Source organism: Leptopilina heterotoma, unplaced genomic scaffold (genome assembly GCF_015476425.1).
Source record: "Leptopilina heterotoma isolate Lh14 unplaced genomic scaffold, ASM1547642v1 Lhet_92, whole genome shotgun sequence".
NCBI lineage: Eukaryota > Metazoa > Arthropoda > Insecta > Hymenoptera > Figitidae > Leptopilina > Leptopilina heterotoma.
In genome coordinates this window covers 1,000,158-1,144,336 of record NW_025111199.1, presented here as the reverse complement: position 1 = coordinate 1,144,336, position 144,179 = coordinate 1,000,158, and the positions used below count along the sequence as shown (strand labels likewise).

General features: G+C 29.6%; 1 protein-coding gene across 4 annotated transcripts; it reads left to right on the top strand.

The window, feature by feature from the left end:
- Window positions 1-63,108: 63,108 nt before the first annotated feature.
- On the top strand, window positions 63,109-140,475 carry LOC122512040 (potassium voltage-gated channel protein Shab). 4 transcript variants are annotated; one of them, XM_043627655.1, is made up of 10 exons: window positions 63,109-63,242; window positions 63,342-63,603; window positions 86,076-87,092; window positions 96,441-97,284; window positions 100,988-101,289; window positions 125,571-125,657; window positions 130,248-130,733; window positions 131,032-131,248; window positions 136,876-137,277; window positions 139,520-140,475. In XM_043627655.1, exons 3-10 carry the CDS (start codon window positions 86,199-86,201, stop codon window positions 139,780-139,782), a joined length of 3,495 nt encoding a protein of 1,164 aa, XP_043483590.1. In that variant the 5' UTR covers window positions 63,109-63,242; window positions 63,342-63,603; window positions 86,076-86,198; the 3' UTR covers window positions 139,783-140,475. The 4 variants fall into 4 exon arrangements, with proteins under 4 accessions (XP_043483590.1, XP_043483591.1, XP_043483589.1 ...); XM_043627654.1 differs by having other exon boundaries at window positions 63,166-63,603; XM_043627656.1 differs by lacking the exon at window positions 125,571-125,657 and having other exon boundaries at window positions 63,164-63,603.
- Window positions 140,476-144,179: the final 3,704 nt, after the last annotated feature.

Here is a 144,179-nt window from a genome sequence, read left to right as displayed (position 1 = left end):
CAGTTACTATTAGTATTATTATTATTAAGTTTAATATTACTATTATATTTTACACAAATTATTTGAAACCAAAAAGGGTTTAAATTTTTAAAATTTTTAACCTGCATAATGTACATGCTCCGAGATTTTATTTTTTAAAATCTACTATCATATTCATAATCAGAGACCCCAAGAACCCCTCCTAATCAGTTTCAAGTGAATCCGATGAACTTTTAGAAAAAGTATCCGCCATTTTGAATTAGCCATTTTGAATTTTTAAAAACTATTATCATATTCGTCATCAGCGACCCTAAAAACCCCCGAGTAACCAGTTTTAAGCGAATCCGATGAAGTTTTGAAAAATATCCGCCATATTGGATTCGCCATTTTGAATTTATGAAAACTATTATCATATTCGTAATCAGCGATCTTAAAAACCCCCGAGTAACCAGTTTTAAGCGAATCCGATGAAATTTTAAAAAAAGTGTCCGCCATATTGGATTCGCTATTTTGAATTTTTAAAAACTATTATCATATTTGTTATCAGCGACCCCAAAAACCCCCGAGTAACCAGTTTCAAGCGAATCTGTGAGGTTTTTAAAAAAATGTGCACTTGCTGTATATTATTTATTAAAAAGTCAACTTTGAACGCCATTTTTGATCCGCCATTTTGTTTTTTTCTAATTTTTATTTTACAACATTTTAGGTTAGACATTTTTGACGCGATATTTTTACCTTTAAGACGTATTCCTTCGCCATAAATAATAAAAAAAATTTGATTTTCAAAAAAAATGTTTAAAAAATTGTGTTTTTTTTAAATAACTGTATGTAATTTGTTTATTTATAAATTTTCAATATTTCTTATTGCAGCATTCGAAAGAGCGGTTCCTGAGCTTTAAGAAATGTCTATTCAAAAATTTTTAGCAATCCGTTTTCATAATAAAAATTGCTCCCAAAGTTCGGATAAAATTTTTGTACATTTGGTCCTTAAAGGGTTAAACCATTATTTTTTGAATAAAGTCGTTGCGGCCTAATTTTTAAAAAAGTTGATACTTTTAGAAATGAATCTGTATGATCTCTGAAGAACGAAATGAAAAGAATTATATTAAAATATTTATTACTTTTCTTAAAATATGAGTGTAAAGTGGAGAAGGTGCGAAAAAATGACACTTTTTTAGCAATTAGAAAATATTTTTAAAAATATTTAAAAATTCTCAAAAGTGCAAAAAGATTTATTGATTCATGTTAAAAATTAGTTGATTAATTATTCTTTAATAATAAAACTAGTAAAAATATAAAAATAATAGATAAAATATGTTTTTAAAGCCGATCCGCCAAATAACCTAATTTTGACGTTTTTATCAATTAATTACGAGAAGGTGGAATTATTGAATTAAATAAAAACTCACCGAATATAGAGTATTTTTGATGAACTTTCAGGATTTCATATCACTTTTTTAATTTTTCCTTTAAATATACAAGAAATATTGAGTTAAAAGTACGCGATTTCTGAATTGTTGCGAACTTTACAACTTAATAACTCTGTTAAAGAAAAATAAAAAAATTTGGCACTTTCGCAACTTCTAAATAACAACGAAATCTATACACTCAAAAATTTTCGTTTTAGTCCCGGGACTAATTTAAAAAATATAAAGGTTTAAAAATTGCACACTTTTTCAGGTTAAAACTATTTATTTTCTTAAAATTGAAGTTGGTTTTTTATTGTAAATCACGTTCCGATCATAGTGTTTAAATTAAAAGCCAACGAGTAGAAAATGGGAGAGAATCTTTACTTCTATTTAGTTGCTGTAAAGTTATGAATGTTTTCCGTAAAATATTCACGGTGCGCCTTAACTAAAATTAAATAAAAAGGTCTTACACCTAGAAAATTAGTAGATATTCTGAATTTACAATGTTCATAGATGGGAAAAATCAAAAAACTAAAATAATCTGTAGAGAAATTTTGAAATAAATCCACTTTGAACATTTTTGCGCACGAAGTACGATATTTTAGAAAATATGGCATTGTTTATTTATATGAATAGGAAGGAAAAAATGATATAATAATCATTTGTAAGTGGTAATCCTATTAAACTTTTATTATTTTAACATTTTAGTACTAATAAAATATAAAAATGTAACATAATTTAATTATAATTACATCAATTTAAACGTGTGAAGCATTTTATCTACAAACAGCGCTCAAAAGGTGTTTAGGATAATCTGGGTGATTCGCAGGAACCTTATTCATTTCCCAGGAAGACTTTAGGAAATCAAAATGTACGGACTCCATATGAAGATTTTTTATATGGGAGAAAAATTACTATATTTTTTACTTTTTAAATAATGTTTATTTTTTATGGCAAAATTAAACATTTTCAAATAATTAATTTCTATAAACCCTAGTTCGGTTGTAATTCAACTTACTTTTTTTTATTTATTTATATAAAATATGCAATTATTTTTTATAATTAATTATTTTAATTTACTCTCTGAATCTGAATTAGTAGTTTTCTACTAGTGAAATAGTGCGAATTCATTTACCAATTGAATTAGTAACTGCTTTTACTATTTTTTAGTAGTTTTTATTAATTATTAGTAGAAAATTTACTAATTTTAAATAGTAAAAAATACGTTCTACTAATTAAATTAGTAATTTTCCACTAGAAATTAGTAAAAAATTACTAAAAATTAGTAAAAAGAGTTACTAATTCAATTGGTAAACGAATTCGCATTATTTCATTAGTAGTAAACTATTAATTCAGATTTAGGAAGTAAATTAAAATAATTGCATATTTGATATAAATAAATATTTAAATAAATAAAAATATTATAAGTTGAAGTATATTATAAGTATAAGTTGAAATACAACCGAACGAGGGTTTATGGAAATTAATTATTTGAAAATGATTAATTTTGCGATAAAAAATAAACATTATTTAAAAAATAGAAAATTTAGTTATTCTTCCCCCAGATAAAAAAATCACCCGGATTATCCTTAACACCTTTTGAGCGCTGTTTGTAGATATAATGCTTCACATGTTTAAATTGATGTAATTATAATAAAATTATGTTATATTTTTATATTTTATTAGTAGTAAAGTATTAAAATAATAAAAGTTTAAAAGAATTACCACATAAAAATTATTATTATATCATTTTTTCCATCCTATTCATATAAATAAACAATGCCATATTTTCTAAAATATCGTACTTCGTGCGCAAAAATGTTCAAAGTGGATTTATTTCAAAATCTCTCCACAGATTATTTTAGTTTTTTTATTTTTCCCATCATTTTTGTTCTTTATGCCGGCGAAGTCTCTTAAAATAAAGAAACTTTTATTTCTTCTTTATTTGTGTTGGTTTCCATTAATATTTTTCCATTTTTAGCGGATTTTTCAAGGGTGCCCACAACCAAGTACAAAAATTTTTTTGTCAAAAAATTTCTAATAAATTTTTTTTATTTAAAGAAATCAATTTCATTCCTTCACTGACAGTCACCTTAGACCTCTAGCTTTAAATTCGTACACATATATTTGTATAATATGCACATAGACAAATGTTATGAGGCAAAAACAAAAGGGTGCCCACAACCGGCAGACTTCCCTTATGCATCTCTTATTCTAGTTTTAACCAAATTACGCATTCTTTTAAAATTAGTCTTTTCAATGTTTTGCTTAGTTTTTCTGACTTTATTGTGAAGCTTATTTCTCTCTTTAATAAGCGCTCTTAGTTCATTGATCATCCACGGAGTAAACCTTTTTTTACACTAGATAAGTGAAGAGGCGCAAAAGCATCAAACAACAATGTCAAAAAAAAGTGAGTTTATATGTATATACCTTGACGTTAATATCAGGCTCTGAGAAAATTCCTGTCCAGTCATGATTAGATGAATGTATCAAAAAATTATTTTCATTAATATTACGTAAATTGCAAACAAAATTCTGTTGTTGATTTAACTTCAATTTGTTGAGTTTAAATTCAAACTTAATATGTATTAAATCATGACCAGACAAAAACTCCACCGAGTGCTGACCAAATAAGCGTACCTTCTCCAAGCCACTCACAAACATGGCATCAATTCTAGTACTGGAGTTTAACAAGTGATGAGTTGAGCGGTGAGAGACCACAGTCAAGCCTGCTGAGTAAGTTATAGATCTGAGATAATTAGTAATACCGGACGAACCATTTAAGTCACAATTAAAGTTCTGTGTTAAGGAAAAAAAATTAATCTTCCAAATCGATACCAAAAGAAGCATTTGGTGGTTTATAAACTATACCAATCAGCATATTATCATGTGGTGTTTGAATCTTTAAAAATAAGAATTCAGCAGCTGGATAGGATCCCACACCGCTCATAGACACTATCTTTATGTTAATGTTCTTTAATGTTCTTACATTCAAGACACCTTCGGACATAAAAGCAGACACCTCTACCTCTACATCTCACTCTGTCTTTCCTAAAATGTAAATAATTATAAAACTGAAATTTATTATTAGAACAACTCTCATTATACCATGTTTCTGTAACAGCAATAATATATATTGTTTTTACAAATCTAGTAATACATTATTTATGTTATAATATTTTAGAAAATAAAATAGGTAATTAAAAAGAGAGTAAAACAATTGGTGCTTTCTCCAATGCACAATTAAACATTGCATGTTTTGCAATAAAATTTTATACGCTTTTGGTTCTTTTGCACTGCAGTGGCCGCATCTTCTTCGACTATCAAGAACACCAGGGAGGTGAAATACCTGTGATGTTCTGATTTCGTCAGTAATTTTCGGTTTAGAAGTATTTACTGAAGATTTTATAGATGGTCTTCCTCTCTTCTGTCGATTTGGGATACGAATCAAATGATCAGCCACTGACAATCTAAAGTCCTTTAGTGTCAAGTTATGTTTTGGAAACATTAATCTGCGTATGATAAAAGAGTTTACTACTGTAATATCCACAAAATGCCAGAAGATACGATGCCACCACTTTTTGCTTTTTCGACTAATTTGGTAAAATGACTTTAGCATGTCAGCTTTGTTAATGCATCTTGTAATCTTTGGCCATTTGTGGACATGTTACTTCTTTCAAAGAACCGTCCTTCTGTCTCCGATTGACTTGTGATATAAGCGATGGATCGTGAAAATTTGACAAAAAGTGTACTGCCTTCTTATCATAGAGCTAATATAAGAATCATGTAGTTGTAAATTTGTCGACCAGTAATTATGATAAGACGACAATTATTTTAATTTATTAGTTTATTTACTCTCCCTACAATAGGTAGGGTTCGAGACTCCCAAATACATACATAATAATCTTAACCTATATTTACAAAAATCCTTACAACTAAACATTCTCTAAATACAACTTAACCTAAACTCAACTCTCTCCACGCTCTCAACCTTACGCTCTAAACCTATCGCCATTGCCGGGCTTCCGTTTCCAGTTCCTTCTATGCCCATGCTGGCTTCGACCCAATTCGCCCACCCTTTTTCAAAAACCTTCTACTCCTTTCTCACCTCTCTTACACCCTCCAGTCATCCACTTTTACCCATACATCTATCCATCCAAGCAAAATCTTCTCACCTCATTCTCAGCCTATCCCTGTCTATCACACTTTACACGCTTCCATCCCTCCACCCGTATCCTCCCTCACAACATACTTTACCCCATCCACCCAAATACAATCTTCACCCATTCTTACCTGTTTTCCATTCACTCTCTCCGTCCACGCTCTTTCTCTCAATAGCCATAACATTCTTCTCTCTCTCCAACATCTATCCTCATCTATTCTTATTACACTTCCTTTCAGTCTTCCTTTCACCCTCATCACCTCCATTTTCTCTTCCTCACTACCCAACTCCACCAACCATAACTTTGGTACCCCATATTCACCCCTTCCTAACGCTTGTACCATTTTCACTGAGACATTAACCCCCACCCACGCCAACACTTTTTCCACTGCTCTTTTACCCTCCAACACACCTACATTCATACCTCTGATCACTACATTCTTTTTCCTTTTTTCATTTTCTACTACATCCACTCGTCTTGACAAATCTCCCATTTTCCACTTTAATCTCTCATATTCACTTCCCTCAACTTTCTCAGTCCCCTCATTCACTTCCTTTATAAATTTTTCCAATCCATTCATTCTTCTCCACATGCTTTCCTTTTCCTTTTTCCACTTACTATCCCATTCATTCCACATTTCCTGCAATTTCTCCAACCTCTCTTCAATTTCCACTATCTCTTTGTCCCTTGATTCCCCATCCTCATACATATCCATCAAATTTCCCTTCACTCTTTTAGCTCCTTCATCCATCGCATCCTTCAACATCCATACTAATTCCAACAAATCCATGCAATCCTCACACTCATCTTTTTTCCATTCTTTCCTATCCCCCTTTCAAATACTCGCGCCTTTTCCTCATTCTCGCTAACACTACTTGAGTCAAACTCAGCCATTCCAGAAATCTACCTTATCACTCCAATGCTCAAAATTTTTCCACTGTCTCTCTCTCCTCTCTCTCTCACTTCAAGCAACCTAACCTCACAAAACACACTTTTCTTTTTTACCTTTTTTATCACTCATACATTCACTACTCTATACAAACATACTTTTCCTTTACACTATCGCCAATTACACTACACACTCAACACTCTGCACTACCCACCCTTTTTAAAACCTTTAAATTTCTCAAAAAAATCTTAACTCTTTCCAAACGCGTGTACACCGAAACGGTACCGGAAACGGAAGCCGATAAGACGACAATCTTCTTATACCCATCATTATATTCAATCTTAAGGATTTTTTTACCTCATCGTTATTAATGACTTTAACATCAATTTTTTTTCTGCTTGCAGTAAAGAGTTGATTGTTTAACAATTAACTGAATATTTCTTTCTGAAAATATACATAAATAAACATCGCCTGGTTTTTTAATATTTTCTGGAATATTTTTTGGGCCGACGAGTTCAGTGAATGGTGAATTGAAATAAGCTCTCCGTTTCTTTTCCACATACCAACCATTTCTGCAGCACGATGGCTCAGAGGAGTATCATCATCTTCTTCGCACTGACTAATGTCAATTTTTTTATACTCTAATGATTGTAGTCGTAAATATACTGTTATTATGCTGTGTATCACTTTTGACTTATAAACAATTGTCAATTAGAAGCGTAAAATTATTTCCTAAGTTATAATCTCCATCATATAATATTTCTTACTATCGAAACTACAATATAATAAAAAAATATAATAATAAAAAATATAATAATAATAATATAATAATATAATAAAAAAATTTCAAGCAAATTCAGTTTATTTTTAATTTTCGCGTCCGCCATATTGGATCCGCCATTTTGAATTTTAAAAATCTGATGCCAGATTCGTATTCAAAGACCCCAAAAACCCCTGACTAACCAGTTTCAAGCAAATTCAGTTTATTTTTAATTTTTGCGTCCGCCATTTTGAATTTTAAAAATCTGATGCCAGATTCGTATTCAGCGACCCCAAAAACCCCCGAGTAACGAGTTCCAAGCAAATTCTGTTCATTTTTTATTTTCGCGTCCGCCATATTGGATCCGCCATTTTGAATTTTGAAAATCTGATGCCAGATTCGTATTCAGAGACCCCAAAAACCCCTGACTAACCAGTTTCAAGCAAATTCAGTTTATTTTTAATTTTCTCGTCCGCCATATTGGATCCGCCATTTTGAATTTTAAAAATCTGATGCCAGATTCGTATTCAAAGACCCCAAAAACCCCTGACTAACCAGTTTCAAGCAAATTCAGTTTATTTTTAATTTTTGCGTCCGCCATTATGAATTTTAAAAATCTGATGCCAGATTCGTATTCAGCGACCCCAAAAACCCCCGAGTAACGAGTTCCAAGCAAATTCTGTTCATTTTTTATGTTCGCGTCCGCCATATTGGATTCGCCATTTTGAATATCTGATGCCAGATTCGTATTCAGCGACCCCAAAAACCCCCGAGTAACCAGTTTCAATAGATTTCAATGAAATGAAAAATGTATGACTCAAAGGGTTAAATTAATTGACTTATGGGTAAAAATTTGCCAAGTGATACCGCCAAAAATTTTATAGTCTCCAATTTTTGTATAATTACTTTTAAATTGTAGTATTAGTGGACCTTTTTGAAATCTGTAAAAATGGCTGACCTAGTATGACGGGTTGCCAAGTTACAGGGGCCCAAATTTATCAGATTTCATTGCGCACGGTGAATTTCAATTAATTATAACTTTCATTACAATTAGTCGATTTTAATTTTTGATGGGTGCTTTAAGCATTTTTTACCAGATTTTCAAAACTGCTATTAGTTTTTTTTAAATAAAAAATTTAAGTAATTTTTTTTTGAATTTTAATAATATTTTATAATATTTATGTGTTTTTCTCCCCATGGGCCCATTTTGATTTTTTAAAAAATATAATATATCGAAAGCTTGACTCTTTCCCTACAAAAACATGTTAATCCGAAAATGGGATTGAAAGAATTAATATTTTTTTAAAAGGTTTTTCATACGCGTGAGTACGCTACTTAAGTAGCCGCAGTGTTATAAAGCGTTTAACAGTATTTATTTAAGTTACAAGTGCTAACTGAAAGTTAAATATTAATATTTTATGAAGTTATCATTCCCTATGGCTAATACAGATGACTAAAAATTTTCACTTCTTGATTAAGTTAAAAATAACATTGTTTTTAGATTGGAGTTTTTGACCGTTAATCCAGCTTTATTATATTTTCATGGCGTATGCGTATGTCGCTACTTCTTGATGTGTACGTTGAGTTAAAGTTGAAGTTTTGTATTAGTTGCTCGCTGTAGCTTGAGTTTATTTTCAGTGCTTTTAAACTGTAATTATCAAATTTCTTTGAAGAACTTCATATACATTCCTCAGTAGCTGGATACGTAACAATATTGTATAGAATAACAAGTTTTGATTTTTCTTTGTAGTACTGACATAATGAAACGACAAAAAAGTCATAGTGATCGATGTTATAATCATTTTAAAAAGGATCATCACAGATCTTGTGGTGTTATAAGAACGATGTCTAAAAATTTAAGAAAAAAATATATTAATGTTCCACTCGATGCAAAATTATGCTCATCATGCAGAAAGGAAATGTCACTACTTTCCTCTATGTCCCCTTTACAGGAGAGTGAAACAGTGTCAGTTATCAATGATTCTGAATTTTTCGTAAATGAAAACGAAAGCGAAAATGCAGTCAATACTAAAACATCATCAAAAGTTGCTTCCGATATTGATGATTTTATAGAAGATGAGCCTTATCTTCTTTCTTCTTCAAAAAAATTAAAAATGCTGTAATGACGAACTTCATAAAGCAGAGATTGAGGTTTTCGCTACGACCCCAAGATTTAGGGGCAAAAGGTTAAAAGTAATACTTTCTCTAAATGACTTGTACAGATTTTAAATTTTTCTTTAATTTGATCAAAAATCTCAATCGCTGCTTTATGCTGTTCGTCATCACAAGCATTTTTTAATTTTTTTGAAGAAGAAGAAAGATAAGGCTCATCTTCTATAAAATCATCAATATCCGAACCAACTTTTTATGATGTTTCAGTATTGACTGCATTTTCGCATTCGTTTTCACTTACGAAAAATGCAGAATCATTTTTAACTGACACTGTTTCACTCTTCTGTAAAGGGGACATAGAGGAAAGTAGTGACATTTCCTTTCTGCATGATAAGCATAATTTTGCATCGAGTGGAACATTAATATAATTTATTCTCAAATTTTTAGATATCGTTCTTATATCATCACAAGATCCGTGATGATCCTTTTTAAAACGATTATAACATCGATCACTATGATTTTTTTGTCATTTCATTATGTCAGAACTACAAAGGAAAATTAAAACTTGTTATGCTATACAATATTGTTACGTATCCAGCTACTAAGAAATGTATATGAAGTACCTCAAAGAAATTTTATAATTACAGTTTAAAAGCACTGAAAATAAACTCAAGCTACAGCGAGCGATTAATACAAAACTTCAACTTTACCCCAACGTACACATCAAGAAGTAGCGACATACGCATACGCCATGAAAATCCTTTCGTAAAAACGAGGTGTGTAAGATCGACTAACTTCAAGTGTAGAACTTTTTCTTGATTGGCTCTTTTTCAAAATCCTTTACTTTGATTGGATATAATCGTCGTGACACTACTTACTACTGATGTCAAAGCAGCTAACTTCAAGTGTAGAACTTTTTCCTCATTGGCTGATTTTATAATGAGTGTTCCTCATTGGCTGAATTTTATAATGATGGTGACCTCACACTTTTATATTTTCGTTTTTCTTTTTTAAAATTTCAAATTAAAAAAATAATTAATTAAAATTATTAACTAAAAGTTAACTAAAAGTAGTTTAATGTAATAATTTTTAATTATGGTTTGGTTTGTAATAAATTAAAAGTTTAATATTAAAATATATTTAATTTTATGATTCATTTTAGACACTTCAAAATTGTTGCGCGCGCATCTTTTTTCCAAACAAAAATTGTTTGTTCGCTACAGCTATGTAACCTCACCTCAGAGTGAAACGCATAGTTTTTGATACGAAAAATTACGAAATGTTACAAGTGTTAGCAACTGTCAGCCATTTGCAAAGTGTGACACGTGTATTGTTTCGATAAGAAATATTGACTGTTATTTACCGAGTGATTTTTCTTCTGAAAGTGTTGATTGTGAATTTTGTGGTTTTGTTTTTTGTATATTAAAAAAAGTTAAAGTACATTACATACGTTACGTACGTAAGTATTAAAATACATGTAAATACTAATTATATTTTTTGTTAATATTATTTGTATATTTATTAGGAGGAGTTTGTAAATATAATGTGAATTATTTGATTTATTAATTAATTAATTATAAATTTAATTAAAGTTAAAGACATTAATTTAATTAAATTAAAGTTTAAAGAAATAAAGGACATTTGCCTGTTATTTTGATTTCTGAATGTAAAATATTAATTGATTTTTTTAAATTCTGATGTTTGTATATTACATAATTATATTATAGTGGTAATAATTGTGATTTAATATTGATATATTTTTTTTCCTTATCTAAATTATTGATTTTTCAACATTTTGGTAGTTAGTTAGTTATTATTTATTATTTGGAAAAAAAGTTTATAAATATTAAAGATAAGTACTAAAAATAACATGTGATTACGAGATACCAGATACTAGATAAACAGAGATTTAGTCAAGAGGTACTAGATTAACAGATACTAGATTAACAGATACTAAACAGATATAAAACAGAAAAGCTTACAAAAAATACGCATATATTTATTGTTGATAAAATATATAAAAATTAAAGATAAGTACTATTTATAACATGTGATTACGAGATACCAAATACTTGGTAAACAGAGATTTAGCCAAGAGCTACTAGATTAACAGATACTAGAATAAAAGATAAAAAAATAAGAAATATAAACAGATACAAAACAGAAAAACTTACCAAAAATATACTTATATTTAATAATATTAATAGATGAAGATACATTCTTTACATTCTTAATAATCTTCAATAAGAAAGGATAAGATAAAAATTCCAGTTACTGTTAAATGTGACAATAGTAACATTATTTACATGTGTTCTGAAATAATTAATTTTATGAAAAACTATTTTTTAGAAGCGATATCTCTTCAATAAATTGAAAGAAATCATGTCGAACAAAAAAGAAACTGTTAATTTAAGTGTTACAGATTTTAATATTATACTTACTGAAGGAGGAATGTTAAATGATACTCATATTGATGAATTCGAAAAATTATTGAGAAGAGAATCAAATTCTGCTTTTAGCATGCAAAGCACTTTGTATTTATATACGCTTGAATTTATTAGTCCGATTGAAAAAGGTAAAAAGCATATTCAAATACTTTTTAGTGGACCTATCAAGAAAGGTCATTGGATTTGCACTTATTATGATGGAATGAGACTTTATATTTATGATAGTCTTAATGAAGGATGTTTAAATGAAGATCAAAGGAAATATTTAAGTAGATTATATCCTTTTAAACCTCCAGTAGTTTTCACAACTGTTGATCAACAACCAACCACTTGCTTGTGGAATATATGCAATAGCATTCGCAACATCGATATTTTTTAATATTATGCCCCACTCTGTCAATTACTATTATTATAACATGAGAAATTATTTAATGTTAATGTTTAAAAACAATCGTTTAAGTTAATTTCCATCAGTAAGGTCGACTAATATTAGAACTATGACTGTTGAATATAATTGGGAGTGTCTTCTTAGGAATCGAACTAGAGAAAAAAGTTTCCAAAATGAAGAAAATAAAATTGTTGACAATAATTTATCATCGCTGAATTCAACCAGCAATGTTTGTAAAAGAAATTTTGTTGTTAGTTTAGAAAATTTGCCTTTAATTCCAGCAAATGATGTTAATAATATTTCTATTGATTCAAGCAATGGAAATAAAGATACAAGATTAATAATAACTGAGAAGCAAGAAGAAAAAAGAGCTATGGTTCATTTTCCTGAAGAAGAAGAAAAATATAAAATCATAAAACGTCAAAAAAAGCTGCTTATCAAAAAAAATATCGACAAAAAAAGCGAGAAAATAATAAAATTGTTCGCTCTGAATCATTGGATTCTAATGAATTCATTAGTGCAGAGCAAACTTTAAATACGAGGCCCCAAAGCACATCTACAGCTTTATCATCAGCAGAAGAAAATATTTCTACTTCTAAAGTTAAAATGTCAATTCGTGACAGAAATGTTGCTTACAAGCGCACCTCCCGACAAAATTAACATACTTCTGTTCAAAAACAAAATCAGTCTGATATTATTTCAAAGTCACATATAGAGATAGGTTATTGTAATGAAATGAACATTACACGTGATCATTCTTATGTAAAACTTTGTGAACATAAAGTTAACAGTGAATTATTTATAAAATCAAAAACTAATGATGATTGTAATGATTCAAGAAATGTTACAAAATATACTAATTTAAAAAATGAAAATCAAGTAAAAAAAAGATCAATAATACGTTCTTTAAAGGAAGAAGAACAACATCAAGTCATGAAACGTCAAAAGAAAGCTGCTTATCAAAGAAAGTTTCGACAAAAAAAAACAAGAGAATAATAGAATTCTCAACCCTCAATCACTTTAAACAAAGGACAGTATTATTACAGTGTCAAAATCAAATATAAATTTAGAAAAATCCTCTACATCTGTTACTACATCTTTGGCAAAAGATAATGTAACTGTTACAGCAAATTTATCAAATACTAATATTTCCGGTCGTCAAAAAAATGTAGCTTATCGAAAAACTCATCGCCAAAAAAAACGGGCTTCTGCACAGAATCAAAATTTCTCTGACAGTATTTCAGTCTCGCATATAGAAGAACATTTTGCTGGTGCGATGAACATTTCATGTGAGCATTGTAATGCTAAACATTTCCAAGCAGAAAGAGTATCTAATAAAAAAAACTCATTTCATGATTGTTGTAAACATGGCGAAGTCATTCTTGAAGATCTACCTGCTCATATTATCACTCATATTACAAAATTTATTTGATGGCACCCACGAATTATCAGGAAATCTTCTTCATAATATACGACCTTACAATAATTCATTTGGTTTTGCTTCTTTCAACGCTAACTTAGTTAATTTTAGCAATAGACGACCAGGACCATATTGTTTCAAAATACATGGTCAGGTTTATTATCAAATGAATACATCTTTGTATAAAGAAAGAAACGATACTCCTTCATTTGGACAGTTATTTATTGTTGATCAAAACGAAGCTTCCGAAATTCGTTGTAAGAATAATGTTCAATTAAACCGAGATATTGTTGATGGAATTGATACAGCCCTTCGGGATTGTAACCTATTTGCACAGTCCTACCGTATGATGCATGAAGAAATTAAAAAAACAATGACTGAAAATAATGCAGAAATTGAGCCTGAGATGCAATTATTATTTTCATTAAAGCCTGGGATGGATAGTAGACGTTATAATTTACAAAGTGTCAATGAAGTTGCAGCAATTTTTACTACAACTGCTGATGGTGATATTCCAGAATCATATGTTACCGTATATAATAAGAATACAAAAAGTTTACAATATATATAAGTTCTATGAATCCCAATGTTGAGCCATGTATATATCCTTTATTTTATCCACATGGAACAAGAGGTTGGGACAAAAATCTGACCTGCGCTAATACAAATAAACGTGTATCAAGAGCTGCAAACATCAGGCATAGAATGGCTTCTAGGGACAAGAATGTATTTTTAAAGGGTGGTAGATTATTTCAGCAATGGATTGTCGACAGTTATGTGAAAATTGAAAAAGATAGGACAAATTTCTGTCGAAATAATCAAAAGAAACTTCGTGCAGATACTTACGAAGGTCTAATTGATCATTTACAAAGAAGAGCTGATGATTTGAACAATGAAGTTGGGAAAATTGTAACACTTCTATCATCTTTCACAGGTTCTCAGAGAAATATGTTACAGCATTACCAAAATGCAATGGCTATTGTGAGAAAATTTGGTAAACCTGATCTTTTTATTACGATGACGTGTAATCCAAACTGGCGTGAAATAAAGGAAAATTTATTACCTAACCAAACTGCCTCTGACAGACCAGATATTGTATCGCGTGTTTTTACCATAAAAAAAGATAAACTTATTAATACTATTGTAAAGGAACAATTATTTGTCGAAGTGATTGCTTATGTGTATGTCATTGAATATCAAAAACGTGGATTGCCGCATATGCATTTATTAGTGACTTTGAAACAAAATTATAAAATAACAACACCCGAGATTGTAGACAAATATATTTCGGCAGAAATTCCAAGTCAATCAGAAAATGTTATACTTCATGACATCGTTATGAAAAATATGATTCATGGCCCATGTGGAAATTGGTGTAAAGATAATAATAGTAAATGTTTGAAAGGTTTCCCAAAGCAATTCTGTTCTAAGACAATAATGGATGAAAACGGATACGCAACGTATCGCCGCCTTAATACAGGACAATACGATCGCCTAAGTGGAGGAACTACAGATAATCAATACGTTGTTCCATACAATCCTACATTACTTCAGTTATTTAATTGTCATATTATTGTAGAAGTAGTTTCAAGTATTAAATCCGTAAAATATTTGTATAAATATATCTTTAAGGGACATGATGCTGCTGCTGTAGTAATTACCGATGGTAGTAATAATACAAGTTCTTTAGAATATGATGAAATAAAAAACTTTATTGAAACTCGATATGTTAGTCCTGTTGAAGCATGTGATAGAATATTTGGTAGACCATTACAGAGTAAAAGTCATTCTATTCTCCGATTACCTGTTCATTTAATTAATCGGCATACTGTAACCATTAGTGAAGAAGCAAATGATGATGCTATAAATGAAGCTTTACAGAAACGGACTATGTTATTAGAATATTTCGATTTAAATAGGCGTGATCCACAAGCTAGACAATATACATATGCAGAAATTCCATGTTATTATGTTTTTAAGAAAGAACGTGGTGAAAATGCATTAAAATGGGTGAAGCGTAAAGGGTCATTTAATGTCATTGGACGGATGTATTCAATTTCGCCCAGTCAATCAGAACTGTTTCATCTTAGATTACTTTTAATATTAGTTAAAGGCGCTACAACTTATGATCATCTGCGAACTGTCAACAATATTGTACATGACACTTTTCGTAGTGCATGTTTAGCATTAGGCCTTATTGAAGATGATGAAGAATGGGAACGTGCTTTGACAGAAGGAGAAGTATGGATGATGCCACAACAATTAAGACGTTTATTTGTGCGTATTTTAATTTATTGCCATCCAGTTCATCCAAACGAACTTTGGGAAAAGTTTAAAGAGGCTATGTCTGAAGATTATCAGAAAAATTATCCATCTAATGAAGCTCATAAAAGAGCATATAATGATATAATTAACTTTCTGTTGCATGAAGGATCAAATATTAGCAATTTTCCTGAAATGATACAGTTAAATGAAATAAGTATTGAAACAGAAAATCAAGCGAACAACGTAATGTCATTGCAATAACATAAAGAGATTGGTGAAATGCAATATGTGAAACTGAATTCCAAACAGAAGGATATTGTTGATGAAGTATTAAATGTAGTTATTCAAGATAAAAGAATACCATCTTCTTCATGTTATTACATTGATGGACCAGGTGGATCCGGAAAAACTTTTGTTTATACAACTTTATACCATTTGTTAAGAAGTAAAGGAAAATGTGTTTGTACTATGGCATTTACAGGCATTGCCGCAATATTACTTCCCCGTGGTAAAACTGTACATAAAACATTTGGGATGCCTGTTCCATTGTTCTATGATTCTACATCAAATATTAAAAGTCAATCTAAGGAAGCTACATTTTTGAAAGAGGTTGATGTCTTTATTTGGGATGAAGCTCCAATGGCGCCAAGATATGCTATGGAATTAATTGATAGAACATTACGCGATTTTATGAATGTTGATATGCCATTTGGTGGAAAAACTATGCTTTTGGGTGGCGATTTTAGACAATTATTGCCTGTTAAAGTTAATGCTACTAGAAGCGAATTAGTTAATTTATCTATTAAATCTAGCACATTATGGAGTCATTTTAAGGTAATATCATTAACAGAAAATATGAGAATTTTACCTGGTGAAATAGAATTTTCAGAATATTTATTATCAGTTGGAAATGGTACTTTAAATGATAATGATAATAATATACTAGCACCAGAGCAATGTGTAGAGAATGGTGATATCATTCATAAAATATTTGGAGAATTAATTATCAATAAAAAATACGATGATTTAGCAAAAGTAGCAATATTGTCTGCTCGAAATGTTGATGTTGATGAAATTAACAACAAGGTACTCGAACTGTTTGATAATAAAAGTGAGCGAATTTATACAAGTGTTGATTGTACCGAAAATTGTGATAATGGAAGTATAAATGATGCTATTTTAACAGAGTATTTGAATACTTTAAATCCATCAAATTTCCTGCCTTATGAATTACGATTAAGAGCCAATTGTATTGTCATGCTACTTCGAAATCTATATTAGTATTAATGAAGGTTTTTTTTTTTTTTTATTGTTTATACTCCTGCCCTATTGGCCTTACGCACTTCGACAAGAGTCCCCGAGAAATACTTTTTTTTTGGATTAAGCATAACCATTCTACTTTAGAAATTTTCTATATATTAACCTAATTTTGCGTCTACAGCCGACTTTATTAGGAGTACTCGCATTACGCCTGGACCACCCGTCAATGGGTTTTCTCGCCAGAGAAGAGGGAAACTGTAGAAAACCTCTCTGAGTACAACCGGTTTATCGACAGTCGAGTTCTAATGGTGTGTACCGGACAATAATCGACGGTGCACATCATTATACCTCGACGTCAAACCTCCCGCTCAGATTGTTTCACGTGCCGGAAAAATACCAAGCCAAGTGGGCGCGAACCAAGGGTACTTATACCCTTGGTCCTTAAACGACCACCAACGCCAGGCATCTATCCGACTGAGCCAATCTGTCGGTTATTAATGAAGGTTTATGTAATGGAACGCGAATGCAGGTATTAGAACTATCAAACAATCTGCTACGTTGTCGTATGTTAACAGGTGATAAGGTTGGAGATATTGTATTTATAAATCGTATTACGCTGTATTGTGAGGATATTTATCCTTTACTTTCAAACGACGGCAATTTCCTATAAAATTAGCATTCGCAATGACAATAAATAAAAGCCAAGAACAAATTTTGACAAGATTATTGTAGACCTTCGTAAAAATGTATTTAATCATGGGCAAGTATATGTTGCATTTTCACGAGTTAAATCTTGGGAATCATCAATTATATATTTAGGAAATCAAAGACCTAATTTACTAATCAAGAATTATGTTTACACTGAATTATTGAAATAAAAGTAAATATTTTTTCTATAAAAATGTCTGAGTCGTTATATATTTTTTTTTCTTAAAAAAGGAGTGTGTCTCAGTATGGCTGTCTTTACGCGTGAGACTTTCTTCGACGCTTCTTATTGGTAAATTGTGTCATTTTTTTGTAATAAGATTCACACGTAAGATTTCTTTACACGTTTCTTTCTTATCAATTGGTCAAAGACGTTTTAATTTCCTAATTTCAAATAATAGTTCAAACTTCAGATAATTAACACACTTATTTGTACGTATTTTAATGTACTGCCAACCAGTTCATTTAAATGAACTTTGAAAAAAGTTTAAAGATAATATTTCTCAAGATTATTAACGAAATTTTGCATCTCATGAATCTTATAGAAAAGCATATATTGAAATAAATTATTTTCTTCGAAATGACGGAGTACTTACATTTTTTGTATAATATTGACAGAAACCACACTTATATTTCTTTTTTATTAATATTAATTAATCATACTGAATAAATAGTAAGTTTGACTTTTATAAATCGTTTTACATTTCTAAAATTATCTTTACTTTATTCTATATTGTATAAATCCATTTATTTTCACATGCATTTTTTTATAAATATTTCTTTTGTTTTTTTCTGAGATAGAAGTATGATTTAGTAAATTATTTTCAGAGGCCTACAGAACGTAAAGTTAAAAAAAATACCAAAAAATTTATTGGCACTTTTAACTATCAATAATTGAAAGAAGATAAAAAAGCTTCCTCAATATAATATATACCAATTGTTTAATTTTTTATTTTATAATAATTATTTTAAAGTATTAAGATAAAATTTCAAAAAATACAAAATTTCAATTTTTTTAGAAAAATTAAAATATTTATTAACTCTATAAATATTGATAAAATATATACTTTATATACACGAATCGATTCGTTTTTATGTCAGGAATGCAATTTTGACAAGAATTAATTAAAATTTTAATATAGAAAAAAGTTATTTCAAAAAATCCAAAAATTAATTTTTTCAAAAATTAAAAAATTGTTGAAAAAAATTTTTTTTTTTATATTTTTGAAAATCCTTCTGTCTGATTTTTGGTATTCGTAACCGTAATACACCTACAAAATTTTATCAAAATTCTTCAAGACGTGTAAGAGAAAATTTGTCCACAAGAATCGGTGACATATACACACATACATACACACATACATCCGGACATTTGTTCCTCTCGACGAATTATATATACTACACTTGAAAATTTGTAAAAATAATTGATTCTAAAAAATTCGGAAATCTACATCTCTATAAGGCTTCCTTTAAGAGGAAGCAAAAATAAGTAAAGAACTGAGAAAAAGATGACTTTAAAAAAATAAAGATATATCTCTTGAGTAACAGTGTCGGACAAAAATTTATAGCAAAAGTAGGAACGATTTTAAGAAACAAAAGTAAATTTTTAATTTAATATCCTGTGTTTATGGCTTTCTTTGACAGTAGAGATGTTTTTTTGCTAGCTAAGTAAAAAATAGTAAAAAATTGTTTATTTAGTAACGTTTTTCTTTCATCACTATTTTTTAAAATATAAATTTACTATGGAAGATTTTAAATGTTACAAAATTTAATTAACATATAGATTATTTTGATTATAAAAAGGTTTTCTATAACTTTTATAAGTACTTTTGTTAAAAAAAATTAAAAAATTAAAAAAAGGATTGCGCAAGAGAAAAAACGCGCGATCGTTCTCGTATAATAAACCTGGATTAACGGTCAAAAACTTCAATCTAAAAACAATGTTATTTTTAACTTAATCAAGAAGTGAAAATTTTTAGTCATCTGTATTAGCTATAGGCAATGATAACTTCATAAAATATTAATATTTAACTTTCAGTTAGCGCTTGTAACTTTAATAAATACTGTTAAACGCTTTATAACACTGCGGCTACTTAAGTAGCGTACACATGCGTATGAAAAACCTTCTAAAAAAATATTAATTCTTTCAATCCCATTTTCGGATTTACATGTTTTTGTAGGGAAAGAGTCAAGCTTTCGATATATTATATTTTTTAAAAAATCAAAATGGGCCCATGGGGAGAAAAACACAAAAATATTATAAAATATTATTAAAATTCAAAAAAAATTACTTATACTTTTTATTTTTAAAAAAACTAATAGCATTTTTGAAAATCTGGTAAAAAATGCTTTAAAAAGCACCCATCAAAAATTAAAATCGACTACTTGTAATGAAAGTTATGATTAATTGAAATTCACCGCGCGCAATGAAAGCAGATAAATTCGGGCCCCTGTAACTTGGCAACCCGTCATACTATGTCAGCCATTTTTACAGATTTCATAAAGGTCCACTAATACTACAATTTAAAAGTAATTACACAAAAATTGGAGACTATAAAATTTTTGGCGGTATCACTTGGAAAGTTTTTACTCTTATATAGAAATTAATACAGTTCAGAAAATTTTTCAATATTTTTATATAACTGATATAAATTTTAGTTTGCAAGTTATCTATGTTATTCGATTGATAGTAAAATTAACCATCCCTGCTTAAAAAATTTGATAGGATTTGATAGAAAAAAATTTCTATTCTTTTGTGACAGATATTATTTAAAGTACATTTAAACTGCATCAACTGCACAATATAAAATCAAATTAACAAAGGGGAGATTCCGCTTTGGACCCAAACCAAATGATGCGACGACGGCGAGACAAAGTGACGGGTTTCAAAGATTTCACATGGACTTACCAAAGTTGAAACGACGGCAGCAACAATTCGAACAATACACAACAATTGAAATAAAATAACAATGACACACGAATTTACTCAATGCTTGTAATTTATTTATCACTAAATTTACACTTAACTTGATAATTAGATTAAATGGCAAGGATAATTAATTGACTCGACTATTAATTTAACAAAATGGTAACGAACTCTCACGACGATTAATTCTCTCGTAATGACACCGGCCGGCTTCATCTCGCGACGCTTTCCCCAAAAGATCCAAGGGACAAGTCCTAAACCGCTTCACTGATTGGACGCTGAAAACACCGCACAAGGCGAAACGAAAGCCCCGGGCCCAATCACGAAATCCCCGCGAACATTTAAATCTCAATAATAACCCAAATAACAGGAAAGGAAATTATAACGAAATGCTTCGTTACAATCCCCTCTTCTAGGCCAACAATAATCCCAAAATTGTTGCCGATAAACCCAAATTAATAAAAGAAAAACTACCAAATTAAGAAATAAAATTAAATGTATTTATTCAAACGAAATATGTAAAAGTCTTCAATTAGCCAATAATTAACCTAATTTGAATTACAAAAATAATAACGATTATTTAATAAAAATAAAATATTCATCCAATAATTAGTTAACACTTAACCAATGAAATCATATCAACTCAACTAATACTATAAAAAAAACTAAAGAAAATCCTTAAAATACATTGGGCCCCATTCTAAGGGAAACCCTGACGCTGGCGATCCTGCCAGAAGGCCGTACGTGCCGCGATCACCAGTTCTTGCGGGAGGCCCACCAAAGAAGCCTCCAGTAACCGCAAATCATCCATTATTCCAGTAGCGGAAGTTACTGGATCCGGAACTAAAACGATAGGCTCTGGCTCAGCAACCAAACCAGCATCTGGCACTGCTTCACCCATTTCCTCAATTTCGCGCTGCTCAGGTTGATTTACGCTGATCGGAACAACCACAGAGCGCATCCTCCTGCTGGATTCACCCCCATTGCGACCAGATTGAATTCCAAGACCCCTTCCGCCGGATCGCGATCGGTCTGACTCCGCTACCGACATCATTGATGCCGAAAGCTTGGCTCGCAAACGCCAAATACGCCCACATCGAGGGCAATCCTCGATGCGGACCCCATAACGTCCGCAATTCCGACAAAATTGATCCAACGGCTCCGGACAATAAGCCAACTTGTGGTCCGTCTTCCAACAATTAAAACAGGCCCCCATGGGAGGGTCCAATTCCGGATCTGTCGGAATTCGATCCAGCCCCCGAAATATTCTTCCCGCGGTCAAAATCGGACGCTTAGTCCTGGCCTCTTCTCGGAAACGATCGGCCGGACGAGGAACCACAATAACGTTCGGCTCCCGTGAGCGGACCTGAGCCAATGGCTCCTCACGACCACGAGCCTCATGTAACTCCTCGTCAGCAACCGGAACTGAGTCTTCCTCTTGGTCCATAATGACCGCCTCCAGCTCCTCAACCGCATATCGGCTCTCCAAGAATTCTACACTTTCCAATGCACAAGCTCCTTGATTTCCTCGAGACCCCGGACGAGTTAAATGAGCCCTCGACTCATCACGCCAACCAAAAGAAATGCCTCGACCCACAGAGCGAGTACCCGCCGGAGGCAACGAGACATCCAAATCCGAAGAGCTGGTCACCCTGCGATCCTCGATCACTCCGGAGACTGCTGATCCCTCCGGGGCACTGCGTCTAATTGCACCACCCGATGCTCGACCCGAACTCGACGAAAGTTGGCTGCGCCACACATCACCCATGGTGCTGCTGAAACTCTGGCTCGAACAATCTAAAACAATACACAAATAAGTAACACATTACAATTATTGCCGAGAACGTGGAGGTACAAAACGTTTGAGATCGGACACATGAACCTTAGCCACACGCCGATTATTTCCCGAACCCAATTCGTAAACCGAAGGAGACAATTTCCTAACAATTTCATAGGGACCCTCAAATTTAGTAGCCAATTTTGCCGAAAACCTATTTGCCGCATTTGCCAACTTATGAGTCCTCCATAAAACCTGATCCCCCACATGAAAAGTAGCCTCTCGTTTATTACGGTTATAATAACGACTTTGTTTTTCCCGTTTCTCGTCAATAAACCTCGCAACCAAATCTCTTAGCGCGTCCAACCTACGCAACCTATCGCACCAAACCTCTGGATCAATCCTCTGAACCGTAACCTTACCTTCAACTTCTCTCCTCAAACTCTTAACCGGTTGAAGCTGACGGCCATAATTCAAAAAGGCCGGTGAAACCTTTGTCGAAGACTGTACGGCCGTATTGACCGCATGTCGGAACTCATGGACATGTTTGTCCCAATTCCGATGATCCTCGCCCACAAAAGTCGCAATCATCGTCTTTAAAGTACGGTTACTTCGTTCGACCGGGTTAGCCTGGGGGTGGTATGGCGGCGTTGTTAAATGCCTGACACCATAGTCTTCCAAAATTGATTTGAGGTGTTGGTTATCGAACTCCTTTCTGTTGTCCGTTAACAGAAAGTGAGGAGTGTCCCACCTGAACACGACCAATTCCTCAAATGCCTTCGCAATGGATTTGCCATCAGCAGACCTAATTGGTTTCACCTCAATCCAGCGTGTAAACAAATCCTGGAAAACAACCAAATGCTTACACTGATTCTTGCTGGATGGAAACTCCATACAGTCCGCTGCAACCACCGTCCACGGTTGTTCCACAATCCTTTGACCCATTAACCCTTGAGGTCCTTCTTGCGAAACCTTTAACCTTTAACAGTCAGGACACTCGCGAACAAACCTCTGGACATCATGCCAAATGCCTGGCCAGTAATACTCTGCAGCCACCCTAGCATATGTCTTCTCTATTCCCAAATGACCTGCTGCAATTTCAGAATGAGCATCCCTGAGTATCCTACTCCGATGCTCCTCTGGGACAACCAACTTCCAACCCTGTTCCTCGCCCGTGATTGGTAACAATAAAGGATTGTTCCTATGACGATATAACAAATTGTTTTCCACCAACCATCCTGGAAAACGTTGAGGAAACTCCTCGACCAATTGTTTCATCTTGATGTACCACGGGTCATCAATGGTGCTGAAAGCCGACATCTCGTCCGTGTTATCCTCGTACATACGCGACAATGCGTCCGGCACGTGATGATTAACACCGCGACGATGAACAATGTCGAAATCCCATTGTTGCATCTCGAGTTATCAACGAGCCAAACGACCAGACGGATCCTTAAGATTCCTGAGCCACCTCAGTGCACTATGATCCGTGATAGCCTTAAACCGATATCCCTCTAGATATGGCCTGAATTTTTTAATGGCCCATAAAAGTGCCAGACACTCACGCTCAGTGACACTATAATTCCTTTTCCCCCTGTTAAAGCCTTACTTGCGTACACAATTGGGTGTTCGCCATCCTCAGACTCCTGAGTCAACACCGCGCCAATCGCCGAGTCGCTAGCGTCACATTGGACAGTCAACGGTTTGCTAAAATCCGGCCGAGCCAAAACTGGAGCCGATACCAACTTTTTCTTTAAAGTTTGGAAAGCCTCCTCATGCTTAGCTGTTTATTCCCAAGCTCTTCGTTTTTGAAGAAGCCTCAAAAGTGGTACCTTGATCTCGGTATCATTCTCGATGAAACGAGAATACCACCCAACCATTCCCAAGAAACGCCGAAGCTGTTTAATATCCTGGGGTGCAGGGTATTCTTAAACCGGTGCCACCTTCTCAGAATCAGGCCTCAAACCATCCCTATCCAACACATAACCCAAGTAGGTTACCCGATAGCAACCAAATTCGCATTTGTCTGGGTTTACCACCAAACCAGCAGACGCCAATCTCTTTAACACTATCCTCAACCATCTGATATGTTCGTCGTAATCATCGGTGACAATTATGATATCATCGAGATACCCAAACACGACAGGTTCAAATTCCGGACCGAACAACGAGTCCACAAACCTCTGAAACGTGCCGGGGGCGTTTGTTAACCCAAAAGGCATTCTCTTAAACTGAAAGAGACCCAAACCTGGAACCGAAAACGCCGTGTACTTTTTACTTTCCACAGACATCGGTACCTGATGGTACGCCATTTTGAGATCGATTTTGGAGGTATAACGAGCCTTTCTCAGTTTATCCAAAATAAAATCGATACTCGGTATCGGGTACACGTCCCTAATTGTCACCTTAATGAGGTCCCTATAGTCAAAACATAACCTTAGTGACTATTTTTACGCCCTTGGGACCGTTTCCTACTTCTTTGCTTCCTAATCTCATCCCAGCTATCGCTCTCCGAATCCATCCCTACTGGAGTTGGAAGACCTTCTGCTCGTCTCCCCCACTCTTCTGCTTCAGGAGGAGTAAGCACCCTTTTAATATCCTTATTAAAAGAAGATATTCTCTTATGGTGCTTACCCGGAAAACTATTACCAACCTCATCGCTTAGGTCAAGATTTGATTCAGCCTGATAAGCCCTACTCCTTTGGGAGTAATAACCCGCCGATTCTACTCTAGGGACGCGTGGTTCCCACTGTGCCCCACTATCAGACCAATTTATTTGTGGCCGTTTGGGTATAGTCCCATTTCCCACAATTTGTTGTTGGGAAATAACCTCAGGACCCGCAATTTGCTGTTGGGAATAGCCTCAAGACCCGCATTTTGCTGATCTGAGATCACGCCAGAACCTCCACTAGGTCCAGAATTTCCTGAATTTTGGGGAGACACTACCCTATCAGAGACCGACTCAAGTGTCTGGGTCACTGAATTAACGGGGGGTGTAACCAATTAACCTCTACGTTCCTATTTTGGGCAAAAATAGCGCCCAAATCTGGATGGAAATGCATCCTAGCATCTACCTGACTAACTCTCCAACTACTCGGTGTAATCATTGGAGAGGTGACGCCACCTACTGCCGAACTCCAAACCACATTCGTTGCGGCCCTCCCGCTCGAATTAGATGTTGTGGTCACCACAGAGTTGGCCACTGACGTCACACAAGTCGTAACAGTGCTACTGCTGGCCGAAGCTACTTCGGCACTTTCTAATTGCTGTTCTCTCTCAAAACCCAAAAAGTAATCATCATTACTCGATAAAACCTGAGAATCTAGTTCCCCTAACAGGTTGCCCTCATATGAACTCAATCGTAATAAGCGTTCCCGTAGTACCTGGATTGACCCCTTTGTACTACAATTAGCTCTAACCAATTCCTGAACCACATCATTAACGGGGGTTCTTTGAATTTCCCTCCAAATGACCCTAGCTTGCCGACTTTACAAAATTTTGAGCAAATGCTTTTGATACGAATCAATAATCGACACGTTTATCCAAAATGCGAAAATTTATTAAATAAATCCACACCAAATCCAAACATTTAATTAACAAAATTATTTGTCAACCAATTAAAAACCTTTCAACAAACACCAAAAACAAAATAACACTCCAATAAAATTTCCAAACCCAAAAACCAATTTGCAAAATGTCACTTGGAACAAATCTAAATCCTCATGGATTTACCCAATTTGTTTTGACCTTTACGACCAATCGTCGTGGCAAACCCAAATTATTAATTCGCTAAATCCATAAAAAAAATTATTGTTTACCAACTAACCATTATCTGTCAAATAAAAAATTGAATATCAATTTTCCCGACAAATAATAAAATGATAAACAACCAAAATGCTCAGTGACAATTAACCAAAAATTTTGGAAATTTTTACACTCAAACACCAACCCCAAAATTTTATGCTATCACACAAATCAAAAATAAAATATTTTTACACTTGTGAAAAATTTTCAAAGTCCCGAAAACTTTATTTTTGAGAAAAATAATAAAATAAAAAAAATTATTTTGCCCACAAAATAGCATAAAATAAAAAAAAATAAAAACTCCAAACACAAATAATAATTTTAAAAAATAACGTCACTCGAAATTCGGATTAAAATAATAAAAAAAAATTTCATTAATTAAAATTTTTGTTCAAAAATAAAACCAAAATATCCCTTAAACCGCACCCTCGGTGTGCGACACCCATATTCTAGCTTTTTACTCTAATATCTCGTTTAAAGTCGTAAAAATTGAACATATGTCGCTATTGGACGACACATTTTGTACTTAATTTTATGTTCCGTAAGGGACATTAGTCTCCCAAGTGTCTTTGTGTATTTCATAACTTTATGAAGTTAACAACGAAAAATTTCTGGGTGGCTGATACCCAGTTTTCGGTTTAAGGTGATTTCAGTAGTTTTAAAAAACATTTTTTTAATTATTAATATTAAATAAATCATTATGAAACTTATTTTCCTTCAAAATAGATGTACTGAGCTACATAAGATAATTTTTCGGAAACATAATATCCTTTTCCAGCTTGGAGAACACACTTTAAAGTCCCCGGGTGTCGCACACCCAGTGTGCGGTTTAAGGATGGATTCGGAAGTGTGCGGTTTAAGGGTTAAGGCTGCCACTAACGCTCAAAATTTTCCTACGGCCCAAAATCACCGTCCTGTAAAATTTTTCCCGCGTTTATTGGCAACCTCGTCCCTAGATTAAATTGTCTAAAATTTGCGAAAATTATTTTATCTAAATAATACACAAAAAACAAAAATATTTTAACAAATTCACACCAACAACGTGACAAAACCCAAAACACTTCACGAGAAATATTTGTTTAAAATTAATTAAACATTAATTAATTGAAAATGGCCGAGAAACAATTTAGAAAATTAACTTTTCTTTCCGACGCAATAGTATTGACCACACAATACTTAGTCGGCGTCGTTTGCCATGTGCTCGGTGCACTTGCACCCAACCATTGCTTCTTCGAAAATTTTTGTCAATTTTCCCAAGTTTCCCAAATTTTTATTTCCCCAAAAATATTTTTCCAAATAAAAATAAAAGTCATTTTATCCAACTGTCGTAAAATAAATCAATTACTCGCGAACAATTTCAAAAAAAATCCACAAAGGTTCAACTTTTTGAACCAACAGCCAAAGTATTGACCTCACAATACCAAACCAACACGACAAACACTATGTCAATACTTTTACGGACAAAAAATAATAATCCGTTCGATTTTTCCCAAAAAATTATCAATTTAATTCGCATCACTTGCCCAAATAATTTACCATCAGTAAATTCACTGCCACAAATTTCAACTTATTACACTGCAATTCCCGAGATATTAGCCTCACAGAAAAACAATTGTCCCAACTTCGACATTTTTCAACTTTGCTTTTCGCGCCTATTCAAAATGTCTACCCATATATCCGAGCACATGTTTTCAAACAATTTTTCAAACCCATTTTTATCACTGAAAATAATCCCGAATATTGCCAATTTTGCCATCAACTAGAGATGTGCAAAAAGCTCGAAAAGTCGAGCTGAGCCGAAATTTTTTCGAGCCGAGCCCAAGCCGGCTCGATGTATCGAGTACTCGAAATTTTCGAGTACTCGATTAAATTCGAGCACTCGAGTGAATTCGAGTACTCGAATGGATTCGAGCTTTTGACTTACTAAAAAAACTATTAATAAGTAAAAAATTTCGAATTTATTTGAATTACTGAATCAATATTTCTATTTGCTAAATATAAGAAATGCGAAAATTCTATGAATTTTCTCTAGAACTCGAATTTACTCAAGAGCTCGAAAAAATTCGAGTACTCGAATTCCCTCGAGTGCTCGAAAAATTCGAGTACTCGAATTAACTCGAGTACTTGAAACTATTCGAGCTTTTTACACAGCTCGGCTCGGCTCGAACTCGGCTCGAGCTCGAAGTGATTAGGCTCGGCTCGGCTCGGCTCGAAAAATGAAAAGCTCGAAAAAGCTCGATCGAGCCTCGAGCTTCGAGCTTTTTGCACAACTCTACCATCAACTAAACCCAAAAAATTCTGTGTCCAAACACAAACCTCTTAGCCTCCAAAAATATTATTTAAAAAACCATAAAACAAAAATATTAACCATGTCGCCTTGTCTCTCAGTCCAACGCTTGGCCCCACGTTGGGCGCCAAATTTGTGACAGATATTATTTAAAGTACATTTAAACTGCATCAACTGCACAATATAAAATCAAATTAACAAAGGGGAGATTCCGCTTTGGACCCAAACCAAATGATGCGACGACGGCGAGACAAAGTGACGGGTTTCAAAGATTTCACATGGACTTACCAAAGTTGAAACGACGGCAGCAACAATTCGAACAATACACAACAATTGAAATAAAATAACAATGACACACGAATTTACTCAATGCTTGTAATTTATTTATCACTAAATTTACACTTAACTTGATAATTAGATTAAATGGCAAGGATAATTAATTGACTCGACTATTAATTTAACAAAATGGTAACGAACTCTCACGACGATTAATTCTCTCGTAATGACACCGGCCGGCTTCATCTCGCGACGCTTTCCCCAAAAGATCCAAGGGACAAGTCCTAAACCGCTTCACTGATTGGACGCTGAAAACACCGCACAAGGCGAAACGAAAGCCTCGGGCCCAATCACGAAATCCCCGCGAACATTTAAATCTCAATAGTAACCCAAATAACAGGAAAGGAAATTATAACGAAATGCTTCGTTACACTTTTCAATCCGTTTTCTGAATCCGTAAAATTGGGCATATTGAATAAGATTCTATCATTTATTCTGGATAGAGAGTCTATCAAAATGAAAACTTATACTTGATTGGATTTGATAGAAAGAAGTTTCTATACTTTACTATGCGTTTTCTGAATCCGTAAATTTGGGTATATTAAATAAGATTCTATTAATTATTTTGGATAGAATGTCTATCAAAATGAATGCTTGTACTTTATTGGACTTGATAGGAAGAAGTTTCTATACTTTACAATCCGTTTTCTGAATCCGTAAATATAAGTATATTGAATCAGATTCTATCAATTGTTTTGGATAGAAAATACCTATAAAAATAAATACTTGTATTCGATAGAAAGAATTTTCTATACTTTACTATTCATTTATGAATCTCGAAATTAGGGCATACCGAATAAGATTCTATTAATTGTTTTGGGAAATAAGCCTATTGGAATGAATACTTCTATTTGATAGGATTTAATAGAAAAAAGTTAAATAAGATTCTATCGTATTCGAACTGTTCTCCAAACCTAGAGTATGTTCACGTAACTTTCATTTTCACTCAAAAAATTTGCAGTTTTAAAATATCATCAAATCAATTTTCACTTGCAATATCACCCAAAGAATTTTCACTTTTAAAAGATTCATAATTTTATTTTTGGAAACAAATTTTCACTTTTAATTTCACAAAAAATATTTTGACTTTCAATTTGAGAAAACACATGTTTACTTTGAATCAAAAACTTTTTACTTCTAATTTCACAAAAAGTATTTTCACATTCACTAAAAAAACTTTCACTTTGAATTTCATGCCAAATATTTTCACTTTTACTTTCTATGAAAAAAATTTCCCTTACAATTTCAACCAAAATTTTTTATTAATAAAATGTTTATCAAATTGGATACTTATATTTTATAGGGGAGACTAGGTGCGGTTGTTACAGTGTGTGCAGTTGTTGCAAATGGAATATCTCAGAGACAGTTCATTATAGCGATGGAATTCCAAAGGAAAAAATGTTTAGTTTTTAGTACGAACTTGTTGCAATATGTTTAAAAATTATATGCAAGCTTTACAAGTAAAAAAATAGCCACATTGGTTTTTAGAGGCCAAAAGTAAATATTTCTCTGGTTGATATTTTTTAAATGACGAATAGACCTTTATACTTAACAAAATAAATTTTTTAATATCAATTCTATGAGGATTTAGCTTGAACAAACTGCCTTGGTTGTCCACATTTAGTGTATACTTTTTTAATAAAGTGATTTATTGAAGAAAATGTACCTGTTGTGCAGTTGTTACAAGTGATGATAAGAACGGATAATTTTTAAAAAATTCGAAACAATATTAGAGCTGCCATCTTTATGACACTGCCTCACGCACTATTACGTTGAGTCAAAAATTATGAATAATTAATCAAAGTTGTTATAAGAAATTATTTGTCTTCAATTTAGAAATGTTATAGTTGATTCTTGGTATTGTAACAACCGACATTTACTTTGTGCAGTTGTTACAATTTACACGCTGTCACTCAAATGCTTCTAGTTAATTAAATAATAGATATAGAGCTAAATCAATTACGGCCTTTTAAAACTAGATAATATACCTTTGATTTAATCGTTTGACAAAACAAATTGGAGTTAAACTCTAATCACTGTAACTGATTTTATCAAAATTGTAACAACTGCAGCTAGTCTCCCCTACGGAAAAATTTGTAAACATATACACTGCTTGAATCTTTAATAGATTTTCTATTAGGCTGCGTCTACAACAAAAAAAATAATGTGTAGAAAATTGTGTAATGTATAGTGTAATTAACCCTGACAGTTGGCAGTGCTAAAAACAATACACATTACACTACAAATTACACATTTTTCTACACATTATTTTTTTCTATTAGACGCAGCCTTAAAAATGTCAAAAAGTCTATCATACTCAATATTTTGTTTTACTGAATCATTTTCTACGCGCATATATATAAATCTTTTTACTATTGTTCAAGAAATGTAAATATAAGTTTATGTCAATTACCTGTTATTTATCTATTTATAAAAAATTTTAAGTAATTAAATAGAAAATTAAATTAAATTTTTAATAAGTTTATCAAACTGCTAAGGTAAAAATTTCTACATATTATTTCAATCAATTTTTCAAAAATACTTTTAGATAAAATTTTATTATTTAGTTCAACAAAATCAACACAACAAGATTAATATTTCATCTTCGACGAGCCAGGTAGTCCCAAGCGAGTCCAGGTCTGCGTTAAATTACTTGCATATAATATCGGTCCAATGTCAACCATTGTAATTGTAAAGAGCCATAAAACTTTCTAACTTATTTACTTAGAAGGATAGTGATGCTTACCGATAGAAAAAGATTGTTTGTATAAAAATATAAATTTAATTTCTAAAACATTTTGTTGCTATTGATACAAAGTCATTCATTCATCAGTGTTAGAATAAATTCAAACGTTAGTTAGAATAAATGGTTATCTCTTATAGGTGGAAAATCAGTTGTTTACGAGGATTGAAATTTAGAAATTATTGTTAACTTTTTATATTATTTAATTAATATTACTTTTTAATAATATCACTCAATAATAATTATTTCTTAAAATTTGAAATAGCAGTATTTTTACTAATAAAATAACTAGAATTTTTATTGAACAGACTATCATTTTGAAGAATTTTTAATATGCATAAAAAACATTAAAAAGAATTCTTTCTTAACCGAATTTTGATATCTTCGAAATACTATTTAAGAGAAATTCCATTAGAGCAATTTTTTAAATTCCATAAATTGCACTTTACTAGAATTTAATTTAACAGGATTTCTGTTTAATACAATTTCTATTTGTTAGAGATTTTAATTAGTACAACGTTTATTTGACCAAATTTTCATATAAGCAAATTTCCACTTTCCCAACATTTCAAACTTTAATAAATATATTTGATAAATTTCTATCAAATTTTTAAACAATATAAAAATTGGATAAAATAGAAATTTTGTTCAATTAATTTTTGGCCAAGTGAAATTTATGTAATATATACAAATTTCTTAAATAGAATTTCTTTTAAATAACACAGGCACCCAACAAAATAAAAATTCCGTGACCCAGAGGACAGACCTTCATATTCCTACGTTTTTGGTGTCTGAAAACTAATAAAAATAACAAAACTAATAACAAAATTGCAGTATAGAATAATAAGGAGCCTAAAAATTAGTATAACTTTGAGTAGTATATAGGATTGAATTGACATTTTACATAAATCTTTTGATAGGAATACATAATACTTTTTGAAGGATAGGATTTGATAGAATGTTAATAAAATCAACATGGAAGAACAGCATAAGAATTTTTAGTGAATATGTTTTGATTAATACTCTATACAAATTTGTTAATAGGATTGTATAAGAATTTTTAAAAGATAGGATTTGATAGAATATTAATAAACTCAATATCATAGAAAAGTATAAGAATTTCGAGTGAATAGCATTTGATTGACATTTTTTACAAATTTTTTTGATAGGAATGAATAGGACTTTTTGATGGTTGAAATTTGATAGAAAATTAATAAAACCAATATCATAGAAAAGTATAAGAATTTCGAAAGGATAGGATTTGATTAACATTCTATACTAATCATCTGATAGGAATGTATAGGGGAGAGTAGGCTACATTGAACCATCGTCAACAGTGAACCACTTCAATTTTCTGAGAAATGACTGAGTGAAATTTTTTCTTATTTAATATATAAGTTAGTTTTACTGAAACAAACTATGTCCAAAAATTTCGGGCACGTAGGTTTATTATTTACAAAGAAAAACTAAAAAAACTGTTTTTCACGTACAAAACAAAAAATTTGGTGGAATTATAATGACGTTTTTTTATTGAAATAGGAAGTTTTAAAAATTAGTAAACTTGCGATTTATTTCGCTTAGGGTGTCAACTTCAATATTCCGATGTGATAAAGAACTTTAAATCTTACACAAATTTATTATAAACAATTTTTGTTGTGAATGTCATGTGAATACAGTGAGTGCGGCATCATTGAACCACCCGAAAAAGCAAAGAATTTTCAATTTTAAGAGTTGTAAAATTGTCTGCTCTACTAATTAGTAAGAAAAATACTGAAAGACATGCTTTCATCACAATTGTGAACGAGATAAACTCAAACTGTCACTTTACCTACCTAACCTGACATTAAAATACATTAATCTCCTATATTAACAAGTAATAACAATTAAATAACAATTTTCTATTTTTTTGAGTGGAAAATAACATTTTTTACAATGTGTAAGTGGAAATATTATTTTTGAAGTAAATTGTAGTGTTTTATTAGAGGTGGTTCAATGTAGACACACATCCTTCAAAATAAGAAAAGTGTGACTTGTTAGAAAAAAATTAAATTTAATTATTTAATCATAATAATTTGTGTTTGTAACGTGTGTATTAACTAAAGGAGTACTTCAGCTTAATTTTGATACAAAAACCTGATCGAAATTAGTAAAATTTTATTAGTTCTTGGACTTTATAAAATACCCGGTTCAATGTAGCCTACGCTCCCCTAAAATATTTTGAAGGATAAAATTGGATAGGATGATAATAAATTCAATACGAAAGAATAGTATAAGAATTTCGAGTGGATAGGATTTGATTAACATTCTATACTAATCTTCTGATAGGAATGTATAAAATTTTTTGAAGGATAAAATTGGATAGGATGATAATAAATTTAATACGAAAGAATAGTATAAGAATTTCGAGTGGATAGGATTTGATTGAACTTTAATCTATTTATTTGATTAAAATTTATTAGAATTCTAGTTTGATAGATTTTGATTGTATTTCAATCGGATGTTCTTGATAATAAAGTATTTAAATTTCATGTAGTATTGTATTTGATTCTAATTTTATCCAAATGTTTGATTTAGTTTGATTAAAATTCGCACATAGTATTCAAAATGATTGGAATTTTTGTATTTGATTAATTTTGATTAAAATTTCAATTCCTGTCTTATAGAAATGTTATCAAATCCTATACATTTTAATAATTTTTTTAAGCAGGGATTAGAAACAATCATAATAGATAGATTTGGATACCATAATGTTTGAAAATCAAAGATATATTCAGTTCCAGACTACTGTAATTAAATAAAATTTGCCTATTGAAAAAAATTGTTTATGATTTAATTCCAGAGATTTATAGGGGAGTATCGTCGAGGTTAGACCACTGTCTAGGTAGGCCACTCGCGTTTTTTCTCAAGTTCACTAGCGCCACCTACGCGAATACTTGTCGAAGCTTGTCTTAGTGAAACCTAACTTTTTATTTAATTACATTTTCGGAGAATCGAAAATTGTGTTTTCTGTGACGTCGGTACAAAAAAAGCTCAAAAAAAGTTTTGTGTATCATATGAAAAATCATTAATAAAAGATAAAAAAAAATTGAATCGTCAAGGCAAGCATGCAGAAATTTTGTAGGACTCATGGTTGAAAGAAAATCAAAGTGAAAAATCGAATCCCGAAACGTATTTCCTTATGGTTACAACAATTTGGTAATATTACTTTCTGCCAAGGTTGGCCACTTTGTGTTTAAAATGCGCAAAGATGAGGACGAGCTACTTAATTTGCAAAAACTGAAATTCTGTATAACTCATAATATAATTGATCATCTTATTAATATTTTTATTTAATTTTATTAATATTTCAGTAAAAAATATTTTTTTTTATTTATATTTATTTTTTTATATTGTTTATTGTTATTATTTTGTTATTTCATTAAGTTACAAGCTGTAAACAATAAAGAATCAATTTTCCGTAACTCCAAACATGTTATTTTATTTTTTAACGATTAATGCCCTTTGAATTTTAAACATGGCCGACCTTGACTGTAAGAACCAATCTGGACGACAAATTTTTTTTTAAATCTTTATAACTTTTTTATTTAAAAACCAATCAATTTACTTTGTACACAAAAGATGTTCCTATTAAACAGGACTTTCCAACCATATACTTTAATTGTCCAAATTCATTTTTAAAAAAAAGTTATAAACAAAAGTCAAAAAGTGCGCCGACCTCGACTATGTTCCCCTATAGATATAAAACTCTAATTAGATCATGAGATAGAAAATATTGAAGATTATTGAAAATAGATTGTTTGATAAAAAATATGATTAAGAAAGATTGGTTTCCTTTCCGATTGAAAGAGGTAAAGAAATTATAGATTAAGATAAAATTTAAGTGATTTGTATGGATGTGAAATACTATGGATAAATATAGGGATTACAAGAGATTAACAAAGAAAAAACTAGAATAAATTTGGATAGAAAAGTTAAGATAAATCCCAGTAAAAAAAAGTATTGGAAGAGAGCGAAATCGCATTGGCGGTGAGTTTCTGCCAATACGTTTTCGCGTGAAAACCGTATTGGGGGCATTCTGCCAATCCTGTCCTCTGGAACCTTTCGATTTCACGTTTATTGATCGACTCGACTGTGTACTGTTGATCTATTACCACATGACTTACACGGAAAAAATAAATTCTGTAAGAATTCCTGAATTTGTTCCGTAATTGAGGATTTCTGCAAAGTTCCAGAAATTTTTAGAAATTCAATGTAAGTATATCTGAATTGTTCCGAACTAATTACGAAACGGTTTTTGTGAGACTTTCAAAATCAGAATTGTAAATAAATTCCTGGAGAAATACAGGACTGGTCTATAATATTATCGAAATTTTGTCGTAGAAATTATATTTCTTCTAAAATAGTATTTACAAGCGTCTAATCAAGGAGAACTCCAGTTTAAATTTGATAATAATTCCCGAACTTCATCGAAAGAAAAGATGTGCCGACCCCGTTTCTCACAAGCGCTGAATAAAAGTAAAGTCTAGTATATAAGAGACTTCCCAGGTCCCTACAACCAGCGTGCGATTCAATGCGTCGTGTATTTGCGTTTATTTGTGTATAAATTATGTGTGCGTTAGAATATATGTAGGTAGCTATAAGTGTATTATGTATGTATGTATGTGTGTGTATCCTCCTCAACCAATCACAGTTCGCCTTGCTTGACGAATGTCGATCAAGTATATACGCGTATACACAACTTTTTTTTTTTTTTATTTTCTTTGCTACGGAATTGTTCCGGAACTATTCTATAGCCCTTATAAGAGCTTCTTCATATATGAAGCGACCCTCTGAATTTTTCCCGAACTCATCGGAAGTTCTACCGTCCAGACTATCTGAAATACTCAGCCGCTACATTTCGTAAAAACTATCACATAAATACCGAGTTCTAACCATATAATTCCTGAATATCTATTTTGAAAGTTCGACATTTCTTCCAAATAACAGCTCTATAATAATTACCAACTTTTGCTCATATCCTCAATTTCGGAACGAATTCAGGAACTATTTCCGAATTATTTTTTTCCGTGTAGGGAGCTTTCGACGTTCGCGCTAGGGGCGATGTGAGTATAAGTCACAGCGCTTACCTAGAAAATACCTTAAATCATATGGTAATAGACCAACAGTTTGTCACATTTCATTTATTTACATTTTAACAAAATTTTATATTGTCAATTTATTATTGTTCAAGAGGACAGAATTGACGATGAAAAAGCAGGATTGGCAAAATGACCCCAATACGGTTTTCACGCGAAAACGTATTGGCCAGGGGGGCCAAGCTGCAATGCAATTGTCAAATATACAAAGTTGCGTCGTCTCGCTACCGAGGCGCTGCTGTAGTCACGAATACAATCAAACATTCATGTCTATGAAGCGTTTGAAATTGTTTTAAAATTAGAAATGTCAAAATGGTGCTTTGAAAATATAACCAAATTAAAAATGTTAATATATTACTATTTTAATTATTTGAAACACAGAAAAAATTTTAACTTTATATAATATTCATAATTTATTTTAATTGAAAGTGTTGATTAAATATGTTATTAGTGGTAATGATTTTCAAAAAATTATAATTTACGGTTTAACCTTAAAGCTATACATAAATGATTATTTTTATAATTATATTTTTGCTTCAAAAATAGGATACTTTTTGAAATTGAGCTTATATCATAAAATTAGTTAAATTGAATAAGAAAATAAATTATTGAAACATGTGTAATGAAATGTTTATTTTATTTAAAATTCATCTAGAAATATTAAATTTTTAAAATAGATTTTAAAAAAGCAATTTTTTAATGTAGAAACATAATAAAAGCGAATTATTTCAATTCATAAATAATAAAAATAATTTTTTATCGCTTTTTCTTGGTTGCATAGGGAGATTCTCTTGATTAGTTAATTTTTGTGTTTTGTAGGTTTTCCTCCTGTTTGAAAATCATTTTAATTATTTTTATATTTTTGGCTTGCTTCGTGAACTAACAATATTAGAAAGAAAAAATACCTTATTCAATAAAATAAGACATTTAATAAGGCACACAATTTATTAAAAAACGTTTCAGTTTTAAGAAATTTGTCACAATTTGACATTTCAAATTTAAAAACAATTTCAGACGCTTCATAGACATGAATGTTTGATTGTATTCTTGACTACAGCAGCGCCTCGGTAGCGAGACGACGCAACTTTGTATATCTGACAATTGCATTGCAGCTTGGCCCCCCCCCCTGGTATTGGCAGAAACTCACCGCCGCCGTAATGTGCAGAGGCGCGCCCTGTCGGAAGGCGCTTCCGAAAGTTTAGGCGCTTGGACGTTTTCTTAAAAAAATCATGCAGAAAATTTATCTAATTTTTTTTTTTTGCAAGTTTCTACAAAGTTTGATTATTTATTATTCAATCACTATTGTAAGAATTTAAGAAATATAGTAGAAAAACTGTATTTTACATATGAAAGTAACTTTTCAAAATTTTCATTCTAATTTTTTTAAAATAACTTTAAAAAAGAAACTAAAATCGCGTTTTAAGCTTGAAACATATTTTGAGGGTCAATTTGAGATTTTTGATTCACACTTACTGTATTGATAAAAATTACAAAATATTTTCCAAGTACCCCTAGGGCGTGTTGGCTAATGCAACACGCTTTGCATAAAGAGCAACCTACAATACCTACGAAGTGTACGTTCATTGTAGAAACAAATGTAAGAATAATATAGGGACGTTCGTTTTTTTAAAAGAAAGCTGAGATACCAGAGTAACTTTTGTAGGAGATGTCCGAGTAAATCAACAAAGAGTGAAAAGTTTGTTATTACGCTCCGGTCACAATTTCAATCATCAAGACCAAAAATATACATTTAAATTCACTTTAACTCGCAATCATCAGCAAACAAAAACATGTGATGAGAATGTAATCCTTAAAGTCGTAGTAACTTTAAGAAAAAAAATGTCTTATGAAACATATAATAGGAAACAAGAACAATAACACAATATAATAATGCACAGTAATTGCAGACCACCGCGAGCGAAGCAAGAAATTTGCGCGCGATTTTTTTGTGATATTGATGTGATATGTGCTAAAATTATTAAAATTGGTTTCACTTGTAAAAATTGCGACACACACATGGTCTGAACCTGCATAAGCATAAATTTTGTATTAATATATATCAGAAATATTTAATACATTAAAGAATTTAGAATAACTTTTGCAATTTTTTAGGAGTGGCCCAGTCAAGGTTACACTTTTTTCATTCCTTAAAAATTAGCTATTTTAAAGTCAATTTTTTTGTATATAAAAAAATCAAAGCTATTATGGTATAAACACTTATCTACGGATCTAAACTAAAGCTTTAAATAGGAACCTCTAATTAATTTGCTTCCATATAGAATTTTTTCGAAATTACTCAAGGTGACATTACTCTATTATGTAAATCAAAAATGAAAAATGCAAAAAGTTGTAAGGGTTTACTAAGGGTTTTTGTAAGAGTTGCAAATTTTGTGATTCTAATGAAAAAAATTAATTTTTAATGCTTAGTTTTAGCTCAGACTCAAACCATTTGGGGGAGCGTGCGATTCAGATTATGATGTTAAGCCGGAAATGACATCACAAGGGGAGGGGGGAGACCATGATTCTGAGGCGGATATGACATCACGGGGGAGGGTGCGATTCAAACCATGATTCTGAGGCGGATATGACATCACGGGGAAGGGTGCGATTCAGACCATGATTCTGAGGCGGATATGACATCACGGGGGAGGGTGTGATTCAGACCATGATGCTGAGATGAATATGACGTCACACTCCTTAGAATTTTTGCTTGAGTAGGGGAAGTGCGCCGGTTGTGGGCACGCACCGGTTGTAGGCACCTCTACGTAAACTTCGACGGCAAGCAGACTTTACTGATCTAAGTATTGCAAGTCGTGTTCGTTGACAATACGGACTTTTCGTATTGATAACGAAACAAATATATGTATTTGTGTAATAGCTGTGAGCATAATAAAGAAAATTTGCATTAAATAAATAAAAAAGTAATTTTGTATTGTTTTCGAAGAGCAACATATGGGTGTAGATTCGTTCAGAAAAAAAGGGTATAATTTTTTTTGCAGTGTTGTCATTATATTTTGTGATTTACCTTCGTGTTTAACCAAAATCCTGCATCACAAAATGTGTTGGTCTTTCTAAAAAATGACTGTCATTCCCGGTTGTGGGCACCTTTATGTTAAGGAGGCTCTACCATCTGACAATGATGTGGACTACTGTCTTATCTTTCTAAACTTTCTGCCAAGGAAAGTGACAGCCGCAAACTCCATTAAATGCGATGAATATAGTCGTTCAGTGCATTAGTACTAGCTACTTCACATGCAAGCATTATGCTTTTGTTAGCGATGAGCATAGTGTGAAAACGTGTCATCATTTTTGTTCTTTATCCCGACAAAGTCTCTTAAAATAAAGAAACTTTCATTTCTTCTTTATTTGTGTTGGTTTCCTTTAATATTTTTCCATTTTTAGCGGATTTTTCAGGGGTGCCCACAACCGGGTACAAAAATTTTTTTGTCAAAAAATTTCCATTTCACTAATTTTCTAATATAACTTTTTTATTTAAAGAAATCAATTTAATTCCTTCACTGATAGTCACCTTAGACTTCTAGCTTTAAATACGTACACATGTATTTGTATAATATGTACATGGACAAATGTTATGAGGCAAAAACAAAAAGGTGCCCACAACCGGAACACTTCCCTTAATTTGATATATTCTTATCTAAGAAATTTTTACCATTTACTTGTTGTTCATAATGTCTTTGATTTATTGCTTCCGGTTTGGGATTTATCTAAGGAATTTTTCCCACGTGTAATTTGATACCTGTTTATTTCTTGGAATTATTGTCTTTATTTAAGCTATTGTTTTACATGTAATTTGATATTTTGTTTATTAGATTCTTATCTAAGGAATTCTTCCCATGCACTTGTTGTTTATGATATCTTTGATTTATTGCTTCCGGTCTGCTTTATACAGTTTATTTTGTTTTGACTAAGTTTTATCTAAGGAATTTTTTTACAAACATTTTCGGTACTTTTCATAAGCTTTTAATCATACCTCAATTCTAAGAAAACTATAATTAACTTCAAAGTTAAATAGGTCATATCTTGTGTATATAAAGAGAGCAATTTTTCTAAACGAATTCATTCCTGCAGTTTAAGTTGGTTGATGAACATATTATTAGCAAAGCATAGTGAAATTCAAGTGCGCTTAAAGATCTCGTTTCAAAAAATCGCTATAGTTAAAAGTTCAATTTTAGTCTAATCCGAGTTAATCATTGTAGTGAAAAATTGACAGTTTAAATACAAGTGATAAAAATGAATTTCGATAAATTAAACAAAGCAAGCAAAGTTATGGAAACTGATAAAAGCTCCAGTTATTGTAAAGATTTTGTGAAGCTTATGAACGATGCTTTTAAAACATTAGGTAAAAAAACTACAACAGAGGAATTAAATTTTTGGATAAATAATAGTGTAAAGAACATTAGATTTCTGAATAAATTGTTAAGAAATGGATCTGTGTCATGTGGAGAGAAAAGAAAGATTTGGTCAACTATTGGACTATTGAAAGCAAATATAAATTTAAAACATAAAAATATAGACAGTTTTCTCAGTGATGCAAAGAAAATGATTATTTCTCGATTAAAAAATGCGTTTAAAAAGATGGGAAACATGAAAGTTAATGTTATTCTTGCCGCAAATTTTAGTGCTCTAGAAGAGGGTAGGGAAATTGAAGATATTAAATATTTCAATACTAAAAATTCAAAAATTTTAGAATCAACAAATTTTGACGAATGATTTGATCATAAAATACGTGAAAAGCTTCTAGTTAAGATTGATGATTTTAAACAAAAAAAGTCAGGTTGGTCTTTAAATGAAATACTAAATTTAAGTGTTAATATAAATAAATATGTCCCTCTTGCGGCTGGATACTCAACTTTTATAAGAATGCCAAAGTTTATAATTGATAAAAGAGCTGTGATTAATGTTAAAAATTTTGATGAATACTGTTTTTTATGGTCTATCATTGTACAACGATATCCAGCTGAATTGAATAAAGAACGTACAAGTTCACACCCTCACTTTAAAGATACTGATTTAAAGTTTGATGATTTTGAATTCCCCATTTCTCTCAGCGATATTCCAAAATTTGAAAAATTAAACAACCTGAGTATTAATGTTTATGGAATTGATAAAAGTAATAAAAAGAATGAAATTGTTCCACTTTATTTAAGTAAAAACAAATTAAATGAACCTACTTATCACTTGCTAATGATTGAAAATACTGAAATTGATTTAGACGATGATGATGATTTTCAAAATAACAAAGTTTATCATTTTGCATTAATTAATAATTTATCTCGTTTAGTAAGTTCACAAATCTCAAAAAGCAGTCACAGAACGTTACTTTGTGATAGATGTTTATGTCATTTTGTACATGAAAAATCATTTAATAATCATAAAATGGATTGTGATAAAATAAACAAGTGTCGAGTAATTTTGCCTAAGAAAGAGGATAAAATTTTAAAATTTAAAAATTACAGAAATAAAGAAAATGTTATCTTTGTCGTGTATGCTGACACTGAAAGTCTCTTAGAACCTATAGCAAGTACACACACAAACGCATCAACATACCAAAAACATATCCCGACAAGTTTTGCTTTCTATGTGCATTGCAATTTCGACGAATCTCTTTCAGAATTTAAATCATATCGAGGTCCAGATTGTGTTGATTGGTTCATGCCAGAATTAAAACAATTAGCTGAAAAAGCAAATTCTTATTTTACAAATATTATTCCAATGGAAAATTTAACTATTTTACAACAAATTTAATTTAATACTGCAACAGTTTGTCATATTTGTGAAAAACATTTTGAAATAGATGACATTAAACACCGCGATCATTGTCATTTCACGGGAAAATATCGTGGTCCGGCACATCAGGGTTGCAATGTAAATTATAAAGATTCACATGTTGTTCCCATAATTTTTCACAACTTGTCAGGATATGATGCACATTTCATTATTAAAGCTTTAGCAACGTCTTTTTAAGGTGAAATGAAACTGTTACCAATAAACAAGGAAATGTACATTTCATTTTTAAAGTATGTCAAAGGTACAAAAGTAGTATTAAGATTTCTTAATTCATTTAGATTTATGCCAAGTAGTTTAGACAAATTATCCTCCTATCTTGAAAATGATGAGAAAAAAATTACTAAAAAGTATTGTAAAAATATGGACGAGTTTAATTTATTAACAAGAAAAGGAATATTTCCTTACGAATATAATAGTAGCTGGGAAAAATTAGAAGAAGGTCAATTGCCAGTAAAAGACTCTTTCTACTCTAAATGAAATGACGCTCATATTTCAGACGAAGACTATGAACATGCTTGTAACGTATGTAAAACGTTTAATTTAAAAACAATAGGAGAATACTCTGACTTGTATTTACAGACTGACATTTACACTACTTATTATCTACTTATTATCACTACTTATTTATCTACCTGCCGACATTTTTGAAAATTTTAGAAAAACTTGTTTTACATTTTATAACTTGGACGCGTTACATTACTATACTGCCCTAGGACTGGCATTTGACGCTATGCTTAAGTACACAGACATAAAACTTGATTTGTTGACAGATGTGGAAATGTTGCTTTTTATTGAAAAAGGTATAAGAGGTGGAGTTTCACAATGCATAAACAGATACGCGAAAGCTAAAAATAGATTTATGGAAAAAGATTTTAATCCCCTAATACCAGAATCTTACATTATGTATTTCGATATAAATAATCAGTATGGTGCTTCTATGAACGAGAGCTTGCCATATACAGATTTTGAATGGTTAGAAAATTATAGTAATGACTTTTTCTTGAATATTCCAGATGATTCTCCTGAAGGATATATTCTTAAAGTAGATTTAGATTATCCAACTCAACTTCATGATTCACATAAAGACTTGCCGTCATGCCCTGAACATTTCATACCTCCTCTCCCAAAATGTACAATTCCTAAATTAATTCCAAATTTATTACCAAAGAAGAACTATACAGTTCACTATAGAAATTTAAAGCTATATTTATCTTTGGGAATGAAATTAACTAAAATACATAGAGTTTTAAAATTTAAGCAAAAGCAGTGGTTAAAACCCTACATTGATTTAAATACCGAGCTTAGAAAAAAATCAAGTAATGAATTTGAGAAGAATTTTTACAAGCTAATGAACAATTCCGTATTTGGCAAGACAATGGAAAATGTTAGAAAACACAAAGATGTTAGATTAATAACAAAATGAGGGAAGGTATTGCGCGAAAAATTTGATTGCTCAACCAAACTTTCATAGTTGCACCGTATTCAATAAAGATATGGTCATTATTGAGATGAATAAAACAAAGGTATACTTTAACAAACCAATTTACATAGGATTCACTATTCTAGACATATCAAAAATAATAACATATGACTTTCATTACAATTACATTAAAGAGACTTTCAGTGATTCTGCAAAATTACTCTACACAGATACTGACAGTCTTGTTTATCATATTACAGTGCCAAATTTTTATGATTATATTAAAAGAGATTTACATAAATTCGACACATCCGATTATCCTGAAAACAACATTTATAATATACCACTTGCAAACAAGAAAATCCTGGGTCTTATGAAAGACGAAAATAACGGTAAAATTGTAGACGAATTTATAGGTTTAAGATCAAAACTATATGCATTCAAGTTATGGGGTGATGAGGAACCTAAAAAGAAAGCAAAAGGGGTAAATCATTCAACTTTAAAAAAAATAGGATTCGATGATTTTAAGCATACTCTCTGTTACTGTTAAACAAAATAAGATTGCTCTAAGTTGGCAGGATGATAAAAGAATTTTGATACCAGGGAAAACTGACACCTTTCCTTGGGGTTACCAACAGCAAGATCAAATGGAAATAGATGAAATTGATGTATAAAATGTTAGTTTGTATTAGTTCTCTACTGTTCGCTTTATATAATTTTTACAATAAATTATACTTAAAAATATTGTAATTTATTATAATAAATAAATGTAATCAAAATAAATGTTGTTGTTTCTTATGCCTGAAAATAATAGGGTTAGGTTAGGAATAATAATTACAGTCCAACTGATATTTTGTAATTTTATTGAGGAAAAAATAGAATACACATTTTAAACTAAAATACTTAAATATTACAGTTTTTGCAGAACCATGTTTTTAAGTTTATAACATTCTGAAGAGCACAAGTAAAAGTTTTCTTGTTGATTAAATGTTTTGAACAAGTTCGTCGGATTAGTGATATTTTTTTATTTATAAAAGTTATTGTTAAAAATACAAATGGTTTTCAAAAAATTTTCATGAAAAAAAATATTTTTTTCAAAAGCTCGTATTTTTATGAAAAAAAAGATAAAATCATTTAATATAGGTGTTTTGGAAAGGTGAAAAGTTGATCTTTAAGATAGCGTTAGCTGTTTTTTAATTAATCTTAAAAAGTATATTTTTTTAGATTTGAAAATGCTCTATTTTTGACATGTAAAAAAAAGTCAAACGATAAATTCATTAAAAATATCGCGAAAATTTACAAACCCAAATTTACAAAATCCTTCCGCTTTACACTTTATGAACTTTTAAATGTAAGTTATGAATAATTTTCGATTAATTTAATGAGATTTTACAATTCACAAAAACATGGAATTTATAACATAGCGTACTGACTGGGTGTAATTCACCCGAATACAAATTTCAATAATTCGCAGCTTGAACAGCAAGTGCCGACCGGCTCTGCCAGTACATCACCAGCATTCCAACGAATACCATGGAAATTATTTTCTAACCAACGATTGATACATTTATATTTGTTTGTGACGCAATTCCATGGACAAGGAGGTTGGAAAACCATATTTATTGGTATTGAATCATTATTTACAGAAACTATAGCTAATTCTTTTAAAACAAATTTATTAATTGGCAATTTGAATCCTTGCACATCCATCAAGTACTGCATTTTTAAATCAACTAATCTCATTACTCGTAGAGAGTTAAATATATATAAGCTTAAAGTTAAACAATTTCTTTAACAATTCCACTGATTGGTTTATATTCAACGATGCGGTCATGCAAAATTAAGCAATAAGCTGAAGTATTGGCGGGAAAATTTTCTTTTGATACGAATTCTAGGCGGATATCAACTGGTCCACTTTTTAAAGACTCATTTTGTTTTGAACAATCCACTGCAACTAAAGGAGCATATTGTAAAAATTCTTTTTTTGATAAAATTGGTTGAGACTCTTTACTATTATAAGAAGCTTGGAAATTTGTAAACATTTCATATAAAGTAGAGTACTGGTTTCTACCAATATTCAGATTCATGTTGCCATAAGGATAACATTGTGAATTTAAAAATAATTTTACATCAGATAAATCACAATGATCAAAATAACTAGAGTTTTGAACTGTATTTTTTTTCTGTTTCTCTGAAACCCTAATACAATAAATCTAGGTTTCTCTAATTAAATTGAAGTTTTTACACTCCAAATATGCTTAGGAGTAATTGGTAATAAAGGATATTCATACAATTCCCAAGTTCTAAAACTTATTGGAATAGATGGATCTTTATCAATATATTTTAATAATTTAAATTTTCGAGCATCTGATAATTTTATGTATGTTAATAACCATTCAATTTTTTCAATGACAATTTTAAACTCTTCTAAAGGTGCTACTTGCAACACTGCGTTAGCATCCGTTCTTAATCTGATTAAAATAAGCTCATGTTTAGCGTTAATAATAACTTTTTGGTAATCTTCAGCAAAACCAAAAATCATACTTAAATGAATACAAACATCAAAATAACCTTGTGCATTTGTTAAGGTTGGTTCATTCGTAAATTCTAACCAACCAACATTTTCAAGAAATTTATTTTGACTAGCATCCAGAGAAATATAATTTGTCATTAAGCTTGTAAGACCAACATTTTTATTTTTATCAATTTCTACACCATTAAGTTCATACTTTGCTTCTTCAAATAAATGACATATGCCATTAGAAATTAAATTTGTACGCTTTAGAGCTGTTCCATCAAGTTTCACAAGTTTTCCAGTGATGTGAATCGAGCTTTTGCTTGGAAATAAGCAATGATCCTGATTTTGTACCATGATGCGGATTTCGTCACTATTGTTGTATGTTGATGAGGTGTATGGTTGTTGCGCATGAACTTCATAATGAGCAATAGATTCATCAAAAATTATTGGTGAATCAATATTTAAAATTTCCCCTTCCATACCAAATAATAATACGTTGAAATACAAAGGCACAAATACAAGTAAAAATAACCTTAAATCTCTTTTTTACTCTCTTCCTTTTTTTACAATCTTTAGACCGAGATTTTTTAGTAGTTGCAGGTTCTGAGGTGTTAATCTCTTCAAGATTCGCCGACGACTGATTTGTTTCTGGCATGGTGTCTTAATTTTATAACCAAAACCAATCCTTTTTCTATTATTAAAAACAATACCCATTATTTTAAGGATTTAATATGAAACCTTATTGTTAAAGTTTCCCCTCGAAAATTAACTAAATTTCCGTCTTGGTCTACAATTCGCAATTGAATATAGTCTATTGTCTTGACAGCGACTGGCAAGTAAATTACGTGATTTGGTACTTCCACTATTTTATATCCTGGTGGAACAATAGGAAAATATTTCATGAATTGTGTGCACTTTTTCACCATTAATGTATGCTCCCGTTGTTATATTACATTCTACTCTTAATGAATTTATTTTAATGATTAATTCCTTTATTTTTTAAAATTAAATGCAAAACTTAATCAATATCACTAACTTCATAACTTCCTGTGGGTATAATAATTTCTTCATTTCCTACGTAAAATTTATTCTTTCCAACATCTATATTAGGAATAGAACTAAAAGTTAAAAATTCAACAAGACCAAGAGCATAATTTTTAAAATTAGACAACTCTATTGGTAGAAAAAATTGAGATTCTGAGATGGAAGAATTTCCAGACAACGTTAAAATAAGTGAATCGTCCATGATGAGGTCAAATTAATAACTGACATTTAAACTAAAAATATCATTTATTTATATGCAAAGTATACAAATCAGGAATATTCAATTGATTACATAAAAATGTAAGACATAATTGCCGCATACATATGTATTATAGTTTTGATATCGTTTATGATTATATTTTATGCTAGCAACACCAAAATATTTAGCAAGATCCGAAGATGGTCGAAGATTACCAAAACTATCAAAATATACGATTTTATCTTTATTCTTTTTATATGCACACCAATGTGTACCAGGACCATCTTTATCAGCTAGATTTATTATTGCAAATTCATTTTCTTTAGGACCACGCATAGGTAGTTCATTTCGCATAAAAACTCCTCAAAAATATTGAATTTTTAAGCGCTTTGCAAATTTTAATAAATCTAAGCCTGTTAGCGCACGGTGAGGTAGCTTTACTTCAAGTTTTTTGACTTGCATCCTTGTCCTACTTTGTATGGTTTTAGATGAAGGCCTAGTCCTGCTTTATATGGTTTTAGAAAGAGACCTTTTCCTAAGGCAATAGATTCCATTGTTTGATTATGTCGCTTGCTTTCCTCTAGTTGACGTTTTGCATCATTTACAGCTTTTGCTATGCCAGCTGCTCCCCCTGCGAGAGCCCCTGTTGCACTTAAACCCGCAAACAAAGGAATAAGAAAAGGTAAAATTCCTCCCACTTTAGCAGGTATCGGTAAAACTCGAGGTTTATTAATTTTTCGCCTGCCACCAGCAATTTTAACTGTCAAACGTCAAGTGCTGATTTAATAGTAGACTGTGCATTTGTATCTAATTTCATAGATTTTTTAGCTGCGGTTACAATCTTCCTCAACGTTGATTTTTTATTTTCTCTCTTTTTCTTCATATTTGCTTTTGACTTGATTCCCATGCCCAATTTTGATTTGACCTTCATTGCATTTGTTATTGCGTAAGCTGCAGCTCATTCACTATAATTTGCGTCAGGAGCAAACACACGTTGCCAAGCTTTATCAGCAAGTACTCTATCAGCTGCGTTTCTCGTTTCTACACTTTCCCTATTTTTCGAATAAGATATATCGTGCTGTTTACAAGCAGCGTCAAGAGGGTTGATTCCTGGATCACCTCGTGCTAATCTTTTCGCCAATTTTGTTCCTGGACCACAGTATTGATATCCAGGTATGTGATGTTCGAAAGGTAATTTGTTGATAATTTTATTCAAGACACCTCTACCTCGTCTTACTCTTTTCGAAGTTTTCTTTATACTAGTTTGTTTTTTATTTACACCCATATTTATATTCTTTTCGGTGAGAAAACTTTTTCAAGACTAAAGTGGAAATCTATATAACCAATGTATTTATAGTTTTTTGTCATTTGACTACAAACCGTCGACCTTTAATGATCTAGCAAAAAAATTATGACAGTAATAGTCAATTATCACAGTAATAGTCAATTATCCCAGTTGCATCCGACAGTAGGGCCTAAAGTGGACCTTGCCCAAAGCATGAAAGAGTTAACCATCGACACAAAATCGCAAACATCTCCTAAGAAATTAGATCCACATAAACGTCATTATTGGACATGCATGCAAACGTTACAAGTGTCTACAGTGAACTGACATTGAAACTATTAAAAACCCTTCTATTTATAGTTTTAACCTCAGTTATCGTAAGAATGGAGTTTGAAGCACAATCGATCAAATTGCCAGTCTACAATTTTGACACTCTTGTTCAAGATTGTAATAAGAAAACAGAAAATCGTCATGGAAATTTATTGCCAAATAGTGTGAGAGCAATATTTTGTGGACCGTCAAATTGTGGAAAGACAAATGCTTTACTTGCTTTTTTAATACATCCCAATGTATTACGATTTGAAAATGTTTATGTGTACTCAAAATCGTTATATCAACCAAAATACAAATTTTTAGAAAACATTTTGCAACCAGTAGAGGGTGTTAGCTACTTTCCATTTAATGAACATGTGGATGTTGTAGAACAAAACAATGCGTTACCAAACTCAATATTTATATTTGATGACGTAGCATGTGAAAAACAAGATAATATTAAGGCCTTTTTTGCTATGGGAAGACACAAAGCTGTGGATTGCTTTTATTTATGTCAAACATATGCACGCATTCCAAAACATTTAATACGTGACAATGTTAATTTACTAGTTTTATTCAAACAAGATGAAATGAATCTTAGACATATTTATGATGATCATGTAAATACTGATATGACATTTATGGAATTTAAAAACTTTGCAACTCTTGTTGGAAAAATAAGCATGATTTTATTGTAATTGATAAAGATCGTGATATTAATGAAGGTAGATATTGAAAATGTTTTGATTGTTTTATAAAATTAGAGAAATGATATTCTTTGTAAACAGTTTTATTCAAGACATTGGCCTATCAACATGTCTTCCACACACTTGAAACATTTGCGAAAGCAAAAAGATATTCTTGGTCAAATTGCGAAAGCCAGTGATGCTATTGGACGAAAGTATAGACTGATGAAATTGGGCAAGGAAGAAATTGAACAGACTTTAAATAATACGTTTAAACCTATAGTGACACCAATTCAGAAATTAGTTGACGATATTGAAATTGTCAAACAAATTCGACCAGTAAAAATTGAATGAGAGGGAGACCTTCCTTTAGAGTTTGAACAAGATCAAGATGTTAAGAGAGAGAATGATTCATTTTTAAGAGATGACTTATCATTTGCAACAGCTGATGATGATGATGATGATGATGATGATGATGATGATGATGATGATGATGATGATGTATTCTACGCATAGTAATTTGAAAGCGTCAATTTGTGAGCGATTTAATCGTACTTTGAAGAATAAAATGTGGATGCAATTCAGTTTACGCGGTAATTACAAATGGATAAGCATATTAAGTGATTTAGTAAATGCGTATAATAATAATAAACATCGGACAATAAGAATAAAACCGAAAGATGTAAATGCTCAAAATGAAAATAATTTATTGTTTAATGCATTTAAAAAAAATTTAGTAAACAGGCAATATAATAAGAAATAAATATCTTGAAGGATTATCAGGAAAATCTAATAAGTGGATGTTTTTACGAGCAAGAACTTTCCAAAGCTAAATATCCAGATGTATATTTAGTTGAAAAAGTATTAAAAAATGAGGATCTAATGTATTTGTAAAATGGTTAGGTTTTGATAATTCTCATAACAGTTGGATAAACGAATCTGAATTATAATGTATTTGAGAAAGGTTAAACTAAAAATAAATTGAATTGTATGCATTCTTGTATTTATTTATCCTCTCTTTTACAATAAACGACCATTTATACATTGAATATTTGACATTTGATGAATAGCTTCATTTGATATTTGTTTACAGTGAAATGTGACAAGTTCCAGCAATAATGTCTCTAAATTTAAAACATTTTTAGTTCTTCCCATCACTTTTTGAAGTATTCTACTGTAATGTTTTTTAATAAAATCCGTGGCATGTTTTGTACACTTTACATTATTTTTATAGATTAATTCTGCAATAGACTTTACAATTATATCTTTACTATACTGCAAATTGAATTTTGATAGTTCTACATATTTTTGTTTGACACAAGGAATAAGTTCATTAAATATTGCAAATGACGTTTCACTAAATGTAAAAGATTGATCTAAACGCTCAATTGATATTAAAAGATATGTAACACTAAAACGTATTGTAAACATTTCACAATCCAACACTGTTGCATCACAATCTCCATTGAAAAATCGTATGATATGTTTTACTGCATCACACAAAAGGCGCCATTCTTGAAGCTCCAAAGACAATGATACTCGTGGATGGCTGCTTCTTAGTTGAATTTTTGGTATTATATTTCCATTTGTGTCCAGTTCTGCTTCAACGACAACTTGTTTTGTAAATGATGGATTTAAGTTGTAAATTTTTGATAATAACATTTCTCGACATGGTAAATATGACATTTTTTTGTCTTCTACTGGTCAACTCCCTCAGGAACAAACTCTATTTGATTGTAAAGTCCTCCACGATTTCCTAAATATACACCACCTCTTACAGCTTCTGCTTTCAGACTGTTAAAAAAATTTGCATCCTCTTCAAATATTTTTAGCATTCTTGGTGGTAGAAAAATGTTAAATTCATTATTTATTTCAACAATAATTTTCAGACCGAATTTCGTATCAATTTTTCGAATGTCTGTTACTTTATAGAATGCATCGATGGTTAATTCCTTTATTGTTTTGGTGACCAAGACTTTGCTTGCCTTGTTTAATATATCGAAATTCATTTTTATCTCTTAAATTTAAATTTTGAAATTTTTTCACTAAAATATTTAACTGTGACCTTTCTTCAATTGAACTTTTAACTTTATCAATTTCTTGTATTAATTTGTTTAATCGCACTTGAATTTCACTATGCTCTGCTAATAATATGTTCATCAGCCAACTTAAACTGAAGGAATGATTTCGGTTAGAAAAATTGCTCTCTTTATATACACAAGATATGACCTATTTAACCTTAAAGTTAATTATAGTTTTCTTAAAATTGCGGTAAGATCAAAAGCATTCTTATGAAAAGCACCGAAAATGTTTGTAAAAAAATTCCTTAGATAAAACTTAGTCAAAACAAAATAAATAAACTGTATAAAGCAGACCGGAAGCAATAAATCAAAGATATCATAAACAACAAGTACATGGGAAGAATTCCTTAGATGAGAATCTATTAAACAAGATATCAAAGTACATGTAAAACAATAGCTTAAATAAAGACAATAATTCCAAGAAATAAATAGGTATCAAATTACACGTGGGAAAAATTCCTTAGATAAATCCCAAACCGGAAGCAATAAATCAAAGACATTATAAACAACATGTAAATGGTTAAAATTCTTTAGATAAGAATATATCAAATTACTCAAGCAAAAATTCTAGGAAGTGTGACGTCATATCCATCTCAGCATCATGGTCTGAATCACACCCTCCCCCGTGATGTCATATCCGCCTCAGAATCATGGTCTGCCCCCCCTTGTGATGTCATTTCCGGCTTAGCATCATAATCTGAATCGCACCCTCCCCCAAATGGTTTGAGTCTGAGCTAAAAGTGTCGGTGCAGGAATGTGTATGACGTCATTTCCGCCTCAGCATCAAAATCTTACCACCTCTTACACAATGGTTTGAGTCTGGGCTAAAAGTGTCGGTAACATGTCGGTGCAGGGATCGTGAGTTAGAACCGGCACTGCCTATCTACTTATCACATATTTCGTTTTCTTAAACACTAATTAGATATTTTAAACCAATGTTTGGTGTTTAAATACGATCTATAATAACAATTTGTGGTTTATAATAGCTAAAAATAATGTTATATAATATATTTTATGATTAAGGAGTAATTAGAGTAAGAAAATTTATGAGATCAATATAAATCAAATTAAACCGTAAACTTAATTAAAAATGAGCAACAAGCTCAATAATAACAAAGAAAACCTATATAAGAAAGTGATTTACACGAAAATTTGTAAAATTCTAAATACTTTTAAAGCCATAATGTAAAACAATATACTTTAGTAAAAATCCAAGCAGTCTCTATTTGATCATGCACAAATTTGCATAAATCTAGGTGAGTTGAAACAGCCTGTTACAACTCGCCTAGGTGCGAAAAATTGTGCATCGGTTCGAATAATTATTTATCTTAAATTTTGAGACTGACACAAAAAAACAAAACCATTTCATGAAACTAGGATATCCAACAGTTATTATTAAGGTAAATATTAGAATAACAAAAATCTGATATGTGTCGAATAATAAAGAATCAAAATTTTGGCCGAAAACTTACTTTAGCAATTTTTTTGCACACATATGTATTAAATACATCTCAAAAACTTTTCTCAGGTGGTCAAGTAAATTTGCATAAAATAGTGAATCAAAAATGTAGGGGAATGTAGTCAAGGTTGGTCTACTGTCTAGGTAGGCCACTCGCGTTTTTTTGTCAAGTTGACTAGCGCCACCTACGCGCATATTTGTCAAAGCTTGTCTTAGTGAAACCTAACTTTTTGTTCAATTACATTTTCGGAAAATCAAAAATTGTGTTTTCTGTGACGTCGGTACAAAAAAAGCTCAAAAAAAGTTTTGTGCATAATGTGAAAAACCATTAATAAAAGATAAAAAACAAATTGAATCGTCAAGGCAAGTATGCAGAAAATTTGTGGGACTCATGGTTGAAAGAAAAACAAAGTAAAAAATCGAATCCCGAAACGTATTTCTTTATTGTTACAACAATTCGGTAATGTTACTTACTGTCAAGGTCGGCCACTATGTGTTTAAAATGCGCAAAGATGAGGACGAGCTACTTCATTTGCAAAAACTGCAATTCTGTATAACTCATAATATAATTGATCATCTTATTAATATTTTTATTTTATTTTATTAATATTTTAGTGCAAAATTTTTTTTTATTTATATTTATTTTTTTATATTGTTTATTTTTATTATTTTGTTATTTCATTAAGTTACAAGCTGTAAACAATAAAGAATCAATTTTCCGTAACTCCAAACATGTTATTTTATTTTTTAAAGATTAATGCCCTTTGAATTTTAAACATGGCCGACCTTGACTGTAATGGCCAACCTGGACTACAAATTTTTTTTTTTTAAATCTTTATAACTTTTTCATTTTTAAACCTATCAATTTACTTTGTACAGAAAAAATGTTCCTATTAAACAGGACTTTCCAACCATATACTTCAATTGTCCAAATTCATTTTTAAAAAAAAGTTATAAACAAAAGTCAAAAAGGTGGCCGACCTAGACTATGTTCCCCTAATAAATTCACGCTTTTTAAAATTTTTAAAAAGTCATAGCTTTCGAGAAATCAGCTTTGTTACAACTCACCTCGGTCTCCCCTATCTTGATTCTATTAAAAGTTAAAAATATTAATAATTTAATTCTTTTTGAGTATAGTTCATTTAACTCTTGTGTTCATACCCGGGTACCCACGACTACACATTTTTTTATTTTACTCACGTAAATATTAATATTTCATCTCAGCGCTTCAGATCTACGATATTTATGTTAAATAAAAGCAATTTCTTCAAAAAAAAATTTTTTTTGTTTGTTATAAATAAATAAAAAATTAGTTTAAACTGTAGGTATGCAATGTCAGCATTCTGGGTGGCTGAGACAAATTGTTTAAAAATTCATTAGATTCACTTGAAATTTGTTACTCGGGGGTTTTCGGGGTCGCTTATTACGAATATGATGTCAGTTTTTGAAAATTCAAAATGACGGATCCAATATGGCGTTTACTAATATTGGATCCGACATTTTGAATTTTTAAAAACTGACCCTATATTCGTTTTCAGCGACCGTAAAAACCCCCGAGTAACAAATTTCAAGTGATTCTAATGAAATTTTAAAAATGTCGTCCGCCATATTGGATCCGCCATTTTGAATTTTCAAAATTTGACATCATATTCGTAATCAGCGACCCTGAAAACCCCCGAGTAACAGATTTCAAGTGAATCTAATGAATTTTTAAACAATTTGTCTCAGCCACTCAGAGTGCTGACACTGCATATCTATAGTTTAAACTAATTTTTTATTTACTTATAACAAAAAAAATTTTTTTATTTAAGAAATTGCTTATATTTAACATAAATATTGAAGATCTGGAGCTCTGAGACAAAATACCCGTGGTTCTGCTGGTCAGATTATTTTTGATAAATTTTTTGCTTTAGTGGGTACCCGGGTACCCCGGGTGCGAGACAACGTAGAATTTGTTGGGTATATACACAAAGGTTAAATAGAAAAAATTTCAAGATTAAAAAAAAATCTTAATTTTTTAAAATAAAATTTAACAAAAATATAATTAATTTGTTTAAACATTTTTTAAATAAAAAAACAATTGTTTTCGTTTTATTGACTTATTTTATTTAATTTATATCTCGGTCGTTAAAGAACTTTTTACTAATTATTCATACGCATCGATTGAAACTGCGTTGGAACCATGTTTCTACAGGAAATTAAATCACTCTATGGCTCTAAGGCATTCGACTTAGCAAAGACATGGCTCAAAATAAGGAAAGAGTTAGATATAAGCAACCAAAGGAATGAATTTCTAATTAATTGCAGACATAGCGATCTTTTTCGAAAACATATAGATTATTTAACAAAAAATATTTCAAAATTGTTTTTACATAGTAATTCTGTTAAGAAGAAACTTAATTTTATTACATATAATATAAGATATCAAATAAGAAATATTGAAATTCTTGATATTCATAATCATTTAAATTATTTAAACAAAGTTAAAGGAAAAGTCCTTGATGAACTAAGTAACTATATTTCTCTTGATAAAATTCAAGAAATTGTAAATTATAATAAACAGCATAACATTAAAGAGAATTGTTATAGTAGTAAGTTTGAACAATTGAGAAAAAAGGGAAATTTTAATAACAATGAACAATTTGAATTAAATTTACACAAAAAAATTCTCAAAAATAATATCAATGATCCATGGATCAAAAATTATACTGACACTGTTATACCAGATGAGATAAATGACATTTTAAGATTAGGGGATAATTTTAGTTCTACATTTATAACTTCGAAAAACTCACACATTTTTAATATTGTTAAAGATCTGGAGAATGGCCTAATGAGTATTCCAAAGGAAAGTAGAGAGGAGATTAGACATAAGGTTTTAATTCTCAGTTCTTGTTATATAACGAATCCTAAATTCATTTCACATTCTGATAGAATTATAGCAAAAAATATTAAATTAACCACAAATTTTCTGAAAACTAATAAACGACTTTTTATTACTAAGGCCGATAAGGGCAACACAACGGTTATTTTTAATAAACAAGACTATTTTGATAAGGCAAATTCCATGCTAAGTGATAAAAATACATATGATCTAATTACTGAAAATCCTTTAGTGCCTTTACAAAAAAGAGTTTTTTATAAATTAAATAAATTAAGAAATAATGGTTATTTAGATGAGAATATAAAAAGAAAAGATTTAATAACTACAAATACAAATTTGGCAAGATTTTATGGCTTACCAAAAATACATAAAGATAATTGTCCGCTTAGACCTGTTGTTTCAACCATTAATTCTCCTATATATTTTATGTCTAAATTTTTTACAAATATTTTGAACAAGTCATTACCTAAACCTTTTTCTTACGTAAAAAATTCGTTCCATTTCAAGGAATCAATTAGTAATTTAAAAATCCCACATGATTATGTTATGTTGTCTCTTGATGTTTCGTCCTTATTCACTAATGTACCTATTGAACTTGTTGTGAAGGGTATTGATGACAGATGGTCATATATTGAAAAATGTACTAAGATTCCTAAAGATGAATTCAAGAATTGTATTGTATTTATTATGAACAATATGTTTTTTCAATTCAATAATAAATATTATGGACAAAAATTTGGCACGCCGATGGGTGTTTCAATTTCTCCAATTCTTGCTGACATAGTTATGCAAGACTTGGAAAAAACTATCATTAATAATTTAGATTTCCCAATTATTTCATATAAAAGATATGTGGATGACACTTTTTTATGTGCTCCAATTAATAAAGTATCTGAAGTTGTTGATACCTTCAATTTCTTTCACAATAAACTACAGTTCACTCATGAAGTGGAATGCAATAATAAAATTAATTTTCTAAATTTAAAGATTATAAGATCTGAAAACGATAATATTATTACTGATTGGTACAGAAAAGATACCCATTCAGGAAGACTATTATACTATCCCTCAAATCATCCAATGCAACAAAAAATTGCAATTGTTAAGAATCTTGTTGACACTGTTTTGATACTTTTCGATGAAAAATTTTATAAGAAAAACATAAATCTAATTAAACTAGATTTAAAACTTAATAATTATTCTGACCATTTTGTTAACAAACATGTAAATAAAAGAATTATTGAAATTAACAATAGAAAATTTTCTAATAAAAATAACAATGTTAACAATAGTAGTAATACATTAGTTAAGAAAATAGTTTTTCCTTATTATGGACCAATATCGGAAAATATTAAAAGAAATTAGAACCTTTAATATTCAAACTATTTTTAGTGTCGATTCAAAATTGAATAAATTCATTAAACTTATTGGTAAGGATAGACACGAGAGACACAATCAATGTAATTGTGTTTATAGATTTCAATGTAACTGTGGAAAATCATATATAGGACAGACCAAAAGACCGTTACATATTCGTAAAAAGGAACATATGAGCAATTCTAATTTAAATAAAAAATATTATAATGCTATTACTAACCATTTGACTAATTCTAATAATGATTCTTCTCCACATTTTGTATAATGGGATGATTTTGATATTTTAAATATTGAGCCAAATCTTAAACGATTATTATCAGAAATGTTTTTCATAAAAAAAGAAGGAGAAAATAGTTTAAATAAAATGACTGATTTAGATAATTTTGATAAATCGTACGAAATGATTCTAAATTTTATTTCTAGTAATTTAACGTAATAAATACTCATTGGGTCTCATTCACTTTTCTTATTCATCTTATTGTTTTTACTTGTTATTGTTTTCTCTCTTTGATTAATATAAATTGTAAGTTCTCGATAGAGTTTGGAGCTCAGTTTTAAATTTGACTTTGCAGTTTGCAATACACGTTTTTATTTTAATTTTAATTTGTTTTGACAAATTATTTTTACTTTTATTTTTATTTAATTGTGACGTATTGTATTGTGAGCTAATATTTATTTATTTATGTTTCCATGTTAATATGGATTATTTATTTATGGTATGTTAATTTTAATTTTAATTTTTATTATTATTACTCTTTTTATTTATCCCTTACATAAGAACCTTTATTTAATTTTTTTTTCTAATTTTTTTGTTTTGTTTTAATTTTATGTTTATTTTTATTCTACTTTTTTCTAATTCAATTTTTATAATTTCTGACTCCAGACTCCACTCCATCGTCAGGGTTTTAAATTTTTAAGTCTTCGTTTATTTTAATCACTAATTTTTTGGTAATGTATTTTATTTATTTTTATTTATTGTTAAAGTGGTTTTATTATTGTTTTTAATTTTGTATATATTTTTTGAATAGACTCCCTGAAGAGGAAATCGATTTGATTTCGAAACGTTGGAGTAAATAAATTTGTTATTTGTTGTCCGAATGTTTTCGTTTTATTGACTTATTTTACACAATACTTTTTATTTTTGTATTTAATTATATTTAATTATTTCCTGCGTAAAATGTAAAGAAGTGTAAAAAAATTATTTATTTATTTGTTTATACACCTGTCATCAGCTTACATATCTTGGCTGTACAAGTGTCCCTTTACAAATTTTCTTACAATAATTTCTTATATACACTTAATACTAAATTTTTGCGCCTACAGAGCGATTTAAAATTAGGAGTACTCGCATTAGCCTCAACCACCCGTCTAATGGGTTTTCTCGCCAGTGGAGAGGGAAACTGTAGAAAACCTCTCCTGAGTACAACCGGTTTATCGACAGTCGAGTTTTAATGGTGTGTACCGGACAATAATCGACGGTGCACATCATTATACCCCGAAGTCAAACCTCCCGCTCAGATTGTCTCATGTGCCGAGACGCATGAATATCCCCTAATCGCCAAGTCGTCGAATGATCAAATAGTCGAATGCCAAGTAATCGAATTGACAAAACGTCGAATGCTAAAAACATCGAATCGGCATTTAGTCGAATGCTTAAAACATCGAATTGTCAATACGTCGAATGTTCAAAACGTCGAATGATTAAAACGTCGAATGCTAAAAACGTCGAATCGTCAATACGACGAATGTTCAAAACGTCGAATTATCAATTCGTCGAATGTTAAAAACATCGAATTGTCAATACGTCGAATGTTCAAAACGTTGAATGATAAAAACGTCGAATGCTAAAAACATCGAAGCGTCATGTAGTCGAATACTAAAAATATCGAATCTTCAGTTAATCGAATGCTAAAAACATCGAATTCTCAATTCGTCGAATGTTCAAAACGTCGAATGTTTAAAACGTCGAATGCTAAAAACGTCGAATGTTCAAAATGTCGAATGCTCAAAACGTCGAATGATAAAAACGTCGAATGCTAAAAACTTCGAATCGTCATTTAGTCGAATGATAAAAACATCGAATCGTCAATACTTCGAATGCTAAAAACATCGAATTGTTAATTCATCGAATGCTTAAATCATCGAATTTTCCATTCGTCGAATGTACAAAACGTCGAATGATCAAAACGTCGAATGCTAAAAACGTCGAATTCTCAAATCGTCGAATGCTCAAATAATCGAAACGCCATCTGTTCGAAATGTCAAGTAGTAGAATAGTAAAGTAGTCGAATGGTAAAGTAGTCGAAACGCCATCTGTTCGAATTGCCAAGTAGTAGAATGGTAAAGTAGTCGAATGTTCAAAACGTCGAATGATAAAAATGTCGAATGCTCAGAACATCGAACTGTTAATTCATCGAATGCTCAAAACGTCGAATGATAAAAACGTCGAATGCTAAAAACATCGAATCGTCAAAAGTTCGACGTTTTTATCATTCGACGTTTTGAGCATTCGACGAATTAACAGTTCGATGTTCTGAGCATTCGACATTTTTATCATTCGACGTTTTGAACATTCGACTACTTTACCATTCTACTACTTGGCAATTCGAACAGATGGCGTTTCGACTACTTTACCATTCGACTACTTTACCATTCTACTACTTGACATTTCGAACAGATGGCGTTTCGATTATTTGAGCATTCGACGATTTGAGAATTCGACGTTTTTAGCATTCGACGTTTTGATCATTCGACGTTTTGAACATTCGACGAATGGAAAATTCGATGATTTAAGCATTCGATGAATTAACAATTCGATGTTTTTAGCATTCGAAGTATTGACGATTCGATGTTTTTATCATTCGACTAAATGACGATTCGAAGTTTTTAGCATTCGACGTTTTTATCATTCGACGTTTTGAGCATTCGACATTTTGAACATTCGACGTTTTTAGCATTCGACGTTTTAAACATTCGACGTTTTGAACATTCGACGAATTGAGAATTCGATGTTTTTAGCATTCGATTAACTGAAGATTCGATATTTTTAGTATTCGACTACATGACGCTTCGATGTTTTTAGCATTCGACGTTTTTATCATTCAACGTTTTGAACATTCGACGTATTGACAATTCGATGTTTTTAACATTCGACGAATTGATAATTCGACGTTTTGAACATTCGTCGTATTGACGATTCGACGTTTTTAGCATTCGACGTTTTAATCATTCGACGTTTTGAACATTCGACTAAATGCCGATTCGATGTTTTTAGCATTCGACGTTTTGTCCATTCGATGTTTTTAGCATTCGACGTTTTGTCCATTCGATTACTTGGCATTCGACTATTTGATCATTCGACGACTTGGTGATTAGGGGATATGCATGCGTCTCCATGTGCCGGAAAAATACCAAGCCAAATGGGCGCGAACGAAGGGTACTTACCCTTGGTCCTTGAACGACCGCCAAGCGAGGCATCTATCCGACTGAGCTAATCTGTCGGTAAGTGTAAAAAAATTATAATTTTGTTGGTTAATGTTAAAAAAATTTATAATTAACAATAAAAAATTGTTTAACCAATTTAATAATTTATGAAATTAATGCAGAATGTTTATATGTTAATTATACTCATTAAATTTCGGGCAAAAAACTCGAAGAAATATACTACAAATTGATTTTTTTCAATTATGTTCTTTTCTCCACAAGTTAATTAATTAATATTATATTTGTTTATTTAATAAAAGTAAAATTATATAAAATTTTTTACTTCAGAAATACTTAAATATGATTTCTAATGTACTTAAAAAATTTTTGAATGTTAAAAACTTTATTTTATAGCAACATATCGATTTTTTATACTTTGTTGTAAACAAATAAATATAAATAAACAAACATTAAAAAATCGGTATCGAGGAATTGATAGAGAATTTAGTAGATCTCTAGACTGATTTTGACGCAAATAGTATATTTGGCCCCACTGTGCGTCATATGTAAAGCTCTGCACAGCTGCAGTTTTTAATAAAAAAAACTTTTCTCTAATTATGGCTCATTTTTTTCTCAACGGTTTTATACTCGCGGAGACGTTTAAGGAATATAACACAGTTTTAATTTTTTTGTTACGACGTGAAGAACATATTTGTTTATTAATATTTTATAAACAAATAATATAAAAAATTATATGAAATAAAAAAACTTTAAAGCGAAAAATGTTTTTAAATATAGTGCAATTCAAGACGAAAAAACCCTTTTTTTGATTTTTAAATCCGTCAACTGGAACTCTAGAAAATTTTTTTTTTAATTTAGCGCTACTAAAAAATTCAAACGTTAATAACTTTTACAAAAAAATTTCTTTTGGATTAATATTTTCTGAAATTCTTTGTAACCATACTAAGTTAAAAAAATATTTTTGTTTAAGAGTAAAATTTTTATATTTTAGATGATCCGTTTGGGAAGTTCTGACCACCTCGTAAATTCGTCATTGCTATAAAAACCTATTAGGAAAATAGTAGAACCCATTATATCTTTTATTGTATTCCTATAGAAGGTTTATAAGTGTTTTCTAATGATTTCAATAAGGCTTCTGCATTAGGGGCGGAGTGAACTTCCGTATAACACAATGGAAGCAGTCAATTGGCAATAATTGATAGATCCTGAGTTTTCAACACCATCAAAATTAAATCCCAAATTTACATAATTCTATAGTTTTCAAAATTGAATAATTAACGACACCTGGGTTTAAATACCGAATCTCTTGAATTTAAAACTGAGCCGATACAGTAGATTTCAAGATTTCGAATTGACTTTCTGATGATTGACAAATTTGTTTGCCGGGAAAATGCTTAAATAGGAAAAATACAGCAAGTAACGGACAAATTCACCACTTTTATTTACTCTCATTGCTTTCTGCATTATTTTAATAATTATTTAACACGTGGAACGTAAATTTCTAAGACGAACCTAAATTTGTTGAAATGTGGAGTTGCTAAATTATTTTACAATTTGTAATAATGTACTATACTGAGCGATAAATTATAAAGTTAGTTCCAGCTAAAAATGACAAAATGAAAAAATGCAAATCATTATTGATTTGCATTTTGGCATTTTTCGATTGGTATATTTGAATTTTACAATATTATTCCACTTTTATTTTATTTAAAAATTTGAATTTTACATATGAAGAGAATATATGAAGGGTAGTGTTTGAAATAATCAGGTAGCAACAGAAGCGCATGGTTGGCCCGATTCCAATTTTTAAGCGCCGCCTTGCCATCATCAAGAGCGCAGAGTCGCGGAAAATCAGCAGTAGAACCAGTAGTAACAGTAGTAGCCTCGCGGAGTAGCATACTCGTTTAGTTCTATAATACCGTAAGTAAATTTCGATAAACCCCCGCAATAATAAAAACCGTATCAACATTAATCATCCATAGATTTTGACAATCTAAAATAAAATACTCTTTCCTGAAGGTCGTCGGACTCAACTGAATTGCCTCGGAACCTCGATGGTGTTGAAACTACTTTCATATTTTGTTGTTCTTTGCTCGGGGGAATCGATAGATGAGGGAAACGTCGCTAGTAGCGCCCGTGGAACAAGTGGTGGACTGTGTTTTGTGCTGCGATTCAAGATTATTTCTTCTTTCTTTTCATTCTTGGCACAACATTTTTATTATGTGCGGAATGTGTGTCGTACTCCACTTTATAACTACTAAATGCTGCCTTCATTAAAGAGGTGAGACATTTATTATAAAAGATGACAGTTCTTGCGGTAGAAAAGGAAAACAAAACCACCCCTTTCTATATTCTGTTATATATACATAGCCATGACAATATCATAATGACATTTTATGAATGAAAAAGCTTCATTTAATTAAATGTTTATAATCTAAAATGGATAAAATAGTTCTCAAATATATTAAAACCAATTTTTTGCACAATTAGTTCAGAAACACGATTTTTAAAATTAAAAATAACAGTTGAAGACTTATTACAAAATTATTTTATTGTCAAACATTTTTTTAAATGGAATAATGTAATTTAATTTTATATCAATTATCAAATTTGTGCTGTGTATTATTATGCATAGTCAAAGAATTTTATGTTAATAAAAGATAAATATCTTTTATTGATACAAAATTTTTAATTATAATTAGTAACAATGTTCAGACATACCTAAAAGTTCATCTCTTTTAAGAATATCCTTAAAAAACGTATTTGAAATATTTTTTCAAAATAAAAATGTATACAATTAAAAACATTTCTTTTCTGTTTTTAGCATTTTCAATATTCAAATAAAAACTGACACTTTTAAGAATACTTATTCAGGAATTTTTAGTAAAATTTTTCTAGAATTTAACTCCAGTTTAATTAGTTTTATTATATTTTTATAATATTAGTTATTATTAAACAATATACAATTAAATAGAAACAATTAATACGAAAAATTGTAATCAAACAGAAATATTTATAAATTAAACAATGAATAAATAATCTATTTATTCGAAAAGAAAGCAGTTAAAATAATAACAGTTATAACAATTACTATAATCTCTTAATAATTTTTCCATTAAAAATATTTTACTAAATTTAATATTCTTATTTTGAAAGAATATTGATAATATAATTTATTGAATTATTAAATATCAAATACTGTATTACTGGATAAATTGAAAAAAAACAATATTTGTTTATTTATTTATTCAACATAATTTCAAAATAATTGACATTACTTCGAATATGAATCCATTACAGTAGCCAAGGAAGCATTAAAAAGAGATTAGGTTGCTCGCTATTATTAAAGCATGTAGTTGTTTTTAATAGTGCGAGATGAGAAATAATTCAATAAATTATTATAGTTGAATTGAGTTTATATTCCTTTTAATTTGACTACTGCACTGGAATAAATTGATAATCAACATTAATTCACTTTAAAAAGACTAAAAAAATGTGTTGAATAAAATTTATTTATAGAACTAAAATATTTTTTATCCGTAAACGGAATTCAAAATTCAAAATTGCTTTTACACTTTTCTTCATTTTTCTTCACATTTTTTGACGTCATGAATTCAAAACTAACATTTAAAAAAAAATTCTTGTTTATATGTATGTGCGTGTGCCCTATGGGGCATTATCCCAAAAAAAATGTAATAGACTTTTTTTCAATGGATATTGGTTGTCAATATGTCAAAGTGATAGAAACATTATTTTGGCAAAGCAATTATTTTTCGTTTTTATGTATGACGTCAAATTTACGAAATGTTTGAATACTTATAAATTTGCATACAAAAAGTAACTTCAAAAAGTAAATTATGAAGTGAGATTTATTACTGAATAATAATTATTATTATTAAATAATAATTTAAATAATATTATTATTATTTTAAACACTTCGAAGCTGCATTTATTTAATTTTTAAAGAATAATTTTAATCAATGAAGAAAGATGAAAAGTAATCTTTTATTTAAAAATTTTCAAACAAAGAAAAAATTTCTTTTTTTGTTGATGAATATTCGTATACCTATATTGAAAATAAAATATAAAAGTAATTGCTGAGCGGAATTTTCTTCTCGCTTTGAAATTTTATTTTTCTCTGTGCAAGCTTCAATGTTTTTTTGGGTTTAAAATTTTTTTAAATTATTCTTTTTGCAAATATTGTTTAAAAAATGATAAATGTTTTTCTTTAAAAATTTGTAGCACTTTTTGAGATGCCTCTTTTGATCCCTTTTTGAAGATTTTTAAGTTAAATTTGCAAAAGTTATTAACAATTTAAAAAAGTGAACTTTTGAAAAAAGGTATTTTTTCTTATTTTTTTGGTATTAAATTGACATTTAATTTTAAACATTTCGTGTCGCTTGAAAAGATGCTTCAGGAACGTAACGAATGACCTATATTATTTTAACTTTATATGGTCTAGAATTGAAAAGTCATTGACATTTTAACAATTAGAATTTGTGCAAAAAATGTCTTTTTGAAGTTTTTTTGTAATAGCAATAATTCTATTTATAATATTAATAAAATGAAAATGTTTATGAGGAAGCAAAGTGTTCCTGAAATAAACACAGAAATTTCAGTTGCAACTTTGTAGCGTTTTTTATTTATAAACAATGCTTTTCGTACCATCAAACACATTGGCTCAAATGCGAAAAATGTTTGCAATGTATTTTAATGTTGCAGCAACATTAATTAAATTTTATTTGCCATTTTATTAATAATAAAAAATTGAACTTGTATTTTAGTAAATATTATTTATCTCACAGATATTATATTTACTAAAATACGAGTTCAATTTTTGACAAATCTTTAAATTACTAATTTTGATTAAGTTAGGCATCTGTCAGTTTTAAAAAAAATTTAGAACGTTTAAAGGAACTAAGTATTTTTTCCATATAAATATTTCGAAAAATTACTTAATGTAATAAAAATAAAAAAGTAGGTATATTAAACATTTTTAATCTTTATATATAATTTTTCAATACGTTATGCAATAAAAAAAATTAATAAATTAAAATTAAAATTAATTAAATTAAAAAAAATTAATAAAAATTTAATTTAAAGGTCAAATAAATAAATATCGTTCATTTGAAGATTCAAAACTTTATGATTTTACCTGTCATGTAAGTTGAAGTATTTTTTAATTCAATAAAATGAAATACATAATAAAATTAAATTTTACCCTTCATATTAGCTTAATACACAATCAAATACTTGTCAATTTCAGTTTTATCGACAAAATTCTAATTTCTGAGGAAGAAGAAATTTCCGATAAAATTATTGAATCATTTTCTGTTATAAAGAGTGACATAAGGTTTGTCTCGTTTTATAAAATCTTTATAATACCGATAATATATATTAAAATAATATGTTTCATGTAAATTATTATTTATTATATAAAATAAAATAATTTCTAAGTGAAATACTATCTTTTGAAATTTAAATTCAAATAAATGTAGAAGAAATGATAAATTTAATGTAGTTGTTATTAATAATCATCTTTAATTATTTTTTCCGCCTTTTGAAATATGATACTTAAATTTATTTTTCTTCCCATCGTTCGCCATACTTTGCCCATATTTTCTGAAGGAAAACATATTTTTTTTCCCATGATTCGCCATACTTTGTAGGTAGTTTAAAAATATAAAAAAAATAGTTTTACTTCTTGTCATGGTTAGCTATATTTTGCCCATATTTTAAAAATATAAAAAGATAGTTTTTCTTCTTCCCATGGTTTGCCATATTTTTCCAACAGTAAAAATTTGTAAAAAATTAAATATTTTGACAGTAAAATTAAAAAATATAAAAAAATGTTTTCTTCTCCCCATACTTTGCCATATTTTGCCCATGGTTCAAAAATAAAAAAATTAAAAGGTTTTGTGTTTATTTCAGTTGATTTCATGAAAAACTAACTTCTGTAAGTTGTCCTTATTCTTTAACCATGGGATTCGCTCATTAGCAAATACTTTGTCATACTTTGTCAAACTTAGTGACTTAATTCGCCACCCTTTACCCATATATTCCCATACTTTGACATTTTTTACTTATACTTATATTTCTATGTGGGAAGAGAGTAATAAAATTATATAACGACAAATAATCAAGTTAATACAGTTAATAATGTATTATTAATGTATATTAAAATTAAAAACAATAAATTTTTATTAATTTAAAATAAATTTTTTTATTTAAAGTTAAAAATCTTACAAAAATACGGTTAAATAAAGATTTATGTAACAAAATATTTTAATTAAGCTAACAAACATTTTTTATATAAGCTGAAATTTTCTGCATTTGAACCAATTTATTTTTCTTTGATTGATCGCTTGTGACTTGTGCTCTTTATTGCATTCAAATGTTTTTATTATTTTTATTTTATTCATTTCATATTGCAATATTTTTTTATACATATGTACATTTCAATTAATTTGAATTTTATCACAGAAAAATCCTGCCACTTCCAGAATTTAAAACATGGACTTTTGAAACTCGAGTCGAGAGTGTTGCAAATATTATATCCCTTGGGATTCAAAATTAGTTATTTATGATATTTATTTCTTTATATTATGAGTCTTAATAATAAAATTTGCAACTTATCGTGGTTATATAAGATATACAAATTGAAAAAAATGTGAAACAAATTTTTATTAATCTAATAAAGGTGCTTCAATGATATTTTTGATCAAGTCGGCAAAATTTTTTTGTAAACAATTTTTTTCTTCATTCGAGGCCATAAAAATGATATTTACAAACAGTGATCAAATAATCGAGTACCAAATGATACCTGGTGGTTTTCGGGGTCGCTGATTACGAATATGATGTCAGATTTTCAAAATTCAAAATGACGGATCCAATATGGCGAACAAAAAATTGAATATTTGATGGATATTTAATATTTATGAAACTTGGTATCTAGGCGTTTTCGGGGTAGCTGATTACGAATCTAATGTTTGATTTTCATTATCTAAAATGGTTTTCAAGATTTGCAAATCTGGCATTAAATTCGTAATCAGCGACACAAAAAACCCCTAGATATCAAGTTTCATAAAAATCCATTAAATTAAAAATTTTTGATCCGCCATATTGGATCCGCCATCTTCAATTTTGAAATTCTGATAAAAAAGACGTTAAAGGGTTATAGCATAAAATAGATTAACTCAAACCCTGTAATAATTACATTTCTTTAAGGAAATTATTACTGAGTAAACTGAAAAATTTTGATTATTTTATTTATTTTTTATATTTGACTTTTTTCAACTTTACAGACTTCCAATATTGAAAAATATTTTTTTTGTAATTTATAAACTTTAATTAACGTCCTTCAGTAATTATAACAAAATTTAAAATTAAATATATCAATCGAAGTTATCTGTTTTAGTCATTTCAACTTTAGCTGTCATATAGAAGGTAATTGAAACCTAAGAATCTTATGAAAGTTTATTTACGTAAATCTCATTTTTTATTTATAATTAAAAACAGTGCCTTTCAATCATTTCTCAGAAAATTGGTTCAAAGAAAAAACTGTTTCTACTCATTTAGAAGTGTTTTTAAAATTTTATTTACAATCAGTAGAGATGTAAATCACTTTTTGTTTAGGTATGAAAAAAACGTACTATATTTTAATAAACATTTAAGTGTATTATTTTCAATAACAAACATATCAGTTTCTCGTGGTTTAACAAAATGTTGTTTTCATAATTTAGCCTATAAATTTCAAAATGTTTTGAAAGTCAAAAATCTTGGAAACATTTTTTGGAAAGTGGAATTTGAATATTATTTCAACTCGTTAATAATTGTTTCTGATATTGTAGTAGAAATTAATTATATTTACAACTGAATTCCGAAAAAATTCAAATTATAATCACAGTTCAGACGGAATAACAACAGGAATAAAAAATTGAATAGTTCCAATGGAAAATATTTTTGGAGTTTCGTTGTAATCATACCAAGTGGTTATTTTTAATAGATTATTATATTAATAATGGTAGGACTAAATTTTAGTTAATTTTCCCCAAAGTTCATTAAATTATCAGAACTCAAAAGACCGAAGTCAAATGACTTGGGTTAAACTTCATTTAAGTTTTTTTAAGTTTTCTTATCCCAAAATACGTAGTATATTTATACTATGTATTTTTGGAATTTATGTTTTCTAAAAATAATCTTGAGGTTAAGAATTTGTAATTAAATTTAATATTAGTTGTTTACCGTGGTAATAATAAGCAACTTAATGTGTAAGACGAAATTCTCCCCAACTCTCCATTGCACACTTTAAAAATAATTACGCCAAGCGGGGGATTCCCATTGCACTTGAAAAAACAACGCAGCACTGAGAAATACATAAAGAAGCCGTTCAACTTTATTTCCATCACTTTAATAAACTGATTTCCTAGGCGACGAGCAGAGAAACAAAAAGAGTATTCAAAGCCTGAATGTTTATTTTCTTACATAAATGCATTCATCTGTTGAAGAATAATCTCACCTTTTTCAAATCTTGCCTGACTTTAAAGCTTAAGAATTAAAGATTCATTAATTTGAATCAAATGCATTTTTTCAAGTACTGTCAAGTACTTCAGAAGGGAATAAATGGAAGGCACAGAAACAAATTAGGGGGAGACTGTTGCATAATGGATCACTTCAATTTATTCAAAAGTGATAAATGAAAATAATTTCGCTTTTCACTGAAATTAATGGTATACTTTAAGTCTATACCCAAAGTTTCCATGTTATTCATTGCTTATTGTAAAAAATATCACAGAAAATCTATTTTTGGTATTTCAGTAATAATAGTCAATATATACTTATAAAGAATTAAAAATTTTATTATCATAAATTATAAAATATAAAATAATACAAAATAATTAATTATAATAATCTTCGTATTTCATTCTTTCATTCTGTCTGTTCGCACTTTGAAGTTAGATTTTGTGTATGCTTTTGTTTTTTTTCTTTAGGAAATATTGTTTGACGAATCGAAAATATGCAGGTATTTTTCATAATTTATAATAAAATAATATTTGAAAATAGAAAATTAGAAAATTTAAAAAAATTATGATTAACAAATAAATTTTGTTTTTTATATGCTTCTTTATAACAAATTTCGATTGACTGATCTAAATTATGCAAATTTTTTTTATTTTTAAAAAATATTAAAAAAATTGTTAATTGTTTAAAAATTATGATTAAGAAATAGGAAATAAATACCCACTTTATGCATAATTTTTATTTCTCAATAACAATATTGTTCACAAACTCATTCTTTTATCTCAGGAAAAAATAAACTATCCCGTTTTTTAAAATTTTTGTAGAAAATTATCAATTTTCATAAGGAAATAATTTGCATCATTTCTATTTCTTAATTAAAATTGCTTTAATAAAATTCAAAGTTTCTTAAAAATAAAGGAAAAAATGTTTATAAATTATATTTTCAATTGCACTTCTTAAAATTTATTTTCATCATTTCAATTCAATTATTATCTTCTAGAATTTTTAACTGAAATTCTTCTCTAAATCAACTATTTTTAATAATTTTTGAAAAAGTTTTTTGAGAATTTTCAAATACATTTGTTTAAAATTCAATTTTACGAAATTTCGATAATTGAATGTTTTTTAAAATTTATTTCTTATAAATAATTTTATCAGCAAATTTTTAAATAATTGAATTCATTTGACGAATTTTATTAAATTTTTTAAGAATAATTACATTTTTCGAGGAATTTGAATAAAATTGTACTAAAAATAATTAAAATTCTGCGATAAGCTATTTATTAATGAAAATAATTAAATTCCTGAAACAAATTTATTATTTATAAAAATAATTTAATTTATTTAAAAAAATTTATTATTTATAAAAATAATTAAATATTTGAGTACAATTTTATTAAAAATGTTTTTAAATAATTGTATTCTTTTGGGAAATTTATTAAAATAGTAGATATTGAAAATCATTGAAATGAGGAAAATTTTTGAAAATATAATTGAATTTTGGAGAAGAATTTTATTATTTATAACAATAATTGTGATTTTAACAAGATTTTTTTTTAAATTTTGAACATAATTGAACTTTGTAAGACAAATTTTATTACTTTTAAAATAATTGAATATCCGCAATCATTTGTAACTTTTCCAAAATTCAATTGTTTAAAATGTTTTTAACTAAAAATTTTCTATACTATTTTTAATAATTAATTAAGTAAATATTGACAAATTTAATTAATTTCAAGAAGAATTTGAATTATTAACATTTTGCAAACATCTAAATTTTTTAAAATTTGTAGTTAAATTCATTAAAAATTGAAATTTTATAAAATTTCTAATTAAATTCTATTAAAAATTGAAATTTTATAAAATTTTTAATAAGTTCATTAGAAATTGAAATTTTATAAAATTTCTAATTAAATTCATTAAAAATTGAAATTTCCAAAAGAATTCAAAATTTTCTTAATATGAATTCTAAAAATTTAATTTTATTATTTTTATTTTTAATTTTTGTAAAAAAAAATTTTTTATTTTGTCACTCTTGACTCCTGAGGCAAGAAATTATTATTTGAATCTAATCAATGAATGCATTTAATACAAACAGTAAGTTATTTGAAACTATTAATTTATTTATTTATCTTAAATATTTAGTTTCTTGTTATAAATAAACATATTATTTGGAACAATTTATTTATTTTATGAAATCAAGTAATATCTATAAAATATTTAATACTAATAATGTATTATTTATTGATAATCAGTTATTTTATGAAAATAAATAAAAAAAAATTTCGATCAAAAAAATAACTTATTGAAACAAAAATAATAAGCTATTTGAAACAATTAATTTTTTTATTTAATTGAAATACTTGGTTTCTTGAATTATAATTTAAAAATTATTTGATCAAATAACTTCAGTTTATTGATTAAAGTAAACAAAATATTATTTAATGCATAATATATTATTCAATGTGTAATAAATAATTTCAATGTAAATTCATTATTTTATGAGTACGGATAAAAAATATTTCTTTCGAATAATAGGATTTTAAGCTATATATAATTCAATCTTACTTGATTCTATTTTTAACAGTATATTTTTATTTTTAAACATTAGAGTTACTAAAATCCATTTACTTTTCTTTTTTAAAATTCGTATTTTCTTTCAAAAAATCACATAGATATTTTATTATTAATTAACTTCAATAATACTTTAAAATTCTTTATTTATTGTTAGTTAAGTTCTTTTTTATTTTATAGATAGGATTTAATTTCATAAATTCATTTCTCTAAGTCATTAATCAAATTTTGAAAACATCCTCCTCATTTGGAGCATTATTATTTATTTGTTCCAATTAAAAAATTTATTTGATTTTAATAATTTGAATTAGACGACAATTACGGTTTATTTGTTAGGAGAAAATGTAATATTTCGGTGAATAGGTAAATATTTATTTGGTTCAAATATAGATTTAATGAATAATAAACAAGTAAATGATTTAACTAAATCAATGAAATTTTATTATTCCAAATAATTATTTTTTCATAGTGCAAATGAATTAACAGTTAATTCATATTTCCTTTTAATATTTAATACAATTTATTAAACACAATTTTTTTTTGGGATCTTCGGTTGGATCTAATTTTTATCTAGCGTGATTCTCATGTGCGGCATTTTTATTTAACCTACTTCATATCGGGCATCAATATTTTATTTTATCTAGTATTTTTTACCCAATTTTTATTCGATCTAAATTTTATTTTTGTCTTCATGTTATGTAGTTCAATAATTGTTAGGTGACATGTGTCATATTATCTATTTTTCATTTATTTATTTTTTGCATTGAATTTTATTTTACATCACGTTTAAAATAACGCGCACGTGAAGTTTCTCGTTTTATTGTTAATAGATATTTATTTTTTTAATAATTCTAAAAAATTTTTATTATTCTAAAAAAAATATTAATGTTTTTGTTCATTACTTTATTTTACTTTTGGCTTGGAATTACGAATTATAAACTCTCATAAACAAAAATTCAGAAAATTAATTAAAACTTGGAATGTTGTTAAGAATTTGTCATTAACAATGAAAAATTATGCAAAAAATTTTTTTTCATTCCTGAAAAAATTAAAATTTTATTACAAACATTGTAATTGAAAAATGGAAATCATGCAAATTTTTTTCATTTTTTTTCCTGCAAAAATTATTTGTTTAATAGTTCGAAATTATGCAACTATTTTTTCTTTTCTCCTCAAAAAAATTAGAAAATTGTTAAACAAATAAGATTAGGAGATAGGAAATATTTTGCATATTTTTTGTTTCACAATCACAATTATATTTACAAACTTATGAGTTTCTTTTTGAAAAAGAAAAAAAATTTGCAAAATTAGAAAATAATAATTAGAAGACTTTGAATATTTATCTATTTAGGAAAAAATCCTTATAAGTTCTATTTGTTAATAACGATTTTTAACGAGATTATTTAACATATAGTTAAAAAATTTGCATAATTTTTGTTTTTTTATTACAATTATTTAACGAAATCTCAAGTATTTTTTTTAAAGAATTAAAAAACTATCATAAATTTTATTTTTTAATCATAATCTATCTATTGATCGTCATTACAGAAATTGAATATTGTTGGAACAAAAATATTTTTGAAAATTATACCTTTATTAGAAAAAGAAATTTTTACAAAATGACCTATATTAGAGAAAAGAAAATTAGAAAATCGCCTTCATAAGAAAAAAGTTTTTTTTAGAAATTTACCTTTATTAGAAAAAAAGTTTCAGAAAATATGTTTTAAAAAAACTGTACCTTAATCATTGGACATTTATCGATTTGAAATCGAATTTTGTTAACAAAATTATAAGTTTCTTTTTGAAAAAAACAATTTTTTTGCAAAATTCCAATTTCTAAACACAATTTTGAAACAAAATTCTACTTTTTTCAAGAATGGAAGTACATAGTTTACACCATTTTTATTTTTCAATTCCAATTTTTAACAAAATTTGTTTTTGTTTTTATGAATCACATTTTTTTAGAAAATTTTTTATTTCTTTTGGAAAAAAATTTCCATAATTTCTATTTGTTAATTACGATTTTTAACGAAATTATTAAAAAATGTTTTAGTAAATGTTTTAAATTTTTTTTCTGCATTTCTACAAAAAAACTTAGAATTTTGTTTAAAAATTGAAAATAGAAAAATAGAAATATTAATATTTTTATGTATTAAAAAACAAAAAATATGTAAAATCGTACCTATATTTTTCATTTCTTAAAAATAATTTTTTAACAATTTTCTAATATCTTTTCAATAATTAAATAAATAAGAAAAATAAATAAAAATGCGATATAAATAAATATTTATTTTTTATTTTTATGTTTTAAATATTAATAAAATATCTATAGGTAATAAATAAAGAAAAAAACCTACATAATTTCGACCTGTTAAACAAAGCTTTTCATAGAATAAAATTGAAAAAAAATTGTATGATCTTGATTTGTTAATTACAATTTTTATTATAAAATTATAATTTTTTTAGAAAAAAAAAGAAAAAAGTTTTGCATTATTTTGTTTTCTCATTGGTAATACATACATGAAATGAAACGCTATATAGATATTTCTTTGAATAAATGGGAAAAACATATTATGTTTCACCTAAAAAAATTCTAAAATTGACAAAATCCATATATTATATATATATATATATATTTCTTAGGAAATATAGAATTTTTCAAACAGCTTAATTTTTGTGGGATACATTAATTATTCAAGTATTTTATGAATAACTTATAAGCCTACATTCTAATAGCAATTCTAATGTAGGTTTAGGGGGTTGTTTGTACATTTCACTCAATTTTTCGTTGAAATCTATATTTATTTTTAGCTTCCGTTACAATTAAACGTTATTTTTTATATTTTGTTTCTATTGCGTTGAAATTTTACTGTATGACATTAGCGGCATTTTAACAATAAAAAATTATTATTCACTTTTTATAATTTTATTATATGCTCCTAAAAATAAAGGTTTTTTTAACTGTTTGCTTTTTTTGTAATCTATAAAAACCAAAATGTGTCGTAATAAATTGTAGTTGCCGCTTTTATTTCATTTTTAGCTTGTGCTACAAAAGAAACTAATTATTTTCTTAACAGATATAAATTGTTAGTCATTTTTTACATTTGTTTTTGTGTATTCACATCTATTTTTTAAAACTTATTTCTGATGAGCTAATCTTATTAAAAAAACAAATAAATAAAATAGTAAAAATAAATAAAATAATGAATACAAATAAACTTATTTCTACCCTCGGAAATTTTTATCTATTTCGAAACGTTTATTTTTTTTTTTTGCAAACAAATTATTATATTAATATTATGCCACTAATTAAATACAACTCTATTATTATGAAATGTACAGTTAAAAAATTGTTAAAATCAAGTTTACCTCATATAATAGTTTTTTTTATCAAAATATTCGAAGTACTTTAACTTTGTTTTGAACTTGTATGAGTGTTATAAATTATTTCGGTTTTATTTACTAGACATCTGCTATATTTCTATAGATTTTCAAATATTTTAGGGGATAAGCCAGCCTCTTAACAATATTTTATTGGGGTTGGACAATAAAATTTTTCGCTTGTCATCATGAGAAAACGATTTCGATTCCTTTTCATTAAAAACGAATGTCCTCTTTCTATATGAACTAGCAAAATCCACACCTGACACCCCAATCATATTAAATTATGTTAAAGTCATTAAACTAAAATATCCGTTTAATCAATTAAATCGTAAAAAGATTCTTCTCATTTATAATGTTCATAACGTTTTTTATACAATTAATCATCTAATATATCGTAACAAATTGAACGTAACAAATTGAAGTGTTTAACTTTTTGTTATTAATTGTCTCGAATTTCTTTAGTATATTCCTTAAAATCTCTCTTGATATCTAAAATTTTATAATTAATTTTATTATTGTTAATTATTAATTTTGATTAATTAATAAAGAATATAATTACTTTTTAAAAGAAAAGTTTCAACTTCATTCCCATAATTTCTAAAAAATTACAAAATATAGTCATAAATAAAAAAAAATTTTAATTAAGTTTTTAAAAAATTTGATAAAATTACTCATACAATTTTAACATAATTTCATAAACAATATATATAAAACTTATTTTTGTTTTTGTATTAAGAAAGCGTAACATATATAATTGACGTAAGAAAATATAGGTCTGCGAAAATATACTCTTAAAGTTTTTGAAACTTTCGCCACTTGATATCTTGAGTTATTGCAAATGGTAAACTGAAGGAAACTAATTTCTGTATAAAATAAAAGTTATTGACTATAATTCTTCCGAATCTCAAGTAATTCTTAGAATAAAAGCATTGCCAGCAATTGTGATGCACCTTGGAAACAAATTCTTTGAAAATTAAGTAAACTTAATGTATTATTTTATTCTGCAAAAAAATATTTTCAAATAATTTGGCACAAAATCAATCTATAAAGATTATAAAGAAATTGTTACTAGTTTTATTAGAAAACAATTACAAAACTGTTAAAATTAATAACAACCGATTTACAAAATAAATTTTCGGTTTGAAGCCAATCCGTAAAGAGTATTCAAAAATTAAGTTAAATTAAATAATAATTACTTATTCTAATTAAAACATTAAGGGGGCTAAACACCCTAAAGGTAGAAAAAAATAGAAATTTTTTAAATGCAATTTTTTTAAGAACAATAATTTAATTCACTTACATATTATTTTAGAATTTAGAATTTAATTCACTTATTTTCTACATAAAAGTTCATGAATTTATTTTTATGCTATAAATTTAATACTTGAAGTTTTCTTTGTGACTTTTACGTATATGTCATTGTTGAAATTTCTGAAAAAGATATTTAAGCAAACATGTTGCAATTACTAAGTTTTAAATTTGTAAAATAATTCTACTCCAATGTATCTAAATTTAAATATCTTTAGTCATAGACTTAACATATGTGCCTAAGATAAACAATACGTTGCTATCTCAGATGTCTACCTATATGCTCTCTTAGTTCATTGCATTATTTTTGTAAATATCTCGTAAAAATGAAATTGATTAAACTATATTAAAATGTTTCCACAAAATTTCGAAACTGAGTTGAAACTAACATTTTGAATTGTAAATCATATTTTGTTGTAATTTTCCTTAAAAAATTGATTTCTTTTGTTGAAAAAAATTGAGATTTAAAAGAAAAAATTTTTTTTTATTGCAGCAATGTAATAATTCTGTTGGCATTTACACAAACTGACCCTAAATTAAAATAAAATTAAAAAAATTAAAGAAATTCAATTGCTTTAAAAATTTCAAGCTATTAAGTAAAATTAAGTCTAAAAAATATATATTAAACTAAATTAATAATTACAAAGAATAATTTAACAAAATAAAAAAACAGTAGAATAAAAATTGTTTTGCTTTAAATATTTTTAAGCAGTAACATCACTCTTGATACAGAAAAAGAGACCTATTGTTGATGATTTGTTTTGGGAAAATAAAAAAAAGGAATAGGATTTCTTTTATATTTTTTTAATATCAATTTTTGAAAAAATGGCGCACTTTTTGATTAAATTAAATTACTTGTTGATAAAAAATATGCAGTGAATTGTTTATAAAAAATTAAGTTTACATCCAATTAAAAAATCCAGTATGTAGGTACTTCCAAAATTCATAGTACATAGTTTATAAATTTTCATTGTGTTTTGTTCTAGGACTAAAACTTTTCAAAAACCTTTCCGACCGTAAAAAATAGTTGATTTTGAATATGAAATTTACTACCACCATTTTATTATATAATTTTAAAAAATTAAACACAGGATCTCAAAACAAATCATCAAACAAAAAAAAATTGAAATTTGTAAAAAGCTTCAAAATTAGCAAAATGTGGATGATTTTCCAAAAATAAATAATATCCTAGTTTTTATACATCATACGCACGAACTCTGAGAAAAACCCTTCAGAGCGATTGGACGATTACTCGATTCGGTTTGCTGAAAGGGGGAAAAATTGCCCCTTTCTATTTATGACCGTCCAATCGCTGGCTAAGATTTTCTCACGGTCCGTGCCTTTGATATATAGTTAAACTATTAAATTTTTCGTCACTTGTTAATTACAAACCGTACACATAAAAATAATTTTTTTATATTATATAACCACTACCGGTCAAAATTGAGAGACCACCTTTTTTCAGGTTAATGGAAAACTTTTTAAAACATAAAATTTATGGAAACGAAAATTTTTTTCTTTCTGTGTTTTGAAAGATGATAAAATTTTGAAAAGAACAAGATCTTTCAGAAGTCATTGGGCCAGTATTTTATTTAGATATTTTTAAAAAACAGTCATTTTCAATGTTTTATAAAAATTTGAATAAATTAGAAAATAATAAACACTTTTCATTTTAATCATCTTGAGCTTATTTTAAAGGTCATTTTCTACAGAATGAGAATTAATCGTAGGCATTAACTTATATTTTTTTTAAGAAAATGCAGGTTGTTAAACTTGGACTAAAAATTTTTGAAAAATCTTATTAACAGAAAAATAATTTTTAAAATTCAAACATATTTTTTTATCAAATTCTCTTGAAAAATTTACAACATATCATGTTTTATATATAGACAAAATTTAAAACTTATACAGATTTCATCCTTCAAGTTTCAACTTTAATTTAAGATCAATAAAATTAAAAAATCTTATTCGATTCGTGAGATATCATTATAAATGTAAGAGCATGTTTTTGGACAAATTCATTGAAATAGTCAATTTTGTATGGTTTTTGACTGAAAATGCTCTGCCGTTTATAATGAAATCTCGCGAATCGAATAAATTTTTTTAATTTTGTCTATAATTTTTGAAAAATATGTAAAAGTTTAAAAAATTGTAAAAAAAATTTTCATTTTTTAATTTTTTTTAAATTTGTCGACTACAACAATCTTTGTGTAATTTATTAAAATTTTCGAAGATAAATGCAATTCTTGAAAAACAAATTATTTAAGAGCAGTTTGAGAGAACTTTTTTATTTTCATGTTAAAAGGAATTTAATTACCTCTATATATGTCACTTTTGGAAAAATATTCAGATTTGTGAATTGTTTTTGTGCAGTCTAAGGGGGTACTTGACCCACAACTGGAGCAATGGCATTTTATTATTGAAAGTAGGTCTGAGGGCGTGCATTTGCTACAAATATGTCAAAAATTGAATTAATACATACTTATTTATTCAAATTGCTTATAAATATTAGCCTAATTGTTTCATTCAAAAAAATCTACAAGGCCTTAGGGGGTAGGGGTCACAGTGTGAAAAAACACTATTTTGCAATTTTTTTCGAGAAATATAAATAGAGTAAATTTATTTCAAACTTTTATACATTATTAAGTATCATTTCTGTAACATTCTGTAATTTTTTATACGAAAATACACAATATACAAACAAGTAGGTGACAAAGCTTTTCTCACACTAAGTCAGATCCATAGAGTAGATTTTCTGCAGTAGCTTCGATGTCTTCGGCCTCTTTTTTCAAGTCTTGGCATTATATTATATCACTGCGAACAAATACTCGACCGAATGTACAACTAGCTAACGGAGTTGCAGTTTTAGAGGACAGATAGTCATCTGTTCTCTAAAACTGTAACTTACTAAATAAAATAATTGGTAAATAACTTTAAGAATTTTGCTCTAATTGACTTCAAATTTTGGGACATTATCCTCGAGATGTTTAACTATAAGAAAAGACAGAAAAAATAATTTATTTTTCAAAAGTGGAAACCCTTACCCCTCTTGAATATTAAAGGAAGGAAATTCTTTCAACAATCATTAAGGAAGAGAAATCTTCAAACTCTAAATACGTTTAGAGTCATAGTTATAGTGTTAGAATTTTATTTTCTTAACTGATTGAACTTATTCGCTCGTTTACAATATCATTGGAAAAGTCAATACACATGCAAGTACTCAAATTATCTCAGCTGGCAAACCCCACTTGACGCAGCATGTTCCACATAACCAGCAATCGATATTTGTCGGTCACTCAGCCAGTATGTCGTAGACATTCGGGAGTCAGTAAACGACGGGGTATTGCGTGCGCTACTTTCCGTACGTACACATCTGGTATCTGTGAATGGAAGGGTAGAAAAGCCTTTCTATATAAATCTGGGATGCTTGGCCGCGAATCGATGCTATGTCATGTTGCGTTGTTGGTAAGAATGAGAGCAAGGAAAAGAATTTTCAAGTTCGAGATCGTCGATCCTAACCTTCACGCTATTTTTGGTCTAAGAAAAAACAAGGAGAAAAATGTGGTGTATATCATATTTTTTTAATGCTTTGTCCCTTTATTATCTTATGTCTGGTATTTTTTTGTGAATTACTTTCTGGGTTGATCAGTAAACTTGCCAATCAATAATTCATGGGCAACCTACTTTTCGGTTATTATTTATAGAAATATGCTATGGACTATGTTGGAAAAATTATATTTGTATTAGACTAAAATATTTTCAAATATGAAAACTTCTAGTTAGGTAAATAGGAAAGCTTATGTATTATTAAAACCCTTTGGGTTCATGTAATAATCAGTGAATACTAAATTAATAATTATTAAATGACTCCTTATCACTTGAACAAACTAAGCTATGAATTTACCTAACAAATTTACATTCTTTAATACAGTCTAACTGTTTTATTTTACATTTTTTCAAAATTAATGAAAATATTTTTATTCGTTTAATATTTTACACATCAAATCGTGGTTCCATCTGGTATAATATACAAACAGGTACAAAGTTTGATAGTTATCTTACCTAATATTGCCTCAGAAGTGGGTGAAGGACGTTCTCTGTAAATTGTTATTCTCATGCACTTTATTCTTTTTTTTTAGTATAAGAACAGAAAATTTTTATTTAGTTATTAAATTAAATTTTCACTTTATAAAAAATTAGTGACTACTAAATTTAGTTGAAAATAGAATTGGGAATAAATAAGAGTTTATTGACTGCCAGCTATAAAGACCAGAATAGAAAAATTAAATTTTTTCATATTTTCTAAAATTAAAAAATTTTGTTATTCTATTTAATACCGAAAATTCCGTATTTATTTTTATACCCACAAATCCACGGGAAGAAAGTTTTCGTAAAAGCTTGCAGTCGACACGTTTTTTATAAAATATAAAATTTTTGCAATTATTTTACAACTAATGAAAATAATTTTTTGTAAAGTAAATTAGAGATATTAACATCTGTAGCCCTTTAACGTCCAATGTTTTTTTTATTTAAATTTTATGAAACTTGGTACCTTGGGGTTTTCAGGGTCGTTAATTACAAATTTGATGCCAGATTTTCAAATTTCAAAATGACGCATCCAATATGGCGGACCGAAATTTGAAAATTTAATGAATTTTGTTGAAAATTAGAATCAAGGTGTTTTAGGGGTCGCTGGTTATGAATTTGATATCAGATTTTCAAAATTCAAGATGGCGGATCCAGCATATCGAACCAAAATTTTTAGATTTGATGGATTTCTATAGAAGTTGGTATCTAGGGTTTTTTGGTGTTACTGATTACGAATCTGATGTCGAATTTTTAAAATTCAAACCTCCCGCTCAGATTATCTCACGTGCCGGAAAAATACCAGGCTAATGGGCGCGAACCAAGTACCCTTGGTCCTAAGCGTCCGCCGAGCCAGGTACTTATCTGATCGAGCTAATCTGTCGGTTGTGTTATGAATATAATTTTATAGTTAAAATAATGTTTCTAATCGATGTGATTTCCATCACGTAACTCCATAACTTCAAAACAATTTACAACGCTCTAGATAGATATACACCCTTAACAAATATGTCTGTTGAGAAGTTACTCCCTATGGTCGTTTAGAGGGAGTATAATAATATAATATATAATATAATCTATAGCATATCGTAGATGGTGACAGAATAATGACCCAGCACAAATTTAGTCAAATTATTAATTAATATTTTGTCAAAACCGTATCTCATCACGTATCATATCGGGTACTGTGTTTACTATAGTACAAAGGCTGCTAACTCATTCTCTAGTTCATTGAACACCTGTTTTCTTGGGCAGAAATTTTCTTTTGTAAATTCTTTTGTTGTCAGAAGGGATTTTCATTCCCCTCATATTGGTGGTTGGAAAATTGTATGCTGAGCTGCAGGCGATTTATTGATCTGAATGTGGCGAGTTGCTTTATCACCTCAGGCGATGATTTGAAGAGTCAAAGGGGATTGGATAGATCTCTCCTATATCGAGAGTTTCTGAGGAAGTTTTGAAATACTCCTTGGACAATTCGGAAGATGGGCCACGAATCATAACTTCGGCATGCTCCCTCGGGAGATCAGCGTGTGTAAATGCGTATGAGGAGGACTTGCACTGTAAAAAGCACTAGGTGCTGCCATAAAAATCATTACATGCAATCCTTCTTTGCATATTGCTTAGTAGAGAAGAAAACTTTAAAAAACTACATTTTCTTCTTGATGAACTTTATCCTGTTACTGTTATTCATGACGAGTTTCGCTTTGATTTTAAATTGGAAGCCTTTTCTACAAACACTACAATTCATCTGTCTTTTCTCCTTAATTCCTTAACTCTCTGAAGCATTCGATTCAGAAGAGAAGCCCCTCTGTGAATAAAATGCAATATGGAAAGGTACATTTAATCAAGGCGCACCTGGGTTAAATAAATCTATCATCGCTTCTCGTAAAGGGCAACTAACTATGGCTGCTCTAGTGGAAGGTTGCCTAGTATGCCTAGTTTCCTTTAATCTCCATCTCCGGTGAACTGAGGCGCCCCGCTTTTACCTGAGGTGACGACATCAGGCCATACTCTTATCATATGGTGCTCCTAGGAGTAGAGATTGTACCCATTAGCTTCATATTTTCACGTTACCGCGTCGGGCAAGAATTTCGATAGCATCTGAGATTTGAATTAACTCCTATGTTCTCCTTGGTTAATTCATAGAAAGTGCGTGCCACGGTCATCATCGAACTCGCGTAATGTGGAAACTTATTCTAGAACGGTTTTGCGAATATGAATAAATCCCTCCACCGAAATGCAAGCAGAAGCGTGTAATTACACAGGTTTACAAATTAAAAACTTTTTTTTGCCAATCGAACAAAACAATTTTTTTTCGAATAGTAGGTGTTTTTTAAGTAAGAAAATCATAGTTTTAATTTTTTTCCCTCGTGCAGTTTTTCTGTAGCTTTAAATTTTGCATTTTCGAGGTGCGACGCCACTTAAACTTACCTGTAGGAAAATTAGCTTGTCAAAATATAATAAATGAGGTATCATTGGAAAGGTTATTAAATTACCTTTCGATCCATAGGTCACAGAATAAAATTCAATAAAAATTGAGAGAGTTACAGTCGATTAAAGATGAAATTTCATGACAATTTTGATGATTTTTAGACATTTGAGTAACTTCTACTATTTTTTTCTACATCAAACAGGAAAGAATGTTTAGGTTTTAATTTTTTTATTGATGGACTATATCATTACACAAATTTTGAGCCCTTGTGGACCTCGATTGGATTAAAAATGACAATTCTACACTAAATTTAGTGAAGGAAACTACATTCTTCATTTTTAGTATCCCTTAAACATTTGCAGCAAAAATTGAAGTAATAAAATTTGGTTAAGTGCTAAAGTTACTAAAATCACTAATAAAGGATTTCTGAAATCGTAGATTTCGAATCCAATGTTAGTTTTCTAAATTTCAAAATGGCGGATCCAATATGGCGGACAAGTTTTTAAAAATCGATTAAATTCGTCTTAAATTCGTTACTCGGGGGTTTTCGGGGTCGCTGATTACGAATATGATGTCAGATTTGAAAAATTAAAAATGGCGGATCCAATAGGTGCAAATTCGATGGATTTTAAAAAACTCGTTCACCATTATGAATCCATCCTTTTCAATTTTCGAAATCCGACATCAGATTCGTAATCAGCGACCCCGAAAACCCCCGAGTAACGAATTTAAGACGAATTTAATCGATTTTTAAAAACTTGTCCGCCATATTGGATCCGCCATTTTGAAATTTAGAAAACTAACATTGGATTCGAAATCTACGATTTCAGAAATCCTTTATTAGTGATTTTAGTAACTTTAGCACTTAACCAAATTTTATTACTTCAATTTTTGCTGCAAATGTTTAAGGGATACTAAAAATGAAGAATGTAGTTTCCTTCACTAAATTTAGTGTAGAATTGTCATTTTTAATCCAATCGAGGTCCACAAGGGCTCAAAATTTGTGTAATGATATAGTCCATCAATAAAAAAATTAAAACCTAAACATTCTTTCCTGTTTGATGTAGAAAAAAATAGTAGAAGTTACTCAAATGTCTAAAAATCATCAAAATTGTCATGAAATTTCATCTTTAATCGACTGTAACTCTCTCAATTTTTATTGAATTTTATTCTGTGACCTATGGATCGAAAGGTAATTTAATAACCTTTCCAATGATACCTCATTTATTATATTTTAACAAGCTAATTTTCCTACAGGTAAGTTTAAGTGGCGTCGCACCTCGAAAATGCAAAATTTAAAGCTACAGAAAAACTGCACGAGGGAAAAAAATTAAAACTATGATTTTCTTACTCAAAAAACACCTACTATTCGAAAAAAAATTGTTTTGTTTGATTGACAATTTCACTGTAAACCAGTGTTAACTGTATATAATTTACTGTAGACAAAGAATCGATTTAACCCTGTAAATACCGATAATTATCAGCATTAGTATTATGTGTTTAAATTAATTTCTGTCATTCATATTTTTATAATTGTTTAATATTTTTTTAATATAGTTGATTTATTTACTTTCGAAGGTTTAAATTTGGACTCGTTATTGACTACACCAGCCTCTCCTCGAATTCACAGCAGAAATCATAATTACATAAATCTAAGATGGCGTTTCACGCCACTAATTATCAGTTAAAAGAAACTAATACTATAGGTACCCGGACTCCATCCGGTGAGCAAATTCCCAGCAATTAAAAATCTTATCATTAAATACCCTTCTCCTCCTTTAAGAAACAGTTAATTTAATACCAATCAGATGCCTAGGCATGGTAAAGACACCTTTTGTACACTGCCTGCCAAGACTCGGTTTCTTAGGTCCCTTTCTTCATACCGCATGTGGCAAAGTTCGCGAGACTTTAATATTTTTGAAAATTAAATGAATGAGGATAAGGGTTCGGCTCACAATAGTCGACCGTAGGGTTGATAAATGAAATCTTCACGTATAAAAATATGATTTACTTGCAGTTCTAAAGAAATGAGCAGTTGCAAAATAGTTGACTGACGAGACCAATAGGCAAGAAGAAGATGAAATTGAGCGAACTTACCAAATGATGATCATTGAATGGTAGCTCAAATATTCTCATGTTAATGAAATTCCTAGTGATAGGAACAAAGACACAATAAAACAGAAATAAATAAAAAAGAAAATATTTAATTAACAATAATGCGCGTTACAGCGATGCAAAGAATGCACTGCAGCGCATTAAGCACATACATCGCGGTATTTAGCGTTTACAGAAAGAGATCTATCAGATCTCTTCGATGTACGAAGGCATGCTTCTCTCTGATGACAATTTTCACGTAATCATCATCGAAACCATAAGACCATTCGTCTTTGATTCCCTTAAACGACTTAATTAGAAAGTCTTTTAAGAAGTAATATTATTATTTGTTCTAGATAATAATGTGGCTCAAGGTCATTTCGTCGACAGTGAAGGAGAGTGGCTGCGCTGGTGGATGAACATAAGCAGAAAAGATTGCCTAGTGTGCAATCTATCCCCAGCCAGCTACAACTTACCTGATGCTGACGAAGCTGATGCTCAGTGAACCTAGTGATTCAGGTCAGGGCGAATCGGACCGCAATGGAAATGGGATCGGTGGCATGTATCCGACCGCTTATAATGTGGACGGGTTCAGCTTCGATACCGATGTCCCTACTTTTATGTCGACCATGTCAACAGCGGCGACATCAACAACGGCCGCAGATTGCACCGGAACGAGTGTCGTCGGCAGCAAAGAAGTCCGCTATGCACCTTTCTCTCAAATTCTACCTCCCTTACCGACCCCAATTCCGCCTCTTGTCCCGCCACCTCCTACATCATCATCCCCGCCCCCGCCACCGTTTCTGCCGCTACAAATGCAGCAACGCACCTATTCCCGATCCATGACTTCCTTACCCCCTGAGCCTTTCATGATTATGCGGTCAAAGGCCTTGAATAGAAGAGTTTCAATAAATGTTGGAGGTGTGAAGCATGAAGTTCTCTGGCGTACATTAGAACGATTACCACACACTCGACTGGGTCGCCTTCGAGACTGCAATACCCATGAGGCCATTACCGAGCTCTGTGATGACTATTCTCTCGTCGACAATGAGTACTTCTTCGATCGTCATCCAAAGTCCTTTAGTTCTATTCTTAACTTTTACAGGACTGGTAAGCTTCATTTAGTCGACGAGATGTGCGTCCTTGCCTTCAGCGACGATCTTGAGTACTGGGGAGTAGATGAACTCTATCTGGAGAGCTGCTGTCAACATAAGTATCATCAACGAAAAGAGCATGTACATGAAGAAATGAGGAAAGAAGCCGAGTCGCTGAGGCAACGAGAAGAAGAAGAATTTGGTGAGGGTAAATGTGCCCAATATCAAAAATGGCTGTGGGACTTGCTCGAAAAACCGACTACGTCCATAGCTGCCAGGGTAAGTAAAAATCTATTAGATGACTATTTCTTCATCAGATTAATGTGTGCTTTAACAAAAAGGTTAAGCTAATACTCGTCACTAATTAAAAAGAAATATGTTCTAACTAAAAGGAATAATTTTTATCTTCAATTTTAACATTTAGCAGCATAATAAAAATTCTTAAGGAACTTCCAACAAAAATTTCAGTAGATACATGATATTCAAATTTTTTATTATATTAGAAAAATTGTTGTAAATCTATCAATGCTAATGAAACGGAAAAGATTTAAGAGAATTGAGACCATGTTAAACAATCATATATTACTGAGCTGGGTAACTTTACATCTCTAGTCGAGTTTTTAATGATGTTCCATAAAGATTTTTATATGAAAATTTATGTTAAGAATTATTTTTAAATTAATCTGCATTGGAATACTTACAATTATCTATTACTATCGAAATTTTTAGAAAATAATCTTTAATAGAAAAAGGAATAATTATCGTCTCTTGGCATACTATTATCACAATGGGCACGGGGGACATTGATTGTCTTGGGACGATTGTATACAATCCTTAAAATGTTCATATCTTTTTAAACAACTTTGTATATTCTTTTCGATGTAACTTTATACAACTTATGTACAAAAAGACTCTTTTATAATATTAAATGTCTTTAAGATGTCTTTTGAAAAGATATGAATTTTCTAGAGACAACTCATGTTTCAGTGCCTACTAGGTTGTAATATATGAATAAGAGCAATTTTTCTCTCAGAAGTCAATACTAGATCATTAGTTTTATATATGCATTACAAGATATTAAGAAAATACTAAAGAACATTATAATATTCACTAAATTTGGTTTAATTGTTTGAAAATTATATTTACAAAATATCATACTTACAGTTCGCGCGGGATATATTCGATCAAAGGTATTTGTTGACTAATAGGTAATATAATAGGTAGTATACATGCAAGATACCTTTGTTGATTTAACTTATGAAGTAATTATAAGTAATTATGAGAGTTTTTAGACAAATCACATTTTATGTAACTTTTGAAACTCACTTAAAGGGTGTTGAAAACAACTTAAACATGCAAAATGATTTGTACAATTTGAATTTTTTGTTTACACAGATTCTTTAAATCCACCCCAATGCTCACGAATACAAAAGGTTTTCTTTATGACGTCTTGAGGTCATTGTTACACTTTCAATGAGAAAATGGATATTAAGGTCATGTTATTCAGTGGTCACGTGCCCCATATACTTTACTATGGAAAAACTTCACACTGAATAACATGACCTTAAGGGGTTAGACCACCCTGAGTGCAAGAAAATAAGACTCTCGGGAATAAATATTTTTTTAAATAACTACTAGGGTTGGAACTTTCAAGTTTTTATTAGAGTGACTGACATATATTTAGTTTTAAAAAAATATTATATTTTCAACAAAAAAATTAAAATTATTGAAGATACAGGGTTTTTTGTGAGGCACTTGTCGCTTGACATTCCTTGATGGTGGGCATGATTCAGCTGTTAATTTTTAACTAAAACAAAGAAACAGAATTGTTTTAAGTTGACTAAATTATTTACAGACTCCATTGTCATTTATTTCATTTTTGTGATTTATAAATTCAGTAAAAAGTTTTTCCGTATAATGGTGTTTAGAAAAAAGGTTTCGGAACATACATTTTTTGAACCACTATGAATTCAAAAGAATATCTGCAAATATTGTGCAAACTCACTGTTTGCAGACATTCCTTAAAATCTACAAATTGTTTTACTTATATTTCTTTAACTTTTTGATTTTTAAAATCCATTCATTCACCTATGTCAATTAAAATCTTCAGTAAAATAACTACAATTTATTGTCCATGGCAATGTGTTTAACTTATTTACAACACCTTTAATGAGATTAAGTATAATATTTAAAATTAAAGTATTTTTAGATATCCAGAATTTTAAAAGACATCTTGCAAGTATTTGAAATGGGTATACACTTTAGAAGGCAAGAAGTTTTTCAGCATGTAGATATAGAATAACGTAATTTTTAGGGTCTTTAGAGGATATGTACAAAGTAGGATACCAAAAGTATTTTTAAGATGATATTTTATGTTAAAAGAATTAAAATTTTACGTAGAAAAACTTAAATTGACGCACCTGATTCCTGGTTTTATTTTAAAAAATCAATCAAAATATATATGCATGTAATAGGCTATTCCAAATTTTTTTATTTTTCTTAAAAAATTATTAATAAATTCCCTAAGTATTGAAAATTTCTTGGAAATATCTTACATGGGATACTGCTTCAGATTTTTTCAAAAGACCCTTCAAAAGAATCCTTAAGGGTCTTTACATAGGATCCTTAGAAAATCTTCTATTCGTTGCACAAAATTAAGAGCAAAATTATAATAAATAATTTTTCTGTTGTTAAATAAACAAATATTAAAAGAAACTATGAAGTAAGAAACAATAAATAAGTAAGATAGTAATCGAAATATTAATTAGAAATAGTCTACCTATTTCTATGCATTCGAGATTTGCTGATTATCGAGTCCGTCAATCCACTAATGGGAATGTGTCACTTTAATCACTTAAATAAAGGAGAATTTCCCGATTTCTCCCTAGCAACACTTCGAGGATAACTGCGCCTGTGCCATTCTCTCCACATCCGCTTTTTCTACCAAAAGGAAATTACCAAGTTACCCAAAGTATCCTTAAATAATTTTGCAATCGTTACCTCTTCTTTTGGTTTTTAGGGACGCTGATTACAAATTTAATGGCATATTTTAAACATTCAAAATGGCGGATCCAATATGGCGGACGAGTTTTATAAAAATTTATCAGAATCATTTTAAACTGGTAACTCGAGGGATTTTGGGGTCGCTAATTACGAAACTAATGTCAATTTAAAAAAATTTAATATTGTGGATCCAAGATGGCTGACGAGTTCTGTAAAAATTTATTACAATCATTTAAATTATGTTTTCAACAATAACTCAATAATAATTATAATCATCTATTCACATCAATTTATCAATAATGGAAGCAATGAATAATTTTATAGTCAAATACTTAACAATATAATTTTGGGAAAAAATTATACAATTTAGGGGGATTTCAATAAAGTTAAAATAACTTGCCACAATATAACATTCAGAACGTAAAATCTTAAATAAGTAACATTATATACGTAATCAACAACCCTAAAAACCCTTGAGTAACCAGTTAAAAATGACTCTGATAAATTTTTACAAAACTCGTCCGCCATATTGGATCGGCCATTTTGATTTTTTAAAATCTGACATCATATTCGTAATCAGTGCTCCCAAAAATCCCCGATTAGCAAGTTTTTGTCGATATTAGTGACTTAAAAAAATTCCGGCACCATTTTCATTTCCTGAAGAGGAAATTATTTAGATTTCGAAATAGCGAAGCAAGACTTTTATTAGACACCACTTGTTCGAATGTATTCGTTTTAGAATTTTCCCACAATTTGAATGAATTCAACTCGAACATTCAAAATTCACTTATTATTAATTAAGGGACATTTTTCATAAAAATTCAACGGTAAAATAACAAAAAATTAGTTCACAAATTGTGCAATAGAATAAAATTAGAATAATTTTTTAAGAAAAATAAAATTTTTCTTGCCTACTTTATAATAAATATACATGCATACATATTGGATATAATACACATACCTATATTCAAAATATTTTTAATATAATGTACAGCAGCTTGATTTAATCAATAAACAACCAGTATTATTGTTATTTGCTCTACTTATATGTAAAAATGTTATTTATATTATATATTTCTAGTTTAATTAAGTATTTGAATTATTAATAAGTACTGCAATTAAAGAAAACAAATCTGGTGCTACAATTGAACATGATTAGCATGTGGAAGAAAGTAGGGTAATAGCTATCAAAAGGTCGTGTGGGTGTTTTACGAGTGGCTAATAATAAAAGAGAAAAACGAATTGGAGGTCGAGAACTGAAAAGAAGAAAACTCAAAAGTTACAAGTGATACTAAACCGATACAGGATTGTTGTTTCACAAAAAAAAGTTATTTTATGATCTATAAAAGAAATTGCGATAAGATACCACAAAATTTTAATAAAGCACACATTAAACAATATACTTATACACATGTAACAAATTAACAGGTGTCAAGGATATAAATTCTTTTTCTGAATTTTTATTTGAATTTCACATTTAAAATATTTACTTTCTTTTATTTAATAAAATTAAATGTACTTTTTGTAAGAAAGTACAGTTTTTACTTTTGCATTAAATTAACAGGTTTATAATTTTTGACATAACATCTTAATAATACATGAAAATACATACATCCATACATACATATACTCATACTAAGATTTATCACTTACATTACAAAATACTTACAATGAAAAGAACTAAAATTAATTTACCCATATTTAAAAAAAATTTTTAATTATTTATTATATTTTATCCCGGAAATTAGCTATTACTTTTAATACTCTTTAATTGGACAGAGCAGATAATTAATTTTTTTTATTGTAAAATACAATTTGTATTCTTAAAGAAATCTCTATGAAAACAAAACTTTTTTTGTTAAGATTGTTAATTCTTTCGAAACAATGCTTTTTCAACTTTTGTATTCCAAACAATAATTTCTTTAGAAATGGGTGACGTTGAAAACATGTCATTGTAAACAAGTAATTGATTCACCTATATTTTTTCTAGTTTCTTTTGAAAACATAGGCAGATAAAAATGACTTTAATTCTACAGATGGAAATAAAAATAAAAGGGAATTTCTGGAATTAATTTTTTTTATTGTTTTTATATTAAAATTATTATATAAAAATAATAGACAGCTCTAAATTTTTTTTTCAAAATGGTTTTCTTTAGCAAATTTTCCGTAAGGATTGTATTATATTTTATATAAAATGGAGAAAATACTTCTTTAAGGCTGCAATGTAAAACATCTTTACTTTTTAGATTTCATGTAAAATCATTCAACAAAATCATTTCTTAGCTGGAAGATGTTTAATAGAATTCATCCACAAAAGTTATTCAGAAATTTTATTGAATGTTTCCTTAATAATATTTGCAGTTAATTTTATCTTCCTCAGATGAATAAAACTGTACAAACTACACATTCATTCTCATATGTAATGTTTTATACAGACTAATATAAAAAATTACTGTTGAAATAGTTGTGGATTTTGTACAACTTCTCTTTGGAATGTCGTAGAATCGTTCCGCGTAGAATTTCATTTGTTTGAAACTAAATCTGTTACATAAATATTAAAGTAACAATAGTATTGTTTTAGTTGCTTTTAATCTAGTTTAAGGATTAGAAATACTTTTCATTTGAATACCATTAAAATGGCCTGTTGTTACTAGCAACATTGTAATCAGTTAAAAATTTACTAATATATTATTCTAATGGAACCAATAGGAAACTGGTTATTCATCGTCTAAATGAAGATGACATAGTACTGTCAAAAGGTTAACAATTGATGTCAAGGTCTCTTACAATATTTAATTTTGAATAATTAGAAAAATTAAAAGTAAAGTGCTATTGTGTAGAAAAAATTATATGACTTTAATCAGATCCTTTATTTCTAGGTGGTGTTAATGTACATTTGACTTTATTGCATAGGGTTTAATCTCTGCATGCAATTTGAAGTAAATTAAATATTTTTGACGAAAATGGGAATAATTATATGCGATTACCAGGTATCACATTGGTCCCTTCTCGACACCGCTCCCATCGAAAAATGTGAATGTTTATAATAAATATTAGTCTTTACGTATTTGATGAAAAAACTTATTCTTTAATTATTCATGAAAAATAAATTCTTAAATAATTTTTAAAATTTAATTTAGAAAGTTGAAGAGAGTTTAAATTTTAATAAATTGTTTGACATTAACTCTTGAAATATTGTTAGATGGTAAAGCAAAGTATCGATTTTATAGAACTATATTTAAACCATAGCTTTCTCGATCGATAACAAAACTGCTTGAGAAACCAGGTTGATAATATTAGATAACCTATGCATTTAGGTATACTTACCAATGATTATGTCTCATAAGCATAAAAACTAGAGCATTCATGCATGTAAGGGTCACTACTTAAGCTGTCTTATTACTAAAAACTCCTTGAACCCACTTTATATTAGAAAAAAATGGGTGATTTGGTAATTCTATATTTACATTTTAAATCCATTGAAAACAAATTTTTTTAATTCTTCATGTAAATTCTAAGTACTCACTCAGACATTGCTTTATGGTTGCCTACTGATTGGAATCTACAACACTGCTATTGTGACTTATTGCACATTCTTTTAAATTTCAACTCTTGCAGAATAAAATTACTAACAATTTGTAACGGCCAAAAGCAGTAAACTTGCAGCAAGCTTGAGAATCTGCTGTTAGCTTGCACTGTAACTTTCCAGGCTAGTTACCATTAACTTAAAGTTGATATTACACTGATATTATGATGGTCAGTGTAACTTTGATAAGTGAGTTTATTTACATAGTTTTATCTCTAACTTTGGTGTTTTAGCGGAAATTAATTTTTTAAGAGTATATTATGAACACACAATCGAATCAAATAAAATTGTATCGTAATAGTTATTTGAAATTTCAAGTTTAGGATCAGGTGAAAAATTACAATATTTATTTATGAATAATAACATATTTCCGTTTGAACCTTATCATTAATTATAAACAAAATTCGCCTATAACATTAACTTGTCAAATTTTAAATGTTTTGATGTTAGAACCTTAAATAATTTATAATTTCAAACATTTGTAGCATTTAGAAAAGAAAGTTAAAGTTGTTCGTCTAGGGGTAATAACTTTTAAAGTCTATAAGCCAAAACTTTAAGAGTGAATGGTTAGGTCAATGAACTAATATGTTATTTAGTATCTACTACTACAATATGTTTCTAATTCAAAAACTTTTTTTGCATAAGACAGTTTAGTAGTACAGCTCTTTATATGTATGGAGCACTCTGTTTCAAATTGTTCTACCAGCTAAAGACGACCGCAAGGAAAGCACTTTTTAAATAAAATTAAAAATATAAAAATTAAATTGTTTATAATATATTTATATATATTTAATTTACTATTTTTACTCTTCATTCAATTTCAAATTAGTCTTTATATTTTTTTTAAAAACTGTCAAGTACATAAAGAAATTTCTGAGTTTGAATTATAAGTCACTTAATATCTCAAAGACCCTCACCCTTAAATTTTCTTAAAACTTATCTAAAATCAAAACTTAATGTTTGTGGTTTCTAGCTCCAATTTATTTATTTTGCACATTTTAAATAATTTACAGAGAAAAATTAAATAAATTTTGAATTCTAACAATTTGACTAGAGGTATAAATTTGTATTCTAACACATGCAACACAAGTTTTCATGTTTGTGATGTTGTTTGGAATACTTACAGAATTCAATAAAATAATAAATAACAAAACAAACAGAATAATGAATAATTTTATTAATTTTATTGTAAAAATGCTCTCTTTGAGGTCGTCTTTTGTTGGTGGAACTATTTGAAATAGAAACTTCTGTACGTCATACGAAAATTCAAATTTCCGGAAGCTACAGGATATTCTAAAGATATCTGTTACACCTCTAAAGTATCAGGATGGTGTTAGGGCAGCTGTTATCATTAAAAAGAGAGTGAATAAAATATAATTTTCTTAAACTTAAAATAAAAGACTTATACATTATTTTTATGAGATTTAAAAACAATAGTGTATAATGCTTTTTCTAGTTTTAGATTAAGCTAAAGCAATAATCTTCTGTGATGTTTGTAATTTTAATAAATAGTTAAAAAAACCAACTGAAATGTAAATCTGATTTATTGTAAAGTGGAAATTTAAAAAAAATAACCTTTTGTCTTTATAAAAATGCTCCGTCATTGATGTTTAAATAATAATTAATTTTGTAAACAAATATATTGAAATAAAAAGATGTACTGCATGAAACAAAATTATTTTTTAAAATTTATTTTAATTGTTAATAAATATTCTTTTATATCGAAATATTTGTTTGTCACGATTAGTAATTATAAGCTTTATTGATGAATAATTGTTTGAATTTAGTTTCTATGAGGAAGTTCATAATACATGTTAAAAGCATAAACTGAAAAATGTCAAGTTCGAAAAGAAAATGTGACTGTCAAAACTGGATTTACTATAAATATGGAGAATCTACATATCATTAATGGCTTATGAGTGCGAGATGGAGAAACCAAATGCATGCTTTGCTATGATAATGAAGCTTTTCTAACGGTATAAGTCAAAATGCTTAACGCATAGTACTAAGTGTTTGCTCCATGAGAATATTTTACTGTTATATTGAGGGAACTGTAATCTTTAGAAAATAATTGACAATAATATTAAGATATTATTAGAAAGAAATTTATTAGATAGAAATTATTGTGAAATATTCCGTCAATATCAATATGCAATATTATCATGGGGTGGATATTTTAAGTTTACCAGAACGTCAATGTAATAATCCAAACAAATATTACCATGACATTCAGCTAATGCTTCAATTAGTCAGGAATGAAAAAGTTCATTATTTTAAATTTAATTGCTTATTTTGTACTACTTTGTTGACAACAAATATGTTTTCTGCGAAAGAGACTAAGAAATAAATTTTGTAGTTTTTAAGCAACGTTTTACTAACAGTAATACTTTCTGTATTTTATAGGAGCTATATTTAAATAATTTTAAAAAACTTTATTTTTACATAAACAATTTATTAAAATTTAAAACTAAACAGGGAGCGGGGTTTGGAAGGATAATTATTAAAATGTGTGATTGATTGTATGATTGTTGTGTGATTGGTTTGTATGATATGTGTTACTTGTAGGATAGTAACACCTTGTTTTCTGAAGAAACAGAGAGTCTATATCAATAGATTGACTTTCACTTCTTTGAATAATTTGCTAATTTTAGTGTTTAGTGTCCAATGTGTTGCATAAATACAATTTATTGTTTGCAACACAGTGGACACTTACAAGGCACCCCCTCAAAAGCATAAAAATTTATTTAATATTTTTGCGACTACTCAATTGAGTGTATCCTTCTAAAATATATTTAGAAGAAGGTAGAAAATAGTTATAAATTAGTTAAAAAGGTTACTAGTCTTCTTCTTTCAAAGCTGATAAAATAGCTTGGAATAAAAATAATTGTACGATTCATATTCAAATTTTTGAAAAAATTTGTCTTCGAAAAATACTGCAATAATTAAATATCAATATTATGAAAATTATAACTTTATTTTCATATTGGTCTCTGCAAATAGCATTTAGTAATAGTCTACCAAATTGCGTGAATTTGCAGGTGATAGCTGTGATATCAATACTCTTTATAGTGCTTTCAACGATTGCACTTACTCTCAACACCATTCCTAGTATGCAAGTAGATGAGAAGGGAAACCTTCAAGATAATCCACAACTCGCAATGGTGGAAGCTGTATGCATCACATGGTTCACTCTGGAGTATGTGTTGAGATTCAGCGCATCGCCGGATAAATGGAAATTCTTCAAAGGCGGACTGAATGTTATAGATCTACTAGCTATTATGCCTTACTTCGTATCCCTCTTCCTTGTGGAGACCAACAAAAACGCTACCGACCAGTTCCAAGATGTGCGCCGGGTCGTGCAGATCTTCCGGATTATGAGGATCCTGCGAATCCTGAAGCTGGCTCGTCATTCGACAGGACTGCAGAGTTTAGGTTTTACGCTCCGTAATTCATATAAGGAGTTAGGCCTACTCATGTTGTTCCTGGCGATGGGGGTGCTTATCTTCTCTAGCTTAGCGTATTTTGCTGAGAAAGATGAGCAAGGCACTAAATTCATAAGCATTCCGGAGACGTTCTGGTGGGCAGGTATCACCATGACGACCGTTGGGTATGGTGACATTTACCCAACAACTCCCCTTGGTAAAGTGATTGGCAGTGTGTGTTGCATTTGTGGTGTCCTGGTAATTGCGTTACCCATTCCTATTATCGTCAATAATTTTGCTGAATTCTACAAAAACCAGATGAGGAGAGAGAAAGCACTTAAGCGTCGCGAAGCACTCGAGAGGGCTAAAAGAGAGGGCAGCATCGTGTCCTTTCATCATATCAATCTGAGGGATGCGTTCGCAAAGAGCATGGACCTCATCGATGTGATAGTTGATACTGGTAAGATTTTGTACGAGTAATCCCTGCTTTGTTCTCAGGTGAATTGTGAGAACTAAACCACTATAACAATTGTGGTTTTTCGTTTATCTGTTTTCTGGCTAACAGTATTTTAAAATATCTGTCTTTCTTTCAGTTTCTTCTACGCCTGAGTGCAGGTTAAGAAGCTGGCCTATCTCAATCTAGTATTTAGCAAAATATTCAGTAATAATTGTTTTATGACAAACAGAAAACAGAGTTTTAAGACATTTATCAATGCCATACAAGAACACTTGTAGGATAAACATATCACAATGCTGTTAACTTAATACATAATTTTTTCAGAAATTTGTTTTTACTGTTGGGATACTTAACCAAAAGTATTTCAGAACAAATTGGTTAGAAGTGTATTGGAACGTTTGTTTTCTTTACATTAGAATAAATTTAAAAGAATATTAAATTAATTAATTATTAATTGAATAATTAAAGAAATTTATGTAGCAATCACATAATTATTTCTCTCCCGTTTAATAACATGGATGTAGCTTATTCTGTAAAACGTACATTACCAATTTATAATCCAACTTTAAAACAATTTCATTAAATCTTTTAAAACATAATATAAAATCATCATATTGAAGATAGATAGATTAATTTATAATTAGTAGAATTTTAAACTTTCGATAATAGTAAAAGAATACCCTGTGTATGATCTTCGATCTGCAAGGTACCCAGTCTAATCTGCGTATACAAATATTTTTTTTATTCTTCCATATTGAATTGAGTTGAAAGTTCTTGAATGTATGCAGCTTGCGACTTAGTAGCGTGGTCTGTATAAACGCAGTAATATGTTTTATTAGGAGTAAAGTCGATGTTAACCAATGTTTATTTAACCTCTTATTCCACCTGTTTGTTTTAAGCTATAGATTGCTTTGTTCAACTTGGAGACTTTGTTGTATTCTTTGTGTTTTAGAGTAAATAGATGCAAATGTAGACGTGATGGATATTTCAATTGGCTTTAGCCAATTCATAATGGTCCAGATGTTGTTTTCTAAAATGCTCATGCTTTCATCTATGATGGCGTATTACCATTCTCCATTCTGTGGTCCCTCAATGTACAGCCTGATGTAATCAGTAAGTCAAAGGAATTAATGAATCTATCGTCAAAGTAGATAACTTTTTTCAAAATATATTGGCGATATCCCTTTGAATGTTTTGAAATGACGTACGTTGGGACGTTTTCCGTGAATAGCTTCAAAAGCAATTATTTCATCTATGAAGAGATGCAGAAATGCTTCGATTTCTTACAAAATTTAAATACACTTGATAACCTCGTCAGTCTGTTTTTTCGAATATAAATAGGATGTCCTTGAAATATCCTACTTCTGGGAATCCTAATAGTGATCCCTAGGACATTCACAGGATATCCTGTATATGTGGATGCTGTCAGGGTTACATCTATTGAGGTATTTTTAAATCAGTGTTTTTCAAAACACAGACAATTCTCATTATAGCTTACAAACATTAAGTCAATTTAACCTTTTCGTTTTTCTCGAGTATGTACAATCTGTTTAAAATTCTGAAATCTAAAATTTAGATTACATTATAGCTGTATCCGGAATTTCGAATTTTCCCAAGATGTCGATTTGGAATATCCTACACTCATGTATCAATAGTTATCTCAAGGATGCTCATAAGATATTCTAAACATCCAGATACCTTGATAGAATAAACTAACTCTCCCTTTTGAAAGTTGCAATTCGAACATTTATTTGGACGCTTTCGATTATTTTTAAGAAATAAATATTTACGATAAATACTCTAAATAGGCAATATGACGACAAAATTTGTGATCAAAATGACAACTTTCTATTTATGAACAAAAAACTTAAACTATTCAGGATTACAATTTCCGAGTATAAGAATCTGAATTGTTATGAACTAAAGCAGACTTCTGACAAATACATTTTTGAATATTCCGTAACAATTTCTAGTATAAAAATATGCCGCCCTCATAGTACATATTATATCCTAAATATTTCAGAAATATTTTAGTACAAAGTATCTGAAATGTTGGCACAATGAGTAAAATGTCGTTATCTCTCTATCTCTCTCAGAAGCATGAACTCTCTTCTGCCATTGCTCTAAATCATTCCTTTGGGCCGTAACCACCTGTAGGAAAAGATTCGGAAACTCTCGCTGTCAATCGTCACCATTTGTAACTCTTCATGCGCTATTCATTAATCTCACAATTACCGAATGATACTATGGGTGTTTCCGACGTTCACGCTGACAATGCTCTAAAAATGTCAAACGTGGTAGGTTGATGAGTAAATTGGTGAATTTTGATTGGCTAAAACTAAATTGACAGTTTTCGTGCTCGGTTTTCACGCTCAGTCATTTAAAACCAAGCATCAAATGATAGCATGAAAAAAACTGATAATTTAGATTCTAGCCAATAAAAATCCACAATTTCACTCATTTACCAACCACGTTTGCCATTTTCACAGAACTGATAGAGTAAACATCGGAAATACCATTGTGGGGGGAGAAAAAAGACACTATTTATTCGACTTCTTTAAAGATTTTGATAAAATTGACCATATTACTTTGAGTGCTATGCTCTCAGCTCTAGGTTTTGCTCAAGATATGCTCAGTTGGACCAGAAGTTATTAAATGTAGCATTTATGTAATTTATTTTCTTCTTTTCTATAATATTTCAATGTGGCTGCATAGTTTGGTTCTATTTGGGCAAACAGTTTACTTACTGTAACAACAATTATGTCTTCTTGCATTGAAATATTTCGAATATGTGAATAGGAAATTTCTAAAATATTCAGGATATATTATGTACTTTGTAGGCTTACTGGGTCTGAATTATTACAATTTGGGTTTGGACTAATTGTATACAAATTTTGGACTTTTTCAAAGTCATTTCGGATTTGTGTCTTTCTGTGCGGACTGAATTCGGACATTTTCGGATTAGTTTCGAACTGTTGTTCATGAAATTCCCGTGTTAATTTGGACTAATCTATCCAAAATTAATCCGGAATTTTAAAGAGAACAGTTTCTTTATAACCTAGACCAAAATGCCTAATGCCTAGGAATTTCAGGTATGAAGACTAATATTATAAGATACCTTAATTCTGTTATCGATATAATTTATTTCTAATACAAAATTTTCCAGGAAATATTATTTGTTTCGTACTATTTAAATTACATTCATTTCTTAACAATTCAAGTCTAAATTGTTTTACTATAATTTACAATTTAGATAGAATGTTGTTATAATAATAAAGAAGTTTATAGATGAACTACCAAAAGAGTGAAAATTTGGAAGCCATGCCAACATTTTTAAATGGTTTAAAATTATATAATAAAATAAATATTTTCGATTTAAAAAATAAATAAATTAATTAATTCGATTAATATACTATTTGAAAAGATTTGCAAATTCATGAGTTTTCTAGATGTTGCAAATATTTTCTAAATTGATTTTTAATTTATTTTGTTTCTAGTAATCCTCATTTTACGTCTATTTGATAAAATTATTTATTAAGAACTGTTAAATTACTATTTTTCAGTGACACTTATTTTTTTCAAAAGAGTAGAATTACAAATGGAATACTTATATGTTTAAATAATTCTAAAGAACTATGTTGGTATGCTTCACAAAATTTTGACTCAGAAAAAAGTTAAGAAATTCATGTCAATTTTTAATTTACAGGGCATAACCTGTCTGGTGTCGATGGAAACAGTACGGAAGGAGAATCTGGTTGTGATAGAGGTCCATCTCAAACGGGTGCTGGTTGTTATAAAAACTACGAGCATTATGTTACCTTATCAAATAAACGGACTAGCAATTCTACCTGCTTTCCGACTCTGCCAAATGATTTTGGAACAACACCTGACAGTCCAAATAGGCGGCTACTTGATTTTGCTCAAAACATATCTACAAATCAGAGTGAGAATTTCTTCCATGATCAAGTGTCAGCACATCAGTTGAATCAAGGAATTGCTACACCTAGTGTAAGTTTTAGAATTTCTATCTCCTTTAGATTTTTCATTTAATAATGTTGAATTCAAACCTATAACTCTAACACTGTGCTTTATTAATATAAATAAAACTTTATATTTCCATTCTGGAAAATATCCGATAAAATTGATATTTTTGAATTAAGGACAAGTTTAAGTCATGGCCGTTATATACATATAGGCGATTCTATACATAGCATACAATTAAATGTCCCTCGTGTTTTTTAAGAAATCATTTGCAGAACTTTTAATGAATCGAACTGGAAAAACTAATTTCCATGCTGATAAATAAAAGCCTATTGATAATGCTTACTTCTTTACGTTAAATATAAATAAATAGGATAAATATCTCCCTTAGTGAGAGAGCTGATACCTCACAAAGGTATAGCAGACTTTTCTGGGGACTTTACACAACTGTTGAAGAAAATCTGCTGCCCTGCACGGAAGAGAAGCCTTCTAACATTTTTGTTCTTAATTCTTGATTGCTCTAGTATATATATTTTTATAAATTACCACAAAAATTTTCACAAATAACTACAATTTTCATAACTTATCTAAACAACTACTTTTTTACGCCAAAAATTGTCTACACTGTAATGTTGGGTTTATAATAATGGGATCGATTTCACAAAGCGACGAAAGATTTATTTAATTTTATCACTTCTTCTTTTACTATCTCTTTAATTCAAATGTTTTATCACTGAATTATTAATTTATGTACAAAACCAAAAGTTTGAACGGTATATTAACTTACTTACATCAAAGAAACCATATTCCCTACCATCCCAAATAAAAAAGTCTACAAAGTGTCTGCAAACTTTCTACGAACCTTAAAAGGTTTTCTGTCCCTCCAAAAAGTTATGCGGTTAAAAAGGTAAATAATTTTTGAAATAAAAGATTTTTATTTTTTTGGAACCACCAAACTTTCTGAAGATAAGAGTCCGCTAAAGGTCCGCAGATAGTTTGAAAACATCCGGTTGACTTTTTTACTGGAAATACTGAATGAGAAGGAAGAAGATCCTCATTCAATATTAATTTCCTTATTCATGCGGGAAACATTGTTTGCTTAATTGCATGTATTGTTTTGTGAATTCATTGTTAAATACACTTAATTGCCTACTCATTAAATTATCAGGTCATATGCAGTTTATAATATTGAAATTAATTGCTCTTTATTCGTTGAGAAAAATATTAAATATTTAAAGTAATAATTGCAAAATTCAAAATGTCGGAACTAATATGGCTGACGCTTTTTTAATAAGTCGACGATTTCACGGGCAATTGTTACTTGGTGTTTTTAAAGTCGCTGATTACAAATCTAATACTGTTTTGCGTTCTGCAAGGGTTGTTAACATAAACTTTACGACCGAATAGTTAAAAACCGTTTATACTAAACCTTCTATTCACCTACGGAAGGTAACCTTTAGGCTTCAAACTTTGCAGATGAATGGTTTCTTATTGTTGTTTGCGCGACGCTACCGTGCTTCTCTTGTTCTGCCTTATTTTCTCCGCGTCCTGGACAAAGTCTTCTTTGCTTACTCTGGGGCAGTTCTGAAGACTTTGCAACTTCCTAACCCTGTGGCGTTGTTAGTTTTCTCTTTCCAGTCAAACTTCTTTTTGCTTAAAAGCAGCATGGACTCTTCTTGCAATCTGCTATCTCGTGGTTGGATTCTCCACACTTAAAGCACACAGCTGACCTATTTACGTATTGACATTTTTTATCTATATGGCCGTAATTAAGGCATTTATGGCATCTCACGACCATAATTCTCATCCTAACTGGACAAGACACAAAGCCAACCCTTATGTGGTCGAGATTTTCCAGTTTATGTGCATCTTGCTGTGTGGCTACTACAATAGCAAGCTTCACACTTTGCTTATTAGGTTCTAAGACATTCACTTTTCTGCAACCTACTGGCATAGTCGAAACCCTATCCAGAGACTCCTGGATATCTGCTGATTCTGTAAAATAATCCATATCTCGGATCTCCAAAGTGTTGGTCGGTCTACAAACTGCACTTTACTTAGGTCACCAATCACCCTTGTCACCTTCCTGGTGAAGGAGAAATGCACCAAACACAGTTTAATTATATTTCAATGCCAAACCAGAAAAAAATCCTTTCAAGTTTTAAAAGTCTTTTTAAAGCGGAAGAATAGTACTTTCAGATGGTGTTTTGAACTACTAGAGAGAAACCAGTTTTTCAAAACTTCTATGTTAGAATATCGCAGGACTTTAACGTCATGAGGCAATTTTAAACTCAGTTCCGAATTTAGTACGTTAAAAACCTTCAGAGAATTTTTGTCCATTGTTTAATTCTGAGATTCGTCAAAATTTTGTCAGCATAAGGTAAATACCTTGTGTTTCTATTTGGGACTCTTAATTTGAAGGATTTAAATAATTGGAAACAACAATTGAGATGATATGAATTATTCTAATTTCCTATTTACCTTCTTTCCGAATCTTGTGAGTCTGACAAATCTTGTAGAAGGGCGATATGTCGATGAATCGAAGGGCACGTAGAATTATCGCGAAGAAGCAATTCATACTTGTTTTTACTAAAACAAGTGAAAGTCATTTATTAGAAGATTCTATCAATTTTTAGTGTAAAATTATGATTAGTGAACTTAAGGAAGGATCCTACTTTATACTGTCAGAAAAATCGAATAATTGTTTAAATCTTCAGTTAGTATATTTGAGAGTACATAATCTAAAGTAGGTCTCCTGAAAAAGTACTGAGGTCTTTATGGTGTCGGAATTGACAATTAAAGAAATAATGATGTCATTAATTTGGAACCTCAAAATATTCGAATTTTACAATCATTTCAAATAAACTCATGTAATATTCCAAGAAGTTATTTTTTTCCGTCTCAAAAAAACATTTTTCAATTAAGGTTTATATTCTGTATTTTAGAGTCTAGGTTTATTGGACAATCATACTGAATTCTGAACAGTTCTGAAACCATTGTAGTTTCGTTTACATCTTTGATAAAAAGTATAAGATTAATGAATCTACCAGAGAGGATTGGAAAAATGGACTAGCAACCATCCCAACAAATTGTGATGTCTGGTATGCAGATGAATCAAAAAGGGAAATTGAAGCCAGTGCAGGAGTCTATCATATAACATCTCAAATGGTCCACTCGTATAATTTAGGGTCCACTATTATGCCAAACGTTGCTATGTACTTTTCTGTTAGTGGTGCTACAACTGTCTGATACTCAGGTGATTTCACTTTCTAAACTGTAGGCTATCTGTACTAACGCTAAAGAACGTTCAGATTCCTCAAAACGGGGCATCAGAAGACCCTTACATGATCTCAGAGTTCACAAACCGTGGCTTCACATTAGAACCGTAAATAATATTTTTTCAGGAATTCTTAAACCCCGAACTTCTCTTAGTGTAGCAAGGCAGCAACCGGTAGATGCAAGTATAACCATTTGACTTGCTTTTAAAAACAGTGCATCTATAATAAGAAAAGTTGTCTGCAAAAATCAATTCGTAAGCAAGATTTTCGCAAAAAATTCGTATTTGCGACAGAGAAGGAGAGCCACTGTTGAAGGCAAAAGTTTTACGACAGTTCTGAAAATGAACCTTTATAAGAAGGGTTACTGGTTTTAGTGTGCTTGGTCTGACAGCAGATTGCTAGCGATGTTAGTTATAATGTTTTATTTGTCTCCTAAAAGCATCTGGATATTCAGGATGCCCTAAGGATATCCGGAAACTATTATATCCGTATGATGTCTCAGGGATTTCCTAAGATACCTTAAGGATATCCAAATTTCTGGATGTAACTAGGACGTCCGTAAGATATCTTTGAATATCCGTTGCTTTTAGGGTTTATTCATTTACTTTTTTCTTTTATATCAATCTTACATAATATTAAAGTGCGGAATCCAAGGCATTTATAATCAGATTTCCCAAAAATATCTATGCACAAAAAACATGCACTTGCTGGCTTGCATTTTAAATTATTTCACAATCAATTAGTTTGCATCATTATTATTTTCAATAAAGCGATGTTGACTCAATGCCTTTGAATGTTTAAAATGATTTTTAAAAGTCTTTTTATTAATCATTGTACTTGACAAGAATATTAAATACTAATTCTTAAAATTTACTGAAGAATTATTAAAAAACTCATCTGGTTGCTTTTGAGTTAAAATAAGTCGACTTTTAAAAAAAATTGGAGCACCTTTTGTCGCAAAGGAATTAGTATAAAAGGTTACTGTATTTTTCTCAAAAAAAAATTTTTTGTGGTTTAAAGTTCAAGATCGCCTAGTCAAATAATTAATTTTACTAATTTTATTTCTGACTAATAAATTCGAAATTGACAACTTACACCATTTTAAGGACTTTGCACTGAAATATTTCCATCAATCACTGAAATATTTAGTAGAAAAAATGTCTTCTTTATTAAACATATTACATTAGAAAGCACAATATCCTGTCACTTTTGCTTATTATTTATTATTCACGTTTAGGCATTTTTTAAAGATACTTCAAATTGTTTTTAAAAAATTAAGTCGTAGAAACTGTTGTAAATCATAAAAATGTATTATCAAAATTAGATTTAGTGGCTTTCACAATTCCCTAGTAACAAGTTTCAATCTTATCCACATAAGTAAAAAAATTAATATTTTTCTTTAAGTATATTTTTTACGTCTTCGATTAATCCTCGACATCAGAAACACCCGAATATGTGGAATTAATTTTAACAGATTTCAAGAGGGGGCACTTTTTACATACTTTTTCCCCTATACCCTTTTGAGGCTTGAAAAGATATAACTCATGAAGAAACAGGTGTATTAATAAGGTAACACCCTACAGCTGTGGAATATAATGATACATGACTTGCAAACTTATAGCGCATAAAAACTGTGTTGTAAGTGATAGTAAGCTATAATTTACTTTTTCACCGCTATTAATGTTATATCATTGTTAGATAAATACAGTATTGAAAAATCACTCTATTTAGAAAAATATTTGACCATGCTTAAGTTACAGGAATAGCAAAAGAAAAGATTGACGTGCGTTATTGGCAGAATGATGCAGAACTCTTAAATCTTTTCAAAAGCATCTTTCGCAGTCCTGTTGGGGAGAAATAAATTCAAGGGAAAGAGTACACAGCCACACAAAAAATGTGTCATATACCTGAATACTCTATTCTCATGTATTCTAGTGCTATGAATACGAATCCGAACTTCAAAAATCATATCGGATTTTTAGTGGTATACGAATCTTTTTAAAAAAGGAGAGATTTATATGACACTTCGGATTTATGTTCAGAGCACCTAAATACAGGGACAAAGGCTATTCCAGTTAAATGGGTATGACACTTTTTTGTGGGGCTGTGATATTTAAGAATGAAATATTAATTTGGTGAATATAATGAAAGCCGCAATGGTAGCGATAATAATGATTGTGATCGAGTAATAATTGAAATTGAAATATTAAGATTTAATAATTTGTCAGGTACCAAATCCATCTGAGGATTAATATAACTGACTAATTCGGCTGCAGCCGCAAAAGTAGGGACCCAAAAAGTTTGTAAGTTATAAAAGTTTAGTAATGATGTTGAGGAGATTGTAAAGGCCGAAAGGCATTCAATGAAATCATACTTTACTTTATAACTGACTTATTTTTGAGAAGAAGACCAAAAGATTACATATTTAAATATTTGGCTGAAAAAGACCTATACTGGTCATGAGAGGATATGACAAGAAGATATAAATTCTTATCAAATAGACCAACTAAAATGAAACAAGAAATAACATTTTAATACGTATTCAGTAAATTCAGTACAAATTTGATTACATCGTAGAACAAAAAAATCACTATTAATGGTGAATAATAAATCAGGGATTTTTCTTTGGATCAAATTTCCCAAGTAGGAGTTGGGGCTAAACTGAAATGCTTTACTAAATAAAATGACAATAATAAATCGAAATAGATGTTTCAAAAATAAAAAAGAAATTTATTATTCATTAAGTAAAAATGAATTAAGTTTACCTATAGTTCAATTTAATAAGTTATCAATTTAATTTTATAATAATTAAGCGTTAGGAATCTGAGGTCAGGTTACAGTCTGTATTTGCTATCTTCGGAGATGTAACAAAGAAAGAATTAGGATTAATATTGGTATATATTTAGCTAATGCTTTGATACATGATACATATGGACATATGGACAGTATTATCATAAACCACAACAATTTATTAAGAGTAATATGTATTTAACACAACCAAGTTATATTACATTTCTTTTAATTTCTTATGACCAGATTTTAAAATATAGATAGTCGCTAAATGAATTGATGGCTCAGTGTTCGTAAATAAAATAAACTGTTATTTTAGAAATTTTATTTTAAAAGCGTTATTTGTTTGCAGTTGTGCAATATCTTCTATTGCTGTGAAGAATGAGGTAACGTTAGTTCCTCGATGGTTAACACGTTACTCAAAATTCTAATAAGGAAATTAACCGTTCCTTATACGTTGAGTTCGTTCGTTGACAACAAGTAGTATGTGAATGTTCCCGAATCGTGTGGGAATACCCTATCTGATATTTATTGCAACGATTTAATTGGTTTCACTACACAAATTTTTGACGACTCTACTTGGTAGAAACGATTTTAGATTTTTACATTTACCCGAATTCAATTGCCCGTGGCGATCGTTTTAACCGCCCGAGTCTCGCAGAGGGTCAAGCTTTGCGATAACCTGTCTTCAGGAGTTAATTTTTGTAAAGAAGCAATTACATTGAGGCACATAAGTTTTGATATTTGAAATTGAGGTCTGGGTGTGAAAGTATTCAGTAGAGATGGTTAAAGATTATGTAATATGTTATCATATTGATCAATAATTAGACTGAAACTTGGAATAACGTTAATGCCATTGCACCATCTTTCTGTGCAACAATGCTTAGATCTTCATGAGTCTTTGATGCTAAAGACTTTTTTGCAAGCGCTTTCGTTTCTGTTTTATCAATAAAACCAATTCAGGGGGAATAAAACTTGGTTGGATTGACTGACTCGATGCGGGGAGGTATGATGTCGAGATAGAATGATGTGCACTGTCGATTATTGTCCGGTACCCACCCTTAGAATTCGACTGTCGATAAACAGGTAGTATAGGTAACTGCTTAAATGCTGTCCTTGCAATTTGCTCACCTGTTTAAAAACCGCGACATTCCTATCATAATATTATATTAGTTCGTGGCAAACATATGCATCATGTTAGACACAAACTAATAAAATTGTGATAGAAATGCCATGATTTTCAAAAAGGTGCCCGAGTCGAACTTTTAGACCTGCTTACCTCCTGGTAAGTATAATTTAACCCTAACCTGCACCTAACAAACCCTTGGTGTTTTTTTCCTCCTGCGTAAGTTCTATTTAACTCTGACAACTCCTTTTTAAGTCCTAATTGAACCTTAAACCCTGTATTGCTTCTACTACATTCTTACAATAGGAAATGTTACGCGCGGTACAAGATATTCAACTTATTATTGTTTTGCAAATTACAAAATTTTTTATTTTGAAAATTTCACGAAAGAATTCAATTATTTTCTAAAATTTTAATAAATCCTTCGAAAAAATTCAATAATTTTTATAAATAGTAAAATTCTTCGCAAGAATTCAATTAATTTTATAAATAGTAAAATTCTTTGCAGGAATTCAATTATTTTCAAAACAATTTTAATTGAATTCCTTAGATGAATTCAAATATTTTAAAATATTTTCATAAATTGCAATTATTTTCTTAAACTTTAATAAATTCTTCGAAATAATTCAACTATTTTTATAAATACTAAAACTCTTTGCAAGAATTAAATAATTATTAACCCAATTAAAATAAATTTAAACGAAAGAATTTAATTATTTTCAAAAATTCCCATAAAATTTAATTTCAACAAGAATTTAAAATTCTTGAAAAACAATTTAATTATTCTCAAAATATTTTAAAAAATTCTATATAAGAATTAAATTACTAGCTCAATACAATTTTTAAATATATTCGTCAAAAGAATTGAAATAATTCTATTATTTTCAAAAAATAATAAAATTCTTGTGATGAATTCAATTATTTTGAATATACTTAATAAAATTCTTTAAAGAAATTCAATTATTTTCGAAACAACTTTAATTGAATATATGAAAAAATTTCATGATTTTTAAATATTTCTATAAAATTCTTCATAACAATTTAATTATTTCTTAAAATTTTATTAAATTCTTCACAAGAAATGACTCATTTTCAATACAATTTTAATAAAATTCTTCTTCATAAAATTCAATTGGTTTCGAAATTTTTAATTAAAATTATTAGAAAAACTCCATTAGTTTAAAAAAAAATTCAAAGAAATTTTTCAAAAAAAATTAATTAGTATTTTTAAAAATATTAATAAAATTCTTTGCGAGAATTTAGTTATTTTTCTAAATAAAGAAATTCTTTGAAGGAATTCTATTATTATCAAATTTTTTGATAAAATTCTTTTCAACAATTAGAAGATTTTCAATACATTAATTTTAAAATTGAAAATATTTGAAAAGAAAAATAAAAAAAAAATTAAGAAACCAAAATGTAAACAACAATTAACTTCAAACTGCGAATAGGTTACCGAAACATGTACTTTTTTATTATTAATTTATAAATATTATTTTTAACTGAAATGTTTTGACATTTTTTTTAAATAATAAAAATATTAATTTATGAATGTTGAAAGGTTATTATTATTAAACAATTAATTTATTTGCTGTAGTGTATTTGTGTATTAGTGTAAATTAATGCTTCATTGAATCACTCAACAAGTCACTGAAAATAAAGCGTCTGTGTTCAGTTAGGTTCCGTAGCATAGTGGTTAGGGCGTTAGTTTCGTTGTCCGTAGTTCGTAGGTCGTAGGTTCAAGTCTCGCGTGCGTTAGATTTTATTTATTTCGTAGGTTTGCGTTTATTCCGATTTTTCTGTATTATATAGGTATAAGTATGCAATTTAATGATTATATACACCGTCAAATAATTTAATTAACAAATATTAAATTAAAAAAGTTTTTTTATATATAAATGGATATGTATTAATCCCCACATATATACTAACATTATTTATGAATTCGCTATTGGTCACGATTAAATTAAAAAAAAAGTAAAAATCATTAAATAATAATGCCATTTATTAATAATTAAAGTTATTATAAAAATTAGTTAAAAATGATCTCAAATATGCTATGAGCAGTTTTTCCAGGGTTTTGGGAGAGGGCAGAATTTTGTAAGTAAGGGTCAAGCAGTATTTAATAAGGTTCTAGGAACACCTGCTTTCCCCCTTTTACCTTTTTACCTTTTTGTCGCTAACCAGATTACTAGTATTCTTGTAAGAAATTGATTACCAGGTCCAAAATCTTAACGATGATTTCTAGGCTTGAGCTAAAGAGTCTCTTGTTTAACAATAACCCAAAGATCGACGACAAGCATTTTCGGACAATAGAAATTTAATCAAATCTTCTCATGTACAGTATAATCTGAATTAAAGGTAACAAAGATATGGATACTACAAATTTATATAGTTGTTAAAAAGATATTCTAATAATTTCCAAGGTGCGATTCGTAGATGATAAATTGTAATAAATTGATTGGATTTTTATTCTTGATAAAAGGAAATTAATAGATGACATTTGCTCCAATGTCACAAGAAACAAACAAATTAACAAAATGAATTCTCAATTAGTAAATTATTGATTATCTATTCTTGAAAAATTCGTCTCACCTCTTTATTAGTTAATAAACTTAACTAATAAATTAAAAAATTTTAAATACAAAATCAATTATTACAGTTAAAATTCTTCTGAGTAGCAAAAATTTTGCAATGTCACATGGTGAAGTAATAAAAAAGCTCCCTGACTTAAATATAGATAAATTTTGCTGTAATCACAATATAGTCAATGATTCGATTCATTATTGACAACCACTGATAAACCAATAATGAATTTGAATCAATGATAACGACATGATCATCTTAATATTTCATTTTACTTGCACTATTAATGATTAACAATAATGAAACAAAAAGAATCATTCGGTTCCAATGGTACAAATAGTAGATTTCATATTTGATCTAATAAAACATTAATTAATCTTTAATAGAAAAAAATTGGATGTCTTTTTTCAAATTAAAAAATTAGAATTTCCTAAAAATAAAGAATATAAATAATTAAAGTTCACAAGAAAAGAAACTACTGACGCACATCTGTAAACTACAGCTTGAATATCTTACCTTACAGGGAAGGCTATCCAAACAATACAGGAAACTCTAATGGTCACTTTTATAAGGAATTAAAAGTCTCGAAATAAAATAGAAAAAATGGATTTTTGCAGAACGCATGTCACATACACATACACTCACACGAAGAAACTTATTTGTGGCTTGGGGCGATATTATTTTCTGTTATCTTTCTGGAACCCTTTGGGTAAGAGACATTTTAAAATGCATATCTCTTAAATTATAGAAGTTTTAATTACACCTTTAAAATTATGTTAACAATTATTAGCTTCAATTATAAGAAGTCAGAAATCTTATCCCAAAATAGAAATAAATAGTAAATGAAGAACTTTTAATAGAATTATTTATTCATTAAAGAGTAATTATAACTTAAAATGGTCTAATCAAAAATAAGCTTTTAAATGTTGATGAATATAATGACACAGAAAAGAATATAATATTTTAATATTTAATTTTTCATGTAGTTATCAATAGGTATTTCCAAATGAAGCATATTCTTTTTTAAATAGTTTCCTTGTGGGCATAAGAAGTTAGATTGTTTTAAAAACGACCATAGGATATCTTATACCGTCTATGCCCATTTACCCACTGGGTTTTATCACGATTCATAATTAAATTTACTTTATTACTTATTTTTTAGTTGACAACATGATTTCAAAGCATTATTATATTAAGTTTAATTTAATCAAATGTTTTGTTATTAAAACGTCAATTATTAATTAAAGAAGCATGATGTTAATAAATAAAAAGTAAAAAATAATTACTCTAAATATTATTATGTCAAATTACTCAAAAATTGAAACTTGTTACTCAAGGGTTCTTGGGGTCGCTGCTTATGCAGCTAAAATTTAATTTTTAAAATTCAAATTCTAGTATTGTCATTAAAAATTATAAAAAACAACAATTGTAGAGGAGAGTGGGGAGTTGTGCAACACCTTACTATTTGTCAAATAGCAATTATTGCAATAGGTTTCAACTATTGTTAACTTCGTTTTTTGTTAGAATCTAACTTTTGTACTAGTACTCGTCACACCAACAAGCATTTATAGTGCTTTTCGAGATAGTCAGTTAACCCATTAACGCCCACCAGGACGCAAAATGTACCATGATTTCACGACTCTTATTTTGCATGAAATAATTAGTTAAAAATTTTAGGAAATACCATTTCCGACGTAAAATTTATCGCTCTTTCGGAATATAAAGCTAAAATTTGTTTATAATTATCTCAAAAAAATTTATAACAATTTCATTGCAAAAAACACACTTTTTTATAAAACAAATTTTTTCAATTATTATTTTTACATGGAAAACTAAAGAATATAGTCTCAGCTATAAAAATCCATAATTACTTTTTTTAAATTCAAGATGGCGGATATGAAAATTGCCATTTTTCCAAAATGCAAAAGGCCGAAAAAAAATTTCGGGTAATGTTTTTCAAAAGTTATTAGATTTGCTTGAAAATGGTTACTCCGGGGTTTTTGGGGTCGCTAATTACGAATCTGATGTTACTTTTTTAAAATTCAAAATAGCGGATCCAATATGGCAGACATATTTTTTAAAAAGTGATTGGATTTGCTTGAAAATAGTTACTCGGGGTTTTTTGGGGTCGCTGATTACGAATCTGATATCACTTTTTCAAAATTCAAAATGGCGGATCCAATATGGCGGACAATTTTTTAAAAAGTAATTACATTTGTTTAAAAATAGTTACTCAGGGGTTTTTGGGGTCGCTGATTACGAATCTGATATCACTTCTTTAAAATTCAAAATGGCGGATCCAATATGGCGGACAATTTTTTAAAAAGTGATTAGATTCGTTTGAAAATAGTTACTAGGGGTTTTTTGTTGATGCTGATTACGAATCTAATGTTAGTTTTTCAAAACAATATTATGTTTATCCTCCACGTCCGTTAGCCGTCAACAAAATCTTATTGACGTTGCCCAGCTCTTACCACAAGGAGGTTGACGTGCAAAAAAGCTACTTTTTTTTATTTTATTTTAAAAAATTTTTTTGTTTTTTCTATTTAAAAATTTTTTTTTTTATATTTTAATATTTTTTGAAATAAATAATATAAAATTTCACAGTAAAAAGTAGATCTTAATTTAAGAGCTGCCTTAAATTCAACACTGTCTGCTATAATGTTAAAGGATACGAAAAACGTGCGTAAATTCAACATTGACTGTCTTAAAAATGTTGCATCTTAATTTAAGGCAGCTTTCGTGCCTTAAAATAAGGTTTTCTTTTTACTGTGTTTGGGTGATCCAAAATTTTAATTCTGTTTTCTAAATCTGAATCAACGATAATTATGACACTTATATAATTATGACATTTTTTATACAATGATAAAAAAGAGACTAACACTACATGTGGTTTGATTGAAAACTAGTGACGAACATATACAGTAAGTTCTTTTCTAATGTAGCCACCTGCCTTTAACAACATATACTAGGTGGCTACATCAAAAAAGAACTTACTATGTATGCCACATTCAATGCACAATTTTTGTGACCTTTTGTTGCACTTTGCATGATAGTGACTATATTTTTCGAGGCAAAATCCAAAAAAAAAATTTTAAATAAAATTTTAAAAAAGTGGCTTTTTTGCACGTCGACCTCCTTGTAATAAGAGCAACGATAAACATAATATTGTTCTGATGTTAGATTCGTAGGGGAGACCGAGGAGGAAAGTAACAAAAATCAGTTTTTTCATTGTAGCGTTCAAACTATTTAACGAATAATTTTTGTTGACACCTTAATTGAAAGCTTGGACCTTCAACTGTTAAATAAAATTTGAATTAGACATTTAGATTAAATAACCAGTTCACAGTATGACTTTTTCATGACCTCTGCATTTGTTACTTTCCTCCTAACCCCCGAGGAGGAAAGTAACAGCACATAGGAAAAAAGTAACGTTATAGAATTATGGCTAATTTTACAATTTGAAGACTATTATTATTTAAAAATATTTTTATTATGAACTTAGAAAAATACAAAGATATTTAGAGTACAAATTGTACACGTTTGGCACACATTTAATATATATTTAACACATTATGGTACAATTAGTGTCTTCTAGATATTATCTTCTTATCCATATCATAGATAAAGCATCTAATTCCAAAAGTTTCGTACGTGCAATATTAAATTATTAAAATGTGTAACAAAAATACTAAGCCTTCAGTTTAAGTCAAATTATTAATAATTAATAATAAAGTAATAGCTTTCACTACTTCAGGAGTAACAACACTCTTGAGGCAGACATAGAGGCTAATTGTTGATAATTTGTTTTGGGAAAATGAAAAAAGAAATAGGATTTCTTTTTGGAGGGTTTGTTAAATACATATTGAAATATAAAAAAAATTTTATTTAAAATTTTATAACCAAATGGCGGCGATAAATTTCATAGTCAAAATCGACTATTTTCTTATGAATTTTTTTGCCCAAAAATAAACAGTAAATTCTTTATAAAATATAAAGTTTACATTGTGATTTTTCAACTTGAAAGTTGAAAAATCTATATGTACTTTCAAGTTTTATAGTAAACAGATTATAAAATTTTTTTGTTTTTTGTTCTAGGACTTAAAATTTTCAAAAAAGTATTCTGGCCGTAAAAATAATCGATTTTAAACATAAAAATTTACCGCCGCCATTTTGTTATATAATGTAAACAAAAAGTTTTTTTTCATAATTCAATAAGTATTTAATAAACCTTCTAAAAAGAAATCCTATTCCATTTTTGATTTTCTCAAAACAAATCACCAAATATAATATAGGTCTCATTTTCAGCCTCTAGAGTGTGTTACCCCTTAAAAAAAGTAGCCAAATTTTTTATGTTTCATATTTTTGGCATTAAACAAAATAAACAATAAAACATTAATCTTTTAAAACATGAAAATAACTTTATCTAAAATTTAAAACCAAAAATTAACAATTATGACAAACATAAAATAAAACAAAATATGAACGCAGAATAAAAATGTTTTCTGGTTTAATAAATCATTTTTAAGTTACGTTAATATGTCAAAACGAAAGTCAATTTACTTGTAATTCATTATTTTTAACAAACAAAATCTAATCTGTAACTTTAAATATGATTTACTTCACTCATTTCATAAAGTATGCACAATATTGAAACGAGGAGGAAAGTAACAACGTGTTACTTTCCTCTTCACTTTATTTTTCGACAAAAAGGTTAAAATTACAGAAAAGTATTACACGAAATTTAAAAATACACTGTTACTACTTAAAGGCAGATAATTAAGCTACAAAAAAACGAAACGCACATTTTATAAAACTGTGTAATTAAAAAAATATGAGGTTTTGAAAATTTAAACGAAAAGTTACTTTTGACGTATTTTTGTAACGTCATATCACTAGCGGACCTAACCAAACCGGAAATGCTCTTGCACACTTTGGAGAAGTTGGAGGGGCACTACTGATTAAAAAAAAAATTTTAACTTTGTATATCGGCTAATTTGTTTAAAAGCTATAAGCGTTGTTACTTTCCTCCTCGGTCTCCCCTAATCAGCATCCTCAAAAACCCCCGAATGACCATTTTCAAGCAAATACAATTACTTTTTATAAAATTGTCCACCATATTGGATCCGCCATTTTGAATTTTAAAGAATTGATATCAGATTTGTAATCAGCGACCCCAAAAACCCCCGAGTAACCATTTTCAAGCAACTTTAATCACTTTTTAAAAAATTATCCGCCATATTTGATCCGCCATTTTTAATTTCAAAAAAGTAACATCAGATTCGTAATCAGCGACCCCAAAAACCCCCGAGTAACTATTTTCAAGCAAATCCAATCACTTTTTAAAAAATATGTCCGCCATATTGGATCCGCCATTTTGAATTTTAAAAAAAGTAACATCAGATTCGTAATCAGCGACCCCAAAAACCCCCAAGTAATCATTTTCAATCAAATCTAATAACTTTTGAAAAACATTACCCGAAAATTCTTTTCGGCCTTTTGCATTTTGGAAAAATGGCCATTTTCATATCCGACATCTTGAATTTAAAAAAAAGTAATTATGGATTTTTATAGCTGAGAGTTCGAGGACGCAATATTTTGTGCTTTGGAGACCATATTCTTTAGTTTTCCATGTCAAAATAATCATTGAAAACTTTTTTTTTATAATAAAGTGTGTTTTTTTGCAATAAAATTGTTATAAATTTTTTTGAGATAATTATAAACAAATTTTAGCTTCATATTCCGAAAGAGCGATAAATTTTACGTCGGAAATGGTATTTCCTAAAATTTTTAACTAATTATTTCATACAAAATAGGAGTCGTGAAATCATGGTACATTTTGCGTCCTGGTGGGCTTTAATGGGTTAAAATGTGTTTCAAAAAGTTTTTTTGACATTTTGCGTTTCAGACATTAACACAAAGCTTTTAAAGGTAATCAAAATGGTTAGTAAGCTTTTGGTATTAATTATGAATGATTAATACCAAATTAATTAATTAATGAATGTTTAATGTGAGATTACATGCACGGAGAAAAAGGAATAGTTGGCACATCCAGATACATGGATATCACAGCCATATTATATTGAAAAATACGGGATATCCATAGTTAAGCTTGCTGCATCCATATTCTATGGCTGGCTGTATATTGTTGGAGCAGCAAAAGATCTATGGTTGGGTGATCCATAGTAATGGAAATGGGAAACAAAAAATTGGAATCACTCAATTAATTAAATTCAATGTCACTTGAGATATTTTATACACATTTTTGTTAATTATTCACACCACTTATTGAATAATCGCATATTAACGAAATAAATTATTAACCGATGGGGGGAGACACGAACCCTAGACCTAACGCATACTAAACACTAACGCTATCCACTACACTATACACACAACTACAATATCTGAGCATATAATATTCCTTATATACTCTACACATATTTCATGAAAATGAATTTACATAAACACTAATAGACAATAACGATAATAAATAATGAACAATTATAACACTATTTATACACAATAAACTCACAACGCGATTATATAGACGTGACAGGAAACCGACGCGACGAACAAATTGAGACGACCATTTTTAAATGGATGCCATGATAATGAATTGCGCGCAACATGTATCGAAATTTTGAACTAACTATGGATCTCCCAACCAAAGTTTATATGGATGAGACAGCCATATGTGAAAATCCATAGCATGAATTGTAAGCCCAACCATGCCTATGGATGTCACATCCATATTTGATTCAACAATATAATATGGCTCCCTCATCCATTGAATATGGAATGTGCTTCCATTCTGAAAGTTGTCTCTTCCATTGAATTGGATAACACAACAATATTCTGCTCAACAATATTTTTATGGATCCAGACCTTTTTTTCCGTGTGTAATTATGCATGTAATTTAAATATTCTTTTTTAACCCCTTGACAGTCCATGGCACATATACAGCCCATTTAAAATCGTACCACCACGAAAATAAAATAATAAATCTAATTCGGTTTTAGTATTTATTTTTATTTTTTTATTTATTTGTTTATACACCCGTATTAAGCCTACAATCTTGGCTATACAAGTGTTTTACAAAAGTAGAAATTTTTCCTTACAAATAGGCTTAAATTACTTAAAACTACATTTTTTGCGCCTACAGAGCGTCTTGAAAATTAGGAGTACTCGCATTTGCCTGGACCACCCGTCTAATGGGTTTTTTTGTCAGTGGAGAGGGAAACTGTAGAAAACCTCTCCTGAGTACAACCGGTTTATCGACAGTCGAGTTCTAATGGTGTGTACGGGACAATAGTCGACAGTGCACATCATTATACCTCGACGTCAAACCTCCCGCTCAGATTATCTCACGTGATAGGTGATAGGTGCCTACCTATCCGACTGAGCTAATCTGTCGGTCAATTCGGTTTTAGTATTGGTTTGTGTTCTAAGGTATTTATTCAATATAACACTGAGAGACCTTTTCGACTGCAGCGGAACAACGTATCAGATAGCAGCTCCACTATGCTTTTAGTGCGCTGCGATACAATTTTGGGCGCGTGACAGTCCAAAATGTTGGTGAGCAGCTCACAAAAGTAGTGGGGATGCCGCCTTTGGTTTGCAGCGGAACAACTTTTGGACTGTCACGCGCCCAAAATTGTATCGCAGCAACCCAAAAGTATAGTCCTGTAGCGTACCACCAAAATAATCAGTAGCAGCCTATCGAAAGTCTGCGGCTGACCCAAAAGTCTGTTAGTGAATATATGGATATGGATCCAATATAAATCCAATTTGGAAGAATTCTTCAAATTTTTATCGCTGTTGCACAACTCCCCACCTTTTTCTGAAAGGTCAAAAACCAGTGTTTTTTAAAAACAAGCAAAATTTTGAGTCCGTTTTGCATTTTAATGAATAAATCATGCCAAAAGATAAGTTAATAAATGTACTAAAAGTTCTATATGACAGAATTTAAAAAAAAAAATTTATATTATTTTTGACCCGAAAACAAAAACCCGTTGTACAACTCCCCACTCTCCCCTATTATTTTAGTGAGTACATTTATGAAATTTAACAAGCGCCTTTGAAATAAATCAAAAAATTAAATGCCCTTTTATAAAAATTTTACAAAGTGCAATAGTTTATTAAAAGAAATATTAACCTTCTTTAGTTCTTTACTTATAGGCTATAACTAAAAATTATTTTAAAAAACGGATCATTTTAATTACTGCGTTTAGTGAGTCTAGGACTGGGTTGCGATGTTACGCGTAACTTGAGGTTTTCGACAGTGAATTAGTTAAATTTAAATATCTAAAAATATTTAAAATTAGCTAAAAGAATATGTAATACGATTGTTTAACCCTGTGCCTACTTAGAAGACCGTTATCGACAGAAAACAACAATTCGGAGATATCTATTTGCATTTATTTGGCAGTTTGGATATCCTTATGATATCTTCCGGATATCGATGGACATCCCTAGGATACTCCAGGGATATCCAAACTGCCGCAACAAGTCGATATCCCCAGAATGTCCTAAGGACATTCTGAATAACTGTGTGTTATGAGGGCTGGTGGTGATTATAGGAATTACATTTTTATAGACTCTGCGTTTAGTGAGTCTGGGACAAGGTTGCGATGTTAAGCGTAACTTGATGTTTTAGACAGTAAATTACTTAAATAGGTAATTTACTGTAATTAACTGTATAAAACTGGAAAATTACCTATCAAATATGTCGGACTTTCAAAAACATAAATATTGACCGTTCTTAACTGTAAAATTCAAATAGTATAATAAATTTATCAAATTTAAAGCAAAATGTGGAAGAATTAACCAGTATAATCCAATTCACTATGACATGAATTAAATTTTTAGTGCATTAAGAATGACATGGCTTTCCCATTTTGCCTTTGTAAAATAAAATTTAATTTTCACCATGAATCATGGATGGGTCTTCCAGCTTTATTCATTTGTCACAAATTTTTATTCAAAAAAGAATTATTAAATAAAACCAGACTTACAAACGAAGGGACGTAATGTCAGTTAGCGTGAGGTGATTTACTTAAAGTAGAAAACTATTGAGTTAAATCACATGGTAAATTACCGGTAGGATTTGAACGAGCTTTGAATTTCAATTCAATTTTAATTTAATGATAACAAAATAGTGGTGACTCGCTGCACAAAAATCAAGGCGACTGCTTTTTGCATGATGTGGGCAACTAGTATACAATTCCAGAGCAGCTGATGCCCATGATTAGTGAACGCGCTTCACAAAATCAGTATTTAGCTGTCCTCTCTTATTATTGGACTGTGTGCACTATATGTGCATCAGCTGACCATATGGAAAAGGGCGCGTGGTGCCTGTAACATCATGGGTAGCTGGCACCCATTGAATGAGCTGCTGCTGCGTGTAGTCTATAGAAACGCCGCTTCACTGTAGGTAATGCAGCGCTTGCCCAAAATATTTTCCAGTGTAGAGCCTACTTCTCTGAGGACAGCTTTTCCAGTATTGGCTTATATTTTAAGGTGCATCGACTCTTCCCCAAAAGATCATGAAGATCGGCCGTGGACTTTGTATCCACGGTATTCGTGATACTCCTCAATAGTATCTCCCTCACATACTCCAATCCAATTTTCAATGTTTTTAATTCGACTCAATTCACCAAAACACACAAGCATAGGTCAACCCAGGGAGCAGAATTGCTTCATAGATCAGTCTTCTATCTAGTAATTGCAGGACTTTCTACTAATAACTTCTAACACTTTTCTCATTAGAACAGCTTTCGTTTTACTTGAATTTAAGGATAGTCCTATTTCTTTACATCATCTATCCACCAGGTTAAATGCAGAGTTTTGTCAGTTCGTCTGCCATAATAGATCTAAGCAGAGTTATTGGCCCAATCCGTTATCTTGGATTACGAATCCATTTGGCTTCTGGAACAGAGGTTGATGTCAGTCAACCGCTACCCAATCCTGCAAAGCTACGGTCCAACCTCTTACTAACCATGGTTGTTTAATTAACGAGGTGCCTGTACACTCGAGTACATCGATGCCTTCTCTCATTGAAGGCACTAATTTCACGAAGTTTGCCTACCTTCTATATTGTCTAAAAAATCAGCCAATGGAGAAGCAGGATTCCGTTGATATTATTGACATGAACTATATAGAATGTGGGCAAAACTCGTCAAATTAGTGCTATTCAGAGCCACCTAATATTCAACAACCTTTATCAGAAGTCCGGTTGATGTCTTTAGAGAAGAGTAGTATTTTTCTGTAGACTATAGGGGGTTTTCGGGGTCGCATATTACGAATGTGATGTCCGTTTTCATAAATTCAAAATAGCAGTTTCAATATCGTGGCCAAAATTTAAAAAACACAATGGTATTACTTAAAACTCTTAATCGAAAATTGTGGATCAGCTAAACACGTTGATAAGTCATACTGTCAATTTAAATTTTATCATAAAAATCGGATATTGTAGGTTCTAAGTTGGATAGAGCTTTCAATTTTATGTCGGATGATTGAAAATAAAGAATTCTGTCAGGCCACTTTAGTAACGCGTTGGCTAGGTCTGTCAGTCAAAATTGTTTAAGTTTCGTGTCTCGATTAGTTACGAATGAGAATTTCACACTAAGAAAATTGGAGGTTTAGACTAAAAATTTGGAGGGACCAATCGTTTATATTTGAGAGTTTACTATTGGAAAACACTTTAAATATTTAAATACACTATTTACAGATATTTGAGTTATTTCTCTTGGAGGGAAATCTTAAGAAATCCTTTCCTTATCCTGTGCGGAATGAATAAATATGGCAACTTAACTCGTAAAATAAATACATTAAACGTCACAAAATAAACAACTATTAATTATATTTATGTTAATCAATTATAAAGGAATCAATTAATTTATTTAAACATTAAGGGGACTGTTTTAATTGATGAATTATATTTTTTATTTACTAACTCATATATTAAACGACAAAAAAAAAGAAAAAACATTTTCAATAACCTAACCTCATTATCATTGACTTATGGTAATTCACCTTGGTAATGTTCGCGTGCATCAGATCGTTCACATTTTCTGCGCAGCTTTTAACCCTCAGATATAATGGAAGAGAATATGCAACCAGATTTCTTTTATCAATTCAAAATTCATTTTAGAAGGACTATTCAACTCTCTTCATAAGCAAAGGAAACATACACTTTTTGAACCTCTGAATTTGATCATCCAGTTTTCTCAGTGCAGTAGATTTATCTTGAAAAAGTGCGAATCAGTTTATAGTGTTTATCAAAAGAGTTGGTCAAGCAGATTGTTTATTCCTTATACCAACATACACTTTGTTACTAATTTTCCATTTTTTCTTGACAACCCTTCCCCGTTTTATTCACATTGCATTACAATAATTTTTATAGATTTTCTGGACCCTGTAAACAAATATTCACTGATAAATTTAGAAAATTTTACTCACTTTAAAGCTTATACCCAGTAAGAAACGAAAAATTGAAAAGGATTGAAATAATTCAAACTCTGTATGGTGTAGTAGAAATTATCCAATACTTTTGAATGCCATTTCTGTCCAATACTTTTCTATACCATGATAGGACCACGTTTCGTCTAAAAATGAATGCTATTCAATTCTTTTTGTAATTTTTAACAAAGACAAAATTTTTTTCTGAATGCTTTCCAATCCCATCCGAAATTATTACAGCCTGTCATTATATCACTTTTCAATTTTTCATTGGAACCGCGTTTCTGCATGCATTCAAGCAATCTTCTGGATTTTTGTAATTTATAAGATACACACATTGGCAGATTTTGTAAAAAGTGTTTGTGTTCAAAGAAAAACTTGCTGAAAAATTGATTGTTTACCAATTTAACGTCATTTAAACGAGTCAGGGCCGTTATTCTGTTAGACAATAAATCATAACCTAAAAATTTCAGAGACCTTTAAACACTTTTAACCCTCTTAACTGATAATTTAATAATTATTCCTTTTTAAAATAGCAAATAAATTCATGAGTGCAGTTATTTGAAAGTAATTGAACATTCTATATGTCAACAATATTAGTATTATATTATTATACTACTGTCGCGGAATTCAGAAGCATAGGGCAGAAATGGTATTCAAGAGGATAGAATTTTTTTAATGCTTCTTAATCTTTGCTTTCTTACTGGGTATTCAAGAGGATTGATATCGTTACTATTTATATTGCTCTCACTGGATAGAAAAGTATTGGACAGAAATGGCATTCAAAAGAATAGAATCTTTTTAATACTTTTCAATTTTTCGTTTCTTACTGGGTATTTAATCAATAAACTTAGTTCTATACTTATATTTGATAATAAAACTTATATTTAATAAATAAAACCTCCGAGAAAAGAGTTTCAATTGAATTCTTTGGATTTTAAAAATCTTGGTCTCCATATTGGATTCGACATTTTGAAATTTTAAAAACTAATACTGGATTCGTAATTAGCAATCCCAAAAACTTCCGGATAACAATTTGCTTAAAAAAATAGAAAGCAAAATTTACTTAGAAGGTAATAAAAATAACATTATCCATCTACACGGCAGAAACATCTTGGATTTGACAAACCTAATGAAAAAGAGAAAAAAATTTGCCCTATGTATTATTTTATTGTGGGACGTACGTGAATATTTGCGAAATGCCTAACCTTTAGTCGCATTTAAGACGCGCATATAGAACAATATTTTTAGATATACATATACAGCAAGTTTACAAAAAGGATTATTATCGACCCAAAGGATGTTGTAGCCAGCAATTGCCATTTAATTATTTTTATACACTTTTAATTTCACTGCAAACATGCAATGTAAACTTCAGATCTTTGCACTACTCTGCTGTAAACTTACTGACAATGAGGAAACTTACTTACGGACTTAGCATTGCAAATTTGCTGCATCATTATTTGATACAATCAATTAAGGTACTACTACACTTTAGAAGGCTCTTAAAAGACTAAATTTTAAAAAAAAATTTCTTAGGTCTTTTATTATAAATATTTAAAAAACTTTTTTGCCTATATTAGTACATATTTGGAGAACAAAAATAATGGTTTGTTTTTAATTCTTATTTAATATCATAATCTGCAGGCAGCATTCAGATCGAAACTCAAAAAAGTTAGTTGTCCAATTGCGGACAGTTTATCTCAAGATTGACAAATCGGAAACAAAAAATCCAAATTGCTTTTTAAAAAGGAATGTGTCTTGCATAGAAATCTACCACCAATAATGAAAAATCGACTAAAATAAGAAAATAGCAGATGTTTCAATAATTTTTGTCAAAATACACTATGTTTTTCAGTATTTTTCTAGTCTGCAAAAATGTTTTTTTAAAATTTTTTGACCATTTTCTGGTAAATTGTCACACAGGACATGCTAACAAACAAAACGAGTTATCATTTATTAAAATCGGTTCAGTAGATTCAGAGATAAACTGTCCGCAATTTGAGAAAACGTTATTTTGAGAAAAACGCGTTTAAACTTATATATATCGTTAGAGGCCATCCATAAATTACCTAAAATTCTTTTGCAAATTGAAACCCCACCATTTTTTTTATTTCAGACACTGTTACATACATTAGCACTAATGTTTCTACTGGTCGTAACAAAAAGCTGGACCCCACCATCCCCTTAAAGACTTACTTAATTTGTCAATGACTTTTTACATTAATTGAATATTTTTTGAAAAATTTACTTTTATTTTTTACAATTGGTTATAAATACTTTAGGAGGTGTTTTTTGAAGTCATAAGGAGTTAAAAAATACAATAAAAAAAAATAAAATTTTTTTAAATTCTAAAGTGTAGTAGTACCTTAAAAAATTAAGGATGACACTCTATTTAGTATAATCTATTCAGTATAATCCTCTATTTGTTAATAAAGAAAATAGAAATTAGACACAATTTAGGTACAAGAAAATAACAATTTTTTTAAAATGATAGACTAAACTTTTAAACTATTTTTGTTTGGAAATCATTTTTAAATGCCGAATCGGGTTATCAATATAATATAAATACTTTTAAGTGTAAATTATGCAACAAAGGCGTATTATAGTCACTCTATACTACCTGTGACGGTGCATGCTAAGTTTCTCTATATAACACAGCTGGTCAATAAATTGTCCATTATTGCATTAAGGTAATAATAAGTACTTTAATGACTTGCGAGCGGTCAATTAAGTACACTTATTGACCTAGGGCAATAATGGACACTTTAGTGACCGCTGGGTTATAAGAGGGAACTTAGTATGCACCTGTACAGGTAGATAGAGTGCATTTTTGAAAATATTTTTTATTAAATATTCGTAAAACTACTTTATCTTTAATTTGGGAGAATTTTTCTATTATTTAAGCTGAAACTATAAGATATTTTAATCAACGCACAAAGTGCATTAGTTGTCTTTCATAAGGTGTCTTTTGTTAACTAAATTATATAATTCTGTCATAATAATAAAACGCAATTATTTATCTATTACAAGAAATAAATATATCTTTATGTATTGTTTTGTAGGATGACGAGAGAAAAGATAACAGAAAAGTCGACCCAAAAATCGATGAACTGCCTAGTGAATTCGAGTGTTGCTTTTGTACAACGAAGGTATTTACTTCAATAGTAATTTAATTTCAAAAAAATATAAAGTAGAAATTATAAAATAGATATGTATTTCTTTGGCTTTTTTTATTACATTAAAGGATAATGTCCCCGTGTCGAAAAATGAACTATTTAATTGTTGAATTGATTATTCAACATATACTGGAAAATATTTTTCATGTGTAAGTGTATAAATATCATTTTTAATTATGCACAATTTCTGCACTGTAATCTTCTTCTGTATAAGGTTTTTCATCATTGAATTCGGACAAAGTTCGCAAAATTTTTTATATTAAGGATTTTGCACAACTCTCTGTTGTGTGGTAATGACGCTAATATATGAAGCAAGTGTATGAATTCAGCGACGGTACCGCTGTAATTCTATTTTTGGGTTAGTTTTAGTAACTGCTTTGATATAACTGATTTGGTCACCTTTTCTATACATTCATTCCAGTTCCTGTCGTTTCTAACAATTCCAATCAAACAATACGACACTTCTTCGTTTTCTTCGTCAGAGTTATTTTCATTTGACTGTTATATGCTAAGCTATAATATTATTTATTTAAGATTCATTAGAGGCGAAAATACCTGATAAATCAGAATGGTAAAGTCTGATATTTATTATTTTTGTGGGATCATTATCACTTATGATAGTGGCTGATCTTTTCGTTACAATTGAATATTAAAGGATCAGTTCGCGATTCTATATAACAATAATGCTTAATAGAAACTAGGCAAAAAGACGACATGTCGTCGATGGCATGATGTTTATGTATAGGAAATTCTAAGGAGGGTGGGAGAATGTAACATTTAGTGGGTTACAATATAGGTCAAGATTACATCATTAGACATCATATCAGGTGTCGACTGTCGTTCATACTAGTAACTGCCCGTGAGTCATACAACGAGTCATTTTACTACGAGTGTAAAAATAGCTGCGGTTTTTTATTTAAAAAAACCCAAGTAACACTCATTTGCTTACAATTAAGCAGGAAATATGTCTTCAGGTAGTAATGCAGTTCTTTAACTTCATTTTCGTTTAAAGCACCTTATGTATATACCACCCAATGTACCACTTCAAGTTTAAAGCTGGCACTGACAACCACACCACTATGTAATCATCAATCAAAAAATAATTTTATGATATATTTTCAATAAAAAGATGTAAAATATTAATACAAATTAGTTATGTATACTATTTAGATTTTACGATTATTTCTATAACACGAAATCTAAATCATTTACGAGTTTTTCCGGGTCCTAAAGTATGAAGCACTTTTTTTCTAAAACCAAATATATTTGTTATTTTAATTATATTCTTTATTTTTCAAACCGTTCGGCTTAGTACATAATACAAAAAACGAAAAAAGAGAAAGAATAAAAAAGCCAATTACACATCTGATAATACAATAATTAAAAATATGAAGAGGTACAGATTGCGAACAAAAACCGTTTAGGGGTTTAGCATCCTTTCAATCATTTTTACAAACACTTTTATCGTTCCAATACACTGCGCATCCATAATTTCCATCCAGAATGCTGTTTCAGAGTCTCAATTTACAATTTCTGGAAAAAATTCTTATTTCACAATATTATGAATTTCGCATTCGACCAAAAAATGATAGATACTACCCCGCTCCAAGCACCAGCATGAGTCGACCCAGGATTTTGAAATTACTTCCCGATTAATTGACAATAATATTTTTTGATTATGATTATTCGCTAATCGAAATTGAGCAAATAATCTCTTGAAATAAATGTCTAAACGCTTTACAAGGTAAGGCTGGGGACCAGGGTGCATCTCTGAATGCTGCCACATTACAAGGCTCTTAGATTTGGCACTGTCCCTTAAATCTTTAGATAAATTTACTTTAACGTACTTCAAAATTATAGATTATCATAATCTTGTAACAGTATATCTAAATCCGATGACTCTCACTTTTCTGTCATCTCATATTCGTAAAAAAATTTTTATTTGACCATACCAATTTAATTCTGTGCCAGAACCCCCGAACTATCCATCCTCATAACCTCATCAAACAACGTCTTGGTAGTCTGTTATTCTCCATATTATTAATTTTATTTAGCCAAGATAGTGTTCGTGAGAAGACATTACAAGCTAGACGTGATCGTCTAACCTCCAAACGTACAGCATAGTTCGGGGTATTTATAGGAATCCACAAAAGTCTCTTAAAAAAGCCAATTGAATTTTTTTAATTTCTTTAGTGCAATCCTGTTCCCAAACCTGAACCGCGTAAAAAAATACTCTCCGTAAGGCTAACAAAAATCTTCTCATACGTAGCCCATGTGTCTGCCCTCAATCCAATCATTTTCCATGTTCTTTTTACTGAAACCAGGGTTCTCTCTAGGTTACCTCAGCAAACTTGCAATCAGGCCTGAACTGTAATTATTACAAGGCCATGAAGTTACTTCTCCAAATGAAAAGGGGTATATTGGGTATATATAATAATTAGGATGATAATAAATAATTTGGTTATATAAATATTCGAGTGGTAAATTAAATTTTTTTCTATAATTATTAATAGTACTCAAGTCGAACCTATATGTTTCTATATCTTACAGGCGATTTATTTCTAAATGTTGTATGCACGATAGCCCTTCTCACAACAGGTTTGAAAGATAAAAATTTAAGGACAAAACTGAAGGTTACAAATTTTCTGCCTTCCAGAATCTTTTCATATGATACTAAAACAAAATAATCATCCAGTGAGTCTTATGATTAGTATATGTCTAGTGCATTTTGACATTAATTTTTACTCAGTAACCACCCAGTAAGGGTGATTTATGGCTTTTTGGGCACAGAAGCTCCTTAAATCAGGAACATCTTAACCATCAACAGAAAAATCATCAATAGCTCTTCTACTTCATCTTCCTAAGAGCTAAAAAACGTTTACTTATTTTGACGTTTGCGAAAGTGGTGGAAGTCCCCCTTCAGAGACTTAGGTTTATACCCACCTCTCGTATTCCGAAGTTTTTAGGAACATATAAAATTCACTCTCTTCTCCTTGGTAATTACAATAATAGATTTATTAAAAAGGTAAATTGCTCACAATTTTCAACTATGATTTGCCATAGATCCTTATTCCAGCAAAGAATACAATAAAAAAATCCGAGAATTTTGTACTCTAATATATATTCAATTTTACTATTTCATTCATTTAAGCATATTTTTCAATAATACATGCACATATTTTCATTATAATTACAATTTATAAATTAAATAATTTACTTTCAATTTCTCAAAACTCATTAAGATTCTCTTTATTCGCATTTAATAGTTTACCCTTTCGGACATTGTCTTCTCTTTAATCCCAAGGACCCGAATGTATCTATGAATGTATTTATTTGCAGCTTAATTTATATTATATCTTTTACTTGTACTGCGAATATTTTTTTGCCAATCAAAAGACTAGTTGACGACGTAACATTCGTCCGTCCGCACGTACGATCAAATACAATTCTTCGGTACGAATATTTTACTGTGTTATTATAGAACGAATGACTTTTTCACCTATATAAATCTCGACAAAGTGATAAATTCAACTATATATATATAAGACATAAAATTTGATGTAAGTGGATGGTAAAGTCGTCGGGATTTGTCCATTAAAGCTCTGTTTAAAAATTCCTACGACTTTGAGATCCCGTTAAGGTTGTTTTCGAAACAAACATGATTTTTTTGTCCACTGGGTCATAACTTGTATAATACTGAATAAGTAACATTCTTAACAAGTCTTTAAATCTATAAGAATAGAAAATTAGTTTTGTAAATGCCTGCATACTCTAGTCTAGAAAAGTTATGTAAAATTCACTGAATTATTTTTTCTGCGTATGTCTTACAACGTATCCCCTATTAACTCTTTTTTCTCTCAATTTTCATGACTTTTTTTATAGCTTGAACTTCTTGGCTCAAGTTCATAATTGTTTTTAGAGGCTTTAATTTTTCAATTTCTTGTTGTCTAACAGCTTACATACTTCTATGGTTTTTCGTATTTTAATCATCGCTTTGAAAAGCCTTCTTAACCATATTAACCAATGGCAACTAAAAAATTGCGATTTATGGTTAACTACGAATAAAAGTACTTATATTTGCTTTGAAATAATATCACGCGACCTTGATTATTATTTTTATGAATAATTTTATTATTATTATGAATATAGTGTCTTGAAGATGTTATAGAAGAAGAGGACTATGAATATTTTCCAATTAGTAAAAACAAATACTACCATTTGAACAACCTGACATGCATTTCAACTTAAATGATAACTTAGTTTTTTTATACTTGTGGAAATATTTATAAGTTTCTAGTTGCGTTGATGAATAGGTTAACTATGAAAATTATATTTCGACAGTCTTTGCCGACTTAGGAATTTGATTGTATATTTTACAATTTCTCTATTTCCTATGAAACAGTTAAATTTTAATTTGATAATAATTTAAAAGAAGATGGAGCCTAATCTAGTAATTTTAACGCACGGAAAAAATGTATATTTTTTGTTAAGATCTGTGGAAAGTAAATGTATTATAAGTGTTTTTATGCATTGTGTAATAAAAGCAATTATGGTTTTTTCTAGGAATATAAAGAATATCGAGATGCAGAAGATATTATGCCTCTAGCGACGAGTGATTTCAAAACTTCAATTTGTCAAGAATTAAAATCATTGAGAGGTAGTAGTTTGGAAAATACCTGTTTTGATGATTTACAACTGTCTCCAGTCCCGATATTAGAATCAAATGTATGCGTTAGTAAAAATAATTACAACGAACGTGGCAGTGTGGATAGTTCTGATACGTATGCTAGCTGCCAGACTCATCCATTTTATTCCCAAAGCGATTTAACCGAAGATGCAGATAGTAATTTATATGTTAATCCACTAGAAGGTACAGATAAATGTAGCAATATGACAGTAAAAAAGTCTGTGTCTGGTGGAGTAGCGCATTTTACTCTAAATATATCACCGAGTACAGAATCGCTCAAAGATATTAATTTATTAAATAAAAGCAGTAAATTAAACATAAATGAATCAATTCCAAAACATAGGAAAACTCGCACTCAACAGGTATTTATATTTTTTATGGGAAAGTACATAAAATTCTGAACTAATTTTTATTTTCCCTAACAGCTACGGATATTTCAGGATATCCCAAAAACAGATATCAATTTTGAATTAATAGGCTTAGAAAACTTTTCATTAATAACGGCATTTTAAATAGATATCTTATTATTATTCTAAAAATATCCTAATTTTTGGATACGGCTAGGACGTTCATATGATATCCTGAAATATCCGTTTGTCTTCTAATTATTTAAAAGTTTCGGTTAATCCATACCTTTAATGTATATACTTCTTATTTCAGTATATTAAACCACGCGCTCAGTTGCCTAACAACCAAGATCTCTTAGATTGTATAAGTTCACCGATAAAGGAAGATGTAAAAGAAGATAACAATAACCACCATAATGGTTTAAAAGGAGGAAGACCATCGCCATCAGTGAACAGTCATATTGCTTCAGCAACGAGGATTATTAATCACCATCTATTTGGAACTATTAGTGATTCCAAGCAAAATACTGGTAATTAGGTGGTAAATTCCAAAAAAAATGCCGCACACGTTGTCTTCACTATTTTTCACATTATATAATTAGTTCTATTATACGTACTATGTACACACTATTGGGGTGAATTCATTAAGAAATATTTTTCTTTCGCCAATCCCTCTGTTCCACATAGTTCAAACGTATAAAAAATACTAGAAATAGTAATAAAGTTCTGCGTTTTAAGCAGAGAAAATATTATTCTAGTCTTCATATTTTAAAACCTTATTTTCCTTACTTTAAGCATTCATTGAAATTATTGTTTGTATATATTTTAATTAAATTTATACATGAAAATTAAGAAAGAAATAAAGACAATTTTTTAAACGCTCAACAGACTTTCGCTACAGAATAGGTAGCCGTATTTAATAAATTTAGTGACATCTAGGTCATTAAGCTCCACCTTGTACTAATCGAGGAAAGAAATGTTTTCAAAACTCACATTTAAATGAAGAAGGCTGAATAGGAGAAGGCATTTTATCTTTGAAATGTCCTCGAATATCTCGAATAAATCCAGAGCGTCTCAAACAATCAGAAGTTTTTTCTTTTCAATTCTTTTATTTAACTTTTTTTACTGACTGTTCATATGCAACACCTATCTTACTTTTTAAAAGATATGCTCCACATCTCTATCTCTATCTTCTTCACCTTCTTCCCTCCATACTATCATTCCATAACTCAACATGATGTTGAACAACTACACTCTCCTTCTACAATCATTTAAAATTTTTTTTATTCTGATACTCTCTACACTAACCCTACTTCTTTTCCTGCTCTTACCATTTTTGTTTTTTTATCTTTCTAAATATCACTACTTTTGCTTTCTACCCACTCAGATACAAATCTTTCTCTCCTTAATACTTTTCAAACACTTTTTATAACAATTTCATTCTAATCTCTTTTTTAGCTGTCAATACAACGTCACTCACATATGTTAAAGAATACACCCTTTTTTTATCCAAACTTACCCCCTATTAAACTTTCCAGCCAATTTCTTTTTACATATCCGCTATTAGTAGGATGATGTCACCTTGAGTGGACCACTTGAATTTTTAAGTGATCTAACAGCGGAAACGTGAAATAAATAGTGCGAATAGCAGCTCCGCACTTGGAAGCAGTAAGAAATTAATTTCCGCGATAAACGTAAATACGTTTTCTTTCATAAAGAATTTTTTCGAAAAAAGGTTTAGGCGGTCCAATCAAGGTGACATTACCCTAGTTTGAATAAAATCGGAGTAAATGGGTATCCTTATCTTTCAACTCTCTCTAACCAGAACACCTCCTTCAGCTCTTTCTAATCTTAACCCTTTCCCTCGTCTCCATATAAAACTCTATAATCCTTTTAAACCACCTTTCATCAAACTCATTAAAACACGATTTAACAAAAACAACAATTTATTAATAAAACTCAATCTCAAAATAATTAAGAGATAATCTACAAATTAATTTATAAAACTCTCTCAAAATGTTTCGAACATGATACTCGCCAAATCGCTTCACGACTTCTCGAAGCTCCGCAAGTAATGTCGGTCCACCTGCTTGTCCCCGAAGACTTACTCATTATCAATCTGTTTCCTTATTTTTCCTTCTTAAACAGAAAAACTCTTCTTCCATATTTCCATGGAACAGTACTGACCATATTGAGTTTGCTGATAATTAATCATTCGCAAAATCATTAAAATTCAGATTTCACGAAAGTCACAGCTCCTGACACGCTAATACGAAAGAAAGGTACAAGAGAATTGGCAAGAAAAGAGACTGGCCTATTGTAAGCTAGAGACAGACGAACATGACAGATTATTCAAAGTAAGTAATGATTCACTTCGTTACATGTTATCCAGAAAATTCTTCTATTCCTTGAGAAAAAAGGTGTCTTGGAGTCCACAAAGAGTGCAACTACTCTTCCCAATCTCAATCTCCTACCCTTCTGTTATTTCATTACTACTCGAAAAAATCCACTGACTACCTTCCCCATGCTTGCAACCACTTCGGTGACCTCAGTGGTGAAACCGTCTTTATTGGAGTCTCCTCTGATTTGTATTAAAAGGACTCCCTTTCTTGTAGGCCTTTCCCCCACTTTCCTTCTGAGATCTTGATAAAAACCGTTGATCTTTTCGTCCCAGATTCAATCTTTAACTGTTTACAATACGGTTCCTTTAAAACCCGAGTGCACTTATTTTTAGAAGGTGTCTCCTCTTTCTTTTTTTTCTTGTCTGTCCATTTTCCAACTTCTAGACTAGCAGGGCTTCTATTCCTTTTTCGTGCTTCTATGCGAGCACGCAAAGAATCGTTCGGTTGACGTTTGTTGAACTTCACAAGACTTTAACATTTTGGGCAGTTTGTCCTCTAATTGAAGAAGCATTTTAGCTTCCTCCGCTCTCAATGCTTTGCACTTCTCACGCTCTTCGTTGATAGCCTCCTCATATAACTCTAAAGGCATCAGACTAAAAGCACTTTTAGTGCTACTAACATTCAAGATGCTGGATGAACTTCCTCTTCTACTTCTTCCCCCAAGCACTGCCCAACATATCGATGACATCCATGATGTTTGGCAATGAACAACATCGGCGGGTATAGGGTATATGATGGTAATAGCTGATGGTAATAGCTTTACCAACAAATTTGTTTTCATTTTTATTTTAAAAAACATTAAAATCAAAAATTTGTTTCGCAAGAAAAATTATTAATTTTTTAAATTTTTTTATTAATTATCAAACTATTAAACATAGAATATTAAAATTTTGGCATACTGGCGTATATTAAAGTAAAGATTGCAGAAAAATAAAGTGTACATGATTTGGATTTATAATCATATCATTTTTGAGGAGGAAAATATTCCCAAACAGCATCCGGATATTCAGGATGTTCAATGGATCTTCAAGGAATAACCATTGGTCCAGGGAAATTAGGATATTCTTAAGATGTCTCAGGGATGATCATGGACCCCCGTGGGATACCCTAGGAATATCCTAATTTTTCTAGGACATTCATACGATATATTCTTAATATTCGGATGCTATGAAGGTTATATCAAGTTGTAAATTTTTAACCTAGAAGGAAAAAAATGTGATATATTTACGTATTTTTACAGGTTGATTATAATAAATATAGTTAACAGAATTCAGATGATTTTAATTTATTTAAAGTTTATTTCATTTAAAGAAAATAATAAAAATGACAAATTTAGGGTTTATCTCTGTTTAAAGCTGAATCTATTTTTATGTATAAAAGTTTGTATTGTGATAAGCTGAATCAAAAAAATGTAACAATTTTTATTAAAGTTTATTAATTAACTTTTAAGGAAACAATTACAAATTTACAAAGAAACAGACAAGTCTGAATGAACAATTTTGATATTTATATGAATTAATGTTGCGCATTTTTTTAATTTTACATAGATTCAGATAAAATCTATAAAGCAATAGTAAAAGTAACCTTCAAAATTTCAATGGTTTTTATTACAATAAAGGAAGAGGTGACTCTTTTAGGATCTATTACTTTGTATTTTAATCTGATACCTAATGATCGAAAACGGCTGTTTTGGCAATTTAAAAATTTGTTTAAACCCTGACGTACTTATCTGAGAATCAGATAATAATAATTACAAGAAGCACCTTTTTCTGTTTTTGTAAAAGAAAACATTGAAATTTTAAATACTTGTATAATAGATTAGTAAAAATATTCACCAAGATTTCTAAAACACCAAAATTATATGTATTTGGTTGAAAAATTTACATTACATTGAATTTTATTATTAGTTTTATTTTATTCTGTAATTTAAGTTAAGTTATTTAATGATTTAAAAGTTAAAAAAATTATATATACAGAATGAAAAGATTCATATCAGTGATAGGGAAAAATTAGATTCCGAGGACCTTCTTTTATTATTAAGAATCTTCCTCTACCAAAAAGTAGTGTCTCTATTCACAAGGCCACTATTTATAGTAGCGAAGAATTTAGTAACACTATTTACTTATTGAGTTGTTGCTCAATGCATTTTTATAAATTAATGGTGTACGAATCATATGCAACAAAGTTGGTACAATTTTTCTATTCCAGAAATTTTTTATACAGAAGATTATATAAAACGTTACCTCATTTAGATTTGATTCTCTGATGAAAATATTTTAATTTCTAATCATCATTTTCACGCTTTTCCAGGCTTTGCACCTATACGACAACCTATATAGTAAATTGATTACAATTTAATTGACTTCTTTTTAAAAGTATCTAATGTTTTATACATATATCTTTTTAAACTTATGTAAATTTTTACTATCATTTTTACTATCATTTACTAAATAACATCAATTTATTATATTAATCGTGCTTTATCATAGAATTAACAATAAACATAAACCAATTTGAATATGTATTAGTAAAGGGAAATGTAAACTATTATTGAAAATTCAATAATTATTATTAAGAAAAATTAGATCTTAACCTCAGGAAATTACTGTACTTTTCACCCTTAAATAGATATTCAGAGTAATGTATGAACTTTCAAAGAATTTTCTTTAACCACTCATGGTTTAAATATCTAAAGAGTATATCAGGAATATCTGGACGTTATGAGATGATGGTAGAGTTTACAGTTTTGGCCAGTAGCCCAGTTGAAAAAATTCGCAGGGAACTCTCACTGAAATATTTTCATTCTTTTACCATAAAGATATATTTGAAAATGATAGATCTTAAATTTTAATGTTGAACAGGATAACTTGTACCATATCGCACCATTAGTTTTTTTAATTTGTTTAACAAGAAATTGATTATATTTACATAGAAAGACATTTTATTTTAACAGTTAATAAGAACGTGATATTTATTTTAATTACTAAAAATATCTCAAAAGAGCTGAACTTTTAAATTAACTTTTCGTGTTCGTCAAATCTGACTTGACATTATTACTTGCTGCAGTAGGTTTCATTTCTTAAAATTCTTTTATGATCCCTTGCTAAATGCGAAACATCTTTATGCGATGTCAATGTATTAAAAACTTCTGCACTTTCTCTATCGTATCTATAATTTATATTCAAATGCCTTTCAAAAATATGTTTGGACTAAGAAGGTTTCTCTGAATTATCAGGAAAAATAAATGCCATCTCACAATGGGACAGATGAAAAAACAAGTCCAAAATCTCAAGACGTAGTTTAAATTTGCTGTTATCTTATGGTCGCTGGCTTTTGGATCGCTTATTGCGAAGCTTAAGGAAGATTTTCAAAATTAAAACTGTCCGAATTAATATAAAACTAATATAAAAAATCTTAGTTACACCCAAACTCATCGTTCTTATATCAGGTTCTGAATTCTCCTGGAAGTTATATGGGAGTTTTACTTTTTTATTTTAAATATGTCGTCTGTTTACTGATGTTTAACTACTTAAAAATTTAAGAAATTTTATTTGAAATAAAATGTCTTTCTTCATTTTACTTAAATATTGTATATCGCTTTTAATTTAAAGGTGAAAGAGAAAATGTAATCAATTTACTAATAATAAAATGTTGGAAGGAATTAGAGCATAGTCGCCAGCTCACCGCATACTGAAAATCACGTAGCGAAATATTAGTGATCTATGAAATATAGTATTGAAAAGTGAAAATTTCAGGATCGACTACTGGAAGTAAGCTGTCACTGTCGGTCGATTCAATTGATAGCGAGGCAACACCAATTTTAGAGCGACAACGTAAATCAAAATCTATTTTAAAGAAATCAGAAAGCAGCAGTAACTATTACAGCGATATTGGAGACTCTGACACTGAGAAACTAATTGTTGACAATTCATCAATCACAACAATGTATGACAACGGAAAAATTACTAGCAATACTTTACGAAATGTTTACGGAACACGTTTGGAACATCCTGTGTCACCACTTCTATCCAGACAAGTTATTGAGTCCATATTTCGAACTAACAATAATGCCAGACAACATTGCCCATTAAATTTGAATAATGAAAAAAATTACCCATCCAAGTTACATAAACCTTTACTCGATCAGACAACTCAAGGTAAAATTATTTGTTTTTGCTAAACTTTTTTTTACATTATCTTTAAACATTATCTTCTCTTTATATGTGTTAAAGGAAATTTTTGCTGCTTTCCTTATTAAAGGCGATCGAACGCAGAATGTAAATACAATTAAAAATACAAATCTAAATGGGATTGTACACTGAGAGACCTTTGGGACTGTAGCGGAACAACGTATGTGACAACAGCTCTACTATGATTTTGGTGCGCTGCGGTCCAATTTTGGGCGCGTGACTGTCCAAAATATTGGTAAGCAGCTCACCGAAGTAGTGGGGATGCCGCCTTTGGTTTGCAGCTAAACAACTTTTGGACTGTCACGCACCCAAAATTGTACCGCAGCAACCCAAAAGTATAATCCTGTAGCGTACCACCAAAATGGTCAGTAGCAGCCTATCGAAAGTATGCTGCTGACCCAAAGGTCTTTCAGTGTAAGTAAGACAGCAAATTGAACTGTTAATATAACCGTATAATTACGATCTTAATGAGGGTAGAGTGTTTGAAACAGCAGTTAAGGCGTAAAAATCACATTTATAGTTGTACCTACGTTTATATTTATAATTCAATTTATTAAACAATATTTTTCACCATAATATTACGTTTAAATTATTAATGCTGTTTTAATTACACTATCCTTATGAGGAACGTAATTAGTTATAATTACGATCCTATTTACAGTCCTATTTAGAATATTTTTTCCAATAGGAGATCGCTACAAATATTTTTCTGATACACCAAGCATTTCAATGTAAAATAGTTTTGACCATAAAAGATACATTTTTCTTTTATAAAAAATACCATACTCACACTGAGCTTAGAGTGGTCATTTTTGTGATGAAAAGGGCGACAAAAATTAAGCTTGGTTCTTGATTCGTTTGTGTTTCAAGCTTCCAAAACTAAAGTGACTGAAATCTCATATGATTCTTTTCCCGAGATAATAGAAAATAAAATTTTATGTCTATAAATTATACAAATTTATTCCTTTTTCTAATTTGATTCATAACAATTCATATAGGTATACGTCAACCACTTTGGCACTATGAAGTGAAGAATTAAAAGTGAAGAGCAGCTACAGAATACAAAATGCTTCAATAATTACAAACTGCTTATTATTATATTATTATTTATTATCATAATCCACTTCGTAGGAAAAAGTCAATGGGATTTCGCTTACGCAATCTATTCCGTTACTAATTTGCCTTGACCTATCTATTTGTTTTTGGTCCTAGCGAGAGTCTCCTTCGCCTCCTCGAGGGCTCACCTGAAGACTCTACATGCTGCACTTCTGACAACACCTATAAAAACACCGAACTTTTCTTTGCATGAAAAAAGCAGTTTTAGCTCATTTTACTAACTGCGAATTTATAATCTACTTCTCCGCACTTAAAGTGCACGCAGTCGTCTGGTCCGCAATTTTTCAATTATTTCCCATATGTCCGAATCCAAGAGGTTAATGACAATGAACTACCTGGACTCTTTTCCGAATTGTACAATACATAAAACCAATTTTAATGTGCCCTAACGTTTCCAGCCTTTCCGCTTCCTCTGAGCTAGTGACTACAGCCACGAGCTTCATTCCTCGTTGGTTGGGTCATAGAACCATCACCAGCCTGCGTCTTGACTCTCTGAGGGTTTCTTCCTGGATAAGGCAAACCCTGTCGCGGATCTAAAGAATTCGATCCACCGACTGCACCTAACCCACGCTTCCGACCACCTTGACAACCTGAGCAGTAGAAGCATTGGATATTAATCAATAGATCTCCCTCTTCCGTAGCTCTTGTTTCTACAACCTTTGTGTGATTCATAATTTTTGATAGTGGTTGCTTTGGTGCCTCAGTAGCATCGACATCCATTTTCTTAGGATAAGCTTCCTGTTTTTTATTTAGGCTGTTCCTTTTGGACTGCTAGAACTTCGTTTTCCTTTCTGCGCTTTCTTAACAACACGATCTAATGATGTTACTTTCACTTGTTTTAATGAGAGGAAAATCTCTCCAACACAATGTTACAAAACTCGTGAAAGCACCCGCGACGATCCGTTTATTTATGCGGGGACCTTTTCCGGGTAGACTTCTACCCAGACATTCGGTCTAGTTCGATTTCCGAACTCTCGATTTTTCTCGTTTTGGAAGCTTGAGACACATACGAATTAAAAACCAATGTTAATTTTCTAAACATCATATTAATATTGTTTTATATTTCTATACAAATATGTTTCTAATTTTACAGGAGAAATGCAGACTGGAAGTGAAGGTTCTGAAGAAAATACAACTAAAAGTGAAGAGCAGCTACAGAATACAAATTGCTTAGTAGAAGTAGGAAAAGACAAGCGTTTCGTCCTCAAGAGTACACTACGTCCTCGCAAGAGTGAGAAAAAAGGATTGAATGCTGATAAAAGGAACAGTTCATCCAGCAAATCCTGTTTGCACAGTACGGCAGCTTACGAAAGTTCAGACTCTAATTGTCTTCCTCCAGAATATCGCTTCTCGTAACATAAGGATGGGTCGAACATCATACAATCTATTGACTAATAAAATCGAATAATAATGAAGTTTTTATTCTTCAGAATTAAAATTCATTTTTAAAAGTACTTCCATGATTTAAAGTATAAAATATTTAAAAATTACATATTTTAACATCTCTTTTATATAGTAGAGTAATTCCGGTGAAGATTGAACCTATTTTCAAGACAGTTTTATTATAAAATGTATTAACTAATGTATGCAAGTGATTATTACACAGAAAGAAGTTAATTGCACCGTTGTCAATAGATGAAATCATACACCATGAAACAACATGAGTGATTTTTCACACATATTGTCGTCACATAAGTTTCAAATTCAGTTGAATATAGTTAAGGGGTTACATGGGTCAAAACGTCCGGACAATGTATGATTGTTTAATTTTTTTTTTTCATAAAATAAATACATTTTTTTATTTAAGTGTTTTTATATCTTTAAGTACACTATTAAAAGAGTAACTTGTAAAAATTTCGTTAAAAGATATTTAAAATCAGGGCCGTACCTACAGGTTCTTTGAGAACCCTTCCAAAAAAGCGGTGGTCACGATATCTTCTGACCGGTTCATTTAAAATAAAAAAACCAAATATTTTCTGTTAGTGGATGAGTATAGCTCGTGATTGAACGAAGGAATATTTTTTTTGTTGATTAGAACCGATTTTACATGGTCTTAATGGTTCTAAAAATTTTAACTTTTGATAAAAGACACTGTCAAACATCCAAATTTCAATTTCTTTGTAAACCCTTCGTTCAATCACGAGATATATTCGCCCACTAACAGAAAAATTTTTGTATTTTGATTTTAGATAAAGCAGTCAAAAGATATCTTGACCACCGCAAAAGCAATTTTTTTAAAGGGGCCCGAAAAACTGTTGCTACGGGCCTGATTTTTAATATTTTTTATAAAAAATTTAATATCTTTCTCATTTAATAGTGTACTTTCAGATACCAAAGTGTTCAAATAAAAAAATTTATTTATTTTATGAAAAAAAATTATTAAAAAAACATACGTTTTCAGGTCGTTTTGACCCATGTAACCCCTTAAGGAATTTACAATCTGAAAAAGTCAGATATTATTTAGCGTACATGTGCTTTATCTCACTTGAAGAGTTAAAACATTGTAGTGATATGCTTTGTCTAAAAACATTCTTAAAATGAAAGAATATAAAAAATCAAACTGGTGTCACACACTTTTGTATTTTAATTAAATTAGCAATAACAAAAGTTGTTCTATTCTTCCGGAGTTACTCTACTTGCCATATGAGTTTTCTTGTAAAGTAATCAGAATTGAAGTTTTAACTTTTCAGTACAATTTTATATTATTTTCAAAATTTTTAGAAAAAGTCTAAAATTTTAACTCGGTATAAAAAGCTTTTAAATTTAAAAATCGTTTAAGTGATACAACTTTTAAAATTTATAAAATGTAAAATACCGCATGAAAGTAGAGAAATATGCTTATGTTCACTACTGAAATTTACTTTTGGAAGTGATAATACTACGAGAATACTGCCCCGATTTATATAAATATTGAAATTTTTTAATTACAATGGAACTACAAATTCATTGATTTAAAATTTTTAAGATAAAAATGTTAACTAAGATTAAGAAATGTTTAATTTATTGCAGATAGAAAGGCCTTTGCTTTTTCATAGTGAAAGTTCTATAGTAATGGCGATATAATAGGTTTAAAATTAATTTATACTATTTTTTACCATGAATGAATAAATTATAACGTGAGAAACAATTTTCCAAGGATATAATGTGCGAATGTGCTTGTATGTTACTATTTCTTGTCAACATTCCAGAATAGTTTGTAATTAATTTTTGTGGGTGTTTCATACTAGTCCGAATTTTAATGAAGAAAAGAATTTTGAAAAATATATTACATTTTTCATGACTTTTTGAACACTGAAAGTACGATCTTTAAAAGAACTTTTTTATGTGCGTTTTATAAATCTTTTTTTACTAAACGATTATCGGTTTTTTTTAAAACGTCATCATTATAAAACTCTTTTTATGAGAAAGCAATAATGAGTGTTCTATAAATGGTTTTTTCATAAAGAAACTATCACATTTAAAAAGAAAGTAAAATTTTAGAAGATTAATTTAGTTTATTAATCAAAATACAGTAAACTTCTAAGCAAAACTTGCAATCTAATCAATTAAAATTAGAATATTTTGAACGAAGAAAGATATGTGAAACAAGTAGAACACTCTTCACTTCGGGATTTATTTGTTTATAGTCCTTTCTTCTCTAGTGTACAAATTCACAATCAGGGGAAAAATATACATCATCGCTACTGCAAAAGAAATAATTATGTATTTCGACGCTATTCATTCATTAAATGTTAATCGAAATGACAAACCAAGACACACGAAATTTGTTAATAACATTCTTCTCCAATAATGAATTTAGTTAAATGTTCTGATAAATTAAGGGCAAAGATAATTCAGCAAAATCAAAAGTTTCAATTGTCTGAATTCAGATTTATAGTAGTACTAGATCATTTTTATTTGACGTTGTGAAACAATTTTTATTTGTATAATTTCTTGTAAAATAATTTATATTTGAAGGTTACTGGTGAAAATAAAATTGTTACTCAATGTTTGCGATGCAAAATCTAGTTTAAATTTTTACATATCCAACAGACAATTATTATAATTAAGTAAATTTTATTATTTTTTTTAATAATTGAATTCTTTTGGGAAATTTCATTAAAATAGTAAATATTAAATATAATTGAAATCCTGTGAAGAATTTTACTATTTCAAAGAAATATTGATATTGACATATCTAGAGATTGCACTGAGTTGTTTGAGAAATGTTTCTCAAGAACTGTTGATAATTATTTTTATTTTTATTATTAAATTGTTTTATTTTTACATTCAATTAGTCAATTCAATATTACCAAAATAATTTTCAGTTTTCCTTTAAACTGTATATTTTTTACAATTAATTTTAATAGAATATATGCGCATTTGATGTAACATAAACATTTTTACATTTACTTATTTTTCTTACTGATATGTAAGTTTATCTTCATAAATTGTATTTTTACTGATGAAGCGAAATAATATCTTGAAACGTTTTTTTTAGATTATTCTTAAATTACCAAAACAGTTTTCAAATGTATTATTTGTGTTTCCTCTAAAATCATGAAATTGTCACTTGATTTCTTCTATCATACTACCCTTCAAGGTAAAACACCAAAAATTGTAACAGTGGTAGTCGTACACCGAAAAAAATGCCTAGGACCCGTATACCAGGAATTGACTAGGTTTCCTAGTTACGAGAGGAGCCAACTATAGAATCCTGGTCAAAGTAATATAAGATTCAAGCATAGTTAAAGTGACCAGGAAAATTAGTCGATGTAATCAGGAAAAAATAGTCAAATTGACTAGGAGAATAATATTAGATTTACACTGTGTATCATAATTATTTGAAGTTGCTAATCAAATTCTTATTAGCAAATAAAAGAGAAAAACTAATTAATAGAAAAAAGAAAAAAATTAATTATTGTATTTGAACATATTTATATTTGACTTTGTATTTATATACCTTAGAATTAATTTAAACTTATGAAATAAGTATTTGACGCAGGAAGAACGCGAACACCTGAACCTAACGAATACGCACTTTGAAACCCGGAACGATAACCACTACACTAAACACGACTTGGTATTTTAATTTTTTAATAGACACTAGATTTTCGAGTCAAAATACAATACTTAATCAGATGATGTTTGATACATTTCGAGTACACAATTTTATACACTTGTCAAAAACTATTTATTTTTAATTATTTATGACATTCAAATGAAAATAAATTTAAATACACAAATTATTGCAAAGGTAAATTTTCAAACACACTGTGCGATTAAAATAGTAAAAATGTTGTCACCTCGTGCGTAAAAATTTCGACGATTTATATTGAAACCTAACCAAAAAAGTCTGAAAGAATTGACTAATATAATTAAATAGTTTACTTTCTAAAACATGGACTATCTATATTTCCAGAGGTTCCGAGAAACCAGCAATTTTGATGTATGTAAGAACTCCATTTTATGTACAAAAAATAGACGCGACCCAGTGGGCACAAAGACAAAAAACGTTCTTTAAACGTCTGTAGAACGTTTAATGTCTGACAATTTACGTTCAAAGAACATCCGAATGTTCCGAAACATTTTTGGAACAGTCGGACGTTCTTAAAACATAAATTGGCAGACATTAAACGTTCTACAGACGTTTAAAGAACGTTTTTCGTCTTTGTGCCCAACTGGGGAGTAATGATAAAAAATCGTTTTACGAAATCACGATAAATCACGCGAAAGATATAGAGGTAAACACTGTCAGAACAGAAGCAGACGCG

Bases quoted from the DNA above. Each gene is read 5' to 3' on its own strand.
- LOC122512040 (XM_043627655.1), top strand. From the start codon at position 86,199: ATGCTGACGAAGCTGATGCTCAGTGAACCTAGTGATTCAGGTCAGGGC. The intron at 97,285-100,987 runs GTAAGATTTTGT...TTTAATTTACAG, and splicing joins CGATGTGATAGTTGATACTG to GGCATAACCTGTCTGGTGTC. The intron at 137,278-139,519 runs GTAAAATTATTT...CTAATTTTACAG, and splicing joins ACTCGATCAGACAACTCAAG to GAGAAATGCAGACTGGAAGT.